Raw genomic sequence first — 141219 nt, forward strand, 5'->3', positions numbered from 1 at the left:
ATTTCTTCCTGGAAAGGGTTGTGCAGCCCTGGCACAGGTGGGGTGCCCATCCCTGTAGGACAATCCAGACATTGGCATTTCTCAGGAAGATTTGCACATCAAGGAAAATTCAGGACTTTCCTCCATTCAGCACCTAAGCCTTTGCAGCACCTTTGGCATCCCAGGCATGGAGGATCTCCAGGAAATTCCCTGGCCAGCTCCACATAGACACTTTGGTTTATTTGTTGCTACACAGCTCTGATTTCCCCTATTAACCCAGGTTTCAAAGCCAAACACACAAAAATGACACAACATCCGTGAGGATCCCACAGCACGAGGCCCTCCCTCAGAACTCTTCAACATTTACACTAAATCTTTATTTCTGTACAAAAATTTGGACAATTTTCATTGTTCCCAAGGAAATTTGCATGACCTTTTTGCATGACCCCATGACTTGCCTACATATATATACACACATATATTTGAAACAGAAAAAAACCCTTCCAGTTCTGAAGAATGAAGGTAAAAAAACATCAGAACTGAAAAATTAATGACAAGAATTAACTGTATTTATTGTCAATATTGTTGACTATTCTGTAGATTTACATGTAGTTCATCCCCATATTATAATAGAAACATTCAGAATAACTCAATACAGACTGTGCAACAAGAGAGGAGCGACACAACCTGTAATTTAAAACGTGGTAATAGCATCAAGAAAGTATTAATTATTAAATTAATTAAAAAGTATTATTTAAAAAAAAAACAATGAAGGAGAACTCAGCAGTCTTAACTTTCATACACTGAAAAAAAGAGCCAAAAAGTAACAGTTCTGTTCAAAAGCCTATTCACAGTTCCACACACCAGGCACAAAGGCCTAAGGAATGCACAGCTGGGCTAAACCAGACAAAAATAAAGTGTGAGAATGGTGGCTTCTCTTTTAATAACCTAATATTCAACTGGATTCCAAGGAAAACTAAAAGCAGTTTTCAGGAGTTACATCAAAGTCAAGGAACGATGGAGTTAAGAGGGGCAGGCAGGAAAAGACCTGGCTTTAAGGCAGCTCAGCCTTCCTTCAGCCGCCACAAAAATGTCCCAGGAGAACCATGGAATCACAGACTGGTTTGGGTTGGAAGGGACCCTAAAGATCATTTAATTCCAGCTCCCTGCCATGGCTGGGACCCCTCCCACTGTCCCAGGCTGCTCCCAGCCCCAGTGTCCAGCCAGGGACCCAGGGCAGCCCCAGCAGCACCAGGGAGGAACTGCAGAGCCCACCCTGCTGGGAAAGGGTGTCCCAAAGGAAACAGCTCCAGCCAGCACAGCCAAAAGGGGAGGTGGGAGGGTAAGGAATGTGCAAAGGCATTTTGGCATCTCCTACACCATCCCAACAGGGGGTTTGCTGCAATCCCTTATTCCCCAGAACTCCAAGAGCTCTGTGTGTTATTTACAGAGAGGTCACCCCATGGGATCACCCCATGGATGCAGCTGGAAGGGACCCAGGGAGGCCATTCCATGGGATCACCCCATGGATGCAGTCAGGGAGGTCATTCCATGGGATCACCCCATGGATGCAGCTGGAAGGGACCCAAGGAGGCCATTCCATGGGATCACCCCATGGATGCAGCTGGAAGGGACCCAGGGAGGCCATTCCATGGGATCACCCCATGGATGCAGCTGGAAGGGACCCAAGGAGGTCACCCCATGGGATCACCCCATGGATGCGGCTGGAAGGGACCCAAGGAGGTCACCCCATGGGATCACCCCATGGATGCAGCTGGAAGGGACCCAGGGAGGTCATTCCATGGGATCACCCCATGGATGCAGCCAGGGAGGCCATTCCATGGGATCACCCCATGGATGCAGCTGGGGAGGCCATTCCATGGGATCACCCCATGGATGCAGCTGGAAGGGACCCAGGGAGCCCCAAGTGCCCACCCAGGGCTGGTGGGGCTGCAGAGCTGGGCAGGAACTCCCTTTCCAGAGCCAGGGATCTCAAGGCTGGAAAAGCCTTCCAAGGTCACCGAGTCCAAGCTGTCCCGACCCCCCTTGGCATCCAGCCCGAGCACTGAGTGCCACATCCAGCCCATGAACACCAATCTGGGAATTTGATCTCCTAACTCAGCTTTGGCCCCATCTCTTTTGCTTTTTAAGAAGTTTCCTGCAGCCCCCAGCACTCACAGGTACCTGTGTGGGATATGTGGGTATGGAAGAGGGGCACAACCCTGGGATTCAGCATTTCTGACAGGAAAACAACATTTCACACTCATTTTAATTCCCATTCTTGACACCAACCAGCACAGACTTATCACCAAACTTGCCCCAAGCAAACCCTCCCCATCACAGACTGGGCAGAACAGCACATTTCACCCCAAAAACACCTAAACAGCCCCAAAAAGCAGGTCAGCAATCACATATTTGCTTGAAAACTTTCACTGCAACTCCCACACACAAAGTTTAATGCAAACAGGCACGTTTTAACAAGTGCTTTCAACTTAAAATCATAAATACTGGTAGGTTTTAAAGAATTAGCAATCGACATTATCCAGAAATGCATAAATATGATGGTACAGAGCTCCCCAGCCCAAATCTGTATTTGCTGCACTTCAACAAGAATTAAGAAAACAGAACGAGTTCCCTTCAGCCGCATGAAAAACAGAGTCTGAAAGTGGCAAAGGGGAAACAATTCAAGGAATGCTCTGATCACATTTCAGGGGGGAAAAAAAAGTTGCTGAATAGAATCCTGGTTTTCCTTTACTATAATAAATAGCTCTATAAAATGTTTGGGCTAAATCACTTTAATACCCATGCGTGAGTGCAGCCCCAGGGCTGCTCCAGCTGGGAGCTGCCAGCCCTCCCGAGGCTTGGGATTAACGTGAAGCCATCATTTTAAACATTCGGAACTGGCATTTTCCTGCAGTCTCGGCGTTAGCCACGTCCTGGGGAAGGTGACAAAGTCTGGAGGGAGAGAAGCACAAAGTCCAGAGGAGATCCGAGGGAAGCCGAGCGCGCTGCGGGCTTTGCTGCGGGCACCCGGGGCTGCTCCTCCCCTCTGGACACAGCAGCCCCTGCCTGGAGCCGCTTCTACCCGAGCATCGTGGGGTACAAACCTGCTCCCAGCCCAGCCCTGCACCCTGAGAGAGCTCCGAGGCTGCCGGAACATGCAGGGACACCCGGCACGGGCACAGTGACACCGGGGCTGTCCCCATGCCTGGCTCACACAGCCCCATCCCACACCTACGGGCCCCCAGCCTGAGCTGGTTTTGGGTTTTAGCCTCTCCACAGAATCCAGCTTCTCTTGGCCCCCTGCTCAGCCAGACAAGGAGAGCACTGAGCTGAGGATGGCCAAGGAAGGATTCCCAGCCTCTCAGGTAAAGCAGTATTTTCTGGCTTCCTCCACTCTCAGCCGAGTTTTGTACACTTACAAACAGGAAAAGCTTAAAAACCCCGCCCAGCTCTGTCCTTACCCAAAGTCTGGCTTAAAAGGCTCGGGGTGGTAAAGTGACTCCACTGTGGATAAAGCTACAACAGAAAAATTCACTGGTAAGGCCCTCTTAAGGCAAGGAGAGAATTCCTGCTCATGATTCTCACACATGAAATAAAAAGCTGCAGAGGCAGCCCCTTACAATTCATCATTTTTGGCCATTTAATGTATTCACCACTACAATATATTCAAGTCACATCTGGATTTATACCCAGGCCACATCTGGATTATCACATGAGTGCAAAGACATTTTCCTTCCTCAGTGCCACGGGATCAGCCCTGCCCTGCCCAGGGCTGCTCAGCACATTCAGCTCAATTAGCTGAAAGTTACTTTTCATACCTAATTAATCTGACAGTGACAGCCTTCAGTGTTCCACCAGCCAGCATGGACGGAAGCACTGCCACCAGCAGCTTCCCAAGGCCAAGGATTCCTGGAATGAGTTATTTAAAGTCCCTTGACAGGAATTCCAGCCAATCAACAAGGACAAATTCAGTATTTCCTGTCCCAAACTCAGTGATGCCTGATAAATGGAAAAGTGCTTGGAATGGCAGGGATAGGAGAACTGTAACCAATTTATCATAAATCCTCTTAAAACTTGGGTGTGGGGAGGGGAAAACCCACTCACTTCCACACACTGGGAGGCTTTTATAGATACATATCTCTATTCTAAGGGAATGGGAAATAAAGCTGATTATGGAATTAGATTTAGGCACTTGAGCTGCAGAGATGTGGAAGGTGCTGGTCAGGTGCATTTACCATTCACACACCTATACAGTGCTCAGCAGAGCAGCTGCTCAGCCTCCCAAAAAGAAAAGATATTAAAAAATGAAGCTGTTCACATTCCCCAGGTTTATTTTCCACCTCTCCTCACAATTAAAGACCTGTATAATTCCCAGATGCCAGAAGCAGCATATTCCAGAGATGATTTACCAACCTGATGATCTTCTGAACCAAAAGAAACAGTTGAAATATCAGATTATTGAAATATGACCTTTTTCTTTGCTACTAAAATGTCATTTTTCAGCATTACTTCAAAAACCATTTTTAAGGCCCCTCCCTTTTGCTAAGAATGAATTTCATGGAGAACAAAGGCAAAGCTTGAGCTGCAGCTGGAAGCCAAGGCAGCAGAACCCCGAGGGTGAAACAGCAGCATCACACACCAAGGTCAGAGCCAGGGCAAGGAACCCTGCCCTGCAATCCCCAGGGGGAGCAGCACCGAGGCAAAGCTCCCTGCACTGGCTGTGGACAGAGCTGGGACAAAAATGGCAACTCCCCTACAGGGCAAAGAAAAACGCTGTCAACAAGGAGCACTCACACAGAACACAAAGGGGTTGAGAGATCAAAAGTTTGGCTGCTCCTCTCAGTGGCTAAATTTAGAACATTTCTGAGTTCACACACGTGCACTTCAAACACCATCACAGCAAATATTCCAGGTGAGAGTCTGGAAATGATCACAGAGTCTGGAACTGATCACAGCAAATATTCCAGGTGAGTCTGGAATTGATCACAGAGTCTGGAATTGATCACAGCAACCATTCCAGGTGAGTCTGGGATTGATCACAGAGTCTGGAATTGATCACAGCAACCACTCCAGGTGAGTCTGGGATTGATCACAGAGTCTGGGATTGATCACAGCAACCACTCCAGGTGAGTCTGGGATTGATCACAGAGTCTGGAATTGATCACAGAGTCTGGGATTGATCACAGCAACCACTCCAGGTGAGTCTGGGATTGATCACAGAGTCTGGGATTGATCACAGAGTCTGGAATTGATCACAGCAACCATTCCAGGTGAGTCTGGGATTGTCACCTCTGCTGACCATCTCTACAGACTGAAAATCAGCATTTAAACCCCAAAAGCCCTGGACAACACCACAATGTGTCAGGAAACATCAGCCACGGCTGAATTCTGGCTACATTTGCCCTGAAGAACACAAAATAACACAGAAAGCTCACGGTGACCCAAGAGACGTTAGCAGTCAGGTTAACACTGGGTTGTTCACTGACCAACACCCAAGAACAATTGAATGTTGGCATCCCAAAGCCCCGAGGGCACAGAGAGCCCTGTCTGACAGCCAGTCCTGGGGTGTGCAGGCACTCCCAGGTCCTGCTGTGGTCACTGGGGAAACCAAGACAAGGTGAACCTCAGAGGCCACAGCAAGGGAAGTGGCACGGGGAGGGAAGGGTAAAACCAACCTAAGCCATGTGTAAACACAGAGTATCTGCTTGGAACACAAGCCACACCTGCATCATCGGACAGAGCTCCTGCAAATGCACCAGCAAGCAGCAGAAACCCCAGCACTGCTCCAGCACCAACAGCAGCAGCTCCTTTTCTCAGCAACCAGCCCCCAGCTCACCCAGCCTGCGTGGATTCAGCCCAGGGAAGACATAAGACTCAAAAACCGAACACTTGGGTTTAGAAGCAAGTCTGCTTTTTCTTTTTTTTAGACTAGAAAATGTACAATTCCATTTCATATGCAAGTGTGCACAGAGCTCGTTGCTTGTAGATACTGTCAGAGAAACTGAGAGAGTCTTTGCATTAAATTGTTAATTCTTCAAACATTGATACATTTTGCAATATACCAGTTAAATACCAAGATCTATGTGCATGCACTAGAGATATATGCATGTACACCTTAATGTTTAACAAAGACAGCAGATCCCCCAGCCAGGGAGCGTTGGAGATACCAAAAATAGATTAAAAAGTTAAATTCTCTACCTGCCTTTGTTAAATACAGACTTAGAGATTGCCTCCCCTCCTTTCCCCAGGATTCCCATGCTCCCAGGGATGCAGGTGGGAAGGAAGGCAGGATCTGACCAGATTATCCCAGAACCAAAGAGAAGCACCTTAAAAAGTTCAAACTAAGCTTTAAAATGCCTTTTCCATCCTTACCAGGCACGGGGCTGAGAAAGGGAAGAACATTTTAAACACAGTTTTGTTTCATTTTGCTGAACTCCCAATGCATCTCCCACAGAAGAGCCTGACATTTCCAACCATGCCATTGCCTGGATCCTCTCAAGTGGGAATTCTGACCCCCCTGTGCCTGGGGCAGCCATCCCAGCAGGAGCTGCAGCAGGGAAAGGTGATCCTAATGTTCCCACACTGCCTGGGGACCATGCAAGGGGGTTCTGCTTTCAAAAGGTTCTGCCCTGGAACTCGTGTGGGTCACTTGGAGCTTTTCAAGTAGTGTCATCTGCTTTGTCCCCAGCCAGTCCCCTCCACTGCATATTGATGCATCTGCACATTTTAGTTTCTGCACATTTTATGTAGCAAAGAGAGTTTTTCCTCTGAAAAACACTTCACTAGAGTCTGACTTGTACGATTCCAGTGACCCTTTCAAACATACTTTAGTGCCTCTTCTTTGGTTAAGAAAAAGAAAAGATACTTTTCCCTTTTTGACAGCCAAAGGTATTTCTGCCAGACCTGAATCAACCAGCACAGCAGAGAAGGAAAGCAGTGGACAGGACCTGCAGCATCACCCCATCCAATGATGACCACAATAAAAGAGGAAAACCCATTTCATCTGCCTTTCTTTGGCAAATTTGTTCTGTTTGCCAACCCTGGAATTCGAAGCTCAATCCATGTGCCTCAATCGATTCCAGCCTCCTCCCTAATCCAAGAATCATGTGGGAAAACAAGCAATGGGCTGAAGAGAGAGTTTGTTGGTCAGGTTGTGCAGAGCCAAGGTGTGATTGACGTTACGGCCGTACGGACACGGAGGGACGGGTGACACGGGGACGTGGCCGTGTCACAGATTAGCACTACTGCCAACATACTGATTCAGCTTTACACTGGTCTGAGCAGATTGCAATTCACCTAGGATTGAGGTATAAATATACACAAATATGTACAGTACACATACAGGGAAAGAGTTCTGCCTTTGTAACGTGGGCCACCTCAGAAACGCTGGAGAGCCGATGCCTACGCCAGTGATTTCCTGGGATAATGAACCAACAGCTCCCACTGGAGAGGGCTGCAATGGGATCAGAAAACTCTGCATTAAAAGCTCCTTCCCCTGTCTCCATCCTCCCCAGGCCCAAGGCCAGGCTGTTCCGAGGGGCAGCTTGGAAAGGAGGTTGGTCACAGCTCTGAGCGCGTCCTCTGAGGAGCCCGACCCAACCTGGAGCCCCGAGTGCTCCTGTGCCTGCTCCCAGCTCCTGTCCGTGTGTCTGTCTGTCTGTGTCTCTGTGTGTGTGTGTGTGTGTGTGCAGCTATGTAGAAAATACAGTTGCCATCAGTTCAGTATAAATACATCCACCCCACCAATCTGCCACTGGAACAGCTCTGCTGCAGCAATGTCTGTGCAAAGAGGTCATTAAAAATCATCTGATCTTCAGCCGGGACATCATCCACTCCAGTCCTTGGCACAGCCTGGGGACACAAGACACAACATTTAGGGAATGCTGGCACTCCTCAGGGTAACTCCAAAGGTAACTCCATGCACCAGTTTAAACTCATCCCAAGAATTCCCAATCATTTCTGGAAACTCCTCACTCCCTGCATGGCACTTCCTAGATCTTATTATATCATCTATGGCCAGAGAATTCAGATCCCAGATCTTCAAGACATGAAGTTCTCTCTAATTAGGATCATTCTTAACAAACCACATTTCAGTTTGCCCCACTTCATCCCACCCTCATTAAGCCCAAATCATATCAAGTCTTATCTCTGTGAGGTGACATAACGGATTTTATGTAGATTTGGTGTTCTGAGCCCAAAAATCTTGTAAGTATCAAGATTATGAAGCTGTGATGCCCTGGCACAGGTGCCCAGAGAAGCTGTGGCTGCCCCTGGATCCCTGGAATTGTCCTAGGCCAGGCTGGACAGGGCTGGGAGCAACCTGGGACAGTGGAAGGTGTCCCTGCCAAGGCAGGGCTGGGATGGGATGATTTTAAGGTCCTTTCCAACCCAAACCATTCTGAGATTCTGGACAGGGCAGGAATGTGTGTTAAAGCCAAACACCACTATACAACCCCAGAATAATTCCAGCTTCCTCTCCTGTGGACACAAATCCCTCTTACCCCTCTCCAGTGAGAGCACAGCAGGCCTGAATGTGCCACTGGTGATCCTTAATTGAAGTCAGCTTCAGGAACTGGGAGATCTCAGCTACTGTCATGCACTCCTTCACATCCTGCTTGTTAGCAAAGATCAGCAGCCCTGCTTTCTTCAAGTCCTGGGGAGAAAGGACAGGAGGTCATGACAGAGCAGAGCAGAGCAGCCCTTGGAGGCAGAGGAGGGGACACCAGAGCCCCAGCCAACAACGCTCCAGAGCAAAGTGCTGCAGGAGCTGCAGGAAATCCCCTGATCCAGCTCAGCAAACAGCCAATGCCTGCCATGGATGAGGAGTAAAAATCTCAGCACAACGTTTTGCTGTGCTCCATGAGGATCAGAGCCCTGTGCACCCCTGTACCTGAGTGTCACAGGCATCTTTTATGGAAAATCCTTTCCTTAGGGCTTTTCCTCCTGAGAAGCTGAGAGGCCTCAGGAACAAAATGTACCCAATGGTTATCTGCAGCTGTGGGATGCAACAGGTGCAGCTGGGATTGGGCTCATGGGGTTGTTTCTAATTAATGGCCAATCACAGCCCAGCTGCCCAGACTGTCTCAGTCAGTCACAAGCCTTTGTTATTCATTCTTTCCTTTTCTATTCTATTCTTAGCCAGCCTTCTGATGGAATCCTTTCTTCTATTCTTTTAGTATAGTTTTAATGTAATATATATCATAAAATAACCAATCAGCCTTGTGAAACATGGAGTCAGATCCTCATCCCTCCCCTCATCCTGGGACCCCTGCAAACACCATCACACCTGAGCAGCACTGACAATCTGAACAGTGACTCCAGGGATAAGCTTATTTTACCTCAAATTGCCTGGGATTACATGAAGGCACAGGTATATTATTGCAAATCTTTCCCTTGGAAAGCAAAAAGGTGTTCCCAGGAAGCCAGGCCAGCTCAAGCACTGAGCTGCCAATCAGGCACACTCCTGTTTGCAAGCAGCCAAATTAATTCCCAAATAATCAACTGCTCCAGAAAATAGCTGGAACTGAGCTGGACAACTCAATTTTGCCTTAACAGCAACTCCATGGAGCCGGCTAGGAGAAAGAAAAGGTTTTCAAGGAGCAAAGAAAAGCGATTTAAAATCAATATTTGACTTTCATTGCTGCTCTCTCCCAACGTCACAGCCACGTCTGGAGAGGGAGCCTGGGAACATCCTGCAGGGACACAAAGGGCACATTCACTGCTCCCAAATCGGCTCCACTCTGCCTGGAATTCCAGACCTTCCCTGCGGCAAAATCAGCTCGTTAACAACTTCATCCTCCTTGAGAGAGCAGGAAACAGAAGATGCAGGTTTTTGCAACAGCCTGAGGAGTCCAGCTCTGAAATCCCAACCCTGAACAGCACCACCAAACCACCCCCCCCCGTGCCACATTTAACATCCCACAGCCTCACCTGCTCTTTTAGAATTTATTTTATTAAAAAAAACTTAAATTAAACATCAAACATTTAAAAAACAAAACCAAGAAAATAAAACAAAACAAATAAAACCCACAAAAATATTAAAACTTGAAAGATCCTCTGCAAAGCCCTTGTTTTTCCTCAAAGGAAATCCATGGGAGGCTGTGCCCTTCCTGCAGGCTCCCAAACCGTGGCTATAGGTTAAATATAGATGGAATATTTTAGGCTATAATTCCATCATTTTTATGCATATTTTTTTTATTCTGACACTTAAATGTGGAAGCTCGGTGTCAGCTCACACACCCTGATCCAGTTTGCATTCAGGTCATGCCACAGATGCTGCCTGGCTTTTCCATCAGCCCAGCTCAGGTTTAGACCTGACCCAGGGCTCAAGTTTAAGGAGGCAATTAGCCCAATTAGTACAATTCAGCAATTCCCACTCTGGAATTCCAAACACCCCCAGAGCAGTGGCTGCTGCAGCCACGGGCTGCAATTCCTTCAGTTCCAGAGCTGGGTGCTCTAGCACACATTGTAAAGGGTTCTAAAACCTCAGGCAACCATGAAGATATAAGAAATAAGTATTAAATTATTGCGGGATAATTTTTTATTATTTAAAGGCTCTAATTCAGATATTAACATGGACTGAAGTCCAAAACCCACAGATGTCCCTGACAGGTCCCAGCTGCTGTTTCCCTGGAGCACCCTGACAGGCTACTTCTGTAATTCAGTATTCATGAACAGCTTTGCTGGGAGTTTCACAGAACACAGTGCAGCAGGGACAAGCCAGTTCAGGGTGTAGATCTGCTGCCCTTGGCGTGGATCAGCCAGATCATGAAAATAAATATTAAAATAAGTACTAAAACAAATGTTAAAATAAATATTAAAGACACAGCGTGCACTCACCTCGTGGGCTAACATTTTATACAGCTCTTCTTTAGTCACAGAAATTCTCTCTCTGTCTGTGCTGTCCACCACAACTATCACAAACTGCAAAAAGGGAGAGTCATTAGGCAGAGAAACTCCTGCTGTTCCCACTCCCAGCCCATTATCCAGCTGGATTATCAGACCCCATCTCTGCTCCCAAACCCCCCTCCAGCACCAGTAATCCCAGTTATTCACTCTTGTGCTGTGCGCTGGGGACAAGGCAGCTCTGACACAACTTTTTACTTTCTGTTCTCCATTTTTCAGTGAAAAATTCATATTGAAAGCAAGAAAATTCTCTGTAATCCCAGATCTGGTTTTGTTCTTTTCTTGGTGTAGCTGAGGCACCACACAAAAATCCCTCAAATCATTTGTTGCAGTCTATTAAAACCAAGTGAATAATTTGTCTAGGTCAAGAACTAACATGCAAGTAGGTATTTGCATGGGATTTAAAAAGTCCTGAAGCTCCAAACTCCAAGAACACCCTCCCAGCTTCATTTAGGCTGGAAAGGAACTTTAAGGAATCACAGCACCTCATAAGGATGAACTGGAGAACAACGGTAATTATTGTGATAATTGCATTTACCCATACAAAATGTAATTAGTATAACATAAATATTTAAATATAAATTAAATATTGAAACATTTATACTATTGATATTCATATTATTTATAAATATAATATAGATATTTAAATTTTATTTGGTAACATATAGGAAACCTTGATTTAAAGCATTATTTTTATGAAGTTGTGTGCTTGATAATATTTATATATATATATGTGTATGTATATATATGTATGTATATATATGTATATATACACGTGTGTGTGTGTATGTATATGTATGTATGTATATATATGTATATATATACATGTGTGTATGTATATATATGTATGTATGTATATGTATGTATGTATGTATATGTATATATATACACACGTGTGTGTGTATGTATATGTATGTATGTATATATATGTATATGTATGTATGTATGTATATGTATGTGTATACACGTGTGTGTGTACTGCAACTGCACCTCTGACAACTCCTGGGGGTGTTTAGGCTGGTGATGACAGGAGCTTGTGAGGCAGAGCTGCCAAGGTTTTGGAGGGAACTTTGGGGCTGCCAGGCAGGTTTTGGAGCACCCACTGCAGGGAGAGTGAGCGTGCACACAGCAAGGTGGGATGAGCCATTATTCCCAGACACAGCAGGGTGGGATGAGCATTCCCAGCCACAGCAAGGTGGGATGAGCCATTATTCCCAGACACAGCAGGGTGGGATGAGCATCCCCAGCCACAGCAAGGTGGGATGAGCATTCCCAGACACAGCAAGGTGGGATGAGCATTCCCAGACACAGCAAGGTGGGATGAGCATTCCCAGCCACAGCAGGGTGGGATGAGCATTCCCAGACACAGCAAGGTGGGATGAGCCATTATTCCCAGCCACAGCAAGGTGGGATGAGCCATTATTCCCAGCCACAGCAGGGTGGGATGAGCATCCCCAGCCACAGCAAGGTGGGATGAGCCATCATTCCCAGCCACAGCAGGGTGGGATGAGCATTCCCAGCCACAGCAGGGTGGGATGAGCATCCCCAGCCACAGCAGGGTGGGATGAGCATCCCCAGAGAAGCACGGAGGCAGCCCCAGAGGCAGAGAGCAGAGTGGCAGGGGCAGGCAGGCAGGGCTGTCACCTCGGTGTTGGTGTAGTAGGTGTTCCAGGAGGAGCGCAGGGACTCCTGCCCCCCGATGTCCCACATCAGGAAGCGCGTGTTGTTCACCACGATCTCCTCCACGTTGCTGCCGATGGTGGGAGAGGTGTGAACCACCTCGTTCATGGAGCTGCACGGGGAACAGGGAAAGGGACAGGACAGTCACCCAGAGGCACCCCTGGAACTGCACCCCACGGAGGGAACCTCAGCAAACACTCCCTGGGCAGCCAAGGCAAGGGGTGGTGGTGGAAGGTGCAGAAACGTAAATGAAAACAGCAATAAAAAGGACTCACTGAACTATGTAATAATCAAATTATGGAGCTGAGAGAGCACTTGTGAGCAAAATGTGTTATAATTAATTAAACCATGGAGCTGAGAGCATTTTTGCTTCAGAAGCTTTTGGGAGCGCTCAGCTTTTCTTCCTCCAGGCCCATTTTGGCTGACATGGGACAGAGCAGTTGTTTTGCTTCAAGAATGTGGTGAAGCCACAAGATTTCCAAGGTTTCAGAAAAACAACAACTCATCCTCCAGCTCCACCAGAAACGCTTCACCCACTCCATCCCGCTCTCCTGCCAGGGCAGGCCACTAAAACCAGACTTTCTTCACAATGCTTCTGTCCTAACTTCCTCCTCTTCTCCCCTCAGCACAGTCCATACACAACTTTTTGGAGACAAATGCAGCCATTAAATATTTCAAATGTACTGTTTAGAGATACTGAGTGTGACTTTGTCACTAAGAACATCAGTTTCACATCAAACAACCAAATGTGTGCTCTGGATGCTCTGAAAGTTCAGACTATTTAAACTCTACTGTAACAGGCAAAAAAATTAACAGTAGCTCCAAGGCAAACCATCTGTGTTCAAAAGAACTTAATTATTTTTTCTTCTGATCATCTTGATATGGCTTTTCATTTTGTATGAACCTTTTTGAAGTTGCAGCAGGGCTTTTAGTTACAGTGACAGCAATTTGAGACTTGTAATGCTGCTGGGATATTTCCTGAAGAGGATACAGAGAGCCAAGGAGATAAAGGGATGGTGCAGTGCTCTGAAAAACAATCCCAGTTACTCTGGGCCAGTGCAAGGAGAGCTGAGTATGAGAATGGGAGACAAGGAAGTGTCTGCAAGAGGAAAAATGGGATCTGCAAAGATGGGCTAGGGTCAAGGAGGAGTAAGGCAGGAGAATAGGGGAGCTGGGAAAGTCCTGTGGAGTCAAAGTGGGTACAAAGAAAAAGGAGACAGCCAGAGATCTGTATGATAGGGAAAAGAAAGCACTGAAACTGCAGAAATAAGGGGAAGAACTGCGAGACATTTGTGGAGGAAGTGGATTAAAAACCACCAAGGACGGCCCTCAGCTGCAGTTTCCAGTCTTAAGAAATACCCTTCACTCTCTTTGTGCTTTTTAACATCTCTCACTCCCTCTATAAATCACCATCACCTTCACCTTTCACTGTCCCTGCAGCATGGCAGGGCACCAGCAGCCAGAAATGTTTGGGGAAAGGCAAAGCAGGTCAGGATGTGACAAACCCCAACCACTTCCAGAAAGCCAATTTGAAATGTGGGCTTGGAGCAGCATGGCCACATCATTGAACAGGAATTATTTCTGACTCAGGAACACTCCTCAGTGGCACACGCTGCACGTGGGAAAGGGCCAATCTGTCCCCACACAAACAGACCTTGAGCTGCCTGTGCCACCCAGCAGCTTCTGAGCCTGTGGACAGATTGGTGTCCTCTATCAAACTGCAGCTGGGGAACTGAGATATGAAACTCATTTGAGCTCCATGTAAACCAGGAGCAAGGTTAATGCCAGGCAAACACAAATCAATGCTGCTGTGGAAAGCAAAGGTGCAGGACAGCAGGGAGGTGTTTGTGCTGGTCCAGCCTTCCTCCTTCATGGCATCCCACAAACAGCACCAAACTGATCTCAGCGCTGGGGACACAAGTCAGGGCAGGCAGAGGTGCTGTGCCACTCACAGAATGATCTGTCTGCTGTTCAAATCTCTGGCGTGGATCAGTTTTGCAATAGTGTCCCGTGGCCAGCACTCACTCCAATCATATTTTATGGGGCTGGCAGAGAGCCAAGGCTGTGACACCAAGGGTGGCTGGGAGTGCAGTGGTAACAGCAGGTGATGTGATCCAAACCCCCCAAACAAAACCTCCTTCATCCAGCAGAGCCCTTCCCAAACTGCAGGCACCCTCTGGCACCTGGAAAGCTCCGAGTGAAAGCACCCAGGGCCACGGAGCACACCTGGAAATGCCCCAAGTGTCCCCACAGGTGCTACTTACAATTGGTACAGAATGGTCGTTTTCCCTGCATTGTCCAGGCCCACAATGATCACCTTGTGCTCTGCAATGAAAACAGCACTGGTAAGTCACAGCTGCTGGGGCTGGATCAAAGTCAGTGCCACGTTTGCCTCTGGTTTCCTGAGCCAGCAGAGCCCAGCTCCAGGTGCCGTGGCCAGGTGTGTTTGTGGGCCAGCCCAGGAAGTTTCTGCGGGCAGGGAAGGGACTGGCACCTTCTCCCCCTCCACAGAACCATTCCTGAGAGATCTCAGAAGGATGTTTTCCATCCCTGACTGCCAGGGTCACGCTGGGATCCTCTCCCAAGCTCCTGCAGGCTTTTGCAGCCTGTATCACACTGCATCCCCCCAGCCACAACAGCTCTCAACTCCACTTTCCACTTTGCAGCTCTCAACTCCACTTTCTCTTCACCCAGGCAATCTCTTGATGTCTCTGCAAAGAGCAGGTAAAACCCAGCCAGGCTGGTGTGATTCCTGTGCCCCCCTTTCCTCCTGGGCAACAGATGTGCCCTCCAACATTTCACTGGACACATTCACCCAGTCTGGCCTTGGACAAGTCACCAGGTGCTCCACAACCCACCTCTGACATTTTGGAGCTCAGTGCCCTGATCAATTCTTGCCTCCCTTCAGCAGCTCCTCTCCTGTGCATCACAGAAGTGGCTGGGAACTCTACAGCTGGTGGTGTCAAGCACATCCAAACTGATGATTTCCAGTTTGGGAGAGAACAGCCAGCTCTCAGCTCTGTTACACAACTTTCACTTGCACAACCAAGCAAGTCAAGCTTTTACAGTCAAGTAAAAGCTTGGTGAGAAGGGGGTTTCTCCCCTCCTCCCCTCCTTCCCTGTGTTCCTCAAGGGCAACAAAAAGCATTAAAACCAGACCCAAGGCTCAGACACTGAGATCAATCCCTGCCAGCAAACTGATTTATCCCACAGGAGAGGGAGGGGACAGGGGTCAGGTAAGTGGGGCTTTCTGGGGTTTGATTTTACCAATATTGTGTGGTTTTGCAGAGTTGTCTTTCATGCCCTCCAATACAAATTCCAGCTTTAGTAACTTTGCACAACTGCACAATATTGTAAAAGTGTCTGCTTACCTGACCCCACATAACTAGGAACTTTTGTTTCAGGTGGGATGCTGCCAGCATAGTGGATGTTAGGAAATCGGTTGGAACAGAAGGTCTGAGGTGGGGCTGGACGCTACAAGACAAAAATATTTTGCTGTATTTGCACTACACTTTAACGGGGACATAACTGGGACATTCAACCAGCAGGTGTGAGAGTATGAGCTTCACTCTAAATCAAATTCCAAGGACTTCAGAAACATGGAAAGAGCATCGGGAGGTGTTTTGTAGTTAAAGTTACAACTCTTATGAACACCTTGCTGGAAGGAGACAGGTGTTAAAAACCCCAGAATCCCGGAATGGTTTGGGTCGGAAGAAAAATCAAAGATTATCCAGTGCAACCCCCCTGCCATGGGCACGGACACCTTCCACCGTCCCAGGCTGCTCCAAGCCCTGTCCAACCTGGCCTGGGACACTTCCAGGCATCCAGGGGCAGCCACAACTGAAGCTATAAATAACATTTACTTCGTGAACGAGCCACTTATCGAGCACTGCCACTTAAACCCACACTATGCCGACAGCAGGACGAACCCACCCGCCACGCCGCGCCACGGCCGTGCTCCTCTGAGGAGCACACGTTAATAATTTAACAGGCGGCTGTCAGGAAATGAGCACTCCAGTAATTGAAAGAAGGTGGAAAAAAAAAAAAAAAAAGGTTAAAGCCCCCGACTTCCAGGAGCCCGTGCGGCCGCCCCGGAGCGGCTGTGGGTCCCTCCCGGATCCCCCCGGGCCTCACCCTGGTGGTTGAAGAGCCTCCATATCCTGGTGAAGAGGATCCCCATCCTCGGCCGGGCGCTCCGGGCCTCGCCGGCCGCGGCTCTGCGGGGCCGCGGGCGCTCAGGGCCCGGCGCAGCGCCCCGAGTGCCGGCTGGGGCCGCGCCGGGGCCGCTGCCGCTCGGACATCGCCGCGGGGTCGGGACGGGGCTCGGGACGGGGCTGGGGAGCGGCAGCGGCGGCAGAGGCGGCACCGGGAGCGGAGCAGCGCCCGCGGCCGCCTCACGGACGGGCCGGGCCGGGCCGGGCCGGGCGCGCTGCGCTGACGCGCGGGGGCGGCACCGTGGCCGCCATTACACGGCACCGCCTCAGCGCGCCCGGCTGAGCGGGGCGGCCGCGCCGGGCTCCGTCAGACCCGCTGCCCTCCGCGCCAGAGCGCCGGGCTCCGCACACCCGCTGCCCTCAGTGCCTGAGCGCCGGGCTCCGTCAGACCCGCTGCCCTCCGCGCCAGAGCGCCGGGCTCCGTCAGACCCGCTGCCCTCCGCGCCAGAGCGCCGGGCTCCGTCAGACCCGCTGCCCTCCGCGCCAGAGCGCCGGGCTCCGTCAGACCCGCTGCCCTCCGTGCCAGAGCGCCGGGCTCCGTCAGACCCGCTGCCCTCCGTGCCAGAGCGCCGGGCTCCGTACACCCACTGCCCTCAGTGCCAGAGCGCCGGGCTCCGCACACCCACTGCCCTCGGAGCCTCTGCGGGCGACAGCGCCGGGCTCCCGCACACCCACTGCCCGCGGGGGCCGAGAGCGCCGGGCTCCGCACACCCACTGCCCGCGGAGCCTCTGCGGGGCGACAGCGCCGGGCTACCGTACACCCAGTGCCCGCCGTGCCAGAGGCCGGGCTCCCGCATACCCAGTGCCCGCGGGGCCGAGAGCGCCGGGCTCCCGCATACCCAGTGCCTGCCGTGCCAGAGGCCGGGCTCCCGCATACCCACTGCCCTCGGAGCCTCTGCGGGGTGACAGCACTGGGCTCCCGCACACCCACTGCCCGCGGTGCCAGAGGCCGGGCTCCCGCACACCCAGTGCCCGCGGTGCCAGAGGCCGGGCTCCCGCACACCCAGTGCCCGCCGTGCCTCTGCGGGGCCCGCAGCCCATCCCGGCCCTGCCCTGCCACGGGCACATCCCGCTTCACAGCTGATCCTGGCAACCGGGCCAGGGCCTCGCCGCTCTCACTGCCAGGGATTTCTCTCCGGTACCGCATCGAAATCACCCCCTCCCTTCAGGTTTAAGCCGTTCCTCCCTCCGTGTGCTGTTCCTCCATGCCTTGTCCCCAGTCCCTCCTCTGGAGCCCCTTCAGGCCCTGCCAGGGGCTCTGAGCTCTGCCTGGAGCCTTCCCTTCTCCAGGGGAACATTCCCAGCTCTCCCAGCCTGGCTGCAGTTTATGAAGAAACCACGTTCACTCTGCCCTACTAAAACTTGGGTGTTCTGAGGAAAACTTGGGAATAACGTGGGTGAAGTTTCTCCCCAGGAGCTGCGGGTGAGTTTGCATGAGGGCACTTTTGGCACTGGAATGGACTCTAAGATCTACCAAGAGCCTTCTCTTCCCTGAGATAAATTTCTCTCTGTCCAAACCCTCCACTGAGTTTAAATCCTCGTGGATTTGGAAATCCCAGACAATAGCATTAGGTTGTGGCACAGCTGTGTTGCTGGCTGAGACAAGACATGGGGTATTTGTGCTCTCACTTGTCCTGGCCCTGACGGTAATAATTTGTGATGTAGGTACTGAATAAAGTTTTACATCTCTTGTGTCTCAGTATTCATTGAAACTAATAATAGAATAAAATCTTTTAAAACCTCTCAGTTACTCCATCTCTGTAAAATCTAAGAAGACCAACACCTGACACCCAACTCCTTCCCCTGCCATGTCAGGGACACCTTTAACTGTGCCAGGCTGCTCCAAGCCCCAGTGTCCAGCCTGGCATGGGACATGAAATCTCCTTCCTTATTCCAGAGGTTTTTCATCTTTCCTCCGAGCAGTTTTTATTCCCAAGCAACTTCTTGTGTTTAATTTTCCCTGCTGGTCCGGACCAAAGCAGCAAGGCCAGAGTGATCTCCAGTCCTCTGTGTCTAGAGACTTCGGTGTTTCCTGTGGCTCTGGAGGGGAACTCATGGCCCTGAAGAGTTTAAGAAGAGAAATATCCTGGTAGCCCACTGTGCCATCCATCCCGCTGCCATCTGCACAGCTCTGGGTCCTGGCAGCGCGGGTGAGCTTCTCCGGTGTAAAACATTCCGCAAGTTCAGCATCCAGCCTGCAATGGCGTTAATTATTCATGAGCTGGCAATTATCCCCCTTTCTGCCGGTCCTCGGCTTGGAATTTCAGAAGCACTCGGCGTTCTTCTCTGTTCTCAGCTCTCCGGGGCTCGGGACAGGGTTCGGTGGCTGCACAGCTGTGGCAGAGCTACCAAAGTTCAATTAAACCGTTTATTCTGATTATTTAAATAAAAAGCTCAGAGGATTCCCCCCCGTGTCACTTGTTTGGGTTTTTTCCTAGGGCAGCCTGGCTGAACCTGGATCGTACTGCTGGTTTTTGTGGGCTAAGCTGGGCTTCCCAGGGCTGCTGGAAGCTTTCTAGGAAAGCATTCCAGTGGGCAGGGCTGGTACAGCCTCGCAATTCCCTCCTGGAAATCTGGGAGGGATTTTCTCGGGTCGTGTACTGCAATTCCCTCCTGGAAGTCTGGGAGGGATTGTTCGGGTCGTGTACATTTTGTTCCAGCTGTAGCACAGACAGGGTCAGGGGGTCTGTGCTGGGGAAGTGCTTGGAATGCCGACAGAAGGATTTCACCATGGAAATGCTTCTGTGCAGGAAAAAACCCAGAGAGAATATGGGATGGCTGGGGTTGGAAAAGGCCTCCAAGATATCTGAGTCCAACCATTCCCAGCACTGCCCCGTGTCCCCAAGTGCCACATCCACTTTGGAATCCCTGCAGGGATGGGGACTCCACCTGAGCACTTTTTCCTGATGGAATTTTCCCCAAAATCCACCCTGAGCTGTTCTGGGGCTCCAGCCCCTTCCCCAGGACACAGACAACTTAAGCAGCTTAAGAAATTTTAACCCCAAGGATCATACAAAAACACACAAAAGGCATTTTTTTGCTCAGTTATATTTATTTGAAAACCCTCCTGCTTTTCATCAACAGCTGAGATGAAAACTCATGCCTCAAGATCTGATTTTGAACACAGAGCCAAGAAAGTCCATTAAACAGAATTTTAAGAGCTGTAGATCTGCCTGAGGGTGCAGCTCACCTGGCCAACGTGCTCCTGTCCCTCCAAGGCAAGGTTTGGGTGCTCACAGCATCTCCCTGAGGTTGCTGGTTCCTGTTTCTCCTCTTTGGGAAGAGGAGGCTGGAATCTTCCAATGCTTCTTCCAAGATTCCAATGGAATCTTCTAGAGGCAGCATCTTCCAATGCTTTCAGTTTTCCAAGACACCATAAATGGCTGGAGGTGGCACTCCGGTGGTGGGGATCAGTCACAGTTGGACTCGATGGCCTTGGAGATCTTTTCCAGCCTTCACCATTCTGTGATAAACTATTAATTATCTTATAATTATCCAATCCTTCATCCCTCCCATCATCCTGCCCCTTGTTTCTGCTTAGGAACCAGTCCAAGGAGATCCCACCAAGGACCAGCTCCAAACCCCTGACCATTCCCAAGAATCCTTCAAAGGAGCAGTTGGCTGCCAGTACCTCGTTCCCTGCTGGATCAGCAGGAATTATCTGTATTTTTGTACTTCTGGGTCACAGCTATTTAAGCTCGTTACAAAAATAAACATCATTTATTTCGCAGAGCAGATGCATCTCCTTCTTCAGAACCTCATTAAATTTTCCTAAAAACGCAACACGTGAGGCTGCTGCCAAAATCTATTGGCAAACAGCAAAAATGCCACAGGACTCCGGGTTTCTCCTGAGCATCTTCCCAATCTTACTGCAGGACACAAAGACACTGGACAGACTTTTAAACGCTTGGTAGTTTTGTTCATTTATTGTAGAAAAGTTATTGTAATGCAGTTCATCTTTGTACATCTAAATTCCAGAAAACGAATCCATAGAAATGAGGATACTATGGGCATGCAGTCTGCATGATCCTGGTCACAAAAATAACACCACTTTTTTTTTTTTATTCTTTTTTTTTTTTTTCCCCAATTTTTGTAGTTTTCTTTGAAAGCCACTAAAAGCAGAGGGAGAGCAGAGCATGCACCACTGTACACATTGCATAGTATATGGTACCCACATGCCTGGTCAGGTGCTACACACACGGGGTCTAGAGGGCAAAACAAAGGGAAAATCAGCAGAAAACACAAATTTGGGGTGGCTCTGTCCCAGTAAAGGCAGTAATGTCTTCACCAGTGTGGCTCTGAACTGGCTCCCAGCGAGGCAGCGCTGCCAGGCTCTCCCTGGGAACCAGTCTGGCTGAGAACCAGAGATTTTGCAGGATGTGAGAAGCCCAAGGTCTGGAGTGCGCGGTTGGAATGGCAGATCCCAGCGTTCTCCCCGCTCTGCTTGCACACAATCTGCATTTGCTGGCCTGACTCTGCCTGTCTGCCCCAGGAGGGAATCAGTCAGCTGTGTCCCAATCCCACACACCTCCTCAACCTCACCTCCCTTCAGGCTGGCAGGGAATTCTTGGGAATTTGGGGTGCTGTGACTCTTCCCTCCCCCCTCTGAGCTCTGTATCCACACAAACATTTCCTGGGAGCGTTTCATTCCCGACCTTGGGCTGCTGCTGGGTTCACCAGGCACATCCCAGATCTACACATTGGCCAAAATTAAAGTTATTCATGTGATTTCAGCTTCCAGGAGAAATCAGCAGAAATGAATGCAGTGGGCTTTGTGATTTGAAAAGGTTCTTTTTGTTGTCATTAATGAATTCATATGGAAGGGATACAAGTTACTGAAAAATCAATCCCATGTGCAAAATGCCAAAATCAACTGCTGAAGTATCAGGCAGCGAGTAAACAGATCAAAAATGCAATAAATCCACTGATGCTGGATCAGAAATCTCCCCCTTGGTTCCAAAACCACGATGCCAGCTGCAGGAGTGGAATTATTGTAAATTTGTGCTATTACAAATGTGCTTCTTTTCCCTTGCTCTGTTGTCACACCGCTGGCAGAAGGAGAACTCTGAGCTCTGTGGGTTCCCTGCTGCAGAGCAGATCCACCACGGGCATGTCCCAGGTAATTACAGCTCGGTTTTCAGGCAATATTGGTGAGGCAGGGGAGGATCAGGAGGTGCAGGCCTTGCTCTTGGACCAGACAGGACCTGGTGTCACTGCCAAGGGATTTGGGTTCCCAAAAACCATCCTGGGACCAAGCCAAGGCTGCTCCTTCCAAAGGAGTGAAGGAGTGACACTCATTAACATCTGAAATGATTCCACCTCCTCCCCAAACTCTCTGGATGGATCTAATCACAATATTTCTCCTGACTTCTTGAGTGGATTCCACACACACTGAAAGGAATCTGAACTTTCACTCCTAAGTAGCATTTTCACCTCTTTCTCTGAGTTAATTCCTTACAGATATTTTACAACTTGATTAAGGATACGCCTTTATTTTTCTATATAAAATAAACTGGGCTTAGTAACAACCTCACCAAGGTTATTCAAATGCCTCTTAAAATGACACCACACTCTCTTTTAGGATCATTTAAACTCCATTTCCCCAGAGTTAATCTTGGCTGTATTACAGGATCCTGCAGCCTTTGTAGGACTAATATTTGAAGGAATGAGAGGCAACTCCAACAAAATACATGGCAGCAGAATCCCATGGATCCAAACCTGGACTGGCACCAACAGGGGTAACAGAACCTGATGTTCAAATGCACATTTTTAGGAGCAAACCCAGGTTTGTATTAAATGGCATTTTATAAAATATGCATCTGATTTTGTCACGTGTAGTCTCCAATTATTTTGCCTTAAAAAAAAAAATCAGGAATGTGGGATTAAGGGCAAGTTTCAGAAGTACTGAACCTGTGAAATAAAACACAGCAGAGGACACATTTAATGGATTATTAAAGAAAAAAGGAGTGTCAGAACCCCTGACTTACCCAACTCAGTGTGCTGTGAACAACAGGAATAACAATATTGTTTTAGAATGGTGAAGTCAGTAAAGACAGGAGAGTCTGGAAGCTCCAGGGAATTCTCTGGTGTTGAGACCAAACTGAATTCAGAAGATTTGGCATCAAACTGAAGTTACAAATATCAGCAGCTGTGAGTTGCGCATCCCATGGGAGAAGTGTTTGGCATCAGGAAAAGAATCTGTACATGTTAAATCCAACTCCAGGGAGGAAGTATTTGAAGGTTAACAATTAGAATAATTGATTCCCAAACACAAGAATGTGCTGAATTTTCTCTTTAGAGATTGTTGTTATCACCTTGATTGGTTAAATCCTCGTCAATCCCAAAGTGTCTGAATGAAAAACTCAGATAACAACAAAAGATGAAAAACCTCCCTGTTTTATAAACATTTGTAAACCCCCTGTCCCTGCCAGAGCTCCCAACAGAGCTCTGGTCTTTAGTATTATTTTAACAACAAGAAATGACGTGAGGAATGGAGAATGAGGCTGGATGGCTTCAGTCAGGAACACATGAACTCCTCAACTTCAACCAAACCACAAGAGAGCTGCAAGCAGTGCTGGAATCCCACCAGAATTCCCAATCCTGATCCCCAGCACAGCCTTCACTCCTTACTGTGTCCTGAACAGAAATCCCCTCTTCAAACAAACACTGCCCATAGGATCTGCAATAAATGAAGAGTCTGCCAGCCTGGCTGCTGTATCTGTACTTCAGGAATATCTCTTTTCACAGAATTCAACACCCCAGCAAGGAGGGAGACCTGCAGGGCCCCTGGCCCTTTGATGTCAATGGAATGGGCTCTGGGAGAAACTCAGGACAGCCGGGAGTCCAGGCAGCTTAACCCCATGGAATGAAGGACCTCAGGCCCATCCCTGGCTTCCCTCTCAAGTTTGTTTTTGTCAACCCAAGTTTTGGCACTTGAGATGTTCAGGTGATGGATTGTGCAGAGTGTGGTGGCTGGGGATCCTTCCCTGGCCTGGGGTGACATGGAAGACTGAAAACAAGGCTCCAAAAGGCTCTAGGACATCTCTGACTGCAAATACACAAATATGCAAATCTCCTCAAGCAGTTAATGAGCTGATCCCTAATCTAGTGCAGAATAAAGAGAAGCAGCTGCTGCCCAGGGTTCTACAGCTGCCCTGCACTCAGGACTTCAATGCACAAACAAGGAAAGCTCAGAGAAGAAGGGGCTGCCCAAGGCCTCCTTTCTCCCTTCTGTGTGCTGGACATGGAAAAAGGGCTGGAGAAGTTCCTGGAGGATGCTGCCCTGTGCTGCAGCACAGAATCCTGCAGGAGCTGCCAGGGCCAGGTCCTGCCACGTCCCCTCAGCCTCAGAGCTCCTCTGGCACCTGCAGCCAGAGGGAATGGGGCAGGATCAGCTCTGGCAGATCCATCCACAACTCTGGCATTCCAGTGGATGCACAGATTTCCACATTTCCCTTGGCAACTGCTCCACTGGGATCGCCCAGTGGTGCTGCAGCTGCCTGGTAGGCAGTGGGGTCATTAAAATATTTAATTAATCAGGTGTCTGCCACCTCTTAATGCTGCTGGGGATGGTTTAGGTTTGGGTGCCCCACAAAGGACATGGATTGCTTTTCCCAGCAGCTTCAAGAGGATCATCAGACTTCAGGATGCTGGAAACACCAGTGGTCTTTGCCAGCTGGTCCAGGACGTAGAAGAAACCAGAATATTCCAGAAATTCCTGTAGTGCTACATGCTTTCAAAGCCTGGGCTCAGCAGGCTTTGGGAGGAAAACAAGCAAATAAAAAAGTTCATGATCCTTATTTTGGGAAGAACACAGTTGTGACGTGAACCTGCATAAACAAATGCACGTTCAGCATCAGAGCTGTGTCAATTCCAGGGAATGTGTGCGGTGGGAATTTCGGGAGGCTCTGCTGGAAGATGTCAGTGGTTGTACAAAATGGGCAATGGGGCTCAACTTTCAATCCCATGGGATCTAAGGCTTCACAGATGGTGTAAAACACAAGGTCCAACCACAGAAATTCATCTATTGGAAGGAACTCAAGACTCAGCAGGTGAAAGAAATGATTGGTAGGAAGTAAGGCAGCAATATCTCCAAGGATTTATCATAGCTCTTGGAATCCAAAGCTTGGAATCAGCTCCACGACTTCCCTGGGAGCAGATTTTTGTCTGATGTTCCCTTTTTATTGCAATCCTGACCGAGATGTTGTTTGAAAGGTTTGTCACTGATGGCTGCTGAAGCCCATTCCCTCCCCTTGGGTTTCATGGCTGGAATGGAGCTTCTGGAGGGTTCTTGTGCGCTGCTGGAATGGTCAGACATGGTCAGGCATTCCCAGGTGGGCTTGGGAAGATGGAACATGTGGGCAGCTACTGGGGGTACTGGGATGTAGGGACTTCACACACGGGGCCAGAAGAGGGGATTGTTTTCCATTTAAAAAGCAGGATAAAAATGGGAGAAAAATCTGATGTCTCTATACTCCCGTTCCATTTTGGGACTTCTAGCTGTATTCAGGTAAAAGAGTGGGAAAAAATAAAGACAATTCCCGACCCCCAAGCACACGAACGATGGAGTTTGTTCCTTTCCCTGTCCCTACTTCCCATCTCCTGTCGCAGCTCCTCCCTGCTGGTCCCAACAAAACTGCCAGGACTGGCTGAACTCAAGCATCATTTGGCTGCAACATTCATGCCAGGTCTAAAAATAATTTGGAACTGGAAAGTGTTTTGTAACTGCTGCAATAATTTGGGATATTTGGCACTCTCGAGAGTTTACATTTGGTTTGTCTGAAAAAGCCATTCTGGAAAGAAATTGTTAGAATAAATCCCTTTACTCCAACCTGAAATGGAAATTGAGCTCCCAGCAAACAAATACTGGAGCTGACTTTCTGACTTGCAGTGGTTTGTAATTTTCAGATTTTTCTTCGTGTTTGTTTTTTTCCCAACATGCTCACATCGACTTTCCAGTCAATTCACCCAAATTCCAACAGGAATTGGTTTATAAATTGGTTCCAACTGGAACTGGTCATTTGGAATTTCCAGCACAGGAAATTATTTTATAAGTGCCTCGATAAGTACCCAAAATTACAAACTGATGTGTCTAACACCTAAGGACGAGAAAAAAATATGGCTATAAATGCAAACGCTGTATTAAACCCAAAAATAATCCCAAAAACAACCTCTATGATCGGGCAGAAACGGAAGGGCCGGGCTGGGTTTTGCTGCCCCCTAATTAAACATCAATGACAGCAGGGTGCAACCGCGGTGTCGCGGTCACACCTGCCAAATGAACGCGATCGAATTGTTATTCCTAGCTACGTTATGGCGAGGTACCAGCGGGTGGATGCCGCTCCTCCCCAGTCCCAGCACTCAGAGCCGGTGCCGTGAGTCGTGGCTGTAGCCGCCGGGGGAGCCGCGGGCGCGGTGGGGTTTGTACGAGTCCTGGTAGGGGTCGGGGAACTCCTCTTCCACCAGGGGGTAATGCTCTCGGCTGTGCTGGGAACTGGAAGACAGGCGGTTCCTGCTCTTGCGAGCCCTCTCGTTGTTGTGGTAGTTCTCGTCGGAGCTCATGAGGCTGCGCCGCTCGAGGGGAGAGCTCTCGGCGGAGTGCGCGCCGTGCCGGCCGCGCTGGCTCTGCGGGGCCAGAGAAGCAGAGTTAGAGAGTGCCCGCAGCCCGGCCCTGCCCGGCCCGGCCCTCAGCAGCTCCGGCTCTCCCGTGCCAGCAGGGCCCGGCTGCTGCAGGGCCGGGAGCGGGCCGCCTCTGCTTCCTGGAGCTCCGAGCCCTGCTGAGTATTGCGCCGAGCATGAAAAGTGAGCTGATGTAGTCAGCATTTATCACTTTTCTCTGATCAGGAACAGAACATTCACGCTGCTACTCTGCTTAGGGAATGTCTAAGCGTCCATTTCTGTGGTTCTGGAAAACATCTGAAGATGTTTGACTGGGCTGTTTTTAAAGGTGCAGCTCTGGGCCTCATTTAAAACCCTTCCTATGACCAAACCATTGATGGTTAGCCAAGGGGAGGCTAAATTAACTGGATAATAAATTCTTTCAACTGAAGCACAGTATTTAAATATGTGGACAGGAAATCCCTTCCTGAGATAATTTATTAATTAGAAGCCTTTGCTCTCCTCACATTCCCATAATGACAATGCCCATCATTTGTCACATGAACAAAATTAGTTCATGGTTTTTTTGCCAGTTAATGGCACAGTGAAGAAATAGCCTAAAACAAGCACTTTGTTTGCTTTCACCACACATTAAACCTCTCAAGAGCATCAGCACCCATCTCTCGGGACAAACTCCGTGCTGAAGCTCCAGCCCCTGCTCCCTGGGATCTAAAACCTTCCTCCTGCTGCTACAGCCTCTGCCTGGCCACTGCTCCCTGAATAACTCCTGTCCAAGGCTGCTGTGGCTGGGGCAGGGATGGAGCAGGGCTGTGTGCTTACAGCTCAGGGCTGCTGCTGCTGCTGCTGCCAGGGAGACTCTGCAGCCTCAGCCCAGGTACTGGGGAGAGCTCCTGCAGGGGATCCCCATTCAGAGCACCAGGTTTTACTGGGGATTGTGGCAAAGGGCTTCAGAGACTACAGGCAGGCTGGAAGAGATGGGGGTGTCCACCTGGAGAAGGCTCCAGGCAGAGCTCAGAGCCCCTGGCAGGGCCTGAAGGGGCTCCAGGAGAGCTGGAGAGGGACTGGGGACAAGGCATGGAGGGACAGGAGCCAGGGAATGGCTGCCAGTGCCAGAGGGCAGGCATGGATGGGACATTGGGAACTGGGAATTCCTGGCTGGGAGGGTGGGCAGCCCTGGCACAGGTGCCCAGAGCAGCTGTGCCTGCCCCTGGATCCCTGAAGTGTCCAAGGCCAGGCTGGACATTGGGGTTTGGAGCAGCCTGGGACGGTGGGAGGTGTCCCTGTCCATGGATGGGCTTTAAGGTCCCATCCAACCCAAACCATTCTGTGGTTCCTTGATTCCATGATGAATTATCCCTGTGTTTATCTGACACAAATGCAGTTTGGATGTATAATCCCCTCATCTATCATAGCTGTAACTCTTTGCTCACCCCTCTGCCTGAATCCCTGTGGAATTCACCTCTGGGGCTGCAGGAACCTTCCCTGGCTGTGTGCTCACCCCAGGGCCGCTGCTGAGCTCCCCGGGTGGCAGCACGGGACACGCCTGGGCTGGGTACACCTGGCTCTCATAGCCCAGGTAACTTTTGGTCCTGCTGTGTGATTGGGATGACTGCCTGCAGGATGGATCTGAAACCCCAATGCCCTGGAGCCTAAGGAACACATCTCCCCAAAACCTGAGCTACAGGATTTGAATCCAGGCACTGAAGTTAGGCTAGATGTGTTTAGAGCTAACCAGTCAGAGGGAAATGACTGGTGCCAAGGAGTTAGAGAATCCCAGGATGGTTTGGGTTGGAAGGGAAGTTGAGGATCACTTAATTCCTTCCTCTGCTATGGGCAGGGACATCTTCCACTATCCCAGGCTGCTCCAAGCCCCATCCAGCCTGGCCTGGGACACTTCCAGGGATCCAGGGGCAGTCACAGCTTCTCAGAGCAATATTTTTCTAGGCAAAGATCATATTTACTCTTCCCCCTCAGCTCAGCACCGAGCTCTTCCTTTAAGGAAGGCAATTCCCTAGGATCAGGTGTGGCAGAGCCAGCACTGCCACCTGTGCCCTCTGTGACTGCTCTGGATCTGTGCCACAGAATGTGGCCCTCATGACCTCCGTGAGTCAGGAGTTCAGGCAGAACTTTCAGTTCTCAGTGAGCCAAAGTCCAGGCCACGGCCAGGTGGAAATGGGAGGCTCCCAAAGTGGAGCTGGTGAAGCAGGGACAGCCTGTCCCAGCACACTTCTATCAGGCTCATTGCTATGTAGCCTTTGGGCTTTTGCTTTTCAGTCCCTGAGGTACCAAGGGCAGAAAGAATATAAAACCTTCCTGCACCACAAGAACCTTTGCTAGTTTAATTAGCCTGAGTGCCTTTTAATTACCACACACATCATCACAGTGAAAGCTGATGCAAATCCTTCACAGGTTTGAATGGGCATAAAACCTCCTGGTGGGCAGCAGAGATGGTGGAGGTCCTTACTGTGAGATACCCATGGAAAACAGCAGGGCCTGAACCCTGGTGGCACAGAAAACCTGCAGCTCTGGTTGGGCATGGATCACTCCGGGAGAAATTTACCCCTCTGCAGAGCACCAGCACCATTGATCCCACCGAAACCCTTTGGAATTCGGGTGAAGTGGGGATTAAGTGATGCATACCTTCAGCCAGCCCACTGCACAGGGGTGATTTTCATCTTCAGTGTGAGTTTTCCCTAAGTAAATGGAGCAACATTTCACAGTTATTGCTGGTGTCCATTGATCAGAGAGAAATAAATGCCTGAAAAAAATTCTGTGGATACACCCAGTTCTCAAAATGAAACTGAAGAGGTGAAAGTTCTGCAGATGGTATTTTATTGGCATGAAGAGATGGAAAACTGAAATTTTAAGGCAAGTGGAAAATGGAAACAACAGTTTACATGTGCATGTTATTATTAGTAACAGAACAGTGCTTGTGCATTCAGCCACTCAGGAGACAGTGACTTGCTGGTCCCAATAAAACCAAGCAGGGCTTTAGAAAGGTGAGTGCAGGAATTAAGCACCTTCAGGGAAGTGCAGCTCACTCACAGCAAAGCCAGCTGGATGTTAACTGAAAACACCAAACAACAGTCATTTCCTCCAAAGCTGTTACCTGCTTCCAGACACTCCACAAGCAGAGCAGACATTTGTTACATTTGTCAGGTGAATTATTCATTAAACGTCATTTGTTCAGTTCTATTTCTGACGTACATTAGCAAGTGACACTCCTGGAGTCCCCGCACACACTGAAACTTGCAGGATTTAAAGCTCCCTGCAAATCCTGAGCCCCTCAAGCATCCCCAGAGTTATTAGCCCCAAACATTTCTGGTTTCAAACTTAATAAAGCACGTACTTCTCATTAAGGACTATTTACATGCCACGATTGAAGTGTCAAAGTTCAGCCGAGTCTGAGCTATCCCTGTGGAAAAAAAGGGTCACAATTTTTTTCAATGGGTAAAAAAAATAAAATAAAAAATAATGCCTTTTATTCACACTCAAAGAACAAGCTTTTCCACCCATAAGCCAACGTTTGGTGAAGTTATGAGGGTAGAATAAAAGGGATCATGACAGAGCTGCCTGCTGGCTAGGAAATGGTGTAGCTCCCACTAAAGGCCGAGCGTTCATTCCCAGAGGAGCTGCCTCCTCCCTGGCTGCACCCCCGGTGGCTGGCAGAGCCCCTGGCAGCCCGGGCAGCCCCAGGCGCTGCTCCTCCTGCCCCGGGGCCCGTTCCTACCTGCAGGCCGGAGATGGCGGCGGGGTACGGGGACAGCGCGGCCGGGGCCAGGCTCCTGCCCAGCAGGGGCGTCATGGGCGCGGCGCTGGACGTGTGCGTGGCTCTCCAGTACGCCTCCAGGTACTCGGCCAGGTGCTCGCACGCGTCCTCCAGCTGGTTCTCGTCCAGGATCACGTCGAACATGTCCTGGGCACAGGGACACAGCGCGGTCACGGCCGGGGACACACGGGGGTGGCACACACACACTGGGGGGGCACACACACACACTGGGGTGGCACACACACACTGGGGTGGCACACACACACACTGGGGTGGCACACACACACTGGGGTGGCACACACACACACTGGGGGGGCACACACACACTGGGGGTGGCACACACACACTGAGGGGGCACACACACACTGGGGTGGCACACACTGGGGTGGCACACACACACTGGGGTGGCACACACTGGGGTGGCACACACACACTGGGGTGGCACACGCTGGGGTGGCACACACACACTGGGGTGGCACACACACACTGGGGTGGCACACGCTGGGGTGGCACACACACACGCTGGGGTGGCACACACACACTGGGGTGGCACACGCTGGGGGGGCACACACACACTGGGGGGGCACACACTGGGGTGGCACACACTGGGGTGGCACACACACACTGGGGGGGCACACACTGGGGTGGCACACACTGGGGTGGCACACACACACTGGGGTGGCACACACTGGGGTGGCACACACACACTGGAGGTGGCACACACACACTGGGGTGGCACACGCTGGGGATGGCACACACACACTGGGGTGGCACACACACACTGGGGTGGCACACACACACTGGGGTGGCACACACACACTGGGGAGGCACACACACGCTGGGGTGGCACACACACCCTGGGGAGGCACACACACACTGGGGTGGCACACACACACTGGGGTGGCACACACACACTGGGGTGGCACACACACACTGGGGTGGCACACACTGGGGTGGCACACACACACTGGGGTGGCACACACACACGCTGGGGTGGCACACACACGCTGGGGTGGCACACACACACTGGGGTGGCACACACTGGGGTGGCACACACACACTGGGGTGGCACACACACACGCTGGGGTGGCACACACACGCTGGGGTGGCACACACACACTGGGGTGGCACACACTGGGGTGGCACACACACACTGGGGTGGCACACACACACTGGGGGTGGCACACGCTGGGGTGGCACACACTGGGGTGACACACACTGGGGTGGCACACACACGCTGGGGTGGCACACACTGGGGTGGCACACACTGGAGGTGACACACACTGGAGGTGACACACACACTGGGGTGGCACACGCTGGGGATGGCACACACTGGGGATGGCACACACACACTGGGGTGGCACACACACACTGGGGTGGCACACACTGCCCGTCACAGCCAGCCTTGGAGCTGTTCAGGGAAGGGGAATCACGGCAGGGCAGAGGGGAGGGAGCTGGAGGCATGGAGGGGGCTTCCTGTAACAGCAGGGAGGGACAGGGGGCATGGATGCACACTGGAACACAGCAGGGAGGGAGGGGACATTCCCTCCCTCCCTGTGAGGAAATTCCTGCCTGGGAGGGAGGTGAGGCCCTGAGCAGCTCTGGCTGCCCCTGGATCCCTGGGAGTGTCCATGTCCAAGGCCAGGCTGGACAGGGCTTGGAGCAGCCTGGGATAGTGGAGGATGTCCCTGCCCATAGCAGAGGAAGGAATTAGGTGATCCTCAACTTCCCTTCCAAGCCAAACCATTCCATGATTGTATGTCTAGTAAAGAAAATGGTACAAGTGGCTTCAGAAGGTGAGCAAGAGCCAGAGCCCTCAGGAGTCACTGGACACTGTCCCTGGGTGTTGCATGAGCCCTGCTTTGTTTCTGGGCACAAAACTCTTCAATTTCTTTCTTTCTTTCCAGTGCTGATGCCCCTGTAGCCGTTCCCACAGCAGAGAAGGCAGCAGGCAGTCCTGACAGCAGCAGCATTCCTGCCTCAGGGAATTCTCCAGACACCTCCTCCATGTGCTGGCTGAAACCACCTCCATGCCTGCCTGTCCTCCAACCTGCCAGAACCAGCAGAGCCCCTCGAGAGAAACACAACCCTATTTTCAGCAGTTCAACTTCCTATCTCATCTCTAATCTTAACTTTGCAAAATACTGTGAGAACAGCACAGGAAATGGAAAATAAGTGCAGGTGCTGTGGGTGTAAAGGGCAACCAGCACCAACCACAGGCTGCTCTCTTCCACCTGTTTTTACAGCTCTCAGAATAAGATTTAAGATGATAAAGCAGTTTTTTGTCTTTTTTTCATTTATTCTCTCTTCCCAGCATGGTAGAGAAAAGTTTCCTCCTCTGCCAGCAAGGAGGAGTTTCCTTCTAATCAGAATATTCCTAACACTGCATCCCTTGGTCCAGTTCAGTGTTTATTGCTCTTCTTTTGCTCCTCTCTTTATTTACTGCTTTTACTCTTTTGCTATTCATCCACATGTTGATGCACCACACATTCCAGTCCATCACTCACTTTTGGAAGAAGTTATCAATTAAAACACACTTAAATTAGAAATTTTAAAAAATGTGGTTTGCTTATGTATATTTTGCTTTGAAAAAGATTGAAATTAAACACTGCAATATTCCTGGGGTCCTGCAATATCCCTGGAGCCCTGCAGTGTTCCTGTGTCCTGCAATATCCCTGGAGCCCTGCAGTGTTCCTGGAGCCCTGCAATATTCCTGTGTCCTGCAATATCCCTGGAGCCCTGCAATGTTCCTGGAGCCCTGCAATATTCCTGGGGTCCTGCAATGTTCCTGGAGCCCTGCAATACTCCTGGAGCCCTGCAATATTCCTGGAGCCCTGCAATACTCCTGGAGCCCTGCAATGTTCCTGTGTCCTGCAATATTCCTGGAGCCCTGCAATGTTCCTGTGTCCTGCAATGTTCCTGGAGCCCTGCAATGTTCCTGGAGCCCTGCAATATTCCTGGAGCCCTGCAATGTCCCTGGAGCCCTGCAATGTTCCTGGAGCCCTGCAGTGTTCCTGGAGCTCTGCAATGTTCCTGGAGCCCTGCAATATCCCTGGAGCCCTGCAATGTCCCTGGAGCCCTGCAGTGTTCCTGGAGCCCTGCAATATCCCTGGAGCCCTGCAATGTCCCTGGAGCCCTGCAGTGTTCCTGGAGCCCTGCAGTATCCCTGGAGCCTTGCAATATTCCTGGAGCCCTGCAATGTTCCTGGAGCCCTGCAATATCCCTGGAGCCCTGCAGTGTTCCTGGAGCCCTGCAATGTTCCTGGAGCCCTGCAATATCCCTGCAGCCCTGCAATGTTCCTGGAGCCCTGCAATGTTCCTGGAGCCCTGCAATGTTCCTGGAGCCCTGCAGTGTTCCTGGAGCCCTGCAATGTTCCTGGAGCCCTGCAATGTTCCTGGAGCCCTGCAGTGTTCCTGGAGCCCTGCAATATCCCTGGAGCCCTGCAGTGTTCCTGTGTCCTGCAATATCCCTGGAGCCCTGCAATGTTCCTGGAGCCCTGCAGTGTTCCTGTGTCCTGCAATATCCCTGGAGCCCTGCAATATCCCTGGAGCCCTTCACTGTTCCTGTGTCCTGCAATATCCCTGGAGCCCTGCAATATCCCTGGAGCCCTTCACTGTTCCTGTGTCCTGCCCTGCAGTGCCCAAGGCTGGCTCGAGCAGCATCAGGGGCAGATTAGCAAGGAATTAATAATGAAAGCAGTTCCTGAGCTCAAGTATGCCCAGCTATTTTTACAGCTATTTTTGCAGTGTCTAGACATGCAGCACCAGCTCATTCCTTATGGCTGGCTCTCAGCAGAGGAACAGAGTGAGGAGTGCATCCTGTGCAAGGACCTTTCCTTTAAACCAACACTCCAAATTCTCCTCTTGCAGGAATCTGAGCTGCAAAAGGATGAGCAGGAGAGAGGGAGCAGTGCCTTTGCTCTCAGCAATGAACTTTTACTCAATTAAACCGTGGGCCAAACTTTAATTTCAAGCCAAGCCAGACTGTCAGCTCCCTGGGAGAGCTCCAAGTCAGCACTCACTTCCTGCCCATCACCAGTGCAAAGTGCTGAGCTGGTTTGTGAGCAGCTCCTGGGCAGGGCAGGCTGCAAGCAGCCTGGGAGCAGGGCTGGGTGCAAGGCTGAAACCTGGCACTCTGACATTTGGAGAGGCTTTTCTGATCGAGGTGAGGCCTTCAACACTGCAATGCAACTCCAGGACTGGTGCTGAGGCAGAGTTCAGTGAATCTGGGGATGGACAATCCCAGTGCCCCAGTGCACCCCATATGGATTATTTCATGGAATTTAGGAATCCCACAAGTTGGAAGGGACCTAAAAACCACCTCATCCACCCCCTGCCATGGGCAGGGACAACTTCCACTGTCCCAGGGTGCTCCAAGCCCTGTCCAGCCTGGCCTGGGACACTGCCAGGGGATGGGGCAGCCACAGCTGCTGTGGTGCCTTCTCTCATTTCAGCTGATGTGAGCAAAGTGAAGCTGAGTAAGAGGAAATCACTGTAGAAAGGGCAAGAAAAGGCTGTGAAACTCCCAGGGCTCTGTGTGCAGGTGCCAGAGGAAACACCTTTCACACAGGACAATGTGCAGAGGGCTCTTCTGTGTGTGAGCTCGGGGCAAACACCACAAACAGGGGCAGCTGCACTCCAGCTCCTCAGATCAGCTTGGGAAGGGATGTGTTTTACAGGGATCAGAGCTGGGAAGGGATGTGTTTTACAGGGATCAGAATTGGGAAGGGATGTGTTTTACAGGGATCAGAGCTGGGAAGGGATGTGTTTTACAGGGATCAGAGTTGGGAAGGGATGTGTTTTACAGGGATCAGAGTTGGGAAGGGATGTGTTTAGGGGGATCAGAGTTGGGAAGGGATGTGTTTTACAGGGATCAGAGTTGGGAAGGGATGTGTTGTACAGGGTTGGGAAGGGATGTGTTTTACAGGGATCAGAGCTGGGAAGGGATGTGTTTTACAGGGATCAGTTTGTTCTCCAGGACAGTTCCAGTTCTGGTTGGGTTAGTGGGACCTGGGTGGCTCACAGGAATAACCCAGCAGCATTTTAAGAGATCACAGCTCAGTAAAATATTCCATGTGAGAAATGTAACACAGCTGAGCTCTGCAGAAGAACAGGCTGCCCAGAGGGGCTGTCACTGCCCTGGTACCTCTGCACTCTGCACTCCCATCCCAACATCCCACAGAGATCCCACAAAGCCACATCCAAGCCCGTTTCCACTGCCTGTCCCAGAAACCAGGTGTGCCTTTCAAAACTAAAACCTGAAGTTTGAGCTGCCCTGTCCAAGCCCCTGCAGAGCCTCTCCCAGAGCCCTGCAGGCCCCTGCTCCATCAGCAGGAATTCAGCACTCCAGGAGAGGGGCAGGAGCTTTGATCAGGAGCTGGGAGAGCAGTGGCTGTGCTCTGCTGAGGGGATTGGATGGCCTGCAGGATCAGGGGCAGGGCTCACTCCCCTTTCCCTTTGCACACACTCCCTGTGCAGGGAGGGGAGGCCTCTACAAAGCTAGACTTTGTCCCTCTGGGAGCTGCAGCTCCACAGATGATGTAATTTGCTAATGACCAGATTTGTTGTCCCCTCCACGTCACTCCTGGCCTGTCACCCTGCCAAAGACCAAAACAAACCCGGGGCAGGAGATAGGCAGGATGAAAGTCTGCAGCACTTTGTGCCTCACGAGTGCAGGGCCGTGTGAGCACCGCCAGGGAGTGATAATGGATGGATCAGCAGAATTCCACAAAGCAGGAGCTCTTCAGCCTCTCCTCTGTACTTACTGGTGGGCATTGTGCAAGTTTATCAGCTGCCACCAACTGGACGTTCAAGTGTTTGCTTTGTGACTTCCCTCTGGACTTGATCAGCCGCTGCAGAACCTGCCAGCAGGAAAGGGCAAAAGGTGAGTTTGAGGATCATTCATCTCCCTAAAGCTCAGCCTGGCCTCCCCCTGAGGGATTACCAAGGGCAGAAGCTCTCCATAAAGCGCTGCCCTTGAATATCCCAAACCTTTCTGATAACCCTTCTGAGAACTGGGAACATTTCCCTCTGGATCATGTTTGAGCCCTTGAAAAATTTCAAATGCATCTCTGCTTTATCCTCCTTTAAGTCCTAAGTTATTTGTGACAATAGAGAAGCATGAAAATTATATTTATAGAGAATTATCTGGATTGCTGGATGGACTGTAGCACACCAGCAGTGCTTTATGTCACTTTTTCTCCTTTTCAGGTGCAGATTCCACACTGCCCATTCCCACCCTGCCCTCCAGCTCCCTCCTGGATTTTAAGGTGAGGAATTACCTTTGGAGAGGACACCTTCACATGGACAATGATTGGTGCTAGAGATGTCTTGATAAGCTGTGCAGGGTGGTTTATGGTGTCTGCATCCAGGACAACCAGCTGTAAGGACCTGGCCAGCTCAAAGATTCTTTCAATCTCACTCTGCACTTCAGCTGCAAAGGAAAACAAAGCAGGTGAGACCACTGGGATAAAAACCCTCACCCACCTACTGTCACAGGCTCCACATGTGAATTGATGGCATTGCCATGAAATAACAAATAAATAAAACCTGTTACCTGTACCTCTAGTGCAAGCACTCACTCAGGATGGCAGAGATTTGGAATTTGGGCTTTTTTTTTTTACCAAACCCAACTCCTCTTAGGTCCTGGGAAGGTGTCCCAGACAGCAGGATGCTGGAATACACATGATCCAAAGAAATTTCCACCCTTGTGGAAGGAAGAATCACACAACCACAGAACCATCAAGGCTGGAAAACACCTCCAGGATCATGGAGTCCAAATAAAAATTCCTCAGGCCACTGTTCCCCAGCAGCCCTGACACTGAGGAGAGGAGCAGGACCCAAAGCCTCACAGCCAGACTGCAAAATTCAGCTGTAACTGCTCAGAATTAAACACACAGCTGGTCCCAGGGTCAGGAATGACATTTCCTTGGCTGGACAAGTGAAAGCTCTTTGGCTCCTTGTATGTGGAATTAAAAGCACAGGGCTGGGAAGGAGGAGGAGCTGAGAGGCCAGCCCAGGATTGTGCAGTAAAATGCTGTAGACACATTTAAATCTGCACCACTGCTGGGCTCTTGGGAATGGCTGGAGCTGAGCCAGGGGAGGCTCAGGGTGGATTTCAGGGCAAGGATCAGGCACTGCCCAGGCTCCCCAGGGAATGGGCACATTCCCAAGAGCTCCAGGAGGGTTGGGACAGCACTCCAGGGATGCCAGGGTGGGATTTTGGGGTGTCTGTGCAGGGCCAGTTGCTGGATCCATGATGCTGTGGGTCCCTCCCAGCTCAGACTGGAAGCCTGGATTGGTGTCCTGTCCCCCTGTGTGTAAGCCCAGCCTAAGTGCAGCTGTGGCAGGGCCTTACCTAGGCTGGACCTGGTGTTGGAGCGCTCGATGATGGCCCTCTTGCTGGGGTTATTGAGCACAGACCTCTTGGCCAGGGAGATGTCAGCTGTCACTCTGGTTATGGATATCCTGGCAGGAGAGCACAGCACACACAAACACAGGAGTGGGATTTCCACAGGCACAGCCCATTCCAAAGGGCAAACCCAACCAAACACGCTCAGGCATGTTTGCAGATGAGTTATGGCATCATGAAAGAACAAATGAACACAAGTGCTGGGTGACTGGGATGTGTTTCCTATTCCCTGAGACCTGGCATGGAGTTCCTGCTGTTCTCCTTAGTGCATTAATTACCTTTCCTCCTCCCAGCTCACTCATCTCCTGCATGAATTTACACAGTGCCATAAATGCTGTGAGTTATGTGAGGCTTGGGGCACCCAGAGCAAGGGAGCTGCAATGAGGCAGCACTTCCTCTTCCCCAGAGTTACACCAGGAGTAAACCCAGCCCAGCTGACAGGGAGCTCTGCCAGGGGCTGGGATGAGCAGGAGAAAAGGAACTGCAGCTCTCTGGGCTGCTTCAACTCAAGTTTAACTTCACTGCAGCTCTTTAACTTAAGGCAGATGATTTATTTACTTCATCTGTCAGTGTGTTAGAAAGACACAAAATGTTACAAAGCAAAGACCACACAATTCCTTTGAGTAAAATCCAATTAGGAGGCCTGGGATGAGCAAGGAGCCAGGGAAAATGGAAAGAAAGCAAGCTGGGAATGACCAGCAGTTTTTGCACAGAACCCAAGATTTATGCAGCTCTAAGTGGAATTTTCAGCTTCAGGGTTAAAAAGAAGTGCAGTTATTTTTCTGTATAATACATAAATAAATGTACACAGTGGAGGCCAAAGGTAAAAACGAGTTTAAAATAGAAATGAATGGACTGTGGGCCTTGGGCTCAGTGGCCAGCAGGGGAGGTTGCAGTTACAAAGGAAGCACTGGCAAAGCCAAGGGAACTCAGAGGCAGGGAAGGAGTCAGGTCTCTCTGATGCCTCTGGAAAGGCTCTTCCTTGGACACTCAGCTCCCTCCTTGGTAATGTGGACCTCTCCCAGAACTGCAGAAGAGACGGAAAGAAAGAAAGAAGAAAGAAAAGGGAGGGAGGGGAAAGACCACAAAGCCATAGAAGTTGGCAGAAGGACCAAGGAGCAGCTTTTTCCTGAGTTCCTCAGAGCTAAAATCAATGGTGCCAGGCTGCTGGTGGCACTGAGCTCTCCACTGCTGAAATTTCATACTCCCACCTGATCCAGCTGCCAATACTGCTGATGGAATTGGGACTTCCAGAAAATCACTTGAGCTGAGCAGCTCAGGACAGGCCAGGAGAGGAGAGACTTTGCACAGAAGTTGATCATTGAATGTTCTCTCTGAGCTGTTTAGGGATCAGTTCAGCACTGCCACCTCCTCACTCCTGAAATCCATAAATCCTGCTCCAGCTCTTCCACAGAGCATCCTTTTGCCTGCCCTGGTGGTGTGGGTATTTCAAACCTGACTCAGTGTTATGTGTTACCAGAACAGCCTCTTTTCCCAGCTGGAATATCCTGAACTAACTGGGAAGGGCAGAACATCCCAAAGATGCAGCAGACACCCTCAAGGACTGAGGTGATGCCATGGACCAAGCCAGTGCTCCCAGCAAGGAAATCCCAATTATCCTCTACAGCTCACCAGGAAATGCTCCAGCTGAAGATGAACCCTCCTTACAATTCTTTTTGTGTGTTTGATTTCTCAGCATTTCCTTCTTCCAACCACCCTTTTCAGTATTTTTGCCTACTTAAGGCAGTCAAAATAAAATCTCATGTAAGGATATTTTAGAGCTGATTTTTCTGAGGTGTTGGGAAGACACTGAGACAGAATTCTTGTGTTAAACTAAGAAATCCTAGCCCAGCCATGGCAGAAATGCAGACATGTGCACCCCTAGTAACACATGAGCTGTGTCCCACTCTTCAGTGGTGACACAAAGCCAGAAAATCAGCTTGGATCATGCAGCAAACCCTCTGGCATGAAAAAAAAAAAAAAAATAATAGACTGAAATGTTAGTAACACATGGGCAAAGCAGCATGAGAAGGACAGAGTTTCTCACCTCCCATCAAACCTGTGCTTCAGGAAGTCAAAGAGAGCTTTCTGCATCATGTCTGTCACCTTGGCAGAGGGGAGAGGATTGAGCAGGGGGATGGACAGGGAGAGAAAGAAGCCAAAAGGAAGGAAAGAGGTGAGTAGAAGGCAGGGATACAGCCACCAATCCACACCCTTGCTGGGCAGACCCATCCCAGTGCCAGGTCCTGCCACCACAGCACTGGGCAATAAATCCCTGAGGTTTCCTGGCTTTTCCAAGTGCAGAGCTGCCCCTGGGTGTGCTCCTGTCCTGAGCTGCTCTGAGCCCTCCTCCTCAGCCCTCTCAGCATCCCAAAGCTGCACAGCAGGGCACAGCCACGGGGGATGTTTGCTGGGCACAGCACTCGGGCTCTGCCCACACAACACTGGCACAGTGGCCTCCAGAGCTCAGGGATGCTCAGGGGTGGATCTGTCCTGCTGGGGCTGCTCTCACAGAGGGATGACAGCAAAAAGATGCCACGTTCCCACTGCTCAGCCCCCAGAGCTGCCATGCCTGCCCTCTGATTTATTGAGCAGCTCCTTGTCCCTTGCAGGACAGCTCAGGCTGACAATCATTATCTGCCAGGCCAGGCAGCAGCTTCATCAAAGCCCCCAGGCCTCTCTGCCAGTTTATTTCCCTCCTTCCAACTGATTCCTTCAGCATTTAGCCAGGAAAAAAACCAGTCAAAATAAATTCCCCCAAGAAAGATCAAGTATTTTTGTTATTGAAATTAATATTCTGTGTTACCATTTCCACAGATCTGTATGTTCAAGGTGTTGTGTTTGGTGTTGTTTTATTCAAAAAAAGAGACAGGGTGGCAGATTTGAAGAGGTTTTTATGAACAAACAGCCTCTCTCCCCTCCAAACTCAAGAGGTAAATTGATCTGTGGTGCAGCACAGAGGGAATTTACTCCTGTCAAAAAACTTCCCCATCAAATTAAAAGGCAGAGAGCAGAACATGAAGTACCTGCTCTGCTGAGCTGCACCTTCAGTCACTCTCACATAAAAACAATGCCAGAACACTGCATTGTGCCAGGGCTGTCACCTCCCCAAAAGAACCATTCCAATATGTTTAATAATATCCTATCAATTACTGACAACATTAATGAAGCTTAATGAAGTATGTCTTTGATTTTATGTTCATTTAGTTCCTGGTTCAGCACTTCCCAGATGGTTGAGCTCCCTGAATTGCCCTGCTAAAAGTCTCTGCTTGTTTTAGCACGTGGTAAATGCTCACTTGAACCTGCAGCAGCCCAAAACAAGGCTGTCCTGGTTATCTGGGCACATTATCCTGCCCACTCCCACCTGGGTAATCTTTTAGGAGGGTTCAAGGTTCCTTTGCAAAATATTTGAATTTATTAATAAAGTGAAAAAAGGAGATCAACAAGGAAGCTCCTTCCAATGTTTTGCTAATTAAGTTCAAAGCACGGGCTGGTTTGATGAACATTTTTCATGTGTAGAGTCCAGCTCATTAATTTGACTTCTTGCAGCAGACACAAATTCTCTTTTTTACTTCGTTTAATCAGGAATGAGTGCACTGCAAAGAATGGATTTGCACTGTGCTTAAAACAGTACAATTCAGAAGTAACCCTTAGCTCTTCCAGAACATTTTGGTAATTATTTAAGCTAAATCACTTGAAATTATCATAAACCACTTGCACTGAGCCGCACACACAGAATTACTGAGGGTGATCAGAGATAATGAAAGTTGAATTAATTGCAAACACCTCACTCCATACCTCATAGCCTTTGAGTGATGGGCCCACCAACACCACAGGTCTCATTGATGGCACTACATCATAGGGGGGAATATGTTCTGTCTGGAGGGAAAAAACAACCCTTCAGGTCATCAGGCAAACAAACCCACAGAGAAACCCTGGCAATGGTGAATTAGGAGGAAATAGAACGGAAACAAAAGCATTACTTACCACTTTTTGTTTCTGTTTTGCTAGAAGACCAAATGAGAACTTGGTTAAAACACACCCAGGCAAGCAGAAATCCCTTTGCCAAAGCACTTTGATTTCTGTCTGAGCACCTCCCTCTGCTCAGGCCTGACTAAACTGGGCAATCTGTGCATTAAACTGGGCATTCTATATATTAAACTGGGCAATCTGTGCATTAAACTGGGCAATCTGTGCATTAAACTGGACAGTCTGCATTTAACTGGGCAATCTGTGCATTAAACTGGGCATTCTGCATTTAACTGTGCAATCTGTGCATTAAACTGGGCATTCTATATATTCAGCTGGGCAATTTCCATTAAACAGGGCAATCTGCATTAAACTGGGCATTCTATACATTAAACTGTGCAATCTGTGCATTAAACTGGGCATTCTATACATTAAACTGTGCATTTAACTGGGCAATCTGTGCATTAAAGGGGGCATTCTGTGCATTAAACTGGGGCAGCTGCCACTGCTCCCAAGGATTTTTCCCAGCCCTCAGCAACTCCAAAAGGCTGGGGAGAGTTGTCCTCCTCCCCTTTACATGCAAACACTTTGCTGGAAAACATCTCAGTAACTCAGCCAAGTGGACAACCTGCATTTCTCATGTAGGGTTTCTAGACAGATTAGCAAGGGTTTCCTTGAGTAAATCCTGTCTTACCTGTGGCTGTAGGTGTGGCTCGAAATGTGCCAGAGACCATCTCTCCAAGGCTTGAAGAAGAATTGCCACTGGATTTCCTGCAGCAGCAGAAAGACCCCCATTAACAGCAGGCACCCCAGAATGTGGGAGGTTCTGGGGAGGAATTGTCCCATGAGGAATCACAAGGTCATACCAACATAAATGACTCTAACTAAAAAAGCTAAATATTAACTTTTTTACCGTTATAATATGGAATTTTATCGTACAAATACAGGAGCATCTCACTGAACTCAGTAATTTCTCTGTATATTGAGACCCACTGGCTGCTCCTGAAGTTGTGTCAAAAATTATAGAAGAAATTTGGATGCTGTTCAACCATTCTGAAAGCATTTCCCAGGTTTATCTCCCAGACCTTTTTCCAGGGATTTGCCATCTCCAGGTCTGGCAGGTGGAGGCTCAAAAACCTCAGGCTGGAAGATGAAGAATAAAGGATGGCAAAGCTGATCTTACAAAGTCTGGTTTGGGCCTGTGTAGCCATGATATTTTCTGAAAAATCCTTTCCTTAGGAATTTTCCTCCTGAGAAGCTGAGAGGCCTCAGGAACAAAATGTACCCAATGGTTATCTGTGCTGTGGAATGCAACAGGAACAAAATGTACCCAATGGTTATCTGCTGCTGTGGGATGCAACAGGAACAAAATGTACCCAATGGTTATCTGCTGCTGTGGAATGCAACAGGAACAAAATGTACCCAATGGTTATCTGCTGCTGTGGGATGCAACAGGAACAAAATGTACCCAATGGTTATCTGCTGTTGTGGGATGCAACAGGTGCATCTGGGATTGGGCTCATGTGGTTGTTTCTAATTAATGGCCAATCACAGCCCAGTTGTCTTGGACTCTCTGGTCAGTCACAAAATTTTATTATCATTCCATTCCTTTCCTTGCTAGCTTTCTGATGAAATCCTTTCTTCTATTCTTTTGGTATAGTTTTAATATATAATTTTCTTTTAATATAATATAGATCATAAAATAACAAATCAGCCTTCTGAAACATGGAGTCAAGATTCTCATCTCTTTCCTCATCGTGGGACCCCTGTGAACACCAGCACAGGCTAAATTGGAGAAAAAAGGAAAAATGTAAGAAAAAACCCATAACCTAAGAAAAGCAGGGAAAAAATCTGGGAGACTTTGAGCCCAAGTTGACTTAAGGCCACGGGCACACAAAGCTCTCAGGAACTCCTGTCATTATCCCTCACTGCTCTTTCCTGCAGTCAAACCCATTTCTGTATCTCATCACCACCATCTCCCGCTCTCCGTAAATCCGCCCTTCCAGCGGGAATCCCAAACCCAACAGCGCAAATGCCCTGCAATAAAGCAGCAGCAGCAGGTGACCTTTGGAAATCCTGCCTGGGCTGAGGAGGACTGGAGGTGCTTTGCAAAGGGCAGGCTGTGCTCACCCCCCGTGGAAGCGGCCTCTCTTCTGCTCCTGCTGGATGCGGATGTTCTCCAGGCGCAGCGGGCTCGGGATGAAGCCGATCTCGCAGCCCTCCTTCACCAGCCTCCCTATCCACCAGTCGTTGTTGTATTTCTGCAACACAGCGAGGCTCCTGCCCACTCCAGCTCCCACATTCCCTCCCTTTGGTGCCTCCTCTTGGAGGTTACAGCTCTTACAGCAGGCCAGGGTCATGGGTGACAGGGCCTGTCAGCCCCAGCTGCAGCCAAGCTGAAAACCCTTGAATTCTGGTTACATTGCATTATACACTTTTCTTTACATCTTAATATATAAGATGTATATAATATATAAGCATATATATATTCTTTACATCTTAATATATAAGATGTATATAATATATAAGATGTATATAATATATAAGCATCTTAATACATAAGAACCAATCTATACCTTTACTTTTACCTACAGCCTATCATGACTGCTATCATTAACATATTATGGTCAATACTATCCAATCACATGAGTTAGTATGGTACAGTTTAAGCTTAAAGTTGTTTTTCAGTTTTCTTGCAGTGGAAAATTCTTAAACCTTTTTTCTACTTGCTACATGGACATGTCTTGTTTGCCTGTGGTATCCTTCTGCTTGACAAAAACATCCTTTTGTTTGTGGTCAGCTTATCCTTTGCTCTAAGTCATAAAGTCTCTTTCCAACTTGTCATAACCTTTCCCTTCTTAGCTGTCCAGCAAGACTGGCTCAGCAATTCTCAATTTACACATCTATTATTTTTCTATATCAAAACTTGCTTCCATCTCTATTTCATCCTCAGGTCCTACATTCAGAGATCTTTCTGCCAAGCACACATATCTGTGAGACTTTCCTGTCCAAGTTCCATCCTTCCCAACAGCTACCCACCCCCCTTAGCTCCACTCTGGATAATGAACCAGGCTCATGTGTGAGAGCACAGCACCGAGGCCGTTTCCCCTCATCCTGGCCCTTGCTGGTTTAATTTCGAGGTTGATTTAATGAGCAGAACTCATTTCTTTGAGCTGAGGCCACCAAACAACCTCCCAGCAGCAAACATAAAAATAACACCTCCAGCTTCCCATCAAATATTGCTTGTCATATTTAATGGTCTAGACAAAAGATCACCGCTTTCCCTTCCTCCTCTCCAGGTATTTGTAGGAATGTTATTAACAGGTTATGACAGATGAAGAGAAAAATTCACCTTTAGGAGAAAACTTCAATATATACCTAAAGCACAGCATTTTATCATTGACCTTTAGTAACATATATTCTCCTGCTTTATTGAAAGTCTGGTCTGTCCCTAATGATGGCAAAATGAAAAGCAGGATCCTGGTAGATATTGGAGTGGAAAAGGATTTGTTGTAGCTGCTGCCAGCAGAGCTTTTGAAGAAAAGTATCTGAAAAGCCTCTCCTCTGTTCTGCTTCATTAGGCAGCTCGGTGTTCAAAAGAAACATTGCTTTTCACAACTGACTCTGGAGTCATTAAGAGCAGCACGAGTGAATGGGTTTTGTTTGCTGCCTCGAGGAAAAAGCCATCACAGAGATCTCATCTTCGAGATCATCCCTGCTCCGGGCTCCACATTTGCAAGCACTTCAGCTCCTGCAGGAACACAGAAACGCCCAGGCCCTGCTGTCAAAGGTGCAGCAGTGCCTGGTGATGGCTCTGAAACACAGAGACCCGGCCCTGAAAAATAAATGGGTTTTTATCAACCCAGATAGCTGAACATGAACCCAATCAGAAATATGAACATGTAATAAAAACTAAGGGAATGCAACCCTCATATGCTGAAAAACCTCTTTATCCTCTTTGATGTATTTAGGCAAGAGGTTCCATGATTTGATCATTCCAGCCAAGTATTTATTCCTCCTGTTGTTCTGACCTTGATTCACGCAGTGGCTGTAAGCAAAGCTTTATTTGAAGTATGTTAAGTTACAGAACCACTTCCAGTCTGTGAAGCAGACAAATCCTTCAGGATTCAGCATCCTGCTGCTGGAAATCAGTGAACTGAGAGGCTGTGGAGCCCCCACCCCTGGCAGTGTCCCAGGCCAGGGCTTGGAGCAGCCTGGGACAGTGGGAGGTGTCCCTGCCCAGGGCAGGGGGTGGCACTGGATGGGCTTTAAGGTCCCTTCCAACCCAAACCAGTCTGACTCTACAACACCTGAGTTCCAAGGGCACTGCCTGCTCCATTTTGGCTCCAAAGGCACACCCTGACCATGGCAATCTTTCTTCATGGACCTCTGAGTGATGCCTCCAGACATGGGATCAGCATCAGCCCCTCTGGAGAGGGACTGGGACAAGGGATGGAGGGACAGCACACAGGGAATGGCTCCCAGTGCCAGAGGGCAGGGATGGATGGGACATTGGGAATTGGGAATTCCTGGCTGGGCTGGGATTGCCAGAGCAGCTGGGGCTGCCCCTGGATCCCTGGCAGTGCCCAAGGCCAGGCTGGACAGGGCTTGGAGCACCTGGGACAGTGGAAATGTCCCTGCCCATTTCAGGTCCCTGGGTTATGCTGAGGGCACCTGAACACACACATGCCAAGGCTGCAGTGAGGAACACAGGATTTATCTGCATTGGGTCATCCCCTCCCCTCTGTCAGTCTGTGTGTGGGAGGAGCAGGCTCCCTCCCCTGGTTGCCATGCCCATGATTCCTTCTGCTCTGTCAGGAATTGTTGCCATTCCATCCTTTAAGCAGGCACACAATGTATAGTTTGGAGGAGACAGATGAGACATACAGGACACAGCCTCAAAATAGCAGCTCCTCACTCACTGCCTCTGCTCCATCCTGCCAGAGGGTGACCTGACTTTGTACCCAGCTCAGCAACATTCCAAAACCTGGAATCACTGAAAAAAACAAATCCTGCCAAGCCTTTCTGCAGCATGGGGAGCCATTCCCCAAATCCTGCTGAGCTCCAGCTCCAGGCAGCAATTCTGTGGATCCTGAGCTGTCCAACACCAGTACCCAGATGGTTTCCAGCTCAGTGGAACTGTGATCCTGGGTTTTTAGACCTTGGGAGACAACTCATGGAATGCCAAGACATGGATTTGGGACACTTGTCTGCAAAGATGTACAGGGCAGCATGACAGGAGCTTGGAGTGTGCAACTCAATCAGTGTCCTGACAATGAAGGTGGCCACATCCAGGAAAACCAGGATTAAAAACTGGAAAAAGGGAATTTACTGCCTTTCCCTCTCATCAGGGAGAGGGGGTGTGAAGCAATTCCCTGTTCCAGCACCAGAGGAGGGGCAGCAGCAGGTGTTTTCCTCCTGAATGTGCTCTGTCTAAGGGAGATCAGTGCTCTGGAGTGATGATGAACACATGTTCAAAGAAAGACACAGATGAGCACTGAACACCCCAAAATAAACCCAAAATGCAGAGATGAAAAAGTGCTTTTGCAAGCTGCAAGCCTCTGTACCAATCCACAGCACAACAGGGGGTTATGCAAATGTGGAGGGCTCACTTCAGATAAAAAATTGCATAAAATATGCTCAGCATGCAATAAAATGCAATTTTCTTTACCAAAGCCATACTCAGGGCTCATTTATTCCATTTTTTCCCTTATTTTTGCATCTGTCCTCTTCAGGATTTTCTTTGCTTACTGCATTATCCTAAGTGTTACTTCCTCTCTGGAAGGGAGCCTATCTGGTGCGTTTTTGAAGACCTCACATGACCTGGTGCTGCTCCATGGAATCCTTAGTGCTCCACGGAATCCCTCTCTCCTGCACCATCTCTGATCCATCACAAACTGGTTCTGATGAAAAGAATCTGAACCTTTAAAGGTGGGATGTATTTCCTATTCCCTGAGCCCTGGCATGGAGTTCCTGCTATTCCCCTTAGTGCATTCATTAACTTTCCTCCTCCAAGCTCACTCAAATAATAAAGGGTATTATTTCCTTCCTGAGTGATGAAATTCCAACCTGTTGGTAACACCAAATGTTGCAAAAGGGCAGGACAAGCACCCCAGGGTGCAGGAACTCCAGGAGGGATGAAGAACCAGCTCATCCTCACTGTGCCCTCCTGGATATGGCTCAGCTGCTCAAATCAAAGCCCTTGGCCTGTAGAAAGAGTCCCTTTCCCATCCCCCTTTCCTGGGCTTTACCTCTTTAATGTGGAGGAAGTCCTTGGCATCGAAGGAGATGGCAGTGCTGGGGACAGGAACATCTTCATCCAGAGCCCCACAGTAACTCACGTTGGTCTTGACAGCAAATGCTACTGGTTTGGACTGCAAACAGAAAAAAACCACATCAAAAACACTGGGAACTTCTCATCTATTAAAAAATCAGCCCTAATAATTTCACCCAGGCCAGCAGAGCTCAGCTCCTGGGAGAATATCCCCATTTAGAGGAGAATTTACACTAAATTCCCCAAACACCTTCTCTGCAGACCCTTTGACTCAGCATTTCAGGAGGAAGTGTGAATGTTACCAGCAGGCAGGAGGCACCTCTGTGACTCAGTGGGCAGAACACACCTTGGCCCTCTCCAGCTGGATGGCTGCTTGCTGCTCCCTTTCCTGGCGGATTGCTTCCCTGTCCTCTTCCAGAGAGACATCAGAGTCTGAGGGTCTGCTCGTGTACGAATCTGCTGAGCCCTGAAAGGAAAGCCAGCTCACTGGCAAAGCACAGGTGAGGAGCAGAGACCCCCTCCCAGTCTCATTTAAAAAACACTTTAAATGCAATTGGTTTCTTTGTGTTTTTGGAGTGATTTTTTACAAAGACAAAAATGCTGAGAAAACCTCTCTCCTTCACTTTCTTACTGACACAGTAAAATCCAGCTCAGCTCTGGGCACTGTCCAAAAGTCTTTATAATATTCATATCCTGTTTGACAGCCTCAGACTCAGGATTGTCAAGGGTTAGGTCACATCAAATATAATTAAGGAATTATAAAGCCTGGTTTGAATCATCCCTCCCCATGAATATGCTCTGTTGTGTAAGAGCTTTGTTCCCATTCACACAGAGGTTTCTTCTGGGCTTCCAGGGGGAAAAAGTGGTAAAGATGACATTATTAAAGCTGCTCAACAGCTCTGTACTGATATGACATGAAAGCAGCATGTTCAGGCAGCAGCAGAGAGCATCAGCCCGCAAGGGGGGAAGAAGGTGCTGCCACAGTTGGATTTTTGCCTTTTTTTGGACATTTTTCAGGATACCTGGCAAGCCCTGAAGTGTGGAGTGGCTCCTCTCTTTGTAGAGGCCAGCCTGACTCCAGCATCCCTCACACCTGATCTTTATGTGTGTGGGGCCAGTGGAAAAACAGAGCTTTAACCTTGTAAAACAGAGAAGATTTACTGCTGATCAATCTGTGGCTCTGTGTTCCAACAGAGCCACTCTACAGCATTATATCCTGATTCTTTTCTTTCCTACATTGTTTTATATCCTGCAGCACAGGCACTGTACAATTCAATATTCTTACTGTCCATGTAAAGTCACATAATCTTAAATACTGCTGTGAACACATGGCCACTGCTGTGGATCCACATCCATCCCTATGGATCCATGGCCATCCCTGTGGATCCCTGGGCACTGCTGTGGATCCATGTGCATCCCTGGGAATCACATCCATCCCTGGGAATAACATCCATCCTTATGGATCCATGGCCATCCCTGTGGACCCCTGGGCACTGCTGTGGATCCATGTGCATCCCTGTGGATCCATGTGCATCCCTGGGAATCACATCCATCCCTGTGGATCCACATCCATCCCTATGGATCCATGGCCATCCCTGGGGATCCCTGGGCACTGCTGTGGATCCATGTGCATCCCTGTGGATCACATCCATCCCTGGGAATCACATCCATCCCTGTGTATCACATCCATCCCTGTGGATCCACATCCATCCCTGTGTATCACATCCATCCCTGTGGATCACATCCATCCCTGTGGATCCATGTCCATCCCTGTAGATCCACATCCATCCCTGTGAATCCACATCCATCCCTGTGGATCCACATCCATCCCTGTTTATACATCCATCCCTGTGGATCCACGTCCATCCCTGTGGATCCACGTCCATCCCTGTGGATCCACATCCATCAGGATTCTGCTGGCTCAGAACCACTGATGAGCCCGTGCTCTATCCTTGTTCCATACTCATTTGGGGAAAGGCAGATTCCTCCAGGCCAAATCCAGTGGGATTTGCCAACAGGAGCTTCACCCCCAGCTGTGATTTTAAACACAGCAGAAAATTCCTTCCAGGACATCCTGCACCCAGGGAGAGCTGGGAGGGGCTGGGAAAGGCTGGGAAGATGCAGAGTTCAGGGTCCTGAGCTGGAACAAGTGCAGCATGGCCAGGCTGAGCAGTGGCATCAGGAGCTGGCAGCAGCTCAGCTCTTCCCAGCTTCCTTCTGCTCTTCCTTCTGCTTCCTCGGGGATGGAGCACAGAGCAGGGAACTGGGCAGCCACAGAGCTGGGCCAGGCCTCACCCAGACACCTCTCAGAGCCTGAGCCCCTTTGCATGGGGAAATTCCTGCTGTGCCCACCCTGAGCTGCCCTGGGCCAGCCTGAGGCCGTTCCCTCTGCTCCTGTCCCTGTGCCCTGGGAGCAGAGCCCGACCCCCCCGGCTGTGCCCTCCTGGCAGGGAATTCCAGAGAGGGAAAAGATCCCTGGGGATCCTCCTTGGCTCCAGCCTGAGCCCCTGCCCAGCTCCCTCAGGGATTCTGCAGCCCCTGCCCAGCTCCCTCAGGGATTCTGCAGCCCCTGCCCAGCTCCCTCAGGGATTCTCCAGCCCCTGCCCAGCTCCCTCAGGGATTCTCCAGCCCCTTCCCAGCTCCGTTCCCTTCCCTGGCCCTGCTCCAGCCCCTCAGGGTCTCCCTTGCCGTGAGGGGAAAATCAAAAAGTGGGAGAAAATGTGAGAGGAAAAAAAGTGTGGGAAGTTTGGGGAAGGTTCCACTGCAGAGCTTTTCCCTTTGGATCCTCCTTTTCTCCAGGCCGAGCCCCTTCCCAGCTCCCTCAGGGATTCTGCAGCCCCTGCCCAGCTCCCTCAGGGATTCTCCAGCCCCTTCCCAGCTCCCTCAGGGATTCTCCAGCCCCTTCCCAGCTCTGTTCCCTTCCCTGGCCCCGCTCCAGCCCCTCAGGGTGCCTCTTGTCCCAGAGCTGTCCCTGGAGGTGCCCAGCAGTGCCAGCACAGGGACGGGCACTGCCCTGGGGCTGTGTCACAGCGGGGCTGGCACAGCCCAGGGGCCTCTTGCCCAGCTGGGCACCCCTGGGGCACTGCTGGCATTTACTCACTGAGCTCTGCTGTGCTCCAGCCCAGCTCAGGGAGGGGATTTAACCAGAGCAGAGCCCTGTGCTGGAGCACGGTGCCCACACTGCTTTGTGCTGGTGTGTGTTGAGCAGTGATGTCTTTGCTGCTGTCAGGAGAGCAGGGGCTGAGGCAGAGCTGCTGCTCTCCGTGCCAGGCTGAGCGAGCGGTGCCCGTGTGCCAAGTGCCAGGCGCTGGTACAATCCCAGCCCCACGATCCCCGCTCTCCCAAGGCTCTCCCAGCAGCCAGTGCCTTCTCTGGAAGCTGCAGCCCCAGGACTGTGACTCACAGGGTGCTGAGCTGCAGCAGCACGCTGAAAACCAGGCACCCTTCTGCAAATAGCAGCAAGAGGGGCAGAAAAGGAGCCAAACTCGTACTGAATTTTGGGTTCTGTTTGAAATGTTTGATTGGAGATCAGGATTATTGCCAGAAATATTGTGGAATATTGACAGAATATTGCCCAACAATCCAACACAAACACTGCTGTCTGCTCAGCACCAAGTGCAGGCAGTTCTGCTCTTACAGCTCCTACTTGCTGAAACTGCAAGAGGGAATGAGAGATACAGAAAGAGGAAAGCCACTTCCCATCTTTTTTTGTATACCAAGATGTTCCTAAAGAGAGAATTTGTTAATGGAAAGGGTGCCACAGACATATTTTCTGAAAAATCCTTTCCTTAAGATTTTTTCTCCTGAGAAGTTAAAAAACCTCAAAACCAAAATATGAACAGTGATTGTCTGCTGCAGTAAAATGCAACAAGATCATCTTTGGATTGATCCATGTGGTTGTTTCTAATTAATGGCCAATCACAGCCCAGCTGTCTGGGCTCTCTCAGTCAGTCACAAACCTTTGTCATCATTCTTTTTCTATTCTTAGCTAGACTTCTGATAAAGGAAGTCTATTTCTTTTTCCTTTCTTCTGTTCTTTTAGTATAAATTTAATATAATTTATATTCTTCTATCCTTTTAGTATAAATTTAATATAATATATATATCATAAAGTAATAAATCAAACCTTCTAAAACCTAAAGTCAACATTCTCCTCTCTTCCCTCACCCTAGAACCCCTGCACAAAAGGGTGGTCAGACACTGACAGAGGCTGTCCAGGGAAGGGTGGAGTTGCCATCCCTGAGGTGTCCAGGCAAGGACTGGATGTGGCTCTCAGTGCTCTGGGCTGGGGACAAGGGGAGGGTTTGGGCACAGCTGGGACTGGGTCTTGGAGGGCTTTTCCAACCTTGGTGATTCTGGGATTCTCTAAAAAGTTCCTTTAACTTCTTTATTTTCCCACTGCTTAGAGCAGCAGCCTGGGGATATCACCTGTGCCCACAGTTTCACACGTAACATTTGAGGACAAATCATCAATCCCACCCTTACCTAACCCCAATCCCACAACCCTCTGGGAGACAGAGGAACTTTGGCAAGTGGGGCCTCAGTGAGTTCAGGTGACACCAGATTTGGCAATTTGAAAGAAACAGGCTTTTCTAGATAATTACATTATTCAAGGCAATGAAAGACTTGTTGCTTACTTCACAGCCTTTATGCTTTGGGTCCCTGTGAATTCATTTTTTTGTGCAATTTATTATTTATTTTCTCCCTCTCTCATCGACTAATGCAATTTCAGCTTAGCTAAAAACGTGGAGGTTTGAAGCAATCCCAAAAATGCCAGGGTAAAGAGAAGGGTAAAGCAGAACAAACAGTGGGTCTGCTCATTTTTATTCTCCTGCCCACGGACTGGTCTTGCACGTGAGGCTGCTGGGAGGATGTGCCAAGGTGGAAAGGGTGACACAACATTCCTGGTGAATGGGGATATCCCAGCATTTCAGGGAGGAGGAGGAGACTGAATCCTCTTCCTGGGCACTACAACATCCAGCCACATCCAGCCTTTGTGCTCACTGAAGGAATCATCAACCTTTAGCTGTTACAGCTGAAAAATAAACACTTACTGAGCTTGCAAAGAACTTTCCCCCAAGTGCCATAGCTCCACAGCTCTCCCTCCATCCCTAAGGAATGCTCTGTCCCACTGCTAGTGCAATTAAAGCAGCAATCCATTAGCAGCTCCAATCAGCCAGATGACAGGCAGCCTCTCCTGAAAAGATTCAGGGTGCTGTGGGTCCATCCCAACCCAGAGAGCTTTTGGGGAAACATCCCTGCTCACAGGGAGCTCCTGCCCTCCCCTGGCACTGCACTGGGCACACAGGGAGCTGTGCCAGCTCTGCTGGGACAGGGGGGATGGCAGTGCAGGGCTCAGAGCTCCCCCAGGCACCCAGGGACTGGGAATGTGGAGTTGGGATGATATCCCAGCTGGGGACAGCACAGAATGCTTCACCCTCTGTCCCATCCTCTCACCTCCTCCCCAGCACCAACCCCACCTGGCACCTCCCAGCTGCCCCACAGGTTTTTGGATACTCAGGGCAGGCTCATCCTGCAAGAGCCAGGAAGCCAAATTCCCACAGATCCCAAAGGTCCTGTCCTGATGCTGAACTCAGAGATTACCCAAGCAGCTGAACCAGAGGTCACTCTAAAGCTTTGAAATTGGTCAGGAGCTCAACTAAACACTTGAGCAGACATGGAATCACAGACTGGTTTGGGTTGGAAAGGACCTTACAGCTCATCTCCTTCCAGGCCAGGGACACCTTCCACAAGCCCAGGTGCTCCAAGCCCCAGTGTCCAACCTGGCCTTGGGCACTTCCAGGGATCCAGGAGCAGCCACAGCTGCTCTGGGAAACCAGAGCCTCAGCACTTCCCAGAGAACAGTTCCTTCCCAATGTCCCATCCATCCCTGCCCTCTGGCACTGGCAGCCATTCCCTGGCTCCTGTCCCTCCATGCCTTGTCCCCAGTCCCTCTCCAGCTCTCCTGGAGCCCCTTCAGGCCCTGCCAGGGGCTCTGAGGTCTCTCTAGAGCCTTCTCTCCCCCAGGCTGAACACCCCCAGCTCTCCCAGCCCTTTCCCTGGCAGGAAGCTTCCATCAGCCCATCGTCCCTTTCCCCCAAGACAAATCCATCACAAACTGGAGCCTGAGCTCAGCAAAAGCCCAAGTGTGCTCAGGCCTGTGCAAGCTCCTGGGAGGATGGAGGCCACGTCCCTCCCTGATGAGTTGCCAGAGCTCCTGACACAGCACAAGGAGAGCAGACAGGCACAGGCATGGCTGCAGGGCCATATGCTGCCATATGCCACGGGTGTTCCAGAAACCACTCAAAACACCCCACAAAACCCACAGGAGAGTTATTCTCTGGGGAAGCAGCTCACTCCCAGCCCCAACACAAAGATCTCCCTGGTCCAGGTGCATAGGAGCAGGTTTAACTCACAGGTTACTACCAGAAGTATGTCATGGAGATGGGGATCACAGAAAATAAGTACTGACTCATTTTCACCTGAAAACAAGAACCAGAAGTTGAGGACTTAAGAAACCCCCACATTTCATATACCAGTGGCCACCACAGTTGGTGCTCACCTCATCCCAGCACTCAGGGTGGGCAGCTAAATTTAATTACTGGGCAGGTGATGTAATTAATTAAAAGGCAAACACAAACCAGTGGGGATCTCTTCCTTTGGCGTGAAAACCTCGCTGTGCTGCAATGGAAACCGGGGCCAGGAAAATCTGTGTGTGCCCAGCAAAATGCTGCAGAGTCCTGCCCAGGCTGGGGGAGCATTCCATGGGGGCTGCAGCAGGGACAGCACAGCATTATTCCCACCTGCAAAGGGTGCACAGATCACACCTGCAGCGTGCTGGAATTCTTAACATCCCCCTCAAACTACAAAATCCATTCCAGCTCCTGCAGTGTTAAACAGGGAGGTGCAGGAGCAGAGAGGTTCAGTGGGACTTTTCCACAAATCCCCACGGGGATGTGGCACTGGGAGCCCAACCAGGACAAGGTTCAGTTCCCAAGGAAATGATTTTCTTGCTGAATCCCCAACACACACAAGGCAGCTGCACAACCGCTTGGCACCGAGTTGTGATTTCAGAATCAAATGCTCAGCAATTATTTCCTTCTATATGTTTGGTAAATTTAGTTAAGACAACTCATTAGGTGTCTCAGCAATTTGGAAATTACTAGGTAGTTAGAACATGGTTTTTTTCTTTGGGAATACTAATTGTTAGAAAATAGGGCAATTCTTCCAACATTTCCTGATCTCTTTTTTTTTTACCCTGGATTTCAAATCTTGCAGTCTATCTCTTTCTCCAGCTGCCTTCAGTTCGGCACAGATTGTGTTGCCACATTTAAGAAACAGAGTTTTAAAAAAATCCTGGTAATATATATCTCTATTTACTGCCAAAATACTCCCATCTCTTTTGGTAATGTTCAAATGAACATGCAAGGCACAAGATTCTGCTTAGCAGGCACTGCAGGTACACACAAAGCCTGAGGGAGTGGTTAGAGAACAGATGAGCTGCTCTGAACTTTTCCTTTTTGCAGGTGAAAAATCCAGATCTTCCTCCACAAAATAACACCCAAAGCTCCTTTCCTGCAGTCTCAGAGCCAAGGGACAGGTGAGGATCACAGCCAGAGGGACGGCCACAGGCTCAGGTGGTTCTCACCCAACAAAGTGATCCAAATTTGAACACACAAACCTTTCCAATCCCGTGGTTTTGTTCAGCCACAAAGCAGCAAAGATCTGCCTGGGAACGCTCTGATCTGTGCTTTATTCCAAATGCAGGTTGTGAGACCTGGGACTGAATCAACACCTGAACACCTCCAGGCTGAATTTTGCTTCACCCTCTGCAGCTGGTCCCTCTTTTTCAGGAAATCTATTCAGCAGTCCCAGGAGAGGAAAAAAAGGTGCTATTTTTCCATGATAAAAGGCTCCAAACTAAAGCTGACACGGCACAGAGACACTGCTTTATTTTTTCTAATTACTTCAGCTCTTGAAAGCATTGAATGATCTTCCCAAGGCTCTGGGGATGCTGCTGCTGTTGGGTTTGATGAAACCTGATAATAAAAGTGCACCTGGTATCCTAAATCAGCTCTCCTGTGAGGAGGATGCTCTGTGTCTGTCCCACATAACACGCTGGGAAGGCAAGAACGTTCCATAAGTCTCCAGGAAGAAAAAAATAATTACAAATACTGCCCCCAAACGAAATTTAATCATCCTCCCAAGTACCAGGCATCTGTGGCTGCCATATGTGGTCTGCCACAGCATTCCCTCACACATGCAGGCTTCAGCCAGGAAGGGCTGGAATAACGTGGTGGGTTCCTAAAGCACCCTCCAATCACCCTCCTGTGATGGGAGGGAGAGCTCCTGCTCAAAAAAATAATCACACCTCCAGCCAGCTCCCTGTTAGTGCACCAGGGATGTTTAACCTGGGATCTGCACGAGGATCAGCTCCCATTGCTCCTCTTATTTCCCTTTTTGTTCCAGTTTATCTCTATCTCCCTTTTGGTTTCATGTGGCTTAGCTTGGTTTGCTCTCCCTGGGGCTCTCCTGTCCCCAGGTCATCTTTGGGACAACCAGGATGTGCTAGAATCTGAAATGCAGGGAACTCTCAGAACTTTGGGTTTGTAAGACAAAGTTTAGAATTAAGCACAGGATTTGATCTGAGACCTTGGAAAAGGCTCCCAAACTCAGGTGCTAGAAGTGAGAATGTGGATTTATAGTTTGAAGTAGAGATACGTTAAGTAGAAGAAAGTTTAGAGTTTTAGATTTAAGATCTAGAAAAAATAAAAGCAGTTCCAGAGGTGAACAAGGAGTTTAGGATGCAGCACTGTGGGTTTGTGTGCCATAACATGATGGCTAAGAAAGCTCACACACGAGTCCATAAGATGAAATATTTAAAGATTGGGTCAAAACCATAAATATCCTTGTTGGCAGTGCTTTATTGGTCAATAGATCCTTTAAAAGTCCCGTGACTGAGGGTCTTGGGACCTTCTGGGCCATGCAGTGAAGATGTGAGCCCAACTCACCCTTCCTGCCTGTGCAGAAGAAAAACAAACCACATCATTTAAAAAACTCAGAGCTCCCATCTCTAACTCATTTGGAATTCCTTCAAAATCCCCAAAGGATGACCTGTGCCAAGCTGGGGCTGCTCTCAGACACCACAGAATCCCAGAATCCCAGCCTGGTTTGAGCTGGGAGGGACCTTAAAGCTCATCCAGTGCCATGGCAGGGCCACCTCCCACTGCCCCAGGCTGCTCCATCCTGGCCTTGGGCACTGCCAGGGATCCAGGGGCAGCCCCAGCTGCTCTGGCAATCCCAGCCCAGCCAGGAATTCCCAATTCCCAATGTCCCACCCATGCCTGCCCTCTGGCAGTGGGAGCCATTCCCTGGCTCCTGTCCCTCCATCCCTTGTCCCCAGTCCCCCCTTTACAATCCCCTTTAGGATACTGGAAGGCCACAGAGAGGTGTCCCCAAAGCCTTTTCTTCTCCAGGCTGAACAAAGGAAAAATTTTAGTTTATTCTCCTGGAAGACTAATCAGCAGCACCCATTCATTAGCTGAAATGATTTTTCCACTTCCCAACAAATAAAACCAGCCCATCTCTTTCAAGCACACATGGAATACTTCATGTCCCTTCAGTCCCCCAAGCAGGGGTGTGCAGCACAAGAACCTTCAGGATATTCTACATGTGAGGAATGAAGTGGAATTTTCCTCAGGGCTGAGAAGATCCTTGCCACCTGTCTGCTTTCACTGCATGCTCTTCCTAATTCCAACAGCTAATTTCAAGAATATACATCTTTTTTTAAGGATTTTGATGATTACAGTGCCCTGATTTTCTTCTAGAGTGGTGTCACCACTTCCCACACCATCAGGCTTTACACAACCAAAATAACCCTGAATATTTATTTTACTTTTTTTCAACAGAAGTGGTTTAGAACGTCACAGAATCAGACAGAACCAGACTCCCATCTTCAACAGAATTATAGGAAAATGACTTTGTTTCAAATGTTCACGCTGGGTAGTGAATGGGAAGGAATTGTGACATGCTGGGAGGGCATTGCTGAAATGAATTTCACACTGCTTAATTTAAGCCAAGCAACTGATGGAGCTTGGGCCTAAGCTGGGTATGTTGTGTTATGTTTTGTTTTTAATTAGCTCCTTCCTTCCAAAAGCTTCCAAAGCAGGAGGTTTAGAAGCTGCTTTAAACACTGATAAACGAGGCTTACAAACAGAGAATTTTAATTTTTGGTTTTTTACATTTTGTACTTTTTTATTTTATTTTTTTTCCCAAGGAGCTGCCATGATCTCTGCTTACTTTTCTTGCAGCAAATCCTGAAATCACTTGACTGCTGAACCTACAAGAAGCTCTTCTGGACTGCTAGGCATCTCTCAGGAAGAAAAAGCCCTAATTTTCCAAGTGCTGAGCAGGCTGCAAATAGCAACTGCTTCCCCCGAGCCCTTGCAATCCAAAAGCTCGACGTGCTGAGAGCAAAATCCAAGAGAAAGGACATTTTGCTGTCACCTGCTGAGGTAATATTTGAGTGACACTTTATGGCCCTTCATTGCTGTAATCAACCAGGGAGCCCAAGGACTTTCTAGGACTTTGCTGCCCACTGGGAATTCACAGGGATGGGGCTGGGAATTCAGTGGGGCCAATTCCAGCAGCTCTGAGAGCACTCTGAGCTCCCCCAAAACTGGTTGGTTTTTATCATTACTGCACAAAATGGGGGGAAATATCCCCCACTGATAATTCTGCTGTTCCCACATCTGCTCCTACTCGGGTATTGCTCCACACACTGAAAACACAACACTGTTGTGAGAGGGATTTGTTGTTATCAGTATTCCCAGGTGGTTTGTGAGGACCAACAGAACACAGGACAAACAACCAAGAACTGTTATTTTGGGAAATGAGAAGCAGGAACAAAGAAATACCCAAGGTTTTCAAAAAATCTGGGGATGCCACTGGCAAAATAGTCTCTCCATGTATTCCCTGCTGGGATAAATGGGAAGGTAGTAATGATAGGTGGAAACACAAACCCACAAGGAGGGAACAACCAGAACTTTGTGCTACATCTCAACTCCAGCCACTATAAATCTTTTTTTTTTTTTTTTACACAGTGTGAACATATTTTCCCAAATTCTTATGACTTTCTGGTCATCAGGGCCCTCAAACCCAGCCCATTCTGGGATTTGGTGACTGACAGTAATTTAGAGAGTTAAACATTAAAAATTCAAAGACAATTTTTGAATTTTTTAATAACTGCCTCCAGTTTTATCTACAAAATGGATTCTTAATGAAATATCTTAGGAGAAACAATAGTTTAATATTCCTTCTTGCTGCAACCAACAAGCATTCCCATCAAGAAAAAATCCTTTAGGAGTCACTATGTTATTCACAACCCTTTTGATCTGGCATAAGCAATAACTAAGAAAGACCCTGATGGTCTCATTTTGTGCAAAAACTCCTTCTCCATCACAGTTCTCATATGCACCAGTACACACAAATCTGCAGGAGCAAACAGGACAACTTTAATCACCTGGATATTGTTTTTTGCTGAAAGAAGGTAAAAAAAAAGACTTGTCAGGAGAGGAATCTGTCAATCTCAACAAGATTTAAAGCCTTTAAAAAAGCTTTGCCATTATTGTGGGATACTGTAGCAGAGGTATATCCGCTCCAAAAGAAAATGTCAAAGGTTCTGCTGGTGCCCTATAAATCTGCACTGAAATGCAATCAAAAAGGCAGGGAATGGGGATGATGAGTGAAGTCAGAGCCTGGTCAAAGGTACAGCAAAACATCCAGCAGGAAGAAGGAAAATCTTCCAAGATGAGCAGGCAGAGTAGAAAGGCCCCAAGTAAGGAACTCATCCCAAAACTGGAAGGTGGTGGCTGAGGTTACCGAGTGAGCTCCCCCTGGACAGGGAAGTGTCTCACTGACAAAGCCATTCCTTGCATTTCCAAAGAAAGAGAGGATGAGGGGGAAGGATGGCACTCACAAACCAGGCTGAGCTTCAGGAAGTTCCAAATCCCCTTTCTGCCCTGAACAAAGCAAAGCCCCCAGTACCAAGCTGCTGGTGCTGCCCAGAGCCCTCCCCTGTTGCTGCAGCTGCTGGAGCAGAGATTTCCCGTGTGACAATGTGACACGGCTCCAGGCACACAACAGCGGGGCCTGGGGATGGACCAGGCACAGGTTATGTGCCAGTGGATCCCTGGCACTCCCTGCAGGACACAGATCACCGGGAGAGCTCCGTGCTCCACAAGAATTCCCTGCAAGCGCCGGTGCCCTGAGCTGCCGGCAGGAAGGAGAGGCTCCTGCTCAACTCGCATTTCTCTGGTGCCTTGGAGCACGAACTGTTATTATTTCCTCCTTTCCGTGCGTTTCCCGTGCCAGGAGCTCTCTCCCTGGCAGCTGTAGTGCCGATGGCTCCTGTGGGATCAGGGCTGCGTTCAGCCGCAGTGGCTGCTGTGCACATCCCGCTTCCCCCGGCACAGAGCTGCAGGATGATCCAATTCCTGCCGCTCTGGAGCTGCTCCAGCGTGAGCAGGGCACAGCCCCGCGTGCTCCACTGCCACAGCATCCCCTCCCTGTGCCCAGCAGGCGGGAATGCTGCGGACACCGCAGGCGGCAGCGGCAGCAGTGCCGGGGAGGAGGAAGAGGAGGAGGAGGAGGAGGAGGTGCCACACCGGCCCCAGCAGCGCCTTCCGTCCCGCAGGGATGAGCATCCCCAGGGCTCGAACCAAGGGATGAGCCACTGCTTCTCCCCTGGGAACAGCCAGACCTTCCTGGGACACGGCAGGGGAGGGGACAACGCACCTGCCATCATCCCATGGATGTAACGACAAGGTCTGCTCGGGGTACCCAGACTCAGCTTCCAGCCCCAAAGAGGATTTTCCCCCAGCCCCACCAATGACACACAGCGCAGTGAAGGTACAAAATCCCGCTCTATCCCTCTCCTTGCAGGCAGAGGTCATCGTGTGCCTCCTTCCCAGGAACACTGCCCAGAGAAGCTGTGGCTGCCCCATCCCTGGAAGGGTGCAGGGCCAGGTTTGACAGTGGAAGGTGACCCTGCCCATGGCAGGGGTGGAAGGAGAAGAGCTCTGAGGTCCCTTCCAAGCCAGGCCATGCTATGATTCCTGCATTCCTATGAAGTTCCTGTCCCCTGCACATCTTTTCCAGCAGGGAAGGGCAGAGTGAGCACAGAGCGAGCACAGAGCACCACAGGCACAGCCAGGGTCTGAGCTGGCTCCTGACAGACACATTTGTGTCTGCATCTGCCTTGAGCTGCCCTGACACAGCCCCTTCCCCACCTCCATCCCAAAACGCGCACAGAGCTGCACGAGGCACGCTGCCGACACCCCCAAATTAGTGGAATAAATGAGAGGAAAAACGTGCTGAGCCCTGGGGAGGAGGGGCTGCTCCTCCTGCCCGTGCAGCCCGGCCAGCTCCCTTGGATCTGCTGGCAGGAAAGCGGGAGAGGAGCAGGAGGAGGCTCATTCCTCCCCCTGGCAGCACCTCTCAGCCAGGCTGTGAGGCAGCAGCACCATCACAGTGCTGGGCACAGGCACACAGGGACTTGCTCTAAGAGAAAGGAGTGAAACAAAACGAACACAAACCCTCCGAAGTCCCTCAGCTCCCCAGAGACTGCAGCAGGACCCAGGCAGGCAGCAGCCACTCGGGAAAGCACTTTGCTGACTGCCTTCCTCAAGTGCTGCGATGGGAGAAAGCTGCTTCAGCTCCCAGCTGCTGGCAAGTGGCTTCTTCTCCTTTCTTTATTTTTGCAAGTAATGCAGCAACTGCACTTGGGTGAAAAGGCAAAGGGAGGAATTATTTAACAGCTGAAAGAAACGTGCAGCCATCAGGACTTTTGGGCTGCACTTCATTGAAATACATCGGTGCAGCTCCTCTTAAAGCTACGTTTGGTTTTATCCCTCTGTTCAGTTCTGGCCCCACATTTCAGATTTAAAGGCACACATATTTCTGGTTTAGATTGCTTGGAAAATCTTCAGCAAAACCAGCCTGAAAAGCTGTGGTGCCTTTTGAGAGATCTGTTCACTGATCAGTTCTGAGCAAAACAGCACTGCAGTGTTTGTATTTATTTGCACTGTTGTGGTTGTTACACAGCTGGAGGATACAGGTGGGATTTCTTTACCTGTATGAGATCAGACCATCCAGAAGAAAGGCAGACAAGCTTTATGAATAATTACATGTTGTTGTGGAATGTAAAACATCCAATTCTGATACCAAAGAGATCTCATACATCTTTTATAAATTAAATTCTCGCTTGTGAAGGAAGACACAAAATATCTGTGCAAAGCTACATCCCTTTGAAGGCGCCTTCCCCCTCAGCAGGTACAGCCTGCGTGCAGAGAAGCTGAATAAGAAATCACAGGACAGAGCTTCCTCCTGCAGACAGCACAGAGTCTGTGGAATCTGATGGGTTTGTGTGTTGTATCCAGAGGCTGCAGACAGAAATTGTGGCTGTCCTGTCTCTGGAAGTGTCCAAGGCCAGGTTGGACGGGGCTCTGGGATGGTGGAAGGTATCCCTGCCCATGGAACTGGATGGGCTTCAAGGTCCCTTTCAACCCAAACCAATGTGGGATTCTAAGAAAACCAACCAAAAGGAAAGATTCCTATGTGGTATATTCCATACAGAGTAGGGAGGCTAAACATTTAACAAGGTTCTTAAATATTCTAACAGACAAAACATCTTCAGCATCAGCACTAAAAGGACATCCAATGGCAGGTCTGAAGGCCCAAGCCAACTCCTCAACACAACTTGCACTTAGCCACCAGCAGTGCATGAATTTTGAATGTGTAAGGGGAAACACTGCAGTGCGTGCCTCCTCTCCTCCCAGCCTCCCACTCACCCTGGGTGTTTACACTGATCTATTAAAGGGAAATATCACTTAATGCATTCTTGGAATGAATCTGCTCCAGGCAGAACACAGGAGCTACTCAGCCATGTACTCCTGCACTTACTACCACTCTGCTCCTTGGGGCAGCAAGGAAACATCACAGGCAGCTGTAATGGAAAAACGGAGGGGGTCAAAGTAGAACTCATTTGTCTGTTTTTCCATCTGTCAATACCCCCTTCATTTTCCAATAAGGGATCAATAACACGTGCAGAGCTCCACCATTCCTGGTTTATGGTGTGCAAAAACATCTGGAGAACATTTTAACCAGAACAAGCACCACAGTGGGGATAGAGCTACTTCTCTTACTTGTAAGAAACTTTGGAAATAAATATTCTTTGAAGCAGTTTTGTCTGTTCCAACAGACACTTCAGTGGCACATTTTTGCTCAAGCAACACTGCTTACAGAACATGAGCTGGCAGCTTGGCTGTGTCACACACTGCAGAAACCTGCCCTGATGAATCCAGCTGGACCTCGTGGGCAGGTGAGTGCAGCCACAGCTGCAGAACCCCAGCCACCTCCACTGTGGTGTCCCCTGGACACTGATTTCCATGGCATCTGTCACCCCTGGAGTGTGGCAGCTCTGTTCCTGAGCTTTATCACACAGAGGTCTCTCACAGCTGCCACAGGCTGGGCCAGGCTTTTTTTCCTTGGTGAGATTTTCCAGTTATTGGTCATAATTGAAACATCCCTGCTCAAGGGTGATGCTGGGGCTTGTTTTGTCAGGACCTGATGAGCTCAGCACTAATTGTCCTGGAACATAAACTTTTATCACGGTATCTCATGACCTATATATCACAGATTAACTGGTGATTTGTCAGAACACATCGTTTTCCCAAGCAAGAGAGAGACATTCTGCAGGGAATCCACCAACCTCAGTGGGAATGGGGGTTAAAATAATGCCAAGAAATTGTGCATGGAAAGGAGACATTTATAAATTAGCAGCACAGGGGAGCAACCGTTAGAAACATGATGTTAATCTTATTCCAAGAGACTAAAGGCTGGGATGAAGTTTGAACTGCTAGGCCAGGGGTATTCAGGTTGTACCTGGCTCTGTGAACAGGAGAAGGGACAGGGAGGATGCCCTGGCCACCTGAGCCTAGAGCCTGTGCCATGAGGGCTGAGGGCTTGTTTCTGGCCACAAAGGACATTGCTGCTGCTGCTGGAAATGAAATCCTGCAGCCTCCTCCACACCGAGAGCACTGGCACAGCACCCACAGCAACACTTCCCAAGGGAACAGGACACCTCTGCCAGTGCCATCACTGACTGGGGTGCCATTCCAGCAAGGACACAGCCCCTGGGAGGAAGCAGAAAGCACCAATGAGCTGAGCAGAGTCCCTTTGCAGGGAAATGCCCCAGCACTGGGACAATCCAAGGGAGGACTCACAGGGAAAATGTATTTGGTATAAGCAGGATTCTCCCAGAACAGAAAGGCTTGTGAAGTTTTATATGAAGCATCAGCAGCGTGTTCAAACACCACTTCACCCCTCCAGTACTCAGCACCATGATAGGGAGTGGCTTTTCCTCATGATTTCTGCCTTGGTGCTGTAATAAATCAAATCCCTGCCAGGCTGCATTCCCCATGCTGGTGAAGCAGCACAACCAAATGGCTCAACTTCTGTAACTTATGGAGCCTTTGTCCTATGGGACTTTTTAGGGAGAGAAAACACAAGCAAACCAAACCAGAAGAGCAGCCCCTTGTCCTTCTCTCCCCTGCCCTGGTGAAAATTAAAACCCTCCTGAGGAGCAGAGCAGAGCCTGTGGCCACCACAGGTGCCCTTTCTGAGTCCTTTCCTCAGGACACTTCAAACCCCTTCTGAGAAGGCTTTAGAGAGAAACAGAAAAAGCAGATTTACATCCTGTGCTGTGCATTCACAAATTCAGGCACTGCTGCCTTCCTCCAGCTCTCCATGGCTGGCTCTGGCCAGTGGAATATCCTCCAAATGAAAAATCCAGTTTACTTGCTCAGAACCATGGGGCAGACAAAGCTGTGCCCCACACATTGCACGTGAGTGGATACTTATGCTGAGATATGAAAAGAAGGGAAGAACATGGCAAAAGAGCTGAAACCAGTTCACTGTTGGCATGAAAACCAGTGACAAAGCACTGTGGAAAAATACAAAGCAGGAGCTGAGGAGAGGCTGCAAGCAAATCCTGACACCACCTGTGATCCCTACGGAACTCAGCACCCCGCCAGCTAAATGACATTTTGGAATTAATCACTGGATTCCAAATGACCATGAGCAGTTGTCCTGTTTGTAGAGCAATCTGCATTTGGGTAAAGTGCTGATTTGGAAAATCAGGCTCTCCTATCTTTATAAATGCATGCTCCAAGGGAAAACATCCACCAGCTCAGGGTCTCCCAAGCAGAGCATGTTTTTGGGAGATAGGGAAGCAGGGCATGGCATCAACAAATCCTAGGCTAAGCTTCTTCCCTTATTGTTTATTATTTCTATGATGTGCTCCTTCAGCACCAGGAGCCACACTCCTCCCTCCAATGCCCTTGAGCCCAGGGAGAGCTGCCTCCACTTCCCAGCAGCAGCATTTCCTCAAGCACCGGGCAATTTGGAGAGCAATCTGCAAGCCAGGAGCAGCACGGTGCTGAGAGGGCCCTGTGGCTGCACTCCACAGCCAGCCAGGAGCTCAGCAGGAAGAATCCAAAAGCAGGATAAAGCCACAGCTCATCACACACCTTGGTGCTCCATGTGAACTCACAGTTTTAGCAACCACACCCTGGACCATCAGCTTTTCTTGATTGATCCTTGAAGCTTTTCTTTTTTCTCTTTTTTTCCCCCATTTAATTTCAATGTGTTTCTGGTGTTCCAGTATAAAAGAAGCACCTCTATGGAAACAGCAAGCAGCAATTTATAAAAATGACTTATGATTCTTCCTGAGTGTTTTATTTGACTACTATACTATCAAATCACAAAGTGGCATTTAAGGAACAGAAGATGTGAGTCACACAGAAAACCATCCTCACAAGAGCACAAAGCAAGGCAGGCATACCTAATGCTGTAGTAGTAGAACTTTGGATATTTTAGGAGGAAAATCTAAGCAAAACCACCCCAGCAAAGCCCCAAACAAACCACCTTGCAGCCTCTCAGGCAGCCCTTTCCACACAAGATAAATATCAGGCAGCTGATGATTCATTAGGCAAGGCAGTCTATTAGGGGCTAATAGAAACGAAAACAGATCTGAAACTGTCAAAAACACACAGAAGCTCTGGCCATGTAAAAGCCAAATTGCAGTGAGAATCCAGGAGACATAATGGGCAGAGGATAAGGTCTTTTTGTTGGAAAATATTGATTGTTGTCCCAATCAAGGCAGAGCTTAGCACACATTTGAAAGGAAAAATCCTACATGAACGAGCAGCAAGCAGATAAGTGGTTAGGCAAAAGATCCTGACATCCCTCAGCCTTTTGGGATTCAACATTAGAAACTGCACTAATTGGAAGGGGCAAGCTCAGAACAGCCAAGCCCAAAGAGAAGCAAGAGAAGGGTGTCCAGCAAACCAACAGCACTGCAAACACCTCTCCCAGTTCACATTCCTATCCCTGGGAGGGTGGGCAGGCACTGGCACCTGTGCCAGAGAAGCTGTGGCTGCCCCTGCATCCCTGGAAACGTTCAAAGCCAGGCTGGACAGGCCTTGGAGCAGCCTGGGATCCAGGAAGGTGTCCCTGCCTGCAAAACCCATCAAGATGTGCAAAAAACCCATCAGATGTCAACTACCAACCTTCAGCTTGACAATCTCACAAGTGCCCTGTGGACATGACAAACCCAATAACCACTGACACCTTCCTAACCAAGCCACTGGAAGTCCCAGGTTTTATTTGGCAGCTGGATAAAGCCTCTGCTTGCTCTCAGCTGTCTGTTGTACAAAGATGTTCTACAGAATGAACTGGGTGCTGCAGAACCACTTTTAAATACACATTTTGATGGTTACTCAACCCACAACAACTGAGGCATACAGAGCAAGCAAAGCCCACCTTTCCTCCCCCTTTAGCAATCACAGAGGCACCAGACACAAATCCAATCAATATTTGGATATGAACTTCCCTACCAAGGTTTGTTTTTCTATAATCACTTTTTCTGCTTGAGCAGCACACTCAGAGATCTCCCTGTCTCAGGTGCCTTGAGAAAAGTGCACGCTGGCAGCAGAAGGAATGGCAGTTTGAAGAGTAATGTCACTGAAAAAGCAGGGGACTACAGTGTCCTCACAACGCTGTGCTGACCATTCACACAGTGAACAGAATGGGCTTCCCCACTATTCCCATCACCTTTTTCCTAAAAATTCTCAGCAATGCTCTCAAGAATTGTATGGACTAACTGGAGACAAACCCTATTACAATGCAGCACCACACCCAGCCTTGCTCATGGCAAACTGGGACCAGTAATTACCTGGGTTTATCTCACTGGTGCTTAGTCCCTATAAACACCAAAGGAAAGAGGAAAGACCCCTTTCAGAATCTCAAATGCTTTTGTGGGCATGAATCCCACCACAGGTGTTTGTCTAACCCTTGGTGACAGAGTCTGAGCTTGCACAGAAGGGCATCACCCTGGCTTCATCAGTCCTGCTTCCCTGAGAGCCTGCTCTGTACCAGCAGGAGGAGAGAGGCTGTGGATGCAGGGATGGGAATTGCCAAGGGAAGCCAGGCAGGGTTAGATGCACATCAAACAACTGAAAGAGGTCGAGGAGAGAAGGAGCTTCTATGGCTCAGGAGAGGAGGATATGCTGGGGAAAGAGCAAGTAAGTCAAAGCAGTTACTGAAAAAATCTACTACAACAGGGATACACAGGGCAAGCAAAGCCACCCTTCCATCTCCTGTATGGGTCAGGGACACCACGTGGAAACCCAATCAATAGGAACCTCCCCTCCACAACCGCCGGTGGAAGACGAAGGCGAGAGAGAAATAAATGCCTTTGTAAATGGCTGGGACAGGAGGAGGCACAGCCGCCCCGCCTGGGAAGCACGGGATGACCGGGGGAAAGGCACGGGGCTGTCACCGGCGCCCGGGGCTGTCACCGGCGCCCGGGGCTGTCACCGGCTGCGCGCAGCGCTGGCACCGCGCCCTCCCTCCATTCCAGGCCCCTCCCGGCGCTGCCCTGCCCCTGGCTGCCCCCACGGCGGCCGTCACTGACCCCACAGCAGCCCCTCACTGACCCCACAGCGGCCCTCACTGACCCCACAGCGGCCCCTCACCGACCCCACAGCGGCCCCTCGCTGACCCCACAGCGGCCCTCGCTGACCCCACAGCGGCCCCTCACCGACCCCACAGCGGCCCTCACTGACCCCACAGCGGCCCCTCACCGACCCCACAGCGGCCCCTCGCTGACCCCACAGCGGCCCCTCACTGACCCCTCACCGGCCCCTCACTGACCCCACAGCGGCCCTCACTGACCCCACAGCGGCCCCTCACCGACCCCACAGCGGCCCCTCGCTGACCCCACAGCGGCCCTCGCTGACCCCACAGCGGCCCCTCACCGACCCCACAGCGGCCCCTCGCTGACCCCACAGCGGCCCCTCACTGACCCCTCACCGGCCCCTCACTGACCCCACAGCGGCCCCTCACTGACCCCACAGCGGCCCTCACTGACCCCACAGCGGCCCCTCACCGACCCCACAGCGGCCCCTCGCTGACCCCACAGCGGCCCTCGCTGACCCCACAGCGGCCCCTCACCGACCCCACAGCGGCCCTCACTGACCCCACAGCGGCCCCTCACCGACCCCACAGCGGCCCCTCGCTGACCCCACAGCGGCCCCTCACTGACCCCTCACCGGCCCCTCACTGACCCCACAGCAGCCCCTCACTGACCCCACAGCGGCCCTCACTGACCCCACAGCGGCCCCTCACCGACCCCACAGCGGCCCCTCGCTGACCCCACAGCGGCCCCTCGCTGGCCCCACAGCGGCCCCTCGCTGGCCCCTCAGCGGCCCCTCGCCCACCCCACAGCGGCCCCTCGCCCACCCCAGACCGTTCCTTCCCTGACCCCATAGCAGCCCCTCACTGACCCCACAGCGGCCCCTCACTGACCCCACAGCGGCCCCTCACTGGCCCCACAGCGGCCCCTCACCGACCACACACCGGCCCCTCACTGCCCCCACAGCGGCCCCTCACTGACCCCACAGCGGCCCCTCGCTGACCCTATAGCAGCCCCTCACTGACCCCTCACCGGCCCCTCACTGACCCCACAGCAGCCCCTCGCTGACCCCACAGTGGCCCTCACTGACCCCACAGCAGCCCTTACTGACCCCTCACCGGCCCCTCACTGACCCCACAGCGGCCCCTCACTGACCCCACAGTGGCCCTCACTGACCCCTCACCGGCCCCTCACTGACCCCACAGCGGCCCCTCGCTGACCCTATAGCAGCCCCTCACTGACCCCTCACCGGCCCCTCACTGACCCCACAGCAGCCCCTCGCTGACCCCACAGTGGCCCTCACTGACCCCACAGCAGCCCTTACTGACCCCTCACCGGCCCCTCACTGACCCCACAGCGGCCCCTCACTGACCCCACAGCGGCCCCTCACTGACCCTATAGCAGCCCCTCACTGACCCCACAACGGCCCTCACTGACCCCTCACCGGCCCCTCACTGGCCCCCACAGCGGCAGCCCCCGCTCACTCCCTGCCGGCTGCAGAACCGAGCTGACCCCACACTGCCGCAGCTCCTCCCAGCTGCCCCATAAGGCAGCGAAGCAGCCCAGATAACCCAGATAAGGCAGTGAAGCAGCCCAGATAAGGCAGCGAAGCAGCCCAGATAAGGCCTCACGTGCTGACAGGCCTGCACCTGACACCCCAGAGGCGAGGAAAGGTGCTTCACATGCTCAGGTGTTGCTCTGAAGGGAGAAATAGAAGCAAAGGAGCCAAAAGGGGCTGTTCTGACGGTTCTGCAGGTGCAAACACTGAGCCCAGCCAGGTGTTGTTCCTGGGGCTGCCATGGACTCTGCATCACAGGGGACTTGTTGCTAACTCCTGCAGAGAATTTTTTAATGAAATGCTGCCTTAATGGAAATGTAATTTCACAGAAGGAAAAAGTGATTTCTTGTGGGAAGGTTTCATTGAAGTTTGTTCCACCCTGAAAAGGGTGGAATCTTTCCCAAAATCCAAGAGAAACTCCAGACTGGCTATGGAGCAGCATCCCAGTCTCTCCCCACCACAGACACAAGACAGTGAGTTCCCAACTGTTAGAGGTAAAGCAAAATTCATTTATTATTTCCTTGCCCAGGGGATCTCGCTGCCTTAAGCCCCTGTGCTAACGGGCTTTTATATCCTCTTGTGATCAAAAATGTGAAATGCTTCCCTACAAGGCAAACAAGCTTTAATTCCCTAAAGGGTGACCCTGTTTAGAACTACCCAAAGAATTTTTAAAAAGGCCTAGAAATCAAAAAATCACAAGGCAGGACAACAAGCAAGGGAAAAATCTTCAGTGGGAAGATGTTTCTCCCTAGGGTGATGCCCTCTCCATCTTTCTGTGCTCCTGACAAGGACACCTGTCCCTGCAGAACTTGTTCACTTCCATATCCCTAATCCCATCTCTTTCCCTAAACGTGGAAAGGACTTTTTGCCTACAGTCACTGGGAGTTTTCCTCAGCTTCAGCAGTGTAATTTTCCTCCTCCAAAAAGCCTCACACCAGCTACTGCATCATCTACTTCACGTTAATCATCACAGCTGGAAATGGACTGTAATACCATGCACACACTCATTTCTTTATATATCCATCAATAAAAATGGTATTTTTGCTTGTTTTATATATGTACACACACAAACACATTATGATAAGAGATGCTGTTACAAAAATCATAGAAATACCTGTTCACTGTTAAGAAAAGTTCATTGCTGAGCAGTGAATCAGGAGAGATTAGGTATAAATTTTACAACACCTTTCCAAAAGTGAGCATGTTTACTGGGGATAAGTGCCACTCACTGCCCATTCAGTTCTGCCTTTAATGCAATTAAAGCTGCATTCTGCACGCAGGGCTGGCTGTGTTTCACGAGGGCAAATGCCCACTTCAGGCAGACGCTCCCGTGCTAGTGACTCATGTGGCTGTGGTTTATTCCGTGCTGGAAGCGCTGCAATTAGCAGAGCCCTCCCTCCCGGCTCGCGGTGCTCCAGGGGAGGAAGGAGGATCCAAGCCGGGGCTGCTCCAGCTCTCCAGCTGCAGGATGAGCCTTCCAGGTCCTAAACCAGAACAATGCGGAGGCCCTGCTGTCATCTCGGCACGCTGCTCGCAGTTATTCGCTCTGCACCGCAGGGAACCAGAATTCCACCACGATTCCTTTCCCACCGTCTCGATCCTCTCCCTGGCTCCTCTCCGGCCAGAAAGTGGCACTCATGTGACCCATCCCCACTACCTGTTTGCCAGGATATTGGCTCAGCAGGCATTCCCAATCCCTGAGTCAGGAGCTAAAATAATAGGGTTTAATGTTTTAAGCAAGTGGTTCGGGAGCATAAAGCAAACAGACACTCGGGGGATTTTAACTGCTTTGTGCCTGAGCCTTTGGGGTTCATGGCCTTCAGTTTTTCCATACAACTGGGAGATCCACGCTGCTTTTAAGGTTTGGGGTGTTTTTATTGAGAAAAGGGAGGTTCTCACGTATTCCTGTGATTCTGGAAATTAGGTCTATTAAAAGCATTCTCAATTATAGAGAGGCTGTAAAACTGAAACAGCTGTAAAACTGCATTATCATAAACTGCTTAACAGAGTACTAGGGAATCTGGAAATGACTTCTTCATCCCAGTCCTTCCAAGTGGACATCTAAAGACCAAGTTCCTCTCATCCATAAACACAATTCTTCCAGCACAAACCCTAACCCAGAAATTTGTGCAACAGGTGCCATTAAAGCTGCTTTTCCCAAATAATTTTTGGAAGAGATCACCGGGGTTTGCTGAAATATGAACTAAACCACAAGAAATTCCACCTCACCATGAGAAAGGACTTCTTTCCATGGAGGGTGGCCAAGCACTGGAACTCTGTCCAGGGAGGGTGTGGGGTCTCCACAGACATTCCAGACCCACCTTGATCCATTCCTCTGTCACCAACTCCAGGTAACTCTGCCTTGGTAGGGGCTTGGACTGGGAGATCTCCAGAGGTCCCTTCCAATCCCCTGGGATTCTGGGAATGCACAGAGTTGAGCATCTCAGAAGCACCTTTAAATCCAGCACACATTTACCTGCATTCTCTGATGAACTTTCATAAACGACACATTTCTTCTACACCAACCACTATCCAGCAACTCGGTTTTCTCAGCCCTAATTCTGCACTTTTAAGTTGCCTTCTTAAGAGCATAGTTAGACTTTGCTGAAAGACATTAAACCAGCACAAGGCAGAGTCGGGATGGAGAACAGCTCCCAAGGAGTCACAATCTGCCTGGTTTACAGAAACATCCAGCTGGATCCCAAATCACATCCCTAGAGGAACCGACACACTCATCTGCACTCGGCCTGGCAGCTTGTGAGCAGCAGCAATGAGAGAGAACCCAAGGAAGAGTTAACCCACACATACCAAAAGAGCAAAAGGTCTAAATTGACCCAAAGCTTTCCTCATCCCTGGACGTGTCCAAGGCCAGGCTGGACAGAGCTTGGAGCAACCTGGGATTGTGGAAGGTCTCCCTGCCCATGAGATGAGCTTTAAACCCTTCCAACCCAAACCATTCCAGGCTTCTAAGCAGCAGAGTTTTGAAATAATTCCAATACCCAGTTCGGAAGGATTCCAATACACAGTAATTCCTCTCAACATGGTGCACTGTATTAATGACAATTTTGCCCGGTTGTTGTTCCTCTCTGCCTGAAATAAAGGGATGCTAAAACAAGTGAGGTAACACTCAAGAGGGATCGCACTTCCAGACCAACACTGACACAGGCAGGAAAAAATTCCTCATCCGAAGCCCTCCAGGACCCATCCATTCTCCTGAGGACACCACATCATACCATACATACGTCTGCATTGACGTACACTCTATATTATGTTGTTATCTATGTATTTTACGAGCTGTCCACAACGCCTTATGTAACGGATCCCTGTTTAATATGGAGCAGCGTGTCCATGGCCGCGGCAATCCCGGCCGATCCCCGGCGTGCCCAAAAACACCCAAAAACACCCACTCGGCCACCGGCGGGGAACGCTCCCGAACCGCGGCGTCCGACCGGGGCACCGGGGGCTCCGTGCTGCCAGAGACCCGTTTTGTGAGGGGTGCAGGGAGGGAGAATTCCCCAAGGAACCACGGCAGCCCGTCCCGGCATCTCTGGGGCAGCGCAGGGTCACCCCCCGGCGCCGCTCCCGCAGCACGGACACCCAGCCCGCCCGTGCGGGGCCCCCCGCCCCGCGCCCGCGGCACTCACCGCCTCCGAGTCTTCAAACCCATGCAGGTACAAGTTGTCGTACATGGAGAGCCGGTGCGGGGCCGGAGGGCCGGGGAGCGCGGCGGCGGAGCGCGGTGAGGCGGCGGGGCCGAGCTCCCTGAGCGCTGCGGCGGCGCCGCCTCCCGCCGGCGCCCCCCCGCCTGCCCCGCTGCTTCCCGCCCGCCGCGCCGCCGCCCCCCATTGGCGGAGCCGCGCCGCCGCCGCCGCGCCATTGGCTGGGACGCGCCGGCGCCGCCACGCCATTGGCTGGGACGCGCCGGCCGCGAGCCGCGCTGCGCGCTGGCGCCGCCTCACGGCGCCTCACGGGCTGATGGCGGCGGCCGCTGTGCCCCGGGGCGGCCAACACGGCGGCGGACACTTGCTTATTTGTAATAAAACTGGTTTACAATAAAACAATACTGTATAGTCTAGAGGCGACTGAGGAAGGATCTTATTAATGCATACAAATATCTCCAAAATACGCTGGCGCCAGGCTCCGTTCAGTGGTGTCAGTGACAGGTGGAGGAGCAATGGCCATAAAATAAAACAAAAGTCTCAGCTCGACATGAGGAAAAACATCTTTCCATGAGGGGAGCAGAGCACTGGAACCGCTGCCCAGGGAGGGCTGGAGTCTCCAGGTCATTCCCGACACCTGGACACATTCCTGTGTCACCTGCTCCAGGTCACCCTGGCTGGACTGGATGGTCTCCAGACGTCCCTTCCAGCCCAATCCTGTGATTTATTTACAATAAAATACAAGAGTTAATAAAATAAGATAATAAAATAATAAATCCAGGAGTTAAATACAGCCTTTCTTCTTCAAGACTCCAGAGAACAGCGGGTGGTTTCTAAAAAAACCATCCCTCCACCCTCCAACAATATTTGGGAACCCTGAAGCCACTAAGACTAAACAGTAAGAATTAACAGAGAACACACACACACAATGTCTGGAAACAAGAAAACCAAATCCTAACCACCAAGAATTAGAAGAACAGAAGTGTGAACCTGATTTACAACTAAATTAAGAAGCAAAATCTCTAAACAGGTTCCTCCTGGAGCTCTACAAATTAAACTTCTGGTGTAACACTACGTGATTAAAAAGTCAATAAATAATTAAACACTAATGACAGAACTGATTTACAATTTACTTCCTACTCTTATTAAAACAATTACTTAAAATCTCATCTTCATTGCAATCTGATCCACCACTGCAGTTTCACAAACGCTTCCTATTTGTGTTTTCCATTTGCTTCATTCACTTTTCCTTCCAAAAGCTTCCATCAATTCTGCAAAATTAACACTAATCCCATGGGAAGTGTCCAACAGACACCTGAAGCAAAGCCAACGGTGTTATTCTTGTGAATATTCCCATATTCACAGTTTCCTACAAATTCAATTGAAGATTTACCCCAAAGTTATGCTAAGTCTTATTCCCAATTTACTAATTCTGATGGAGGAGGATCTTAGCTTCTAAATAGTCCTTAAAATGTTCATGAAACTCCCAATCCAGGAGTTAATTTTTGCAGCCTGTTCTACAGACTTCTTGAAGATCTGTGATGTTCCAGATTGAAAGAATCAACTACAAGAATCATTTAGTCAGCTCAAATTAAAAAAAAAAAATGCTGTGAAATCACAAGATGAAGGGAAAGAAGTGAACTTCACATAGATTTGTAATAAAACATTTCAGAAATCAGGGGAATCAGATTTGATTTCCAGTCCTTACATTTCACACTGTCCTTTTTAAGACACAGAAGTTATTAAAAATACATATTTAATGACTCAACTCAAAAGGCTCCTAAAAGATGCTATAAAAATACAACTCCCTGTATTACAGAGGAATTCTAAATCAAAGACTGTTTTGAATATTATGAGGTAATTTATCCAAGAAACACACACTGAGGTGAGGGAAGAAGACACCCAGCTCTTTAAAGTTGACTGGGAAGTAATATAAATATAATAAATGTGCTGAGGGAACAGGGGGCTGAATGGAGCTGATATTATCCTGCAGGGAATTAGGGAATTCCACTGTTCAGGCCACTGGCCAGCACTACAGGAATGACCTGCTGAAAACATGCAATGGCTAAAGAACTGAAATGAGCCTTGGTGAAGTCTAACCTTTGAAAAATGTCATTTTTTGAACGGCTTCAGTTACTGCATTATTCCTTTTTTTAATAGCATTCATTGGTGATGTTAATTGGAGCCCACAACTCCACGTTTCCAAGGGCACAGGAGATTTTGAAAGAGATGTAAACAAAGACCACGACTCATCCAAAACTTTTAATGCCCAACAAACACCGAGGATATAACCCAGTGTAAAATATCTTCAGGCTGGAGGTGGGGGAAAGAGAAGAGCTCAGAAGCCAGAATACTTTGAGTATCCACAGTCCTCCAAAAATACTTGGCTTCCTCCAAATACTCTGCTGCCATTAGAGATTATTCACATCGTCTTTATTTTTAATTAGAGTACAAAGGAAATCTCTCTGAGACGTGCATCCATCTATCCCAAAATACCCATTATTTAGTCAGTCCTGAGCTACCCAAATGTGGGAGCACTGGGGTGTTTTTTTCTGAGGGCGTGAATACAGAACCAGAGAAAATTTTATTTCCAGCCCGATCTAATGATTCCTCAATCAAATGACAGCACTTGTGTGGTTCTTTCAGGAGCTGGAGCAATGAACTATTTGCATAAACACACTGAAGAGCTGCTGGAATAAATAAATGTGCAGGATCCAGATTGCCGAGGCGAGGGAACGCCTCGGCACCGCACTGCGCCAACCGGGATGGGAGTCAGCAACTTCTCCTTCTCCCCACTCCTGCAAATCCCTTCTTCCACCTGGGATCTCACCGAGGGGAGCAGCAGCACTGCCTCCCTTCCTGCTGCTCTGGGGGAGCCACAGCAATATTAAACCTGAAGCAGCAAAACCCCAACACAGCCACGTTCTTGACAGCCTCTCCCTGCTCTCGCATGGTCCTGGATTCCTGACATTACTCAGGGATAATGAGGCAAAACCCCCCCAGAAGGCCAAGGCACATTAGCAAGGAGCATTAGTGGTTGCATTAAGAGCAGCCTTGGATATGGATCTGCTCCTTCCAGCACACACAGGGCTCCAAAACCCACAGTCCCCATCAGCATCCTCCCCATCAAACACAAACTTTGGGTTTCATCTTGCCCCGCCTGGACTCTGGGGTCTGCTGGGGAAAATTGCTCTCCCCTATGGAAAGCTGCTCTTGTAGATGATGAAGAGCCCATCCCTGTGCTCTTCATCAGCAAAAGAGCCCAGGGATGGATTTCAGAGATAGAAAGGGAAAGGACCATCCAAAACCAATCAGCATCCTCCCCATCAAACACAAACTTTGGGTTTCATCTTGCCCCACCTGGATTATAGGCCCTGCTGAGGAAAATTGCTCTCCCCTGTGGAAAGCTGCTCTTGTTGCCATCAGCAGAAGAGCTCAGGGATGGATTTCAGTGGTGGAAAGGGAAAGGACCATCAGCAGTCTCCAGCAATCCACCTTGCCTCCATCCGTGGGAAGGAGGCCAGTTCCTCACTCTCCTAAATTACTTGGCACGGCCCCACTCCTTGCCCCTTCTCCCTCTAAAGCAATTTCCCTGCCTCTCTCCCTCCTCCTCTGTTTTATAATAGAGATTAGATAAGAACCTGGTGCAGTGACAGCAGCTTATGCCCTGGGTGGAGGCACAGCCAGGAGAACCTCCTGAGATCCCCTCTAACCCTGTTTTCCAGCAGAATGGGATTCGTGGCACTTGGAAGTCCTTGAAGCCAGCAGAGGAATAGGGATTTATTTCTCTTCCAAAAGATTGTGCTGTTTGGGATATATCCTGGCACAGAGGATTCAGTGAATTTCAGGGTTTTATTTGAACAGACTGGGTGGACGGCGTGCTTTAATCCTTGGAATTTCAAGTAATAAATTAGTCTGGTCTAATTTGACAGTTCTGGAGGAAGCGAGGTGCCACCTATCCTAAAACACATTTATCTGACACTGTTATGTAAAGGCTGCTATAATTAAAGAGTGTGAAGACTCGGTTGTCACTTCCTCTTGGTTGGAAGCACCTCCAGTGAGAGGTAACTGGGCTACATTTGTAGGTACCCTCTATATTTAACGAGCTGTGAAATGCCTCTTTCCCAGGCACTGTGGAGACCTGCAGGAAGCCAAGGCCTTCCAGAGGGTTTTTCACAGGGAAGGGAGGATGATCCCAGCTCCTGAGGCAGGCAGGGTGTGCTCCAAGGGTTTAACAGCTCCAGCCAACTCCAAATGTGGCTTCCACTGGAGAACAGGACTGAGCGGAGCAAATCCCAAATGGTCTGGAGAACAGCCCTGCGTGAGCACAGGGATCCCTCTGGAAGATGGGGAGCTTGGAATGGAGGATCCATGGGCAGTCACAGGGATATCCATGGACACTGATCCCTCTGGAAGATGGGGAGCTTGGAATGGAGGATCCATGGGCAGTCACAGGGATATCCATGGACACTGATCCCTCTGGAACATGAGGAGCTTGGAATGGAGGATCCATGGGCAGTCACAGGGATATATCCATGGACACTGATCCCTCTGGAAGATGGGGAGCTTGGAATGGAGGGTCTGCAGGATCCATGGGCAGTCACAGGGATATATCCATGGACACCAACCCCTCTGGAAGATGGGGAGCTTGGAATGGAGGATCCATGGGCAGTCACAGGGATATATCCATGGACACCAACCCCTCTGGAAGATGGGGAGATGGGGAGCTTGGAATGGAGGGTCTGCAGGATCCATGGGCAGTCACAGGGATATATCCATGCTGGACCCACCCGTCCAGCAGCTCCCAGGCTGCTGAGAAGGTCCAAAACATCGAGTCACAGCCCAGGCACCACCCCAAAAAGCCAGAGTGGATTTGTGGCTGGAATTGTGTCAGATTTCCTTGCTGGAAGGGAGATGGGAGGAGTTCTGTTTTTTAGGGAAGATCCATGTTTTTATCTGCCCTGCCAAAAACCATCTGGGCCAAAGGATTAAGCACTTGTTTTATTCCTTATTTTAAGCTCCTCTGCTTTCCTTATGAATGCTAATCAATCTCCTTAGCTGCCATAAGTGCTGATGCTGAGTTTCTGTGCAACACTTCAGCCTGCAACTGTTGGGATGATGGGAAACGCTCTCTAAAAGCCAATTACAAACTTGATGGGAAGCTGCTGCTGTTTTACCCGAGCAGGGAAAGGCACCAGGGCATCCTGGAAACCCCATCAATGGTGGAACACACCCACCAGGGCTGCAGTCATCCCCCTGGGACTGGGAACAGCCAAGCTGCAGGGAGAAGGGGCACTGAAGTGTGCTGGGAATGCCAGGACATCCCATGACTGAAGATCCAACCTCTACAGAGCAAGGAACTGAAAGGTTTTCCAGTCTCACAACAGGCAAACAGCCCAGAGAGCTCCTGGTCAGTGTTAATTTCCCAGATGCATTTAAATATTTGCAGTTTTATCAGTGCACGCTCATGAAAAGGTTGCTTGAAATGTGTTTTTGATAAATTACGATTATCATGTAATAGTTCTTTGGAGAAAACAAAGCCTTGAGTGAGCAAAAAGACAACTCTGCAAGCTACAATGAAATTCCAGCTTCTGTAAAATACAGGATCTCATGCAGATATTTTTTTCTTCAGCTAAACTAGTAAAACGACACGTTTCATTTTGTTTTTAGGCTCAAGGAGTAGGGCAAAGGGTGTCTTTAAAAGAGTCAGGCACAGAGCTTTAAAATCCCAGTGCTAAGAAGAATTTGCTGCTCTTGTTAAGAGGTTAAAAGAATAAATAAATATTTTTAAAAATGGGCAGACACAGCTCAACTTCATTTCCAGTTTGCTGCTTCCCCTTGGGACTTTACAGGGATGCCTTGATGAGGCTGCTGATTTTACTGCCTCTCCCTCTGCTTTATATTCCAGTTACCACAGGCTGCAACACAGCACTTGGAATTCCATGGCAGGGGATGAGAGGAAACTCCTCAGTTCCCTGCAGTAGATTTCCATGACTCCTGTCCAAGTGGAGAAACTGATCCAGAGATAACAGATCAATGAAGGAGGAACCACTTGTCCAACCTGATTTCTTGAAATATTTAGCCAGAGTACTTGGGAGCTGAGTTGAGAAGAACAAATATTCCTGGCTTTAGCTCTGCATATTTAAGTGAGCTGTGCTCCTTCCTGCAGAGTCTCTGGGAGACCTCTCCTTATGTACCTGCTGAAAGGATGGCTCTGGGATGTTCTCACCATCCAGGAGCACAACACACAAGCTGTGGAAAAATCCTCTAAATGATGACTCTTCATCCTCCTTACAGGACTGCCTTGGAACATGGAACAATCCCATTTGCTGCTCCTCCCAGCTTTCACAGAGATGGGAAAAGCAGCTGAGAGGTGCTTTCAAAGATTTTATTCTGTTTTCAGTCTTGATGAAGGGCGAGACACAAGAGATGTGAAACCCAGCACCATTCCATCAGAAGCCACCCTATTTCCTGGTTACAATCCCTTGGAAATGTTTTGCAGCCTGTCAGCTTTTGCCACATGATGCTTCTATTAACCACCTATATTTTTTCTAACACTAATCACCTATATTTTTGCCCCACATGGTCCTGCTACAATGCATCTTTCCCAGTTCTAATGCTCTAAAATATCTCTTTTGAAAGGCCATATTTTGAAACTTGTTAAAACTTGTAAAACCCCTATTTCTGTATTTCTAATGTTCCTCCACTGGAGATGTTAATTTCCTTTCACTGGAAATTCTTGAAGGAAGATTTCTAGGAGAAGGACTCAGTGTCACCCTGATTTTTTAAGTTTTTCTGAGCCTTCTGATGTTTACATTCTTGTAATGAACTTTCTCACACACTTTATGTAAATAACTCATTGTTTTGCATTCTTTCATGGAGGAGGAGAAATGTGATGGGCTGTTGGTTTGTCCAGTGTCATTGGAGAGGTGCCATTGTCACCCTCCAATCCACTGGTGCTTTTGGAAATCTATAAGTGTTGGAGTCAGAAATTTAAAAGCTCTCTTTTACCTTGAAAAGAGCAGCATGTCCATGTTGTGTTATTTCATGTCCTACAGTGACAGACTCAGCGAGCTGGGACGGCTCACAACAATCACCCAAAAGCCAGAACACCCCCCTGTTGCTCCCTCTGCAGGGACACTGGGCCAGGCCTGCTCCAGGGACAGCAGTGACTCGGGACAGGACAAGGATTTGGGGATCCCCAGGCACTGCATCCCCCCCAGAGCCAGGAGGGAATGGATTTGGGATGAATGGAGCCACCCCTGTTCTGCTCAGGGTGAGGAACACCAGGCACTGAGAAAGGACTGGAAATACCTCCTGCCTTTGCCTTGCTAAGGAGAAACTTATCATTCCAAAGGTCCTGCAGCAGCAGGGCCCATCCTTGTGCTACAGATCTGTAGAATCAGATCCGGTTTCACAGAAATCCCAGAATCATAGAATCCCACAATGGTTTGGGATGGAAGTTCACAGAATCCCCAAATCCCAGCATCCCAGACTGGTTTGGGTTGGAAGGGACCTTAAAGCCCATCCCATTCCATCCCACCCCTGCCATGGGCACAGACACCTTCCACAAACCAGGTTGCTCCAAGCCCCAGAAACTTGATTAAATCAGGTCATTTCTGATGCTCTGAACACTTATAAAATGTTAATATTTTCCCTCTGACTCCTTCATGCAGGTTCAGACCTGATTTTTTTCCTTAATCTCTCAAACCCTGCTTTAAAAAAAGACCAGAATCATTAGTTTATTCCAGTCTTCTACAACATCCCTACAGAGATTACTTGAAAACCCCCAAACTCTAAATAAACTGCTGAAAGTTCTGTCCTAGATCTAAAACTGCCTATGAGACAGGAAACAGAAATTAGGAATAAATAAGAAAGCATTAATATTCAGTGCCCCCCCAAATTAATACTTTAATTAGGAAAATAATATTAAGTATAAATTAATGTTTTATGCATCAAATTAATATTTTAATTAAGAAATTAATTAACTTCCTAATTAATATTTTAATTAGGAAAGCATTAATATTTTCTGTGCCCCCCAAAAAGTTTAGGGACTTTTATTTCCACTGTATTTCAAGTGAGAATTGGAATTCACTTGAGAGCAAAAAATGGAAAAATTCAGCCTGAGCAGCTCAGCCTGACAAGAGTTACAAGCAGAAAACAGAATATTCTAATTGGGAGTGTGGAGAATAATAACTAATGGCAGCTCTGCCATCCCTGCCTATAATCATGATGAGCAATAGAGGAGCAGATCAGAACCTCATGTTCTCAGCATTTAATTCAGTGTCCAGATGAGGGAGCACGGAATTAAAAGGTGATAGAACTCAAAATTCATAAAAGGACTTATTTATCCCAAATGGAGAAAAAGCCCAGGCTCTGTTAGAATGAAGAACTTGGAAGCTCATCCTGAAAAAAAGATTTGCCATAAATCGGAATATTACACCTGCTTAGCAAAATTTAGGGTTAAAGGCAAAGCTTTGACTTCAGCCTTGATCCCTTGCCAGGAACAGGTTTAGCAAGGGACCTAAAGTTGGCTTTTTTTTAATATCTGTTTTTCTCTGCATTTTATTCCCCAAAATATCTGCTGTGATGGGCAGAATAACAGCTTAAACACACAATAATTCACTGAATTCTGCTTTGTCCAGCACCCTGGCCAGCCAAGGGAAACCCAAACCTTTTGGGCTAGACCAGAGCCTTGAAGCAGAATTTTCAGATGCAGCGATGCAGTGATGAAAAAATTGGTTTGTTCCAGTTCAGGCTAGAAATAAAAGGGCTCATTATTGCAGTTAAATATTATATTCATGTAAAATATGTCAAATGTCTTAGTAGGGAATATTGCTGCCACCTCTTGGTTCAGCAGGATGGAAATAGCAGGGTAAGATCAACCAGAGAGCTGCAGGTGGAGCTTTCCTGGGTGTTTTCTCCAGTCAGAAATGTGGCTCTTGGAAACCTGTGGGTTTAGGATGGCTTTCCAAACCCACCTGGGAATGGGAAACTCTGAGATCACCCCTGTTGATCTTGAGTGAAGGAAAATTGGCTGGGCATGGAGGGAGATCGGAGGGGAAAAAAGCCATAATTTGACTTCACTGTTCAAATCCTCCTTGGAGCTGCACCAATGGCCACCAGAAAGGTGAAATTCCCAACAAATGGAAATCCAGCAGGCACCACCAGTGTCCCTTCTCCTCATCCATGTCCCACTGGGACTGGTTTCACCAGGATGTGCCCAGGCTCCAAGGCTCCTCGTGGCCTGGCAGAGTCAGGAATTGTCGTTGTTGCTTTAGAATGAAGGGATGGGATTATTTTCAGGCTAAGAAGGATCCATTACTCAGATAAACATCAATCTCAGGGGCTGGGAGATTTTGGAGGAGCAAGCAGTCAGCCATAGCTCAAGAGCAGTCACAAGTTCTCCTTTACAAGACAATATAAAACCTTCTAAATTAACAGACAGCTGCCACAGAATTTATTTTGCTTTTCTAACCTATCACCTTTACTTACTTCTGCTGCACTGTGGATACTTTTGTCCAATGCCTTCTGTCTCACGTACACACAGATGCTTCAGTTGTAACTTCTAAACTCTGTTCCTGTTATAACTTCTAAACTCTGTTCCTGTTATAACTTCTAAACTCTGTTCCTGTTATAGCTTCTAAACTCTGTTTGTATTATAACTTCTAAACTCAGTTTACTCCATACAGCCCCACCCCTACCCTATAAACCCTTCACCATCTTACCCAGTACAGTTTCTCACTTATTTAAAGCTTATTCTTACAACTATAGAAACAGAAGTTTATGATGTTTCTGCTAAATGTCTGTGTGCTGTATTTTTACATCAGATCTCCCAGGGCTGCAGACCAGCCCCTCCTGTGTCTGTGGAAGTTTCTGTTTTCCTGATCCCCACAAGGAATGCCTGACCCCAAACCTTCCCTGTCTTGCAGCAGCAAAGCCCTCTGCTCTTTCTCACTCTCTCCAGACTGAGTTTCTGGCAAAGCTGCTCCAGTGGAAGATTCTGAGCCTTTGGTTCTGCCTCCTGTCCACCAGCTGAGTCAGATTTTGGGTATCCCAGGGGGCAGGAGAGGGACCCCATCCCACCCCTCTGCTCTGTTTCACCCCTTCCCAAGCATCCAGAGCTCTCCCCACCTCCAGCTGGGCTCCCTTTGCTCCCCACTGGATCCCATCCCAGCCCAGGGCACTGCAGGAGGGAAGGCACAGGGAAGGCTGCAGCTCCAGGCCAACCCCAAAGCACACACAGCCAGCACTGAAAACCTGCAGAGAAACTGGAGCCCCACAGCCACACGTGGAATGGGCTGCAGCAAAAGGAACTGGGGCAAGTCCTCGGTGAGAAATCCATAAATAGCCCTGATCCTGCCTCATGGGAAAGTGTGGAAGGGCCAAATGCTCTTAATCAGAGGTGAGGTGACCCCCCAAAGGCTGGATGTCCTTCAGGCTGGACTCACACACTCCCAGAGCCACGGGATTTAACCACAGCAGCTTTACAGACTTAGTCATGGGGAAAAAATAAAAAGAAAAGGGTTTTTATTAAACGTCTTGAGTACTTTTCATAGTAGCAGGAAGCAGGCATGAAGGATTTCACAGGTTCTTTTGTCCCTGGGCTCATTCCTGCCCACACACTTGCGTGCCCACTCTCCCCACGGAGCTGGAGAGCCCTGAGCTCCTCCTCGTGCAGATAATTTGGGTTTATTCATCTTCTGCAGAGCCCACCTAAACCCTGGGGGTGTGAGTGGGTGGGGAGGGCAGAGGTGACAGAGGAACGGAGCTGAATTGTGCTCAGAACTGGGAATATCCAGCTCTTGACAGGGCTGATACATCCAGGAAAACATTTCCTTAAAACACCAAATGGCTCTAATTGAAAGCAGACTCTTAAATGCCTTTATCTTCAATGAGCAGGTACGAAGGGGTAATGAGAATATTCCTCCTCTCCCTGCCGAGCACTGACAGACAATAGCTCCAAAATTCCTTCCCAACATCCATAATGCAGATTAAACCTCAGCTTTAGGAACCTGAGGAGCCATTTCCAGACAAAGCTGTTGTGTTGCAAGACTCACAGGCGTCGTTTTCCTACCACAAAAAACCCCAGCAAAACAACCCAAAAGCAATGTCTGATTCCAGAATCCTCCTCACAGTAATTTCCAGTGCAGCCAATCAATTCATAAATCCCAAAAATACATTTAATGAATGGAATGAGCACGTTATGGCCACTTGTGGCCCAGCAATGCTTCACACACGGTGGCATTTCCTTATTTCAAATGAGCTGGTTGAAGTCCAACACCTGAAAGAAGTGCCAATTAATGGAGGTGCATTAATTAGCAGCTCTGGAGACCTGGACTCTGATTTGCAGCACTCCTGAACAGACAACGTGGGCAAGACAAGCAGGCTGGTGAGCCCAGGCTGGACTGGGGCCAGAAACCCCAAAAATGAACCCAAAACACGACAAGCTGTGGTCTGGGTGACAACACAGAACTGCCAACCTGCTTCTGTTCTTACAAAACACCACAAATCACACAAAATGAACTCCCAGGAGGAGGAAATGGCACCACACAACGTGGGAAAGGCCAGCCCTGTGCTCCCCTGTGTCCTGCACTGAGCCAGGCTGTGCTGGTGCTCACAGGGGTCCCAGGATGAGGGAAGAGATGAGAATCTTGACTCCATGTTCCAGGAGGCTGATTTGTTATTTTATTCTATATATTAACATGATTATCATAATATTAATATTTTATATATATATATATAATATTAAAAGAAAATTATATACTGAAACTATACTAAAAGAATAGAAGAAAGGATTTCATCAGAAGGCTTGAAAGGAAAGGAAAAGAATGATAATAAAATCTTGTGGCTGACCAGAGTCCCAACACAGCTGGACTGTGATTGGCCATCAAGTAGAAACAACTCACATGGAGCAATCAAAGATGCCTCTGGTGCATTCCACAGCAGCAGATAATTATTGATTTCCTTTTCCTCTGAGGCTTCTCAGGAGAAACAATCCTAGCAAAGGATTTTTCAGAAAATATGTCTGTGACACCAGCCCAAGGGAGGAGAGGATTCCAAGGATCCCTCCAAACAGGAGCACCACATGGTTTGGGTAAGTGGGGAAGGGGAGGCAAAGCAGCTCCCACATCAGGGTTTTGGGCAGAGGGAAACCCCCTGAACTCCAGTTCCAGCTCTGTATCCAGCCTTAGAGATGGGATAAAAAAGGGAATTATCAAACACTGCTGGTATTTTACAGCTCCATTTCAACCTCACTGACATTCCCAGAAAACCTGGGGACTCCCCATCCCTGGCAGTGCCCAAGGCCAGGCAGGACAGGGCTTGGAGCAGCCTGGGATGGTGGAAAGTGTCCTTGCCATGGCAGAGATGGGATGGGATGGGATGGGATGGGATGGGATGGGGTTCAGGGTCACTTCCAACCCAAACTGTTCTGGGATTCTGGGATTCTCAGGCATTGGGATTGCTGGGCTGTCTGTGCAGGAGGCAGATCAATGATCCTGTGGGTCCCTGTTGGAATCTGAAATGCAGGGAACTCTCAGAACTTTGGGCCTGGAAGCCAAAGTTCAGAATTAAACCCAGGGTTTGATCTGAGACCTTGGAAAAGGCTCCCAAACTCAGGTGCTAGAACTGAGAATGTGGATTTATAGTTTAAAGCAGAGACATGTTAAGCTAAGGAAAGTTTAGAGTTTTAGAGTTTAAGATCTAGAGAAAATAAAAGCAGTTCCAGAGGTGAACAAGGAGTTTAGGATGCAGCACTGTGAGTTTGTGTGCCATAACATGATGGCTAAGAAAGCTCACACACGAGTCCATAAGATGAAATATTTAAAGATTGGGTCAAAACCATAAATATCCTTGTTGGCAGTGCTTTATTGGTCAATAGATCCTTTAAAAGTCCTGTAACTGAGGGTCTTGGGACCTTCTGGGCCATGCAGTGAAGATGTGAGCCCAACTCACCCTTCCTGCCTGTGTAGAAGAAGAACGAATCACATAATCTAAAAACCTCAGAGCTCTTGTGTCTAATTCATTCAAAATTCCCACATGTCCCTTTCCCTGTGGATATTCTGTGATTCCCTCTCCAGCAGCAGCTCTCCTGCACCATTCCCTGCTGGCTCTGCACAGATCAGCCAGAGCTGCTTGGACAGCTGGGCACTGGCAGAGCCTTCTCCCAACTCCTGGGATCCCATGGACAGCCAGGACTGCCAGCACTCCCTTCCCCTGCAGCTCCCCAGGGTGACTCAGAGCACAGAGCTCACATTTATACTCATATTTATACACCAGTGATGTGCAAATCTGCACAGCATGACAAAGTCCTTCAGCTTTAGCACCAGGGTAACACCGAATGCCTCCCTCAACACTTCCATTTCTGGAGACAGAGGAGCATCAGATATCAATCAATCAATCAATCAATCAATCCCAGCTTTCATTCAGAAGCTTCTCCAGCATAATTGGGGAAAACAAAATTCTCTTTGATTTCAATAAAATCGCAGCTACAAATTTCAACAATCACAGCTAAATCATTTAAAAATGAATATACACAGGGAGAAAGTGGCTCCAAAGCAGCTGGTTTGGGAACAAATGAGGGCAGCTTTTACTCCTGAGGGTTGGAACACGTCCAGGGAAGGGAATGGGGCTGGGAAGGGGCTGCAGAATCCCTGAGGGAGCTGGGAAGGGGCTGCAGAATCCCTGAGGGAGCTGGGCAGGGGCTGCAGAATCCCTGAGGGAGCTGGGCAGGGGCTGCAGAATCCCTGAGGGAGCTGGGCAGGGGCTGCAGAATCCCTGAGGGAGCTGGGCAGGGGCTGCAGAATCCCTGAGGGAGCTGGGCAGGGGCTGGAGAATCCCTGAGGGAGCTGGGCAGGGGCTGCAGAATCCCTGAGGGAGCTGGGCAGGGGCTGCAGAATCCCTGAGGGAGCTGGGCAGGGGCTGCAGAATCCCTGAGGGAGCTGGGCAGGGGCTGCAGAATCCCTGAGGGAGCTGGGCAGGGGCTGCAGAATCCCTGAGGGAGCTGGGCAGGGGCTCAGGCTGGAGCCAAGGAGGATCCCCAGGGATCTTTTCCCTCTCTGGAATTCCCTGCCAGGAGGGCACAGCCGGGGGGGTCGGGCTCTGCTCCCAGGGCACAGGGACAGGAGCAGAGGGAACGGCCTCAGGCTGGCCCAGGGCAGCTCAGGGTGGATTTTGGGGCAATTCCTTCAGGAAAAGGTGCTCAGGTGGAGCCCCCATCCCTGCAGGGATTTCAGGGCCCTGTGGATGTGGCACTGGGGACAGGGGGCAGTGCTGGCAGTGCTGAGGGAATGGTTGGACTCAATGATCTCCGGGAACTTTTCCAACCCTAATGATTCCAGGATAATTCCTAATAATCAGTTCCCAAATTCCATCCCACCCTCCCAGATCCCCCCACCCCAGTGTCCCGAGCCCAGAGCCCCAGCTCTGCCTTCCAGAAACACCTGAAAATATCCTGCCCTTCCCACCTGGGAATCCTGCCTGCCACAGCCACTTGTCCTCCCTCACTAATTGCTGCAGGGAAAGCCCAAATCCTGTGGCACAGCTGTTGGGTATCCCAGGAGAGACTCCCGGAGCCAGAGCATCTCCTCCCTTCCCTGGAGGATTCCCCTGGTCCCACCAGAGCTGCCACCAGCCAGGGGAATGTCTCCATTTTAAGGGTTTCTCTCCCAAAATCTATAGCATGGATCAGTTAATCAGGGATGAGCCCTCTGGATTTCTCATGCTAAGTGGCCTTGGACTGCTATTTTCCATGTGGGTTTCTATGGCAATCGGCAGAACCCGGAATAAATTTGTTTTGTCATAATTGCTGCACAATTCTGGGCAAAGGGAATAAATAAATATTCTCTTACTATTTCTCCCAGCTTGACTCAGGAGCTGGAGCTTTCCTGAAGCTCCTGATTTAGTGAACAAACCCCAAAATCACCAAATATGACGAATTTCAGCAATTATGGTTATTTAGGATAACCAAACCTGAGCCCTGCCAGCGTGTGGGAGTGTTTATTAGTGTCTCAGTGACTCAGAATTGTTCCATCTTTAGAGCTTTTCCCAGATTTTCCCCGTGCTCCACGACGTGAGGGGGAGAGAGCAGAGATTTGACATCAGCAGAACGTTTTTAGGGCTCTGAGGAGACAAACCAAGCTGGCTGAGCCAGCTCTGAAATTCCCCCCAGCACTCCCAGTTCCCCCAGTCTGGGATAAGGAGAGTAGACAGCCCTACCCCACATTCCCAGGAGATTTATTAGAAATCATAAATTAAATTTAAAATTTATTTATTTATTATTTAATTTTATGTTTTTAAATTTTATTTATTTATTTATTTATTTAATTATTTATTTAATTATTAATCTATAAAGCCACCATAGAAAAGATCTTGGGGGACCTTTTCCTCTGCTGGTTTCCATGTGCAAGTTCCCAAGCAAACTTGGACTTTAAAAAAAAAATGAATATATAAAGATAAATAATATAAAATAGAACATAATTATATAAATATATATAATTTATCAGTATGAAATATAGCATTATGGAGTGGATAGCTGGAGATGGAAGATGTTTTTTTAGGGAAAAGCTGTGATTCAGACACAGCCACGAGCTCTCATTGCAGCTCTCAGGGAGACAATAGGGCAGGGGCCTCTCCCCAGAGAAATCCTGAGGGCAGGATGGGGGAATAACTTCATTTTCCCTATGAAAGACCTTTCCCTATGGAACATCAAGGGATGGGCCAGTCGGCTGGGAAAGCTGCACCTCCTGAGTGCTCTTTTTTTCACGTTTCTCACAGTTTTATGGTGTCAAAGCAGCACTAATGGGGTCATTTGCATTGGCAAATCTGGCTGCCTTTGCCAGTTCTTTTTTAAAAATTTATCTGTAAGGAAATCCGAGATTTTATCATTAAAAAGCCCCAATTTTTAATTTACATCACCCCATATCTCAGCAGTGCCGCCGTGCACCCCACCACAACCCCACTGGGGATTTACAGTTATTTGTGGGCTGACAACGTGGAACCTTCTTCCTTAAAAAAAAATTCAAAAGTGCTGGAATTCCCATCCTCTGCTCTCAGGACAAAATGTTTTTATGCAACTTAAACCAACTTTTTTATGCAACTTATAAACCAACAGCTCTGTGAGGAGATGAGAGAAATTAATGAGCGTTTTGTGCCAATCAGGACAAAACAACGGCTGTTTGTGGGGTAAACAGAAGGACAAAAAAGGGAATCATGGAACCAGAAAATCATGGAATATTTTGGGTTGGAAGGGAGCTTCAATCCCATCCCAATCCATCCCTGCCATGGGCAGGGACACCTTCCACTGTCCCAGGGTGCTACAGCCTCACCTGGGCACTGCCAGGGATCCAGGGGCAGCCACAGAATTCCCAATTCTCTGGGAATTCCAGCCCAGTCAGGAATTCCCAATTCCCCAAATCCCAAAATCCCATCCATCCCTGCCTAACAGAAAGTGTCAATAAGAGAAATGAAAATATCCACCCACCCAACCAAAAAAAAAAAACCAACAAAAAAAATCCAACCTGCCTCTGGCATTCATAAATTATTGGTAAATTACAAAATATTGATAAATTACAACATATTGATAAATTACAAGTTATTGATGAGTTCTGGGCAGCCAGAGCCTGGCGTGGCACAGGCTGAAGGTTTCTCACATGGCAGTGAGCACACAGCCCTGCAGGAGCAGTTCTGGGGGCTGGCTCAGGGTTTTTATTTCTCTGTTTTGTGGTTTCTGCAGCTCAGCTCTCACACGATGAGGAGTGAGATCCCCCCTGTGGGCACAGGAATATTTCATCTGGGAAGTTGGTAAATGCTCCAGAAGGGAACGTTCACTCTGCCTCGTGCACCCTGGCAGCTCAGCTCCTGCAGGGGAAGAGGCTCCAGTGTCAGAGGGACCTGGAGCTGCTGCAGGGCTGGAGCCAGGCTGGGAGAGCTGGGAATGTTCCCCTGGAGAAGGGAAGGCTCCAGGCAGAGCTCAGAGCCCCTGACAGGGCCTGAAGGGGCTCCAGGAGAGCTGCAGAGGGACTGGGGACAAGGGATGGAGGGACAGGAGCCAGGGAATGGCTCCCAGTGCCAGAGGGCAGGGATGGATGGGACATTGGGAATTGGGAATTCCTGGCTGGGCTGGGATTCCCAGAGCAGCTGGGGCTGCCCCTGGATCCCTGGCAGTGCCCAAGGCCAGGCTGGAACACCCTGGGACAGTGGGAGGTGTCCCTGCCCATGGAATGGGTAGATTGGGATGAGCTTTAAGCTCCCTTCCAACCCAAATTATCCTGGGATTCTACAAATTTACATTTAAGGCAAGAGAGAGCATCATGGTTGTCTTACCAGGGCTAAAAATATTCAGGAATTCCTGGAAGCAGCATTCCTTGTACCTCCAACTCATCCCTCCTGGGATAGCCCAGGCTTCTTACAGACATCCAGCACTGCAAATTATTCCCCAAAAACCAGCAGGAGCAACCCTGGAAATCAGTCACATTGCGTTTGTGGCATTTGTACCTGAGCTGAGGTGCTCAGGACTTTGAAAAATAGAAAAACATAAAGATATAAAAATATCAACCCCACATTTAAACTACGAAAAGGACTTACAGTGGTGAGGACTCGGTGCTGAACCCTGGGATGTTCCAGCGAGCCTCAATCCAACATCCCCATCCTGTGGCTTGGACCAGAACTGCAGAATTCCATCCCAGAAACTCCGCTCCTGCTGCCACCTAAGCCGAGAGGCACACCGGGCATGGGATTCCTCTTTTCAATTACTTTCCTGCCTCTAATTCCCTTGGAAAAGGATTTTCCTATGGATCTGAGCTTGTAAAGAAATGGGAAAGGAGTTTCCCATTTCTGAGCTTGTAAAGAAATGGGAAAGTATTTGACAGGCATGAAACTCCTTGTAGTAAATCAAGAGGATCTTCATGCTGACACTGCACAAGAACCGAGGAGCAGACTCCCACAAATTCCTCTCAAAACCTGGCCTCACCACATGAGCCAGGATCTTCAGGTTCATCCTGCCTGAAGGAAAACTAAGGAATAAGGATCTTGTGAAAATGGGCTTTCAGAAGGTAATTAGTGACTTTCTGTGTAAGTGAATCCATGTCCCCGTGGTCTGACATTCTTATAAACACTGCTCCTGTTTTTTCTAGGATCAGATATTTCATTCCCATGAAATTCAGTGCTGTGTGTTCCTACAAAATGCTTCACTTGATGGCACGAGGGTGGAAGGACTCACAGAAAAATCAAGACAGCAGCAACACAAACAAACTGCAGCAATTTGCTGTTCATGGGACCCCGTGCCACCTCTGGGGCCCCAGGAGAGAAAAGGCAGCAAAAACCACCAAACCCAGCACCTCTGGAGCCTAAAGCAGCATTTGGGGGGTCAGACAACAGCTCAGGGGTTTGTGCTTGAATCCTGCATTAAATCTGAAAGGCTGAGGGAGGAAACACAACAGGGAAGGGCTGGGGGCAGGATCCAAACCAGGGCAGGATCCAAACCAGGACCAGGATCCAAAGCAGGGGCAGGATTCAAACCAGGACCAGGATCCAAACCAGAACCTGATCCAAACCAGGACCAGGATCCAAACCAGAACCAGGATCCAAACCAGGACCAGGATCCAAACCAGGACCTGATCCAAACCAGGGCAGGATCTAAACCAGAACCAGGATCCAAACCAGGACCAGGATCCAAACCAGGACTTGATCCAAACCAGGGCAGGATCCAAACCAGGACCTGATCCAAACCAGGAGCTTTATCCAAACCAGAACCAGGATCCAAACCAGGGGCTGATCCAAGCCAGAACCAGGATCCAAACCAGGGGCTGATCCAAGCCAGAACCAGGATCCAAACCAGGGCAGGATCCAAACCAGGACCAGGATCCAAACCAGGACCAGGATCCAAACCAGGACCAGGATCCAAACCAGGAGCTGATCCAAACCAGGAGCTTTATCCAAACCAGAACCAGGATCCAAACCAGGACCATTCCCCATGGTTGTGCCCCCACAGCCCAAATGGTCCCAGCCCCCACTCCAGGGAAGACACATGATTTATTCTGGTCAAAACTTTACATTTTGGAATATTGTTATTACTGCTGGATACCTGCTGGGAACACGGGGACGTTTGTGGCTGCTCTCCTGTATGTGGGGAGAAGAGCAGGAGAGGGACTGGGGACAAGGCATGGAGGGACAGGAGCCAGGGAATGGCTCCCAGTGCCAGAGGGCAGGGATGGATGGGACATTGGGAACTGGGAATTCCTGGCTGGGCTGGGATTGCCAGAGCAGCTGGGGCTGTCCCTGCATCCCTGGCAGTGCCCAGGGCCAGGCTGGAGCAGCCTGGGACAGTGGGAGGTGGCCCTGCCATGGCAGGGGGGTGGATTAGGATGGGCTTTAACCCTCCCAACCTAACCCATTCTGGGGTTCTGGGATGAGCAGGGCAAACTGGAGATGTGCCAGATGCTCTCCAAGCCCAGCTTAACCCGCTTGAGCTCAAGCCAAGTCACAGCTGCCAGGGTGGAAGTCAGGGAGGCAGATCCCTGGGATCCCTTGGGATCTGCTGTGCCAGGAGTGGTGATGAACATCTGTGATGGACACATGGACACCTCCCTGCAGGCTTCTCCCTCCAGATGGTCACAGATTTCCAGCCATGCTCTGAAATTTGGGTTTTTTTTTCCTCTGCACAGTATTTTGCTTCCATAGGAATGGTGCAAGCTCATCCCACCCCAAAATGTTGCCTTTTAGGTACAACCCAAAAAGGGCTTTTCCAGGAAAAAAGGATTTGACCCCCCTCCAAAGCAGTAACATGTGGGTGGACACAGCAGGACCAGTTCAGAGGCACAGTCCTGCCAGGGGAGCCAGAAACCATCAGCACAGTGCATTTTGATTTGAGGTTGTATTAAAATATACCCTACCAAGAAAGTGTTCTAAGAATAGAACTGAATAGGAAAAAACCCCGGGATTTTATTAAAATACATTGTACCAAGGAAAGGTTCTAATAATAGACCTGAATGGGAGAAAGGCACAGCTTGGCCCTGCTGTGGATGGCAGAGCCACCCCTCTCCAAGCCAGACTGAGCTGAAATTCCCCAAACCCCAGGGAACTGATGCTGAAATTCAGGCAGAGCACCCTCCCCGCTCGCTCGTTAGCTGCTCATTAGCATATTTCACATTAGCATATGGCCAGGCCCTGAACCGAAGTGCTCTGATATTTGCCAACCAGGGAGCTGCATGTGGCACTGAGTCACATCCCAGGCTGGTCGGGACTGCAAAGGACCTTGAAGCTCATCCTGTTCCACCCCCTGCCATGGGCAGCAACACCTTCCACCAGAACAGAAGTGATTGTGCTTAAAAAATGACATAAAACGGGGGAAACTGCACAGATTCCTCATGAAAGCACACATGAGATCAGTTAAATATAGCCCAGGCAGGCTCCTCACACAAGACAATGAAACGTTCCCAGTGTCTCTCTTTAGCATCTTGAAATGCTGCCTGCTGCATCCATGGCAAAATCCAAGTGGTTTTCCAGGACTGGGGTTTGATTTCCACGATCCTCCCCCCTGCATCTCCTCATTCCACCCCTCTCCGTGGTGCCTACGCTGCTCCACCCGCTCCTTTATTACCATGAGAATCACACTTCCACTCCTCCTTTCCACAACGTTCTGTATCCTTGGAGCAGGCTGATTTTAGGTCCAAAGCTGTTCCATCCTCTCCTGTTCCAAACCACTTCTCTTCACCTTCCAGTCCCTCCCCAAAGCCCTTCCCCAGCAGCTCCTTGCTGCTGGATGTGATATCAGATCCCAGCCCAGATATTCCTCATGGATAATTCCCAGGGCTGCACACAGCATTCCTCTCAATCCCCCCCTCAGCTTGTAGAAATATCAATGTTATATCTGTATTTTACACCCCCAAAGACAGGGTGAGCAGCAGCATCCTTCACTTCCTTCAGCAATATCTTCCAATGATATTCCAGTATCTTCCCCAGGTATTCCTCATGGATAATTCCCAGGGCTGCACACAGCATTCCTCTAAATCCCCCCTCAGCCTGCAGAAATATCAATGTTATATCTGTATTTTACACCCCCAAATACAGGGTGAGCAGCAGCATCCTTCACTTCCTTCAGCGATATCTTCCCAATTCCTTTATTTCCCTGCTCAGTTCCAAAGGTTTCGTGTTGCCCAGGCCCTTGGCTTGAAGGCCACAGCTCCAAAGGCTCTAAATCCATGGATGTATGGACACAAGACCAGACTGCACCTTCCTAAACCCTCATTTATTCCCACAGATCCTTCAAAACCAGCTGAGGGATCTCTTCAGAGATCTCCAAAGCACAAGATGGGAAGTCCATGAGATGGAAGGCTCTGGGAGTAAATTCAGGAGCCCCTTTTCCAAAGGGGGAAATTCTTCAGAATTCCTCAAGGAAAGGGGGAAATTCTTCAGAATTCTTCAAGGAATGGGTCTTGTGAGGAAAATAAAGAAACATCCGGAGCTGCAAGTTCAGCCAAAGTTTAGAGATGATGTAAAAAGAAAGGTGGGGCCAAAAGGAGACATTTGAGTCAATGTAGGTACTGTAGAAATTCAGGGCATGATTCATTAGCCAAAAAAACCCTGAACCCCCTCTGCAGCTATTTCCAAGGAGGTACATCCATAATTTATGTGGAACAGGAGTGGGCTGCAATTTCCCCCACACTGCTCCTGCATAAATTACACCAGCTTGTGATTCCCCATCTCCTGGCTTTCCTGCCTCTCATTTTCCCATCACAGGAACCAGAGGCATCTGTGAAAAAAGGAAGGGCAAGGGCTTGCAGGTGAAAGCTTCCAAGTTGGACTTGGGGTGCCAGGAACTGGGAAAGCTGAGAGGCTGTGGGGGATTCTCAGTTGTTTTTTAGCACAGGTTATAGAAACCCACAAAAGCCTCCTAAATCACCTGCACTGAGCACAGAGAGGAGCCAGGGCATGGAGAAGTTTAAAATATCAAGAGATTCATCATGAGAGCTGCTCCCCCACTTGTGGATGGTTTGGAGCAGAAGAGTCCTTGAGTGCATGAAATAAATCCAGAGAACATTTCCCAGCCCTGGGAGAGCCCAAGGCCAGGCTGGATGGGCTTTGGGGCCAAGGAAATTTCCTTTGTGAAGGGCTGGCCACTGAGAGAACAGGGAAAGTCAAAACAATCTCAGTGTCTTGCAGAAACCCCATAAACTGCATCCCTGGAAAAATCCCTTGGAAAAAGGAGAGGAGCAGAGGCTGGACATGCCCATGGAGAGGGCATCGTGTGGCAGGAGGCAGCAGGTGACTCCTGGTGGCCTTTCTGCTGTCCCCCTGGGGCCACTTTCTGTACCAATCCTAACCCAAACTCTGCAGGGACACAGGAAAGGGAAAGGGAAAGGGAAAGGAAAAGGAAAAGGAAAAGGAAAAGGAAAAGGAAAAGGAAAAAGGAAAAAAGGAAAAGGAAAAGGGGAAAGGGAAAAGGAAAGGGAAAGGACCAAAGCAGAAAGAAAAGAAAGATAAAAAGGGGATGAAAGCAGAGGAAGCTGCTCCAGGAGCAGTGAGTGTGGCTAGGACACATCCAACTGCTCCCTAAAGGAAAAGGGACAATTTTCCTTCCAGAACACCCAAGAATGGGGGAATGAAGTGACAAAAGATGAGTTATGAAAGAGTCACCCACTCTTTAGGGCCACTGCCCACATTTTGTGCTCACAGACTCTGCACACAAACCAGAGACAGATTCCACCTCCCCTTTCTTGGTCTTTTTCCCCCTCCTCTTCTCCTTCCTCTCACTTTTTTTCCCTGCCCCTGCTTTTTGTCAGGTTTTGGGGAGCTCTTTTTTTATCCCTCAGTCTGTTCCCATCACTTGGCTGATGTGACACCCTGTCCACTGGGCAGCTCTCATGGTCTGGGGAGGGAGTGTCCCAACACTGTCACCTCTAAGGGACAAACACAAGCTGTGGCACACACAATGGGAAATAAAAGAGAGTAGCAACATTCCCAGGAAAAAACAGAAATAAACAACAACAACAACAAAACCAACAGCCAAAAAAACCAAACAAAAAAACCCCGCACGCTGTCCTTACCCGAATTTAACTAGTTACTATAGTAAAAATTTGGGATTTCCCCTCTTCCCACTCTTTTTGTCTGGTACAAAAGTGGGTAATGAGGCAGCTGCTGAAATTCAGTGCAGAGGAAAGAGAGGCACTGGTGAAAAGGAGACAGCCAAGGCAAGGCCAGAGGGAGCTTTTGGAGGAGGAGGAAGAGGGAAGAGGGAAGGGAAGAGGAGCAAGGCCATGGGCTGCAGGAGAGGAAACAGCCTCAGGCTGGGCTGGGGGAGCTTTAGGGTAAATGTCAGGATCAGTTTTTCAGGGACAGGGCTGTAAAGCACTGCAATGGGCTGCCCAGGGCAGGGTGGGGTCCCCACCCCTGGAGCTGGCACCTGGGGACACAGTGGGGCACTGGGGACCACGCTGGTGCTGCTGGTTGGTGTGGGACTGCATGATCCTAAAGGTCTTTCCCAACCTTAACAATTCCATGACTCATCCCACAGGGACCCTTCCCACGCTCTCCCCTCACCTCCTCTCCCCACCTCCCTTAACCCCAGCTCATTCCTCACTTCTGTGCACCTCCCACACCACCTGCTCCTCCAAGGAACTGGTTCCATTTGGAATTCATGGGATGCCTCTCTTCCCACCCAGCCCAGCAGCACCAGCTGTCCCCTGTGCCACCCCCAGGTCACACATCTCCTTCATCCAAGGCAGAGCAGAGCTGCTGTCCCATGGGATGGAGAGGGAGCAGAAGCTGCTCCTGCTGGCCCAAGATGCTCAAAGGCAAAGCAGCAGGAGAATATTTCAGCCCCAATTGCCAGCAGGCTCCTGGAAAATGAATGCCTGGCTGAGGTTCCATCATCTCGGGCCATTAACCTCGACTGCTCATTAAGGGCCAAGAAATGCCAAGTGCTGAGGGCATTTTTATCCCCCTCTGATGAATAAAGAAAACCCCCACCAGGTTATGAAATATCTCCTAATGGGAAAATCAGTTCCCATTGCTCAGAGGAAATCACCCAAGGAGCAAAAACCCCAATGAATTCCTGATACAAAAATTCCACCTCTGAACTTGGAAGTGTGGAGGGAACTTGGCATAAAAGGCTCCAAAAACACTTCATAGAAATGGGAGTGAACGTTTACATGTCCAGTGTTGTCCCCAAGAAGGTCCTGTCCAGGAGAAGGTCCCCTGAGCCCTGAGGTAGAAGTGGAGAATGTAACTCACCACAGGAACCCGGGCAAGCAAAATGCAAATCCAAATCAACAATGGGATTTGGCTGGAAAATCCTCCTGTAATCCACCTTTCTCTCTGGGAACAGACATGTAACTCTGTAGTTGTCAAGGTTTAATGGAGTCACTGGTGAGGAGCATCACTGGGATTTTCCTCCAGGACATGGCTGGGATTCTCCTGCTTCAATCCAAGTGTCTGCTGCTGCTGCTTCAGGTCACCCAGCAAATCCCAATAACTATCCCAATAAAAGGATTGTCTTGATGTCCAGAGGAGTGTTTTCAGAAGGTTTTTTTGCAAAATTCCAGCCTGGAATTCTTGTACTGCCCTGCCTGGCTGGGGATGTCTGATTTTGCAGGGATATCCAAGTGCATTAAGTGCAGAAACCTGCAGAGCTGTGGAGACACGGGGGCAGCTCCTGCTGTCTGCAGGGACAAATGGGAAATGATGCATTATGTAAGCTGGGAAAAGAGTGCCTGGGTAAGCACTGAAACCACAGCCTGGAGAGGGACCCCCATAAAGCACAAACCTCAGGAGAAAGGGATCCAGGGAAAGTCAAGAGGAGGTTATGGTTTCCTGCCTGCTTATTCCTGGCAGGAAAAGGTGTCACAGCCCAGAGCTGAGTGCTGCAAACTGCCAGGATTCCAGGGGCTTTCACTCAAGGATGGTAAATCTCTTATTTGGGACAAGAAAAGGTTTTCCCTGAAGCGTGCTGCTCATCATGGAAGTGTCAAGGAAGGGGAATGCTGAGGGTTTATTGTTCAGTGGGAAGGGGATGGGTGGAACCAGCAGGGCCGTGATTTCCCCAGAAGCTTCCAGTGCTTCACACCCCCCTCCCCAGGGTCCCTCTGCAAACTCAGGGACACTCAGGGACACTCAGGGACACTCAGGGACACCAAAATTCCCAACAGCCCCGAGGGAGCAGCACCTCCCACAGAAGGGGTGAGGTGTGAAAGGTCCCAAAAACCCACGGGGTTTGTACCAGGGCAGAGAATGGGGTCAGGAGGGCTCTCCAACCTCTCTCCCTGCCCTTTAGGAAAGGTTCCCATTTCTATTAGAGGGAGAGGGAAAGGCAGGCAAGGCCTTGCTGTTCCCAATCCCTTTTTATCTGGAGACCTCATTACCAGCAGCCAAAAATTAAAACAACAGAGGAAAGACAGGTTCTTGTTCCCACTCTAAATTGTATCAGTTGTCAAATTAGCCATCATTTATTACCATAATGTTTAGTTGGGATATGGGGAAGGAATTCCTGGCTGGGCTGGAGTTCCCAGAGCAGCTGGGGCTGTCCCTGGATCCCTGGAATTGTCCAAGGCCAGGCTGGACAGGGCTTGGAGCAACCTGGGACAGTGGGAGGTGTCCCTGGATGAACTGGATGGGCTTTAAAGCCCCTTCCAACCCAAACCAGTCTGGGATTCTGGGATTCTGGGATTCTTTTTATCCCACTTGACTATCAGCCAAAACCCCTTTTAACAGCAGATCTTTTTAACATGGCAAGGTGGCTCAAGAATTTTAGATTTTATTTTCCTAGAGCTCTGCCTGATTATTTTTAAAGCCAATTTGGAAGATTATTCACATCAGGCTTCCCCCCCCCCCCCCCTAACCCTGTAACCAACAGAAAGCAATTCAGGAATTCTCTTTTTTCCAGCTCTGTGGGTCCCCCAAACCCCAAGGGGTTTAGGATAAAAAGCTATTTCTGTTCCTCTCAGAGCAGCAGAACACATTTGAGCACGGAGTCCCCAGTCACCACCGTCTCTGCTTGCTCCAGAGCCCATGGGCGTGTGCTGGTGTCCATAGAAACCACAGCCCCATCTCCTCCCCGGCAAAGGAAAACCAGGGCCTGAGATCCAGCCTGGGGGCACCGGGAGGAGCAGCTGGGCATGGGGCTGTCCTGGGAGCTCCAATCCTGGATTTAACTCAGCCTGGCTCAGGTCATGCAGGATTCCTGAATTCCAGGCTCCTCCTCCCAGGAATGGGGACAGCAAGAGCATCATACCCTATATATCTATTTTTTATATATATATATATATATATATTTTAATAACCTTTTATATGTATATATTTACATGTTTGTAAAAGTATTTTTTAATTTTTTTCTATTAAATATTGAAGGGGGACAGCAAGACCATTGTGCACTCATCTCCTATATATATATTTATTCCCATATATATATTTTTTTACATGTTTGTCTTATCTATTAAATATTGAAGGAGGACAGCAAGAGCATCATGCATTCATACCCTATATATCTATGTATATATATCTCTCTCTATATATATCTATATCTATATATTAACACAGATATAGATATATTTATAGCCGTTTTAATATATATACTTACATATTTGTAAAGGTATTTTTTAATTCTTTCCTATTAGATATTGAAAAGGACAGCAAGAGCATTGTGCACTCATATCCTATATATAGATTTATTCCCATATATATTTTTTTACATGTTTGCAAAGGTATTTTTTTCATTCTTATCTATTAAATATTGAAGGGGGGCAGCAAGAGCTTTGTGTATTCATACCCTACATAATTTTTCCTTTTTTTTATATTCATATGCTTTTACATGTATATATTTATATGTTGGTATTTACATATTTGTATTTTTTAGATTTTTTAGTTCTTGCCTATTCAGTATTGAAGGGGGTATCAAGAGCACTGTGCATTCATACCCTATATATATATATATATTTATATTTACATTAATATATTTTTATATTTATATACAAATATATTATGTATTTATATATTTGTATATTTTTGCATTTATACGATACATTTTAAATCCCTGTATTTCATTTACATTAATATTTACATTAATATATTTTATATATTTACACACAAATATATTATGTACTTATATATTTGTATATTTTTGTATTTATATTGTACATTTTAAACCCCTGTATTTAATTTAATATTTACATTAATATATTTTATATATTTACATACAAATACATTATGTATTGATATATTTATATATTTTTATATTTATATTATACATTTTAAATCCCTGTATTTAATTTACATTAATATTTACATTAATATATTTTATATATTTACACACTAATATATCATGTATTGATATATTTGTATATTTTTATATTTTTATTATACATTTTAAACCCCTGTATTTCCTTTACATTAATATTTACATTAATATATTTTATATATTTACACACAATTATATTATGTATTGATATATTTGTATATTTTTATATTTATATTATACATTTTAAACCCCTGTATTTAATTTAATATTTACATTAATATATTTTATATATTTACACACAATTATATTTGTATATTTTTGCATTTATATTATACACTTTAAACCCCTGTATTTAATTTAATATTTACATTAATATATGTTATATATTTACACACAAATATATTATGTATTGATATATTTGTATATTTTTATATTTATATTATACATTTTAAACCCCTGTATTCCCTGTCTGTGCAGGTATTTTGTCACTGCCACCTCTCGAGCCTCCCCCATTCACATCCTGCTCCCATTCTGCTGCTCTAAGCACGGAGATGCTCGCTGGGATAACACAGCTCGACTAAAGGGAATTAATTTTATAGGTCACGCTGCACAGAGCCACGTAAACAAACACCCACCGCCGCCACAGGCACACGGATCGCTCCCAAATCCCCCAAATTCGGGGTGAGGAGCAGCCAGATCCTATTTTTTCTCCATCCCTGCGTCGCTCTCTATTAATATCCGCCTTTTCCTGGGTGACTTTGGGCTCTCTGCGAAGCCCGGCCTGGTTGCCATGGCGACAGAGAGGCGGCCAGCACATCCGCTGGGAGCAGGACACGGCCGGGCAAGGCACAGTCCCGGCCCTCGGGGCCGTCCCGCTCAACCCCACCGCTCCAGGAGCTCCGATCCCAGCTCCCATTCCAGCGGCTGCTGCTGAGCTCCAGCCCCTCCCTGCTCCCCGTGCTGGGGACACGGACGGTGACACCAATCCCACGGGAACTGCACCATCCTGGACGCCTCAGCGGGGACATCACCCCTGAGGCTCCAAACCTGACCAAAATCCAGCAGCTGGGGGATTTTTCCCTGGAAAACCATGGTGGTCGTAGGGATGTGCTTGCAAACACGGCACACACAGCATCTCCTCCTAACAGAGCCCCGAGTGAGAGCTTAATTGGGGACTCAATTAGAGCAGGGAGAAACATTCAATTAAACCTCCTGATGCCACGGAGATTCCCGGGCACGCAGCATTCCAGAGGAAAAACGGGAATGTGCAGAAGGCTGCCGGTCCTGGTGATGACAGAACTGAGGAGAGAAGCCAAGTTTCCTACTCCTTGCTTTATGATTAAAAGCAAAAAGAAAATTCCATTTCATTTCCTGGTATTTAAGCCTGGTGAAGGTTCATGGAGTCACAGAATATCCTGAGTGGGAAGGGACCCACAGGATCATGGATGCAGCTCCTGGCCCTGCACAGACACCCCAAAATCCCACCCTGGCATCCCTGGAGTGCTGTCCAAATGCTCCTGGAGCTGTTGGGAATGTGCCCATTCCCTGGGGAGCCCGGGCAGTGCCAGCACCCTCTGGGGGAAGAGCCTTGCCCTAAATCCATCCTGGCCCAGCTCCACAAAGGACATGCTCCAAGTGCTTCCATTTCCTTCCAGAAACCTTGGCCAAGGTCCCACCTGAGCATCCCATGGCTCTGACCTCATCCACACGGGCAGCATCCTGGAGGAGCTGATGGAGGGAGGGATGGCCTTGGGCCCACCTGGACCTTCCACACTGGGAGCTGTAGGGAAGCAGGGCTGGACTCCTCATTTTCCCAGGATTTCCTCCCCAAGGTCGCTACAGCCATTCCAAAATCCCAGCCCTGCCCCTTGGTGGGATGGTTCCTCTGCAGCTGCCAGGGGACAATTCCATGGAAGCTCCCCAGTCCTTCACAGGGAATTCCTGCCACGGATTGTCCCAGTGCAGCCCTGTCACCTTTGCCCTGCAGGGAGCAAATCATCCCCAAAAATCACCTGGAACTGACCTCAGGCCATGAGGACTGACAGAACAACAGGGCCCAATGTCCCAGGCCAGGCTGGGACTGGCGTGGGAGGGGATTTAAGGTCCCTTGAACCCAAACCATTCCAGGATTCCAGGATTCTGTGACATCAGCAGAAAACACTGCTTTCCCCCAGAGCTGCAAGGCCCTTTTGGAAAGCCCTTGTGAACTCTGTGGTGCTGAATGCAGGAGAAAACCCCAAACCTGAGGGAAAGTCAAGCAAGACACCCTGAGAACACTCATTTCACTGCAAGCCTTAATTCCCCTCTTTGATTCAACCTAAATATTTGGATTTACAAAGTCAAATCTTGACTTTTATAAACTAAACCCATTGTTTGTTCATCAAATGGCACAACCTGAGAGCCTGGCTGAGCTGAGCACCCTGATTCCAGCAGGGATGAGGCACAACCATGCCAGGGCTGCTGCTCTGGGGAGAGAGGGCTCAGCCTTTTATTCACCTGTCAAATGCTTAAACAGCTCCTGAGTGCTGCACAGAGGAAAATGAGGGCCCAGCCTAAGGAATAATCACATTCCATGACAGTAAGCTGTATTTTAGAAATTAATGACTCATGGCAGGATTGAGCTCATCCTGAGCTAAATTACTGAACCTCTGCTCTGCTCCTCTGCAGACACGATTTTTATCCATTTAATCAGTGCTGGATTTTGAGGAATGCCTGGATCACTGCAGGCTCCCACTGGAATGGACCCTGCTCCCAGCAGCTCCAGTGGAGACCAGAGTCCCCAGGTGATGCCCTGAGGAAAAGGATTGTGAGACCAAAAAATGCAAAATTCTGGGAAGAATTCAGATGCACCTTGAAAAGTTCATAAAGAAATGGTCACTGACCAGCACAGCCCCGTGGAAACAAGGCCACAAAACTCTTTTTAAAGATTCTAAATTCTTTTGTCAAAATGTCCTCAACCTTTGGAGTGTTGTTACAGCCTAAGAGCTGCTCTGATAACACAAAATGCTGCTCTTCTCTTCCTCTCAATATTACACAATTAATATTACATTTAAAAAGGGGAAGCACAAGTGCTGCCAAAGATGCAGCACCAGGTGTAACTAAGTCTCAAAAGAAAATTGGCTTTAACCTCAACTATCTCTAAAGAAGCAGCAAAAACTTCCAGAAATAAACTGCACGTCTAAATATAGTTTTGTGTGAAGTTGAATGTCCTTGGGCTGCTCAGGGACACTCAGTGGCTTCACTTGGAGTCTCTGGCACAAGCTGGGAAGGATTTCCACTGATTCCCGTGAATGTTTCAAGGGGATTTTATTACAACAAGGCCAAAAATCCTCTGGAATCATTGAGTCCAACCATCCCCAGCACTGCCAAGGCCACCTCTGACCCCTGTCCCCAAGTGCCACATCCACAGGGCTTTAAACCCCCCAGGGATGGGGACTCCAATGCCATGGGCAGCTGTGCCAGGGCTGGGGGACTTTTTCCATGAAGGAATTGCCCCAAAATCCACCCTGAGCTGCCCTGGGCCAGCCTGAGGCCGTTCCCTCTGCTCCTGTCCCTGTGCCCTGGGAGCAGAGCCCGACCCCCCCGGCTGTGCCCTCCTGGCAGGGAATTCCAGAGAGGGAAAAGATCCCTGGGGATCCTCCTTGGCTCCAGCCTGAGCCCCTGCCCAGCTCCCTCAGGGATTCTGCAGCCCCTGCCCAGCTCCCTCAGGGATTCTGCAGCCCCTGCCCAGCTCCCTCAGGGATTCTGCAGCCCCTGCCCAGCTCCCTCAGGGATTCTGCAGCCCCTGCCCAGCTCCCTCAGGGATTCTGCAGCCCCTGCCCAGCTCCCTCAGGGATTCTGCAGCCCCTGCCCAGCTCCCTCAGGGATTCTGCAGCCCCTGCCCAGCTCCCTCAGGGATTCTGCAGCCCCTGCCCAGCTCCCTCAGGGATTCTGCAGCCCCTGCCCAGCTCCCTCAGGAGTTCTCCTGAGCCTGAGGTGTGAGGGAGAACATTCCAAAGGGAGACCCTGCCTGAGGAGGTGTCTCCATCTCACCTGCATGAGGGCTGCAGTTGGGTCAATAAAAAGCAAAATGTGTAAATATTCCTCTGGGAGACATTTGGAGAGGAGAAGGAGAAGGAGAAAAATGAGGAGGAGGAGAAAGAGAAGCTGAACTTGCACCCCAGCATCCCAAGAAGTGGCAGATGCTCGGACACAGCCTCTGGGTGCTTGCTGCTGTCCTGCACAGGTCATAGCTTTTGTCAGTGAAAAAATCTCATCAGAAATCTCAGGGAATAAATTGATCCTGAATTCAAAGAGAAAACACCAAATCCTGAGTCACAAACCCCCAGAAAACACAAGGAGGAGTTCTGATGCCAGCGTTGTGAGGAATCACAAGCACATGTTTCCAGCTGCCCTAATTAGTGTCTAATAATTGACTCCTGTCCCTTAAGGGGGTTCTTGGCTCTAATTGAGCAGCACCTGCCACGTCAGAGGAACAGTTCTGTGCACCCATTCCTTGCTCAAAGGCCACACTTGACCCCTTCAGTGCCAGCTTTGCTGCCAGCCCTGGCTGTGCCCGGATTTGGGGCCCATCCCAGCAGCTGGGAATCTCCGCATCAGGGTCACTCCAGGACAGCAGGGACCCCACTGCCTCTGGGGTGTTTAAACATCATCCCACTGATTCCCAGCACACCCCTGCGTGTTCCTGGCAGTACAGGACTCCCTCTGTGCCCTCCAGAGCAACATCTCCCCCAACAGAGAGGGCACTGCCAGCTTCCCACAAGGACAGGCTGGAGCTGGGAGCTCTGTCCTTGTGGACACACACAAACACACCCCACAGACCCTCTCTGCTTCCCACCACACGGTGTGGACAAAAAAAATGCAAATCCAAAAGCTCCTCCAAACGTTATTCCCTTCCTAAATTAGATTGAGCAATGGATCGAAACCAGAAATTAAATGCAACATAATGAAAAGTCGAGTAATGAGTTCAAATCCCAGGGAGCTGCGTCTCTCCTGGCACAGAAGGAAACCAAGGATGTCATTTCCATAGGTACTGTGGGCTTGGGCAAGAAGCTGGTGCTCAGTTTTTCATGTATACAAGATCTACAAAAGATTTAAACTCCTTTGGGACACTGATTACAGATCTCACTGACAGAATTCCCATTTGGTTTTAGATTAGACCTACAAGCACCACAGTGCTACCTGAAGCTGATCCCTGCTGGTGGGACTTTCTGTTCCACTTCTGCTTGCAGAGCCTGATTGTTATGAGGGAGAAGTTCCCTGTGGGAGGGTAAAGGACAGGGAAAACATCCCATCACCTGATTTTCCTGTTCTAAATTGGAAGGGCCCATCCAGTGTGGATGGGGGAATGACCCCCAGGGGGTCAGGAGGGAAGCGAGTGCCCCAAAACCAGACAGACAGAGGCCTGGCTTCCAAAATTCCAGGTCATGTCCTGCTGCCTTGGACACCAGGTGATGCCAAGGACCCTCTGCCCAAACCACCAACCCCGAATTCCCAGGCAGCACAAATCCACCTCTGGAAGCAGCTCCCCTGCCAGGCTGAGAGCTGCTCCAGGACATCTCCCAGGAGCACCCACGGCAGCATCTCCTCAACCCTCCAGCATAACCCAAAACTGCCTTTCTGCTCCTTTTATCCTTGTTTCAACTCCAGCCTGCACGGCTCAGAGCACCCTGAACGTCAGACTCTTCCTGAGACTCTCACATGTCACCCTGGGAACGGGGACTGCCAGCCCCAAACAGCTGCTCCGGGCCGGGGCCGTGGCAAGGAGGTGCCAGCAGGCAAATGAAACCTGCCTGGGTTATTTAAATCCCCCTCTGTGCCAGAGCAACCTCCATGTCCTGAGCACAGCACGCTGCCATGCGTGGCAAGTGTCCCTGGGTCTGCCAAGGGCCTGGCTCTGCTTCCCCTGAGCCTCCTTCAGCTCCTGCTGGAGTCCCTGGGGAACCCGGGATGCAGGGGTCATGCTCTGGGGAATGCTGCACACGCTGGACTTGGGAATGAAATTGATAATATTTACTGCAAACAGCGGGTTTTAGCCGAGGGTGATGCTCCAGGGGACTCGGGATGTCGGTCTGTGTCTGAGCAGGGACAGCTGGCAGGCAGAGCGGGAGACTGGGAACAGGGATGGAAAAGGGGAGCAGGGAAGGAAAAGGGTGGCAGAGAAGGAGAAGGGGGAATGTTAGCAGGAGGTTCCACGCTGATGGCTACCAGAGCTCCTGCAGTGCACGGGGCTGCTGTGCAACCAGCTCTGAGCAGCCCCAACCTCAGACACCGATGCTCTTGACACACTTAAAACCATTTTCTCCCCAGAAATCCTCAAGTCGGGAGATCACTAAAACCTCAGCTTCCATTCCCTACGCCAAGCGCATCTCCCGGTGTCCCAGGGAATAACGAGGAGATGCCCAGCGGGTCAGTCACCGCCGGGAGCCCAAGGCGGGGACGATCCGTGCGTTCCAGCCGGGCTCTGGGGCCGCTCCCAGCCCCGAACTCCGCCGTGCCCGCAACTCCAGCGGTGCCAGAGCCGGGAACCGGAGCCGGAGCATCCCCGGGCAGCGGCACCGCCGCGCTCCGCACGGGCTCCGGCCCCGCCGGGACGGAGCCGCCCGAGCCCCCCGGCCGTGCCCGAGCCCCGGAGCCCCCCGTTAGTGCCCGGAGCCCCCCGCTTGTGCCCGAGCCCCGGCGCTGACCTGCCGCAGGATGAAGCTGGTGGAGGTGGTGCTGCCGTCCGAGCGCTTCAGGCGGCTGCGGCGCGTCGCGGTGCCCCTCGTCACCTGCCCGGGGACAAAGCATCAAGGTGGTGTCCCGGCCCCGGCCCCGGCCCCGCCGCCCCCGGCCCCGCACGCACCGCGGCCATGGCTCCGCTCCCGCTCCCGCTGCTCCCGGCGCTCCCGGGCGCTCTCCGGGCGCAGCGGAGCCGCCGCCGGGGCGGAGCGCGCTGGGGAGGGGGCGGCGGGCGGGGGGCGGCCCCGGGGCGGGGCTGGGACGGCAAAACCCCCGGAGCCCGGCCCCGGCACGGTTCCGGCCGGGGGGCGAGCCCCGAGCCCCGCGGTGCGCTGGGGACGGGCTGGGAGAGACCGCCGGGGATGCTCACCGGGAGACGGGAAGGATCCAGGGCTCCAGGAGAGCTGCAGAGGGGCTGGGGACAAGGGATGGAGGGACAGGAGCCAGAGAATGGCTCCCAGTGCCAGAGGGCAGTGATGGATGGGACATTGGGAATTGGGAATTCCTGGCTGGGCTGGGATTCCCAGAGCAGCTGGGGCTGCCTCTGGATCCCTAGAAGTGTCCCAGGGCCAGGCTGGAGCAGCCTGGGATGGTGGGAGTGTCCCTGCCCTGGCAGGGGTGGCACTGGATGGCATTTAAGGTCCGTTCCTTGGTGGAAGCCCTGGGCAAGCAGCACCCCCTGAGCCCACCGGGCCCCTCCAGCCGAGCCCCAGGGCCCTGCCCAGCCCTTCCCACATCCATCAGGACCGACCGACAGCACTCCCAGCCAGGGAGGGAGCTCCATGCCCAGGGCACGGAGGAAAACAAGCTCAGTCAGGAGATGAGGAGTTGGAATAAAACCCGAGGAAGACTTGGAAGCGGAACCTGGATTTCCTTCCCACTGCCGAGCTTCACCTACAGACACATCTCACCTCCCACCGGGATGAGCAGGAGCAGCAGTGTGCACATCCTCACTCACACTGGGATGAGCAGGAACAGCAGTGTGCACACCCTCACTGACACTGGGATGAGCAGGAGCAGCAGTGTGCACACCCTGACACTGGATGAGCAGGAGCAGCAGTGTGCACACCCTGACACTGGGATGAGCAGGAGCAGCAGTGTGCACACCCTCACTCACACTGGGATGAGCAGGAGCAGCAGTGTGCACACCCTCACTCACACTGGGATGAGCAGGAGCAGCAGTGTGCACACCCTCACTCACACTGGGATGAGCAGGAGCAGCAGTGTGCACATCCTCACTGACACTGGCACTGGGATGAGCAGGAGCAGCAGTGTGCACACCCTCACTGCACTGACACTGGGATGAGCAGGAGCAGCAGTGTGCACACCCTCACTGCACTGGGATGAGCAGGAGCAGCAGTGTGCACACCCTCACTGACACTGGGATGAGCAGGAGCAGCAGTGTGCACACCCTCACTGCACTGGGATGAGCAGGAGCAGCAGTGTGCACATCCTCACTCACACTGGATGAGCAGGAGCAGCAGTGTGCACACCCTCACTGCACTGGGATGAGCAGGAGCAGCAGTGTGCACACCCTCACTGCACTGACACTGGGATGAGCAGGAGCAGCAGTGTGCACACCCTCACTCACATGGGATGAGCAGGAGCAGCAGTGTGCACACCCTCACTGACACTGGGATGAGCAGGAGCAGCAGTGTGCACATCCTCACTGACACTGGGATGAGCAGGAGCAGCAGTGTGCACATCCTCACTGCACTGGGATGAGCAGGAGCAGCAGTGTGCACACCCTCACTGCACTGACACTGGGATGAGCAGGAGCAGCAGTGTGCACACCCTCACTGACAATGACACTGGGATGAGCAGGAGCAGCAGTGTGCACACCCTCACTGACAATGACACTGGATGAGCAGGAGCAGCAGTGTGCACACCCTGACACTGGGATGAGCAGGAGCAGCAGTGTGCACATCCTCACTGCACTGGGATGAGCAGGAGCAGCAGTGTGCACATCCTCACTGCACTCACACTGGGATGAGCAGGAGCAGCAGTGTGCACACCCTCACTGCACTGGGATGAGCAGGAGCAGCAGTGTGCACACCCTCACTGACACTGGATGAGCAGGAGCAGCAGTGTGCACACCCTCACTGACACTGGGATGAGCAGGAGCAGCAGTGTGCACATCCTCACTGCACTGGGATGAGCAGGAGCAGCAGTGTGCACATCCTCACTGCACTCACACTGGGATGAGCAGGAGCAGCAGTGTGCACACCCTCACTCACACTGGGATGAGCAGGAGCAGCAGTGTGCACATCCTCACTGCACTCACACTGGGATGAGCAGGAGCAGCAGTGTGCACATCCTCACTGACACTCACACTGGGATGAGCAGGAGCAGCAGTGTGCACACCCTCACTCACACTGGGATGAGCAGGAGCAGCAGTGTGCACATCCTCACTGCACTGGGATGAGCAGGAGCAGCAGTGTGCACATCCTCACTGACACTGGGATGAGCAGGAGCAGCAGTGTGCACATCCTCACTGACACTGGATGAGCAGGAGCAGCAGTGTGCACACCCTGACACTGGGATGAGCAGGAGCAGCAGTGTGCACACCCTGACACTGGATGAGCAGGAGCAGCAGTGTGCACATCCTGACACTGGGATGAGCAGGAGCAGCAGTGTGCACACCCTCACTGCACTCACACTGGGATGAGCAGGAGCAGCAGTGTGCACATCCTCACTGCACTCACACTGGGATGAGCAGGAGCAGCAGTGTGCACACCCTCACTGACACTGACACTGGATGAGCAGGAGCAGCAGTGTGCACACCCTCACTGACACTGGGATGAGCAGGAGCAGCAGTGTGCACACCCTCACTGACACTGGATGAGCAGGAGCAGCAGTGTGCACATCCTCACTGCACTGACACTGGGATGAGCAGGAGCAGCAGTGTGCACATCCTCACTGCACTCACACTGGGATGAGCAGGAGCAGCAGTGTGCACATCCTCACTGACACTGGGATGAGCAGGAGCAGCAGTGTGCACATCCTCACTGACACTGGATGAGCAGGAGCAGCATTGTGCACATCCTCACTGCACTCACACTGGGATGAGCAGGAGCAGCAGTGTGCACATCCTCACTGCACTCACACTGGGATGAGCAGGAGCAGCAGTGTGCACATCCTCACTGACACTGGGATGAGCAGGAGCAGCAGTGTGCACACCCTCACTCACACTGGATGAGCAGGAGCAGCAGTGTGCACACCCTCACTCACACTGGATGAGCAGGAGCAGCAGTGTGCACATCCTCACTCACACCTGCACACTCTGAGCACAGCCAGCCCTGCCAGTGTCCTCCTGTGTCACTCCAGACACCAAATCCTTCCATTCCTTGGCTGGTTTCTGTGTCTGAGGTGAATGTGGGTCACCGAGGCTGTGGTCTAAATGAGATTATTTCTACATTCAGTTTCATCACTCAATTGGTCCTAGGAAGGCACTTCTGTTGAAACATTGACCATGGACTGGCTGATTTCCCAGGGAAAGATTCCCTCCAGAGACCTCATGGATCAGGCTGGGATTCAGAAGGGAAAACAAGCCAGCATTTCCCAATAATTCAGGATATGATCTGGCTTTTTAAAGGTTGACTTCCAGCCTGAAGTGACCCTAAATCAACCCACTGGGGTCAGAAGCTCCTAAGGGCTATAAAAAAAGGATGAAAACCAGTGATTGATGTGTAAATGACAATTTTTGGGGCTCTTTGCAGGTGGTTTTGGTGCCCATGCACAGCCTCAGCAGCAGGACCAAAGCCCAGGGATTCACCCTGATTGCCTGGGATGAACAGAATTCTCAGGGTTTTTGGTGTCCATGCAGGGCCTCAGCAGCAGGACCAAAGCCCAGGCATTCACCCTGATTGTGTGGGATGAACAGAATTCTCAGGGGTTTTGGTGTCCATGCACAGCCTCAGCAGCAGGGTCAGAGCCCAGGGATTCACCCTGATTGTGTGGGATGAACAGAATTCTCAGGGGTTTTGGTGTCCATGCAGTGCCTCAGCAGCAGGACCAATGCCCAGGGATTCACCCTGATTGCCTGGGATGAACAGAATTCTCAGGGGTTTTTGGTGTCCATGCACAGCCTCAGCAGCAGGATCAGAGCCCAGGGATTCACCCTGATTGTGTGGGATGAACAGAATTCTCAGGGGTTTTTGGTGTCCATGCACAGCCTCAGCAGCAGGACCAAAGCCCAGGGATTCACCCTGATTGGGATGAACAGAATTCTCAGGGGTTTTTGGTGTCCATGCACAGCCTCAGCAGCAGGGTTAAAGCCCAGGGATTCACCCTGATTGCCAGGGATGAACAGAATTCTCAGGGGTTTTGGTGTCCATGCACAGCCTCAGCAGCAGGATCAGAGCCCAGGGATTCACCCTGATTGCCTGGGATGAACAGAATTCTCAGGTGGTTTTGGTGTCCATGCACAGCCTCAGAGGCAGGATCAGAGCCCAGGGATTCACCCTGATTGTGTGGGATGAACAGAATCCTCAGGGGTTTTTGGTGTCCATGCAGGGCCTCAGCAGCAGGGTTAAAGCCCAGGGATTCACCCTGATTGCCTGGGATGAACAGAATCCTCAGGGGTTTTGGTGTCCATGCAGTGCCTCAGCAGCAGGATCAGAGCCCAGGGATTCACCCTGATTGCCTGGGATGAACAGAATTCTCAGGCACAGTCACAGGACTCAGGACTCCCTCACTCTCTGAGCAGGGAATGCTCCTGGGTGTGTTTGTGAACAAACGTTGCTCATCCCACAGAGAGCTCTCAGTGCAAGCAGGGGCAGTGCCTGGGAGGTCTTAGAAAAGATGCACAGATAAAAATAAGGGAAGAAAATCATCCTTATCTCAGGAAATGATCCCTGAGAGAGGCCACAGCATGGAGGGACAGAGTGCCACAAGCCCAGGGCCATCCCCACCAAACCCTGCAGCACAAAGAACACACAAGAGCACATGGGAGGTTTCAATAATCGGATTTTTACCATTATTTCTGGAGCCAATTGGAGAGACAAAGCGTGGCTGACATCGGGTGACAGAGCACGAGCCCTCAGAGCACTCTGGGGTGACAAATTGAACAGACACAACAGGTCCCCAGCTCACACCAAAGGAAATGGATCTCATAGTGACACTTAACACCCATGAGACAAATACACCACCTGGAAAGTCTCATTAGAAAGGTTCCTATGTTAAGGGTTTATATGAAAAAGCAGGAGTTCTCCACCCTGAATTCCTGATAGAAAACAGCAGGTAGAAACCTAAGGTAGAAATCTGGAGTTAGAGAAATCCTTTGGCAGCATGTTCAGTTACAATCAGGCCTTAAAAATAAATATGATCATGTCTAGAAGTATGAAGAGAAACACCAACCCCCTCTAAATACACTGGTTTAATAATAATTAAATTATTTTACACTATCTACAAGTTGCATATCACAGAGTTAGGAGTAGAAGAGGTGACAGAAGGACAAATCCTGCTTTTATAAAAGTTCAGGCATGTGTGGAGCTGTGTAGAAAATCTCAGACAAATGAGTATATACATTATTTATACTTAACAATTAACATCATCAAATCACATCTGGCTGGCTCAATTGAAGACTTCTCTTGGCCCAAAGCTCAGAATCCAGAAAAAACACCAATTTCAATTTCCTAACAAACATGGAGAATTGATAGCAACAAGAGCAAGGTTTAGTTCTACCCCAAACCAACTTGGAACAAAGTAAACTCTGACAAATAAAAGCTCCAAACAATGAGAATTTGGAACAGCAGCATTGAAATAAATTCATTTCCTCAAAAGACACAAGGAACAAGTTATCAAAACACTTCAGTATTGCCACGTGTGTTATTTGTACTGAGCCACTTCCAGGGGAAGGATCAAGACAAATTAAAGTCACGTCCAAAGGAAAGACAAAATCCTCCTTCCAATTGCACACATTTAAATAAAAAGTGATTTAAAGAGCACTTTTTGCATGGGCACAAGGCTGCAAGTGTAAGGTCAAGATAGCAAATAATGAAATAAAAGGAGGTGCTGAGTGGAGGGTGGGTTTTGTCACTCAGCAGCCTGGGAGTTCCAATCTGGGATGAAGTTTATACATCACAAATGCTTATTTAGACATCTGGGAGCTTCCTGCGTTTAATGGAGTTATTTTTATCAGAAATTTGCTTCCATTATTTCCCCAAACCAAGGATTATCACTCAGCAGAGGTGGTTAAAAGCAGGATAAATGTGACCATGCTCCAGTGAGGAGGTAAATAGGAGGATGAAGTGATTTTTTTGTTCAGCAGTTGAAACAAGAAAAAGAAGGGATTCCCACATTCCCCAAGGATAATCCAGCCCATGTGCTCCCTTGGACAAACCCCACCCTTCAAAAAGTGCATCAGGGAAGAAATTCTTGGATTCCTTTTCTCCCCAGCTGCCACTCGTGGCCAGTTCTGAGGCAATCCCTCCTCCAGGGAAAGGCTCTGGATTTCCTGTGCACAGGAGCCCAATCCCACCCCCAGCACGTGGGATGGCCTCAGATCCCCCTTTCCCAGGGGTGCAGGAGCTCCTCTGGGCTCAGGGCTGGGTGAGACATGGACACAGGGGCAGAGAAAGGAAACCCAAGAGAGGCAGAACCCCCTGGTCCCATCAGGGTGGTTCCTGTTCCACTCAGCTCCCCCTGCAAAGGGAACAGATCCTCAGAGGCTTCAGCAGCTTCCAGCATTCTCCAGCCCCTCCTTTCCCACAAGCAATTCCAATGCTCCTTCACTTCTACATCCATCCAGAAAGGAAACCTGAAGAGAGATGCTGTGAGTTCCTAGCTCAACACCTTGGATCCACCTGCAGCATCCCCTGCCTGCTCTTCCCAAGGAGCCTCGTGCTGGCAGCGCCACCTCTGCCAAGACACCAGGGAATTGGAGGAAAACGTGTTTTCCTCAAGAAAAACCACAGTAATTCTCTGTGTTTTCCAAAATACACAGGCAGCACTGTCAAGCCCCTCTTTTCCTCCTCTTTCCACAGGGATGTGGTCCTGAGGGGCAGAGTTTCCTCTTCCAGCTGGAGGCAGGGACCCCTTGGATTGTGCGGCGCGTCCTTCAGGAAGGGGACTCCCTAAAGCCACTGGGACAGAAGGATTACAGAAGACACCAGAGGAGGCAAAGCAACAGCATCTCAGCATCCTCAAGCTTCCAGAAACACATTGCAAAGAGAATTATTTTGGGACAATCTTTCAAAGATTCACAAGTGACGTTTCCTGAAAGCGCAGGGAAAGAGAAAAAAAAAAAGGGACTCGGAGGAACGGGGAATTATTTTAAACCATCCCCTAATCTAGTTCAGGATGCAGAAATGCAAATAACCATCAGAGCTGGTGCCTATTTTTACTCTGCACCAGCCTAACGCAGCGAGTTGGGCTCTCTGAGAGGAAGATGGACTTTGATATCCACGGCAGGGACTCCCAAAGACCGCCAAGCCCGGAGCTCCTCCGTCCCGGCTGTTCACAGCAGAGGCTGCTGATGGAAATTTGGCTGCTGCTGGAGCAGGGAATGAGCAGGAAGTGCCACGGGATAAGCTGGTCCTTGGTTGCTCTGGAATGCTGCCACGTCCACGGGCACGCCCATCTGGTGCTGGGGGAAGGCGGCGGCGGCGCCGGTGACACTCGGGACACTCGGGAAGGGCTGCGGCAGCGCGGGCTCGGGGCTGCGGGGACACAACACCAGCCACGCTCACAGGGACAGCACCACAGCACCCAGGGCACTCCCAAAACAAGCTGGGAGCCTCCTAAACATGCACATTTGACCAAAAGGGTCATTTTGGAAGCAATTTCGTGTTTTGCCGGCTGCAAAAATACGGTTTTTTTACATGCACACTCTCAACTTCAATCAGCTCTGGCCTTGCACTTTCCCTCCTGTTACTCCTCCATTTTAACAAACAGAGTTTCCCAGGAATTCCATACTTTTCATGCCTCTAACATGGCAGCTTTTATAGTTCTTGCACTAAGAAACATTTTCACCCTCAAAATTCTTTCAGCAGCTCAGTAATTCTAATACATAACTTTTAGTCTTGCTCTTCAACTTACTTACTCTTGCTCTTCAACTTACTCTTGCTTTTCAACTTACTTACTCTTGCTCTTCAACTTACTTACTCTTGAACTTACTCCTACTGTTTAATCTTCAATCTTTGGTGCTGGGTGCTTAAAGCCAAGGTCAGAGGTTCCTTCTCAACCTTTCTCTCTTCAAACCTTCCTGGGAAACCTCCTTGTGCAGGATCAGTTTTACCCAGAATAATGCTCTCATTGCTCCCTGGTTGACTAAAATTGGTATTTTCCTCTCAAAAATGATGTGTCACTAAATGTAAACGCCACGAGAATGTGCAAAGTGGCAAAATTCCCCCCAGAAAGAAGGATTTGCTGGATCCATACCTTAAATAAGCAGCTGGAGGTGGCTGAGTGGCTGCAGAGTTGATGCTCTGAGGCAGAGACCTCACCTGCTCCGGGGCCAGGCTGTACCCTGGGGACATGGACACCCCCTGGATCATGTAATTCCCACTGGGAGGCTGCACAGGATACGACTGCAAAGCAAATCAAGGCCAGCAGATTTGGTGCTCAGCACGCTTTGGATTGAATCCACCAGAATATTCTACAGCTGGAAGCAAAACCTGCACTTGCTGCCAGTTCTGGTTTAAATAATGCAAGATTCCCTCCAAATTCAGGTGGCACGGGGCTGGAGTTGCTGGTGGGGGTTGGATTTGGGATAAATAGGTTTGTCCCAAATAAAGCCCAGCATTATCCTGCATTTCTAGGCACCGGTCTTGGGAGGAAACAGCAAACTCCAGTTGCCTTTTGGCTTAAATTACTTTGTAACCTCCAAATATAATGAATTTTCCATCGTTACTGGAGTTAAGGACACGGAATTACTTTTAACTGACATATTTTCAGATCTAGCAGTTGCCATGGCAACTATTCTTTTCCCACTGAACAATTAACATGAAAGTAAAATTCATTTCAAGTAAAAACCCTCATTCTGTGCTTTTTGAAAATCTCTCCTTCCCCTCCACATTTATTCCTTAAGCCATCATTAGGGACAGTGTAAAACAGTTTGGAGCACAAATAGCACATGTTTAGAACTGATACAAAATGTTCATTTTTCTAAGGGCAAAAGGAGCTAAAAGCAGAGTGTTTCTAAATTTAGCAAAAAATACACTTGGGATTAATACACTGATATTCCAGTTCCCTCCCATCCCCACCATTAGATAAGAAGGGAACATTTTACTTGGAGATTGACATGACTCACAGCAAGAATACCCAGCAGGCTGCTGCAACACCCAATCCCAACTGCAAGAAATGAATTATGGAAGGGATCTGCTGGAATTCTCAACAGTGGCCAAGCAAAACCTTCTGTTCTAGTGCATAAATCCCCATCTCCTGCAAAGGTAATGTCAGATTGCTCGTGGGCTCCCTTTGGGTTTTGCTGTGATTTTTTTAAACCAGGGATAAGCAGCAGGGAATTGCCAGATCCCAGGGAATTTCCAGATCCCATGGAATTTCCAGACCCCAGGGATACTGACCTGCACAGAGACTCCAGAGGAGGTGGGTGGGAATTGTGCAGGGTGCTGGAGTTTGGAGTAGGCTGAGTACATGGGGCTCTCGTTCATCAGTTTGTTGTAGAGCTCCAGAGCTTCCAGAACCTTCACGTTCAGCTCGGATAACTCGGAATGTTTCCTGTTCCAAAGCAAATGGAGAGGGCACTGAGCTGCTGGGGCATCTTACATGGGGAGGAAAGGCCAGTGCTGCATGAAATATGCAAGAAAAATAAGCCCCTGAAAGGTAAAAGGTCATTTTCTAACCTATTAATATTGAAAAATTGCTGTTGTGTGACTGGAAGGAAAATCCAAGAGCTGTACAACCATTTCTGGCACCAAACCAGCAATTCCCAGGTGGAATTCCCTGCTCTTTCCACCCTCAAATTTCCTCAGGAGTCACAGAATCATGGAATGGTTTGGGTTGGAAGAGACCTTACAAGGTTTCATTCCACCCTTCTGCCATGGGCACCTCTCACTATCCCAGGCTGCTCCAGCCTGGCCTGGGACACTTCCAGGGCAGCCCCAGCTGCTCTGGGAATCCCAGCCCAGGCAGGAATTCCCAATTCCCAATGTCCCACCCATCCCTGCCCTCTGGCACTGGGAGCCATTCCCTGTGTGCTGTCCCTCCATCCCTTGTCCCCAGTCCCTCTCCATTTTCCTGATCAGCCCCTTCAGGTACTGGGCAGCCAAAGCTGAGGAGGAAGAGGTGAGGAAAACCTGGAATAATCCCCACCTGAATCACAGACTGAAAATTCCAACCTCTGGACAGCCTGGAGAAGGCTACAGTCACAAAATGCCAAAGTAAAAAGCATCCGTGACCTGTGCAGGGAATTTTGGGAGAGCAGCAATCAAATCTCAGTGCACACACTCAGAACTGGATATTTCAGCATTCCAAAATAAAGTTGGTGAGTTTTTCTTGCGAGGTTTTCTAGCTCAGGAGATGAAAGTACCAAAGAAATCTCATTAAACCTGCCCAATGTGAAGGAGATGAGTGAATAAATTGTGCTCACCTATCTATCTCTTCTAGTTTTTCATCTATCATTGGACCCATCTGTTGGCAGATATCTGTGAAGACAAAGTGGTGAGGCAGTTGGTGTCTTGCACAATTAAATGTTTAAATGCAGCCAGAAATATTTTATCCAACTACAGTAAAATTAATTTCTTATTTATTTCAGGGTTGGGACTGGTAGATGGATCTTGCAAAGCTCAGGCATTTTACAGAGCTGGGAGTTATGCAAATGACTCTGCTAAACGTGGAGCTGGCTTGGAACTATTAAAAAAAATTCAAATTATCCCCAGAGCCCCACACTCCCACGGTGAAATAAGTGTTCTCCAGCACTGTTAGTACAGAGCACAGCTCCCCTAAGCTTAAAATAAACACAAAGAACTCCCAGCTCAATCCACAAAAGGTAATTGTGAGAAGAAGCCATAAAAAAGAGCTCATTTAGTGCTGCAAGTACCTTCTGAGTTGAGAAGATCTGGAGAATCCAGCTTTAAATCTGTGGGATCTATGCTCTGAAGTACCTGCAGTGTTTTATCCATCTTCTCCTGAAAGGGGAAGCCAAGATGAAGAACTCTGATTTCCCAGCCATGCCAAGATTGGTTTAATATCCAAATAAAAGTTCTTTATAGACAAAGAATCACCTGCCAACATTCAGCACCGAAAGAATGCAAAAGCCCAGCAATATTTTATTTTCAAGTGGCTTCATACCTCATCAATATAAACTGGCTCAGGTTCTGCTTTCTTAATTTCTTCTGCAGTGTCCTCAGGAACAGAGATTTTATCCACAGCTGCTGGAAGAACAGAGATGAGTTTCTTTTCTCTCTGTTGCTGCGATAACTTCAAACAAACATTTGCTCCTTGTTATTTTTCTGTGTGAAAAGACACTGTGACATTTGAAATGGCAATTTGTTGGATTTGTAAATATGTTGCTGACAAGGAATTATGGTGAATCGAACCAAATTTCTGTCACAGAAAACGGTAATGACTTAAAAGAGAAACAGAGACAGAAATTAAGGGGAGTCGTGGAGTGATCTGTGCTTGATTGTTTGAAACAAGGGCAGGATGTCTCTCAATCCTTTCCTGGGGCTGATAGAGGAGATTATTTTGCTGCTGGGCTAATTGGGATTGCAGCACAAAGCTGCCTTTGTGCAAGGACCCAGCCATCCTTTCAGCAGGGAACTCACCTGCCTCGGGCTCCACGGACAAGTCAGAGGTGACGAAATTGGATGGGAACAGCCCCACTCCTCTGTGGTTCTCCCCCTTCCACCAGTTGGCATCACTGGGGAGACAAAGAAGGGTTACACAACTCAGGGGGCAGCACAGCCAGGGATATAGTTGGGGGTTTGACTGAAAATCTGAGGTACAGAGACATATTTGGTGGTTTTTGTACCAAAACCCTGTGATATCTAAAAGAGAACTTGCAGGGATTAGCACAAAGCCAAACAGGAGCTGGGGCACAGGGGAGGGAAGGGAGGAAGAGGAGTCAGGGGATCACTGAAAAGTGAACACAATCCATCAAATCTTTATATTGATTACTTGCCAGCCCTTTAAAGCTGTATATATCCCTAGAGGTGTTAACAACAATCATTATTTTAGCTATTTTTAATCAGTTTTATTCTTGGCAAATCTGATTCTTGCTAGCCAGAGGTTTAACAGCTGCTGGAAGCAGATGGAATGTGATGCCAGTGCATTTTCTTATGCCAGACAACCAACTAAGATTTATCTTCCAAACTACAAATACTCGAGGTTCTCCCTGCACTAAAAAAGATTTGAGGTCAGAAACTAGGAATTTGGAGAGATAAAAGGAAGAGAAAGGGATGTGAGGGAGGGCAGAGTGACAATGACACTTCTGTGGGGGGGAGAAAAAGCATCAGAGGAAAAATGTGCTACCCTGAGAGAAACAAGAGTGGTGGAACAAAGTCAGCTCCACCTGAGTGTATTGTACCTGTCATCCAAAACAAAAATAATTTCTCCACTTTTAAAGGTGAGCTCATTGTCCTCGACAGCTTCAAAGTCATACAGAGCTCGCACCTTCCTCAGGCTCTGGGGGTTTTGTGGCATTTCTGCAGGTGGGTACAAGGACTTGGTCTCCATTTGCTGCTGCTGCTTCTGCTCTTGCAAAGACAATTCAATAGCTGCAGGTGGGGCAGAGAGGAAGAGAACAGGTTTGAGGGGTTTATGCCTGGAGACAAAGCAGTTGGATTTCTTGATTTAATCAAAACAGGATTTCTGGCTTTATTTAAACAAGGCCTGCATCTGCTTCTGTAGTGTTGAAGTTAACATTTAAAATGCTGTGTGATGGAGAGGAATGTGTCTTACCCCACATCCCCATGGATGAGGGCAACACCTGGAATGCCACAATTCCCAACCTGCTGTGGCATTGATTTCAGTGAAATCAGGAAAGAGCCCAAATTCCCATTTCCCTGCTTTTTAACCAAACTCCTGGGGTCCAAGCCAAGGCTGAGACAGCAACTCACCTTTAGCTATATCCTCATCTTCTTTGGATTTACTGGATGAGGAGCCATTCTTAGCAGCACTGGTGGAAGCCTGCAGAGGTGGGAACAACAGAGGGACAAATGACAATGACATCTCCACAATTTGGTATTTTTAAAAATTAGCAGCGAGTTGTTCCTGACCAGGTGGATTATGGAATCCAGGTGATCTCCAAGAAATAAAAAACACCACCCTTCAGGCTTGTTTCTGTTTTCAGCAGGGAAAAAAGTAAAAGAAATACTGAGATTTAATTGAAATAACTGATTTTATTGACATAATTATTTCAGTCATATTTCTTACAGTGAGACTACTCATTTAAATGACTCTTTCCAGTTTTATACTCCCTTCAAGAGAGAAGATGCTCCAGTTGGGAGCTGCTGACTTAAATCCTACAACTCTCCCCAGCAGCACAGTGAAATCATTCCTGGAGTTTTCATTCCCACCAGGAACTGGAATTGGGTGCCAGTGCTCAACTCTTCCATGTTCCTGCCATATGTTTTACACATAGATCAGATTTAGAAGTGAAAACATCTTTGTGGAGGGAGGAGGGATTGTAAAAGTTAAAAAACTCACAGTGTTTGTAAAAGTTAAAAACCCTCTGTGTTTCATAGAGAGGGAAGTAAACTTTGTGTAAGGATATGGTAATAAAAATTGTCATTTTGATTTTCAGGACTGAATAATGTGGAAATATTTAGAAGTATCAGTAACAGAAGTCAGGAAAAAACCACCTGGCATCATATCTGCTGTTAGATTGGGCACAACAAACCAGCAGAAGTGAAAAATAAACCACTCCAAACCCAGGACAACTGCTGGGACAAAGAGGAAAAGGGGATTTGGGGCAGGGCACCAGGGCCTGGCACCCATCCCTGTCCCACAGCAGCTCTCACCTGGGATCCTGCTGCAGGGAAGGTGACCCCTTCTTCCTTCAGGGATTTGATGGTTGCAGATATTAAACTGCATTGTGGGTCTTTCTGGAATTCCTCTGACCACTCCACCATGAGGGTTTTTAGCTTTTCACTCACTTTTGGGTGAGCCTGGAAGAACAAAATTGGACAAAAAGGGATGTTTGAGCCTCAAAATGAACAGGAGGAGCCGTTACCAAAATGGTTACCAAAGCCATTTCACTATAAATATGCTTAATTATTAATAATTGTGTAGATTGAGAAGATTTGGGGAGCAGAGTGTAGAATTCCTGACCTTTTGTACCCTGATCTGATATTCCAGAGAACATGCTGAGCTCCTGGAGTACTAATTCTAGAGAAATTCAGGCTGCCTACCACACTTTTCCCAAATTTCTGCCTCTCTGTGTTACTCACCCTCCATTTAACCTCAATTTTCTCTCCATTCCTTCTCAAGTGTGTTGTTTTCCACTTCCCAAGTGGAAAACAACACACTTGAGAAGGATCTAAGTCTGATATAAGCTACTGAGAAGGATCTAAGTCTGATATAAGCTACTGTCTTTCCCTTCAAGAAATCCTCCAAGAAATCTTTCCCTACAAGAACTCCTCCAAGAAATCTTTCCCTACAAGAACTCCTCCAAGAAATCCTTCCCTCCAAGAAATCCTCCAAGAAATCTTTCCCTACAAGAACTCCTCCAAGAAATCTTTCCCTACAAGAAATCCTCCAAGAAATCCTTCCCTCCAAGAAATCCTCCAAGAAATCTTTCCCTACAAGAACTCCTCCAAGAAATCCTTCCCTACAAGAACTCCTCCAAGAAATATTTCCCTACAAGAACTCCTCCAAGAAATCCTTCCCTCCAAGAAATCCTTCCCTCCAAGAAATCCTTCCCTCCAAGAAATCCTCCAAGAAATATTTCCCTACAAGAAATCCTCCAAGAAATATTTCCCTACAAGAAATCTTTCCCTACAAGAAATCCTCCAAGAAATCCTTCCCTACAAGAAATCCTCCAAGAAATCTTTCCCTAGAAGAAATCTTCCAAGAATTCCTCCAAGAAATCTTTCCCTCCAAGAAATCCTACAATAAATCCTTCCTTCCAAGAAATCCTCCAAGAAATCTTTCCCTCCAAGAAATCCTACAATAAATCCTTCCTTCCAAGAAATCCTCCAAGAAATCTTTCCCTCCAAGAATTCCTCCAAGAAAACCTTCCCTACAAGAAATCCTCCAAGAAATCTTTCCCTCCAAGAACTCCTCCAAGAAATCTTTCCCTCCAATCCCCCTTTTGTGGCCTCTGCAGTTTCTCCTCAGATGCCAGGACAGCTTTGTGGCAGCTGAGAGAACATCACAAACCCCTGATCTTTGTCTCCTTGAACCAGCTTCTCCTACAAAAATGGAGTATCCATGGGGACAATCTTTAGGGACAGTTTTTATTCCCAAAGTGGAGCTGAGCTGCTGGTAAAAGATGATTTGCTTGGAGTGGGGGCAAACCAAGATCCATTCATGCTCTGCCAGGAATTCCTGTGGCTCCCCCAGATCCTGGCACTGGGACAAGGCTCCCAGCCCAAGGAATCAGATCCCACCCAGGGCTGTGAGCCCAGCATGGGCTGAGGGAGGGAGGGCACTGCCAGCTTTGGCCTCCAAACTGCATTTCTGAACCAGGAACTTTGCTGGGCTCAGGAGCACCACAAAGACATTTGTCACGTTTGGCTGAACCCATTTTCTCATGGAAAAGAGGGAAAAAGCCCAATTTTATTCATTATTCCTCCAAGGGGGCCAGGGCTGGGGGTAAGGGCTCACTGTTTCCCAAGAACACAGAAATTGTGGTCCAGAACCCATCCCTGGGTGGATCCCAGGATCCCAGCATCCCTGCCCATCCCTGGGTGGGATCCCAGGGTCCCTGCCCATCCCTGGGTGGATCCCAGCACTCCTGCCCATCCCTGGGTGGGATCCCAGCACTCCAGGATCCCTGCCCACCCCTGGGTGGATCCCAGGATCCCTGCCCATCCCTGGGTGGATCCCTGCCCATCCCTGGGTGGATCCCAGGATCCCTACCCACCCCTGGGTGGATCCCAGCACTCCTGCCCATCCCTGGGTGGATCCCAGCACTCCTGCCCATCCCTGGGTGGGATCCCAGGGTTCCTGCCCATCCCTGGGTGGATCCCAGCACTCCAGCATCCCTGCCCATCCCTGGGTGGATCCCTGGATCCCTGCCCATCCCTGGGTGGGATCCCAGCACTCCAGGGTCCCTGCCCATCCCTGACTGGGATCCCAGGATCCCTGCCCATCCCTGGGTGGATCCCTGCCCATCCCTGGGTGGATCCCTGGATCCCTGCCCATCCCTGGGTGGATCCCTGGATCCCTGCCCATCCCTGGGTGGATCCCAGGATTCCAGCACTCCTGCCCATCCCTGGGTGGATCCCAGGGTCCCTGCCCATCCCTGGGTGGATCCCAGGGTCCCTGCCCATCCCTGGGTGGATCCCAGGGTCCCTGCCCATCCCTGGGTGGATCCCAGGGTCCCTGCCCATCCCTGGGTGGATCCCAGCATCCCTGCCCATCCCAGGATCCCTGCCCATCCCTGGGTGGATCCCAGGATCCCTGCCCATCCCTGGGTGGATCCCTGCCCATCCCTGGGTGGATCCCAGGATCCCTGCCCATCCCTGGGTGGATCCCAGGATCCCTGCCCATCCCTGGGTGGATCCCTGCCCATCCCTGGGTGGATCCCTGCCCATCCCTGGGTGGATCCCAGGGTCCCTGCCCATCCCTGGGTGGATCCCAGGATCCCTGCCCATCCCTGGGATCCACCCAGGGTCCCTGCCCATCCCTGGGTGCTGCAGGTCAGTGGAGCCCCAGGATGGAGCCTGGCTAATGGGAACACAGGCAGCACTTGCAGACCTATTTTTCCACAAAAGCCAGAAACACGAGAGCTGTGAACTCATTTTGCTTCCCAGCAATTTTATTACTTTCCTTAATTGCTTTGCTCAGCCTCTGATGATTGCAGGGGTCTGAAAACTCCTTTTTAACCCATTAACCAGTTTTGTCTGCAACTGGAGCAGTAATTAGGGAAAAGCTGCTCCTGCTTACTCAATTCCTCACAGCCACACTTAGAGCCCAGCAGCTGCCTGAGCCCAACCATTTCAGTCTCCTTTTCTTGGTTATTTTCTCATTCAACATTCCCAGATTCTCTAAAAATTAAAAATATTGTCTGTAATTTCATCCTTTCCCTTGTACAAATGTCACTGCACTTCCTCATCATTTTCCCTTTCACTTCAGCCCAGGAATTCCCTTCAAGCTCAATAAAAACTCTCCTCAAGAAAAGCTGCACTCATCACCATCAAATTAATGGAGCTCAGGAACACAGATTTTAATTAAAAGTGCTCATATAATTTTTTATAAAAGTGTGAAGGATTATCAGCTGTCAGCTCTTTAACAGATTATTTTTTCAGAGTAAAAATGACACAAATTTCAGTGAAAACATAGAAAATGTGCATTAACCACAACATAAATTTGGAGAAGTTACCAAAATCATCTTTCCCCCAGGACTGCAGGTTCTAAACCAATTTACCTTGTTTATTATAGCTCGAGCTTCAGTGGCAAAATCCCTGGAACACACTTCCAAGTGGAATATCTTGCCACAGTTGGACACACAGGCTCCTAAAAGCTGCCAGAAGAAAGACAATTGGGAAAATGCAGGGCAAAAAAAAAGTACAAATAATCCAAAATAGAAAAAGTGCAAATAAAGAGTGCAAATAATCCAAAAGAGGAAGAAGGAAAGAAGCAAATTGAAAAAAAAGAGTGCAAATAATTCAAAATAAAGGGGGAAAAGTGAAAATAAAAATGAGTGCAAATAATCCAAAATAAAGGGGGAAAAGTGAAAATAAAAATGAGTGCAAATAATCCAGAATAAAGGGGGAAAAGTGCAAATAACAAAGAGTGCAAATAATAATAATAAAGAAAAAAAAAGTGTAAATAAGAGTGTAAATAATCCAAAATAAAGAAAAGTGCAAACTAAAAAGAGAGCAAATAATCCAAACTAAAGGAAAAAAGGTGTGAATTAAAAAGAGTGCAAATAATCCAAAATTTTAAAAAGTGAAAATAAAAAAGAGTGCAAATAATCCAAAATAAAGGAAAAAAGTGAAAAATAAAGAGTGCAAATAAACCAAAACAAAGGAAATAAAACTGCAACTAAAAAAAAGTGCAAATAATCCACAGTAAGAAAAAAAGGGCAAATAAAAAATACTACAAATAATCCAAAATTAGAAAAGTGCAAAAAAATAAGAGTGCAAATAATCAAAAATAAAGAAAAAAAAGTGTAAATTTAAAAAATGAGTTGAAATGATGAAAAATTTTTAAAAGTTAAAATAAAAAAGAGTGCAAATAATCCAAAATAAGGGAATAAAAGTGCAAATTTTAAAAAAGAGTGGAAATAATCCAAAATAAGAAAGAAAAGTGCAAATTTAAAAAAGACTGCAAATAATCCAAAATCAGGAAAAAAATGAAAAATAAAGAGTGCAAATAAACCAAAAAAAGGAAATAAAACTGCAATTAAAAAAAGTGCAAATAATCCAAAATAAGGGAAAAAGTGTAAATTAAAAAAAAGACTGCAAATATTCCAAAATAAGAAAAAAAAAGGTGCAAATTTAAAAAAGAGTGCAAATAATCCAAAATCAGGGGAAAAGTGAAAAATAAAGAGTGCAAGTAAACCAAAAAAAGGAAATAAAACTGCAATTAAAAAAAAGTGCAAATAATCCAAAATAAGGGAAAAAAGTGTAAATTAAAAAAAAGACTGCAAATATTCCAAAATAAGAAAAAAAAAGGTGCAAATTTAAAAAAGAGTGCAAATAATCCAAAATAAGGGAAAAAGTGTAAATTTAAAAAAAGAGTGCAAATAATCCAAAATAAGAAAGAAAAGGTGCAAATTTAAAAAAGAGTGCAAATAATCCAAAATAAGGGAAAAAGTGTAAATTTAAAAAAAGAGTGCAAATAATCCAAAATAAGAAAGAAAAATGCAAATGAGCAAAGAGTGCAAATAATCCACAATCCAAAAAATCCAAAATAAAAGGTAAATCCAGCAGGGACACTGATTTACTGAGGTTAATCAAGGCATGAATGAATTGATCAGTAAATGTTTAATTGCTGCATTATTGAGGTTTTTGGGGAATTTGGGAATTTACTCACTGTGAGAGCCTGCAAAGCCACGTGGGGAACTTTGTGATTCATCCTCTTCATGATGGCTTTAAGGCAATCCTTGGCTCTGCAAAGGAGCAGGAAATTCAGGAGAAATGAGAATGGCAGGAGCTGTGCAAGGAATGGGCCCAAACCTGCACCAGAACTGAGCAAAATGGCACCAAAGCTGAGCTTATTGAGGGAAAATGGCACCAAACCTGAGCCTACTGAGGAAAAATGGCACCAAAACTGAGCCTACTGAGGGAAAATGGCACCAAAGCTGAGGTTATTGAGTGAAAATGGCACGAAAACTGAGCTTACTGAGTGAAAATGGCACCAAAACTGAGCCTATTGAGCAAAAATGGCACCAAAGCTGAGCCTACTGAAGGAAAATGGCACCAAAACTGAGCTTATTGAGTGAAAATGGCACCAAAACTGAGGTTATTGAGGGAAAATGGCACCAAACCTGAGCTTATTGAGGGAAAATGGCACCAAAACTGAGGTTACTGAGTGAAAATGGCACCAAAGCTGAGCTTATTGAGGGAAAATGGCACCAAAACTGAGCTTACTGAGGGAAAATGGCACCAAAGCTGAGCTTACTGAGGGAAAATGGCACCAAAGCTGAGCCTACTGAGGGAAAATGGCACCAAAACTGAGGTTACTGAGTGAAAATGGCACCAAAGCTGAGCTTACTGAGGGAAAATGGCACCAAAGCTGAGCTTATTGAGGGAAAATGGCACCAAAACTGAGCTTACTGAGTGAAAATGGCACCAAAACTGAGCCTACTGAGGGAAAATGGCACCAAAGCTGAGCTTATTGAGTGAAAATGGCACCAAAACTGAGCTTATTGAGGGAAATCGCACCAAAACTAAGCTTATTGAGGGAAAATGGCACCACAACTGAGGTTATTGAGTGAAAATGGCACCAAAGCTGAGCCTACTGAGGGAAAATGGCACCAAAACTGAGCTTATTGAGGGAAAATGGCACCAAAGCTGAGCTTATTGAGGGAAAATGGCACCAAAGCTGAGCTTATTGAGGGAAAATGGCACCAAAGCTGAGCCTACTGAGTGAAAATGGCACCAAAGCTGAGCTTATTGAGTGAAAATGGCACCAAAGCTGAGCCTATTGGAAGAAAACGCCTCCAAACCTGAAACTACTGAGTGAAAATGGCACCAAATCTGAGCCTCATTAACCAAAATGTCACCAGACCTGAGCTTGTTGAACGAAAAGGTCACCAAAGCTGAGCTTACTGAACAAAAATGTCACCAAACCTGAATTTAATGAGCAAAAATGTCACCACATCTGAACTTATTGAGCAAAAATGTCACCAAATCCGAGCTTACTGAACAAAATGTCACCAAACCTGAGCCCGATGAACCAAAAATGTCACCAAATCTGAAACTACTGAACAAAAATGTCACCAGACCTGAGCTTGTTGAACAAAAATGTCACCAAACCTGAACCCGATGAACCAAAATGTCACCAAATCTCAAACTACTGAACAAAAACATCACCAAAGCTGAAGCTGCTGAACAAAAGTGTCACCAAAGCTGAGCCTAATGAATGAAAATGTCCCCAAAGTGACCCTTTCAGGGCTGGGCAGAGATTTCCCCACTGACCAGTCTGTCTGTCCTCAGCTGGGCATTGGATTGGCAGAAATTCCCTTTGCCCCCTGGCATTCCACATCCATTCCCAAAAATCCTGCTGCCAGGCCAGGAAGGGAAGCAATTGCATGGCTTGGGCCAGACCATGAAGGAAATGTCCCCAGAAAATGAGAGGATTCAATCAATGGGTATTTTATTTTATATTATTTATATAATCTATTTATTTAAATATTAAAATAAATATTTATATTATTTATATATTTATTTATTTAAATATTTAAATAAATTAATCTATTTATTTAAATAGTTAAATAAATATTTGTATTATTTATATAATATATTTATTTAAATATTTAAATAAATATTTGTATTATTTATATATTTATTTAAATATTTAAATTATTTATATTATTTATTTGAACTCCCAGCTCTTGGATCCCCTTGCCCTCAGGCTGAGGACACAAAGGTTTCCATCATTTGTTTCAGCACAACCTGAGGTGAGTGCAGAATAATAAAGAGCTTTTTAAATGCTTCTGCTGAGGGCTTTCCACACTTGAAATGAGCATTAATGGCTGGCAGGAGCTCAGGCACATCAAAGGCTTCATTAACACTGATATTTGGAACATTTAAAAACATGAAACCCTAAAAAAATAAAATAAAAAAAAAGCTGATGCAGCATTTAAAAAATAGTATCACTGCCAGATACTTGGGCTGCTGTTTTAGAAAAGTACAGGAAAGCCTCTGTGCCAGAAAAATACACTTTTAGTCCTAATATTTTCATTTTATTTCATGTACACACCATCCAACAAAGTCAACTCAGTTCTTTTAAGTTGTATTTTTATTTAGGGTAGGCAAAAATCTTCATTATTCTCAAGGGCAGAAAGGAAGAAAAGGACACAAAATTGAATTAAAAATATGCCAGCAGCAGTGGCATTTCAAATTCAGAATTTGGGATTTTATTTTCTATATAAATATATATATTTCCATTTGATTATGCCTTTTATATATTTCTATTTCTCCATATGTATTTTTTTTTAAATCACAGAATTTTTTACAACATCTCTTCCTCCAAAACCAGATTTAAAACAGCTCCCTCTACAAAAGTCTCGTGGCAATAAAAAATTTGATTTGTAATGAAGAACTCAAAAGAGTTTTTTTTTCTTCAGGGCTAAAGATTCCCAGACTGAACAGATTTGCTGATATTCCTTGTGGCAGGTAATCAATTCAAACCAAACCAACCAAAAAAAACCCCAATTTTAATGTTAGACGGAACTGCTAAAAATTCTGAATGACTTAAAAATTCTGATTAATTGAGGATTAATTCCAGAGTTAATCTTAAAAATTGAAGATTAATTCCAAATTTAAAAGATGCCATCACTCAAAAATTCATCAAATACTGTTGGCCATTTTTCAGAATCACTGAAATTCCATTTATGTTCCACTCAGGCTGAACTGATTCCAAGTGATTTGTGCTCTGATCCCTGTTTTTTCCATTTTCTCTCCCCTTTTCCCTAACAACCAGACACAGCCAAAGATCACAAGAAGCCCCAGCTCCTTGCCAGGTGTTTTCCTGCACAGAAATTGTTTCACTCTCTCCTCCTGGCACAGCCACTTCCCCACACTGGTGCCAGATGATGAAATGTGGGTAACTCAGGTGTGCTGTGCCAAAGTGCAGGAAAAAGCTGCAACGTGCTCAGTGCACACCAAGGGCTCTGCTCCAAATCCTCCTGGAGCTTTTCTTCCCAAGCATTTCCAAGGCAGCTCCAGGTACTTGGAGCTGTGCTCTCTGTGCCATTTTCCTCCTCCCAGCAGCACAGAATTCCCAGGAATGCTGAGGCCCAGCTTACCCATTGGGAGTGCTCCCAACCTTGTCACAAATATCCATGATCAGCCCCCAGTCCTCACTGGTGTTGTATTCATTTGTGGCTTTTTCTGGAAAGAAAAAGAAGATTTATGAAGTGATTTCTTTATTGAGTTTAGATTTTATCAACGCAATGCATCCCAAATTAATATTTCATGGATTCCTGGGATGATTTGGGTTGGAAGGAACCTTAAAGCTCATCTTGGCCCACTCACTCTACAGATTAATTAATAAGGCTTAATGGTATTTATTTGTGCTTTTAAGTTTTTATTAGCCAGCTTATTTAAATCCCATGTAAATACTGCAGTTCAAGTAATAAACAGCAAATTCAACATTTGATTGCATTTGCTGCTTCAAGATTAAGTTTTAACCAACTAAGCTCAATTTTATTTTAGTTTTGCTCAGCAGAAAGATTTCCACAAAGGGAACACAACCACAGCACCACCAATGTCCCAAATCCCTTTTGTTACAGATGTAAAAAAAAATGGAAATGTAGACTTTTTGCACACAAACTGGTATAATTTATCCACACAAACTGGTATATTTACTTCAAGGAAGTAAATATTATTTTGAAACCACAAACCTTCAAAACTAACCCCAAAAATGACAGAATTGCTATGTTTTCTTTTAAGTGCATCAATATTTTAGGGCATGAACAACAAATTCATGGATGGTGGGGAAAAATAAATGAGTGCCTGCAATTGTAAATACTTAAAAAGAAAAAAAAAGGAAAATCAAGTGAAATCAGCCTGAGGAAGCTGCAGATTTCCTGGCTGTGCAATCCCTAAGGAGTGAAAAGATTCCCAAGGATATCCTGAAGTACTTAAGTACTTCCCAAGGATCCATTGCAATTTCCCTGAGTGGAAATAATCCCAACTCCTGCACGGCACCAGGAAGGTTTGATCATCACAGCTACACCAGCAAGAGTTCACCTCAGAATTAGGGAATTATTTCGTTTGGAAAAGCCCTCCAGGATCATGGAGTCCCAGCTGTGCCCAATGCCCACCCTGTCCCCAGCCCAGAGCCCTGAGTGCCACCTCCACAATTCCTGGGACACCTGCAGGGATGGGCACTGCAAACCTCCCTGGGCAGCTGCAATCCCTGAGCCCCCTTTGCATGGGGAAATTCCTGCTGTGCCCACCCTGAGCTGCCCTGGGCCAGCCTGAGGCCGTTCCCTCTGCTCCTGTCCCTGTGCCCTGGGATGATCCCAAATCCCCCCTCCTGTTTGGGAATTCCAGACAGTCCTGTCTTGCTGGGAAAGCCTGGCCAAGCTGGGATGTGCTCCCAGATTTGCTGATTTTTAGGATGAGGGTTGCCCACATGAGGGGTTTGCATGGCTGGGAAATCCTCAGGAGCAGAAGTGCAGGAGGACAAGGAGGGCTCTGAGCCCCACATGCTCAGCCCAGGCCCAGGGCACTGCAGAAATGCAGCCAAATATTCTCCCTGCAAACCTGGCATTTACAGCCCAAAACATCTGGGACTTCACCTCTGGCCTGGCTGCTGGGCCAGGGTTGGAAATGGCTTTCCATGAAGGAATTGCCCCAAAATCCACCCTGAGCTGCCCTGGGCCAGCCTGAGGCCGTTCCCTCTGCTCCTGTCCCTGTGCCCTGGGATGATCCCAAACCCCCCTGGCTGTGCCCTCCTGGCAGGAGCTGGGCAGAGCCACAGGGTCCCAAAACAAGCTCAGCCCCCAGCACACCACGCTCAGAGCTGCTCCCTCCCAGCTGCCAGCACATTCCCACAGGAGCCAATTCCCTGTCCTGCACCCACCCTGTGCTGGGAGCAGCTGTGGGATCCCAGCTCTGTCCTTCCCAAACTCTCAGGGATCTGGAAGTTTCCCTCCCTGCCAGCATGACAAACTGAGCAGCAGCTGCTGTTCTCCTTCCCTAAATCCAGGATCAATTCTCAAGGATAACTCCCTCACAGATGCTGAGACAGAGCAGAAGCAGATGTGGGAGGATGCATTTTCCAGGAGTTTTCCAACACAGAGGGAAGGTAACCTTTAAAAACATGGAATGACTTGTCCTCTGCAGCCCCCCAGTTAATGAAGGAACAGGAGACCTGAGCTGGCTTTCATGGAAATAATGAGAAAAGCAAAATGAGCTGCTTGGGGTGCTTTGATAATTCCACGGGCAAGGAATGGCTTTTCCCTGGTTGAGCTCCCTGAGCTGAGCTGCTCTGTGGTTCCAGGGAACACTGCCAGCCCAGAAAGGGGAGAGCACTCACAGGAGCAGCTGGGAAGGGGCTGGGAATTGTTGGCTGCTCCCACTGCCAAAAGGAGAAATGCTTGGAGAGCTCTGCCCCAAAGCACTGCCACAGCTCCTCCAGGAAAGGAAAGGGAAAGGGAGGGAAAGGGAAAAGGGAAAAGGGAAAAGGGAAAAGGGAAAAGGGAAAAGGGAAAAGGGAAAAGGGAAAAGGGAAAAGGGAAAAGGGAAAAGGGAAAAGGGAAAGAAAAGAAAAGAAAAGAAAAGAAAAGAAAAGAAAAGAAAAGAAAAGAAAAGAAAAGAAAAGAAAAGAAAAGAAAAGAAAAGAAAAGAAAAGAAAAGAAAAGAAAAGAAAAGAAAAGAAAAGAAAGGAGCTTTGCACTGAGGGGAAATTTTCAGGATCATCCTTGATCATTCCCACCGCAGGCAGGGAGCAGGGAATGCCCAGGGGCAAGCAGGGATGTCCTCACCCCCTGCAGGGCCTCTCCAAGCTCCAGCAAACACCTCCTGCTCCTGGAGCCCTCCTGGAGAGGAGGGCAGGGAGACAAAGAGCAAAGGGAAGGAGGCTGCTCCAGGGCTGAAGGGTGTGCGAGAGGAAGGACAGAGCTGGGGAACAGAGAGTGCACGTGGAGTCTGAACACATCCAGCCAGGAAATGTCAAAGTCCCAAAGGTTCTGGGGTTCCTGCCCAAGCAGAGCAGCCACGCTCCCCAGAGCTCCAGAGGGTTATCCCGGGATGTGCAGCTGTGTCCAGGCACATTCCAAGGCTCTGCTCAGCTCTGGGGGCTTGGAACCACTGAGCAAACCCAGGTGTGGCAAAAAATAGTAACACTGGGGGAAAATAGTAACATGGGGAAAAATAATAACATGTGGGAAAGCAGAAATAATAATAATAAATACTAGAAAAAGAAAAAAGGAAATAAAACCTAAGGGAAATGGAAGCCCTTGAGGGCTGGGTTGGGTAGGAAGAGGAAATTCCTTTTTCCCCACAGGTGTTCCAAAAAAGAGCAGCTCCGCATGAAGAGGCAGCTGGATCTGCCCCACTGCTGCAGCCAACAAAATTCCAAATTCAGCACCTCCCCAGAGCACCCACATGTGATAATCTGATATCTTCCATGGTCTAATTCACAACAGAATGCTAATTTGTTTAAAGCTTCTAATGACAAAGTTTTCCTGGCAAGGGACTCTAAGATTTAGCCCCAATAATTCAAGTTCCTATTCTGTTGCACATGCTAAATTTTAATAAGTGATAATAAGAAGTTATAACTACTAATGTTAAAAAAACTAAAGTTATAACTTTAATATTTAAATACTAAGTTATAACTTTAATATTAAAATAGTAAAGAAAAAAATACACTGAGTAAAGTTTGAGAAACTGGAAGCAAACAGAGTCGCAGTTTTGAAGTTCTGCAGCCTGGGAGTCCTTGAAGCATTTAAGTTTGTTAAAGAATCCTGCAGAGTTCAAAAAAAAAATCCACTTGAACAAACACATCAGTTTGAGCCACGTGAAATGTGAGTGTGGTCAAACAGCAAACTGCACCAGGGAACTGAAATTAGAAGTAAAATAATAAATAAAATAAGAAACCAGCTCAACTTATACTACAAACAAACCAGAGATTGTGTGGCAACAAGAGCACTCAATCTCTCCCATTTTGGCTGGGACAAAAATCCCAGGAATGCTGAATTCTTCTCTTTCCTAGGATCCCAATAAGAAAGCTGAGCCTGGTGTCTCATTTATTTCTCTGCTTTTCTCAGTGCTGCCATTGAGAACAGGCGTTGGTTGTGTAACAAAGAAGTGACACTGAGCACGAGTTTAAGAAGGCACAAGTCAGGGCAGGAAACAAAACAAAACAACTGAGTCACTGTCTTCACCCCAACTCCAGGCAGGTTTTGTAATCACTGAATCACAGAATATCCTGAGCTGGAAAAGACCCATGAGGATCATCCAGTGCAGCTCCTGGACAGCCACCCCAACACTCCCACCGTGTGCCCTGGGGGGTTCTGGGGAAGCTGCTGGGAAGGAATCCTCAGTAAAAGGAGGAAAAGCAGCAGATGTTCCAGCTGCCACCATTCCCTGGATCCTTGCAAACCCAGCAAGGCCAGGAGGCACAGAGACATCTCAGCCACGCTGGAAAAGCTGGGAAACTTCAGGAGTCAGAGCAAAACAGACACAAACCATTCCTTCATGTAGCTGAGGGGAAGGGAGAGAGGGACCAAGGGATCCTTTCCCTGCCAGAGCCCCCAGCCCGGCCAGGATGGGTCAGGAGCAGCCAGGGAACCCTGAGCTGGGGCCCAGCACAGCCACAGGAGCAATCCCGGGATTATTTTGGGTGGAAAAGCCCTCCCAGCCCATGGAGTCCCAGCTGTGGCAATGCCCACCCTGTCCCCAGCCCAGAGCCCTGAGTGCCACCTCCACAATTCCTGGGACACCTGCAGGGATGGGCACTGCAAACCTCCCTGGGCAGCTGCAATCCCTAAGCCCTCTTTGCATGGGGAAATTCCTGCTGTGCCCACCCTGAGCTGCCCTGGGCCAGCCTGAGGCCGTTCCCTCTGCTCCTGTCCCTGTGCCCTGGGAGCAGAGCCCGACCCCCCCGGCTGTGCCCTCCTGGCAGGGAATTCCAGAGAGGGAAAAGATCCCTGGGGATCCTCCTTGGCTCCAGCCTGAGCCCCTGCCCAGCTCCCTCAGGGATTCTGCAGCCCCTGCCCAGCTCCCTCAGGGATTCTGCAGCCCCTGCCCAGCTCCCTCAGGGATTCTGCAGCCCCTGCCCAGCTCCCTCAGGGATTCTGCAGCCCCTCAGGGTCCCTCTTGTCCCAGAGCTGTCCCCAGCCCTGGAGGTGCCCCAGCACTGCCCTGGGGCTGTGTCACACCGGGGCTGGCACGGCCCAGGGACCCCCGGCCTCCTGCCCACCTGGGCACCCCTGGGCTCGTGTTCAGCGATGGCACCAGCACCTCCCAGGGCCTTTTCCACCTTTCCAGCCACTTCCCAGCCCGGGGCATTCCCAGGAGCAGCACTCGGCCTCGCTGCCTGCCCAGCTCCCAATGGCCGCCGGTGCCTCAGGCCAGCCCTGCTCCCTCAGCACCCGGCCCGGGCCGAGCCGAACCTGCCAAGGGAGCACTCGATCCTCCTCCGGATCATCCACCGAGACACCCAACGGGATCGGGCCCGATCGGGAGAGGGGGAGCGGGGAGGGGAACAGGGAGAGGAAAAGAGAAGGAAAACGACCAGGAGGAAAAGGAAGCGGGAAAAGAGGAGGAAGAGAAGAAGGTAGGGGACGGGAGGCCGCCCTGCTTGCCCTGCACCGGGCCCAGCCGCTCACCCACGTCCTGCTCGAAGGGGTTGGCGGCGAAGAGCGGCATCTCTGCCCGCCGTGCCGCCGCCGCTCGCCCCGCACCGACTGACCCGGCCGGAGCCGCCGCCGCCGCCGCGCCCGCCCCGCCTCGGCTGCCCAGCGAGCCGGGCTGCCCGCCGCGCCCGACCGCCCCGCGCGGCCCGCGCCGCGCCCGCAGCGCCGCGAAGCGCCGGGACGAGCGGCCGGCCGGGGTAACAGCGGAGCCGCCCCGCGGGCCGGGGGGGAACGGGGCGGGCGGCGGCCCCGGGAGCGCGGCGGCGGCGGCAGGCACTGACAGGGACAGCCCCGCGGCGAGGGGGCCTCGCGGGGGCGGAGCTGACGGTGCGCGGCGGGCGCCCGTGACGTCAGGACGGCGCCGTGACGTCATGCGCCGCCATGTCGCGGCGGTGGCTGAGGGGTCGGGGCATCGCTCCGAGCTGCCCCCGCTTATCCTTTTAATTAACCGGAATTAAATTTTAATTAACCGAAATTAAAGCCGTCTGAGGGCGCAAAGTGAGGGGGGAGTGCGGCTGAGGGGATGCTGGGCGGGCGATTCGTCCTGACATCTCAAGAGCAAGAGTTAAAAAACCAAATAAAAATAGTTAAGTGTCGGAAATGCTGAACAATTTTCCCAGAGGGCTGCAGGGAGAAGGGGGTCATGAGGCAGGTCCTGCCTGATTGTTGTCAAACGTAGAACACGTCAAGATTTTCTTCAGGAACGATGTTATTTGATGTTTGTTCTTTGTAAGTTCCAATTAGAATCAACAAGGAGGACGATGGATCCGGTGAGGCAGAGCAGCAGCGAGCTCCCAGGGATGTGTGGATGCCGGGAAAATAAATTCCTCGGTGGAACTGCTGTGTTAAACTCAGGGCTTGCCACCTTTCATGATGTAGGTGAGGCTAACAACGTTCATCAGCCAGGATTTCCCCTGGCAGTGGATGCGGGGAATGCAGGATTCCTGTTCAGGATGGATTTCCCCTGGCAGTGGATGCAGGGAATGCAGGATTCCTGTTCAGGATGGATTTCCCCTGGCAGTGGATGCAGGGAATGCAGGATTCCTGTTCAGGATTTCCTGTGGCAGTGGATGCAGGGAATGCAGGATTCCTGTTCAGGATTTCCTGTGGCAGTGGATGCAGGGAATGCAGGATTCCTGTTCAGGATTTCCCCTGGCAGTGGATGCAGGGAATGCAGGATTCCTGTTCAGGATTTCCTGTGGCAGTGGATCAGGGAATGCAGGATTCCTGTTCAGGATTTCCTGTGGCAGTGGATCAGGGAATGCAGGATTCCTGTTCAGGAGGATTCCCCTGGCAGTGGATGCAGGGAATGCAGGATTCCTGTTCAGGATTTCCTGTGGCAGTGGATGCAGGGAATGCAGGATTCCTGTTCAGGATTTCCTGTGGCAGTGGATGCAGGGAATGCAGGATTCCTGTTCAGGATTTCCCCTGGCAGTGGATGCAGGGAATGCAGGATTCCTGTTCAGGATTTCCTGTGGCAGTGGATGCAGGGAATGCAGGATTCCTGTTCAGGATTTCCTGTGGCAGTGGATGCAGGGAATGCAGGATTCCTGTTCAGGATTTCCTGTGGCAGTGGATGCAGGGAATGCAGGATTCCTGTTCAGGATTTCCTGTGGCAGTGGATGCAGGGAATGCAGGATTCCTGTTCAGGATTTCCCCTGGCAGTGGATGCAGGGAATGCAGGATTCTCAGGCCACAGACGCATCTGGCAGAGCCGCCAGGGCAGGGAAGATCCCAACAACCCCAATTCAGCAGTTGTGGATAAATCAGAAATCAGCTGTGGTTGGATAAAAGGGAATTCTGGCAAGGGGGAAGATCCCACCCCGGGAAACTGCCTGACCCAAAACAGGGAAAGGGAAGGGATTAATTAGCATGAGGAATGAGAGAATCATTAACCAGCAGGAGAGAGGACACTAATTAATAACTGGCTGAGGAGATGAAGGGATCAGGGGTTGTGGTGGGATGGTGGCAATCAGGGACATTTCTGGGGACATTCCATAGGGAAGGTGGCTCTGGAAGGGAGGGATGGCTCAGTGACAGCACAGATGTTGGGATGTGTGGCCCCCCAAAAATCCCTGTTATGGGCACACGTGAGCACCAGCTGTCCCCATCCCTGCTGTGGGATCAGCAGGAGCTCCAAGCCCCTGTTCCTGTGAGGAATCACTGGGGTGGGCTGTAGCCAGCACAGCGCCTTTGGAACATGCACAGTCACCATCTGGGAGCCAGCCTGAGTCATTCCCTAAGGATTTGTGGCAAAGGGAGGCACGGCAGCAGCACAGGGCCCGAGTCTGGGAGAAGGGCAGGACCTTGGAATTCCAACACAAATCGTTGTAGCACTCCTAAAACTTCCTGTATGATTCAGTGACATTTCCCTGCTCACTCACCTCGAATTTCAGGGGTCACATTCCTTTCCTCAGCTGTAATACCAAAGTGTGAGATTCAGAGATACCAAAGTTTCACTTGCATGTGTGAAAACAGTATTGGTTAGCATCTTTTGTACAGAGTTTTAATTCTTATATTGGAATTAAAAGAAATTGAATGGTACATTTGAAAAATTAGAAATTATTATTATTATTATTATTATTAATAATAAAATCTGAAGAACACACTGATCTTCTTTCAAAAATTCAGCGCTTCATTTTTGTCGATATAACAGTTCCTATTTTTTGAGCATTTTGTACATCAAAACATTGGTTTTTAAATCAGCTGTGATGGCCCGGGATTATCAAAGTTTCTTTATGGAGTTTTTTTGATTCTGAAATTCCATGAAATCAGCAAGGTTGGAGGAGAGCTTTAAGCTCAGGGCGTTCAGAGGGATGGGCTGTGGAGGTCCGGTGAGTGCATCTCCTGCCTGGCTCTTCCCCTCCCGTTTTCCAGGCGCTCTGGCTTTTCCAGGGATTTTTTCCAGGGATTTTTTCCAGGGATTCCGGCTGTCTGCAGGGGGCACAGTTGCCTCACATTCCCAGGCACCCTTTGCCATCCCGATCCGGCTGCTGGGAATCACCTCCTGCCAGATTTTTAAGGCAAAACGCAGAGTCTTCCCCGAGGTCTGAATTCACTAATTGCACCGAAACTTCTAATTTCATGTCATGAATCAGAGCGAGAGTGGCATTAATTGGTTTAATTGCCTTAAACAGAGGAATTATGAACCCATTAGTGCAGGAAGGCACCAAACACTGATGTTGTCTGGCCAAAGTGGGAATTTGTAATGGATCCTGGTTAATTCCAGAGTTTGGGCTTTTCTTAACTCCACACATCCCACGTGGTGCAACAGTCACAGCAGCTGGGTGTGGAAATGAAGGGATGGCTCCTCCATTTCCATAGTTTTGTCACCTCAAATCAAATGACACTTGGCTCTGTGGAGGTGTTTGTTCCATTTTTTTACCCGGATGTGGTGGGACAATGCATCCACCTGGAAGGGAAGGATTGGGAAGTCTGAGCCTGCCAGGTCCAAGCTGCTGTGGAGAGCCTCCAGTCCAGAAGCACCCACAGAACTCCTGCTCTGGGTGACACCACAGCCAAAGCCACGGCACAATTCCCAAAGGAAAAATCCCCCAGGAAGTGGTAAAATCAACAACAACAGCACGGAAGGGAAAAGAAAACACCAGGACACTGCTATCTCAAGCTGTGGAGGAACAAACTATTCCTTGAGGAGAAGCAAGAAGCAGGAGAGGGGGACAGCAAGATGATATAAAAATAAGCTGTTCCCAAAGCTGTATTTCCAGACTGTGGCTCTGGGAATCTCCTTCTCCCTGAGCAGTCTGTGCCCCGTGTCCCAGCTGTGTCACCACCATTAGGCCCAGCTGCCTGCACGGTGTCCACATCCCTGATGGATCCTGGGGCTCTGTAGGAAATCCTTGCTTCCCCTCCTCCCTGCCCTGCCCCACATCCAGGGGTGAACTCAGCTTTCCCAGCTCCTTTGTTACAGAATGTTGTCATAATATTTAATCTGCAGCCTTGGCCCCGGCAGCAGCTGTTTGAAAGGACAATTTATATTCCCCAAAGTGCTCTGAAAACCCTCGGGAAGCTCCCAGGAAGCTTTTTCCTGGTGCACAGAAGCAGCTTGTGCAGGCCTCCAGCTTTGTTTTGTGTCTGGCTGGATCCCCTGGATTCCTGCAGCTGCCCTCTCGTTTACTCTGTGGTTTGCTGGAATATTTGTTCCCTGTTTTTCACGCCGCTCTCTCCGTGTGGGAGTCACGCTGCCCCAAACCGGATGAAACAGAGGAATGCCCAAAGTGCTTCCATGGAAAGCACTCCAAAATGGGAGTGAGGAGCTGCTGTGAGGGTCCTGTTCGGTGAGAAACTGTTCCAGATTGCAAGGCAAGATGGGTTCTATCACCATCTGTATATGGCAGCTGTCTTTTGTCAAGTGGGCAGCTTGCCTTACCTCTCTCTGTGAGTGACCACACTCACTCCTCCCCCAGGAGGGGACACTGCTGATAACAGCCATTGAATGTCCCTGCATGGCTGATAAGAACTGCAGCATCCCATTGGGAGATGGGAGCCCAGAGGGAGGAGCCAAGCATTCCTACCCGGATATAATCCAGAGGTTTTGAGACACCAGCACAGCTTCTGCACTGGATTCCCCAGAGGAACAGCAGCTGCCTCTTCCCCTGGATCTTCAGAGGAAGAGACTGAACCCTTCTACAGGATCCCTGCTCCAGCAGAACCAGCCCTGACACTGCAGGAGGGCTGAGCCACAATTCCAATGGGATTGCCACCAACACCCTGACAGGGTGTCAGGCTGGGTTCTGACTCTGGCAGTGTTGTTTTTAGTTGACTGCATTGTTTATTTTATCCTTTTATTTTCTCCCTATGAAAGAACTGTTATTTCCTGCTCCCATATTTTTTGCCTGAGAGCCCCTTAATTTAAAATCTATAGCAATTCAGAGGGGTGGGGAGGGTTTGCATTCTCCATTTCAGGGGAGGCTCCTGCCTTCCTTAGCAGACTCCTGTCTGTCCAAACCAAGACAGAAGCCCACCCTTGGAAGTGTGAGTGTGCTGGGGTTTCACAGCTCTGCTCAGCAGCTGGACACGCTCGGGATCCGTGGGATATTCCTGCAGGAGGAGCGAGCTGGGAAGGCTGGGGTGTGTTAATAACTCCTGTCACTGCACACACAGCCTGTGCCACTTCAGTGAGCATCCCCTTGCTGCTCAAAGCTGTGGTTCATGGCTGCTCAGCTCCCTTGGGCTGTGTCACTCGGCTCAGACACTCCAGTTTCCTCATGGAAGTGTCTCCAATGCTTTTCCACGCAAGTTGGTGTTAACAGGAATGCATTTGTTCTTCTAATCACACTTTATTTTCTTCTTGTTACACGGTGGGATTCCTCTTCCTTACATTAACTGCCACAGAGGACATGGATCCTAGATTTTCCCCACTTCCATGCACAGCACCCACCCAGTGTCTGCATCCAGAATTCTCCCAAATGCAGGGAGACAATTCCAGTGGCTAAAGACCTGGTTAATGGACACTGCCCGGGAGTCCTGGCACCTCCTAAAAACAGCCTCAGCCAGGGCAGGGTGGTGCCAGCGGGGTGAGTGCCTCCTTCTGGAGCAGCCAGACAATCCAACCCTTAGACCCAACATTTCCCTGTACGCCGGGAAGTATTTGGGAATGCTTCAGCTCCTTGAGCCACGGCTCTTGACTCCCTATTTCCAGTAGGGAATTCTGGAAAGAGTGACAGAATCCCGGGATGGGATGGGTTGGAAGGAACCTTAAAGCCTTGCCATGGCCAGGGACACCTCCCACTGTCCCAGGCTGCTCCAAGTCCCAGTGTCCAGCCTGGCCTTGGGCACTTCCAGGGATCCAGGGGCAGCCCCAGCTTTCTCCCCACTGTCCCATCCATCCCTGCCCTGGCAGCTCGCTGTCAAAGACCTCAGCCCATAGATCCTGGGAGATGCTCTCCAAGCTCCTGGCCCGTGGGGCAGGTGATCCTGTACCGCAGGAAATTTGCCTGGGAGGAGGAATTTTATTGTGGCTGGGTCACACGGAGCATCCCGGTGCCCATCCCATGTGATCCTCACCCAGGTTTTGTGGACAAATCCTCCTCCCTTTGGCCCCATCTGGCCTCCGGGCCGGGTGGATG

The 141219-nt window shown here is 49.1% G+C and overlaps 3 protein-coding genes across 9 annotated transcripts; all 3 read right to left on the reverse strand.

Annotated features, from left to right (window-relative positions):
- Window positions 1-526: 526 nt before the first annotated feature.
- ARL5A (ARF like GTPase 5A) lies at window positions 527-17049 on the reverse strand. 2 transcript variants are annotated; one of them, XM_054636394.2, is made up of 6 exons: window positions 16702-17049; window positions 14832-14892; window positions 12532-12679; window positions 10822-10905; window positions 8484-8635; window positions 527-7833 (listed from the first exon to the last, which is right to left on the reverse strand). In XM_054636394.2, exons 1-6 carry the CDS (start codon window positions 16745-16747, stop codon window positions 7785-7787), a joined length of 540 nt encoding a protein of 179 aa, XP_054492369.1. In that variant the 5' UTR covers window positions 16748-17049; the 3' UTR covers window positions 527-7784. The 2 variants fall into 2 exon arrangements, with proteins under 2 accessions (XP_054492369.1, XP_077037908.1); XM_077181793.1 differs by lacking the exon at window positions 16702-17049 and adding an exon at window positions 15939-16022.
- A 5208-nt stretch (window positions 17050-22257) lies between these two features.
- Window positions 22258-107267, reverse strand: CACNB4 (calcium voltage-gated channel auxiliary subunit beta 4). Of its 5 annotated transcripts, none has more exons than XM_077181791.1 (15): window positions 107147-107267; window positions 106989-107072; window positions 48168-48287; window positions 47799-47921; window positions 43678-43808; window positions 42242-42318; window positions 41566-41585; window positions 41377-41457; window positions 39626-39684; window positions 37525-37634; window positions 36449-36600; window positions 35933-36028; window positions 30130-30315; window positions 29040-29092; window positions 26268-26405 (listed from the first exon to the last, which is right to left on the reverse strand). In XM_077181791.1, the coding sequence occupies exons 1-14, from the start codon at window positions 107153-107155 to the stop codon at window positions 29042-29044; spliced, it is 1299 nt and encodes a 432-aa protein (XP_077037906.1). In that variant the 5' UTR covers window positions 107156-107267; the 3' UTR covers window positions 26268-26405; window positions 29040-29041. The 5 variants fall into 5 exon arrangements, 4 of the variants coding, with proteins under 4 accessions (XP_077037903.1, XP_077037904.1, XP_077037906.1 ...); XR_013183118.1 differs by lacking the exon at window positions 26268-26405 and adding an exon at window positions 29749-29814; XM_077181788.1 differs by lacking the exon at window positions 29040-29092 and having other exon boundaries at window positions 22258-26405.
- Window positions 107268-111973: 4706 nt separating this feature from the next.
- STAM2 (signal transducing adaptor molecule 2) lies at window positions 111974-135265 on the reverse strand. Of its 2 annotated transcripts, none has more exons than XM_054636039.2 (14): window positions 135107-135265; window positions 129572-129656; window positions 126133-126208; window positions 124520-124615; window positions 120948-121094; window positions 120045-120114; window positions 119513-119702; window positions 118752-118846; window positions 118276-118355; window positions 118025-118112; window positions 117575-117629; window positions 116550-116703; window positions 115405-115553; window positions 111974-114683 (listed from the first exon to the last, which is right to left on the reverse strand). In XM_054636039.2, exons 1-14 carry the CDS (start codon window positions 135144-135146, stop codon window positions 114482-114484), a joined length of 1527 nt encoding a protein of 508 aa, XP_054492014.1. In that variant the 5' UTR covers window positions 135147-135265; the 3' UTR covers window positions 111974-114481. The 2 variants fall into 2 exon arrangements, with proteins under 2 accessions (XP_054492014.1, XP_054492011.1); XM_054636036.2 differs by having other exon boundaries at window positions 118276-118358.
- Window positions 135266-141219: the final 5954 nt, after the last annotated feature.

This window comes from Agelaius phoeniceus, chromosome 7, assembly GCF_051311805.1.
Source record: "Agelaius phoeniceus isolate bAgePho1 chromosome 7, bAgePho1.hap1, whole genome shotgun sequence".
Classification (NCBI taxonomy): Eukaryota; Metazoa; Chordata; class Aves; order Passeriformes; family Icteridae; genus Agelaius; species Agelaius phoeniceus.

Coding starts and splice junctions, on each gene's coding strand:
- ARL5A (XM_054636394.2), bottom strand. CDS start 16,747: ATGGGGATCCTCTTCACCAGGATATGGAGGCTCTTCAACCACCAGG. Junction 14,893..16,701: donor GAGGCTCTTCAACCACCAGG/GTGAGGCCCGGG, acceptor TTTTCATTGCAG/AGCACAAGGTGATCATTGTG. Junction 12,680..14,831: donor ACGACCATTCTGTACCAATT/GTAAGTAGCACC, acceptor TTCCCCGTGCAG/CTCCATGAACGAGGTGGTTC.
- CACNB4 (XM_077181788.1), bottom strand. Junction 37,635..39,625: donor AAGCACAGGTTTGATGGGAG/GTGAGAAACTCT, acceptor CTCTCCTGCCAG/GATATCCATAACCAGAGTGA. Junction 26,406..30,129: donor CCGCCATCTCCGGCCTGCAG/GTAGGAACGGGC, acceptor CTGGCCCCGCAG/AGCCAGCGCGGCCGGCACGG.
- STAM2 (XM_054636036.2), bottom strand. CDS start 135,146: ATGCCGCTCTTCGCCGCCAACCCCTTCGAGCAGGACGTGG. Junction 120,115..120,947: donor TCCCTGCAGCAGGATCCCAG/GTGAGAGCTGCT, acceptor CCACCTCTGCAG/GCTTCCACCAGTGCTGCTAA. Junction 114,684..115,404: donor CCTCCAGCTGCTTATTTAAG/GTATGGATCCAG, acceptor GTGTCCCCGCAG/CCCCGAGCCCGCGCTGCCGC.